Source organism: Elephas maximus, chromosome 23 (genome assembly GCF_024166365.1).
Source record: "Elephas maximus indicus isolate mEleMax1 chromosome 23, mEleMax1 primary haplotype, whole genome shotgun sequence".
NCBI classification, from domain to species: Eukaryota; Metazoa; Chordata; class Mammalia; order Proboscidea; family Elephantidae; genus Elephas; species Elephas maximus.
Window position 1 is genome coordinate 36,382,269 of NC_064841.1, and position 144,179 is coordinate 36,526,447.

At 36.5% G+C, this 144,179-nt stretch overlaps 1 protein-coding gene across 4 annotated transcripts; it reads left to right on the forward strand.

Moving 5' to 3' along the window:
* Positions 1–3,714: 3,714 nt before the first annotated feature.
* On the forward strand, positions 3,715–113,184 carry BCHE (butyrylcholinesterase). 4 transcript variants are annotated; one of them, XM_049867312.1, is made up of 5 exons: positions 3,715–3,828; positions 22,256–23,780; positions 88,296–88,462; positions 106,204–106,320; positions 112,697–113,184. In XM_049867312.1, exons 1-5 carry the CDS (start codon positions 3,780–3,782, stop codon positions 112,729–112,731), a joined length of 1,893 nt encoding a protein of 630 aa, XP_049723269.1. In that variant the 5' UTR covers positions 3,715–3,779; the 3' UTR covers positions 112,732–113,184. The 4 variants fall into 4 exon arrangements, 3 of the variants coding, with proteins under 3 accessions (XP_049723269.1, XP_049723270.1, XP_049723272.1); XR_007515060.1 differs by lacking the exons at positions 106,204–106,320; positions 112,697–113,184 and adding an exon at positions 51,552–51,702 and having other exon boundaries at positions 88,296–88,349; XM_049867313.1 differs by lacking the exon at positions 112,697–113,184 and having other exon boundaries at positions 106,204–106,516.
* The last annotated feature ends 30,995 nt before the right edge of the window (positions 113,185–144,179 follow it).

A 144,179-nucleotide genomic window follows, 5' to 3' on the forward strand; every position in this document is an offset into this window, starting at 1 on the left:
AAAATAAAAAAAGGAAAGGAGAGGAAAGGAGAGGAAAGAAAAAGAAGAAACAGGAAAGAAAAGGAAGGATAAGCTAGGAAGTTTCATTACCTATGGGGATGCATGGGTAATGAGTTACATTATTACAGCTTATAGTTACACTACTCCCTATAGTTTTAACTTTTTGAAACGTATTAGTGTTTATATATTAATATAAACTAAAACCAAACCAAACTCACCGCCATTGTGTAGAGGCTGGCTCATAGCAACCCTATAGGACACAGTAGAACTGCCTCATAGGATTTCCAAGGAGATTCAAACTGATGGCTTTTTCATTAGCAGCCAAGCTCTTAACTGCTGTGCCACCAGGGCTCCACATATTAATATATTACATATTAAATACTGAATAAAAACCAATAAATAATGGGAAAAACTGAAGATGGACTAAAACCCAAACAAAAATTAACTATATTCACATAAATAATATAAACATACTGAAGGGGTTTTAGGTTTGTTAATATATTCAAAGTGCTTGCCACATTCCTATTATTATTATCAAAGAATTATAAAATGTTGCAATAAACTATAGCATGCCCAAATGATGAAATGTCACTGTCACTGAAATATTTTAACAGAAAGTTAATATTATGAAATAAACAAAAAAGCAGGAAACAAAATTATGAAAACAACCCATTTTACTACTGTTACATATAAGTAGCTATATCTAGCCTGGTGGCGTAGTGGTTACGTGCTACGGTTGCTACCCAAAGGGTTGGCAGTTCGAATCCACCAGGCACTCCTTGGAAACTCTATGGGTCAACTCTACTCTGTCCTATAGAGTCGCTATGAGTTGGAATCGACTCAACGGCACTGGTTATATCTAGCCACATGCACTTAGTTTAAAAGACAAAAATATAAAACCTCAAATGATCTTTTCCTCTCACTGTAGCATGTAAAATATAGAAATATACTTTCTTTAAATTCCATATTTTATTCATAAGAATACATTGGCCTTGTAATAAAACCAAAAACATTAATAAAGATCAGGGCACTTTTGTGGCATCAGTGTGTCTAAGAAAAACTGATGTCTAATATGAGTTAATGTTTTCCACATTGTCTCAAATTTCCTTGAGTGTTGCTATGTAGAAGAAAATCAGCCTGCTGGTAACTGACAAAATAAAGCCACCATGAGAGCTAAGTATGAAAGAGCAGAGTCAAGACCAGAAGGGTTGTCCTGCTCAAGCTTCAGCATATATAGTCACAAAAACTGAGCAGACTCTTAATACCATATCAAGTGTCCTGTGGTATTTCATTAGTGACACTTATAAGGCACACTCAACATTTAATGACATGATTATTAAACATCGCAACTATGAAGTAATGGAATATTACTTACCCATGAACACGAAACAAGCCTTCTTTGTGTGACCTGCATCTCCCACTGTATACATGTAAAAAACTGCTGACAAAACAGAAAATAAGCAGCTGCTGTATGTTGAATGGAAACCCTGGTGGCATAGTGGTTAAGTGCTACGGCTGCTAACCAAGAGGTAGGCAGTTCAAATCTGCCAGGTGCTCCTTGGAAACTCTATGGTACAATTCTACTCTGTCCTATAGGGTCGCTATGAGTCGGAATCGATTCGACAGCAGTGGGTTTTGGTGGGTATGTTGAATAGCAAAGGAAGGAGCTCAAATAAAACAGAAAGAAATGCTTTAATAATGTATCAAAATAATGTATCAAATGATGTGGTATAGCTTGGAAATCATGAGAGAAAATGAACTAAAGGGGCAGAAATAAAGGTGGTCCACTGAAGCAAAAACACTGAGTGAGGAAAAAATTGTCAGGTTTTTTAAACAGTTGATATTGCTAGAAAACCATTTAAACAACACATGTTTAGAAGAAAAATCTGCTTGTTACAGATTATTCTATTATTTAGTATCATATACAAACATAAAAAGAAAATATGTGTATATATACACACATATGTATGATATATTTTACATGTGTATGTATGATGTGTGTATGATACATTATATATGTATATATATGTAGATGTATGTACATATATATACATCTATGTATGTATATGCATGATACAACTGATAAGGTAAATTGATATCAGGAGCCTGAAAAACTCTCTCTGTCAAATTCAATAACATAAATAAACGTAGAATTTGAGAATAAGATCAATACGATGCTAGCACAAAGAAAAAATAATGAAGTGGATTTTTTATTGCAGAGAAGTTTCACATTTGGAAAGAAATCACGCATATTAAACCAACGGGATTCTTTCACATGGGCCACCAGAACGATTAAATTTTAAAAAGAAACCTCTTCACTTTATGAACTATTGCATCATTGTCAGTGCACTTTTTAAAAAAAGCCTCCCTAGACCCTCTTACATAGACGGACCGTGTATTCTGTAAATCTTTTGTAACTAGGTTGTCATTATGAAAACTATATTCTAATTACTTTACGATACAGTGCTATATTTGTGATTGTCAGGTTTACTATCTAATCAATATCTCTTATATACCAACTTTCGCATAAAATACAAATTTAAAAGACCAAAATGGCTATCTTGGATACAGTTTACATGAGTAGATCAAAATTCTGACTTGAACAACTCCTTATTGTAGAATACATACTAAGCTTTGATCTTTATAAGCCTTAGTTTCCTCAACTGCAAATTGTGGGTAGTACTTCTGTATCTGTTGTAATAAAATTTTAAAAAATTATGTAAATTGCTCAGTATAAGAACTAGCACAAGGAGGACTCAAAACAAATGACAGTTTTTATATCTGTGTGTTTGAAGTTTTAAGGAACTAATTTAAAAAAAAAAAAGGCTCACCTACAGCTCATGCTTACTGTTTAGTCTGCTAGTGAGCCCAAACTGAGAGATTTAAAAGTAAAACTATAATCAGCAAGAGATTAAGAATCTAACTTCATTGAGAATTACACATTAAACAAATACCTATTTCAGGAATATATACCCAAAAGACATAAATACTTCCTGGAATGCTCTCACAGTGCTGGCTTGCTAATCTATACTGAGTTTGGGGAAGACCGTTCAGTTTATTTTCCCTGTTCTGACCACAAACGCGTGGTTTCTCATTACACTTTACTGCTTTCAGGGCCCCTTGAATAGTAAATTACCAATGCTGGCATTTGTGTCACTTAAATTAACTGTTGAGAGTGGGTTGGGAAGGAAGACATATCAGAGACATTCATTCATTAGTTAATATAACTAATCTTTCGATTTGCATCGCTTTATCTAGAGTATTTCCTTTGCTATGTTCTCTTTTACTAACCTTTATAACCGCACGATTGGCACAGGTCGAAGCAGCAAAGAATTTCAATAATAGCATTTCTTCAGAACTATATGTACATCTTTAACTCTTAAAAGAAGCGTAAGATAAGCATAAAAAAAAATTCTATAAAAGAAATAAAACACTGATAAGATAAAAAAGTTCTGATAGTGTTTTTTAAAACTTGCAGTTTCTGTTAAATTTTAGCTTCTTTTAGTCAAAGAAGCTTCTGTATCTTTTCCCTTCCCTCTTAGACAAGCGCCTGCAATCCTAAAGCATGAATCCAGCAATACTTTTGTAAATGAATCTCTATTGCATTCATACCGTTAGCCTCTGAACAGATGTCAGAAAGTAAAGGTTGGCTGCCTCCAGATCAAGTTGCTGCTGCCAACTCTCGCGAGCTTTGTCAGTAACAGTTGATTATAATGTCAGTGCAGTCCAATTTACAGACTAGGGCAGCGGCTGCATCTTGAGTTTCCCTGAAATATTAGATGATCTCAACTCCTTGCAAACTTTATTATCTTTGTTACACCGAGTCGGGTAAGTTGCTCTGAATTTACATCTTCGCGTGGGCAAGTTACTATGAAGCTCGTTCTGTAGGATTGTGATCCTTCACGGGTTTGCTGTGCCGTTTTGGAGCTCTGTGGGGGACAGTCACTGAAGCTTGCAAAGGGGACAAATCTTCCTGTTATTCAGAGTACACAGACTAAGTCCATTTAACTGCTGAAGAAATGATACAAAACCGTAACACTGTAGAATCCCTGTGATGTACGTTCTTATGGAGCTACCTAAGTAGAAAATATTTTATGCTGAGTTTTAACCATAAATGTATTGTTTAGTGACTCTCTCCCTAGAAGAATAACAAAAGCACTGTTTGACTAGTCTTGCGTTCTTTTTTCTTTTTCTTTTTTTTTTTTTTTTAATGGAGTGAAAAGAACAGTTCTATTGTCTGGCTTAACTACTTTTCTTAGTCTTCACTTTGTCATTTGAAACTTTAACAGAAAAAAAGGGAGTAGCAAATGAAAGGTCTGAGTTTCTTTTATTTAAAAGAAAAAAATCTGTTTACTACAAACTTTGCCCTTTTGTCTTCTTTGTATTTGTGTTTAAATGGTAGCAACATATTTTACATTTGTTATTATATTTATACTATTTGTAGACATACTAAGCAAATACAGACTTTTTACTTACCTGTCATCTCTTTCACCTACTTTAATGATATTAATTTCTGTTTAATTAGGGGAGTAAATATTAAGAGTGTGTAATGTACAAATAATTAAAACTAAATTGCAGTATGAAAAATGCTATTTGATTATGCTTCTATTTGTAATATTGGTTTTTTAATTTTGAGTACACTTTCCAAATTCTTATGAATTTGCTTTATGTTAATAAACTTAATTAGGAATCATTATCACAGTCTGTGTAAAGCTTTTCTTAATATAAACTGTCTTCTGTTGTTTGATAAATATTATTATAATTCACTTAAGTTGTTACTTGTTTTAAAGGCACATAGGAGATTTTAAAACCTGGCTTTATGACTTAGAATGAAAATCTCTAGAATTATCTGTCTAGAGGTGAAATGGCATGGCCTTTTGGAGGCAAATTGAATTTTCTAATTGGGTTTGCAAATTTCTGTTCCGTTCCCCTAGTGGTTTGTGTTTTTTAATGTCCTGCTTCTTTAATTGTAAGAAAAAATCCAGGGAATTCACGATTCCATTTTTCAGTTTCATAAAAGGTAAGCTAATGCTATCTTAGCCTTCTACATCTGATTTGTAAATTTACTTCCTGCTTTTGATTGGCTTTTTGATAACAGGGTGGTAATATTTAAATTAAATATTCTCTTCATTTTAATGCTTTCATGACAATATCTGCTTGTTCTTAGCGAAACTGGACTGTCCAGATAGATATTTGAGAAGTATAACTGAACACGTTAACTTAAAACCTGCTTCATCTTTTAAAAAGATGCAAAAAAATCTAATTATTAGATGTTCATATTGCTCAGTTGTTCACATACTGAAGAGTTTGTACATCTCACCTAATATATTGTCTCCTATCTGTACCCACCCTTTAACTGCCTGATGAGTGTCTGACGGATGCCAGAAAGACAGTGGTGTAGTCTATTTATAAACATGCTTCCTCAGTTTCATCCTGCACTTAGCCTGCAACAAAACAAGCTTTTAGGTTTGGCATAAAGGCTTAGTTGTTTTAATTTGACCAAACATATTTTAATGGTGATTGCTCTAGATCATATTAGATTTACTTAGATGACTCTTTTCCCGTCATTTTAAGAGATTTCATTTTCATATAGGAATATATAATTTATTATATTTTTCAACAGGTAGAAAAATCACCAACAGAAGGTGTTCTAAACTCAGAGAAAAATGTTATAAACATTTGGTGGACCATACTTTAAGAAATCTCAGACCAAATATTTTGAAAGTTTGTTAGCTGTCCAATTATGGCAATTAAATGCACATAAATAGCTCTTCATATGAATCATTTTATTATATCTATGTCTTACAGCATAACATTTTATATTTCTTCTTAAAATTGGCCAGAGAATTTTGATGCTGCTTTCAGAATTGAATTAGAAATACAATAAAAAAGGATACATTACTTTTTGCCTTCTCTTTTTTAAGTAATATTTTTAAAGTTTTAGAGTGCTTTCTGAAAATTGCCAGTAGATTTTTATTTTCTAGAATATTGAATAAACTTGGAACACTCTGTTATTTGTCTTCAGTTTTATTCCCCCTCAATTCCCATAATTCACTTTCTTTTGCAATTCCAAGCAGAAGCTCTCTCCTTCCATTAAAGCAATAAACATTATGCCAATATGTTCATTTATCTAAAATCTGATGCATAGCTGTACTTGTGAAAATCTGATTCATTCTTTTTGACAAAAATATTACGTATTATCAGAGTTTATTAATGATGACAGTACAAAACTCACACTAGAACTTATAGGAGGGAAACCATTGAAGTTTTTTGAACATTTTAATTATCAATATGGATTCAAAGATATATAAATAACATTTTCTTAATCTCCATTTATTTAGTTATTATGCTTTTGATTGTCTGATTTTTTAATAATATGATAACATATACTAAAAATTCAAAATCTCTTAATAGAAAAACTACAGAGTAACATATTGGACTAGAGAGTACCAGATTCTAAAAATGATAGTGATGCTTATTTAATATATTTAAATAAAGTTTTTGGCTACATATAAAAATATTAACCTATATTAATGATCAGTATGTGAACATATGCATATTTTAATATTAAAGTATAGATTTAATTATATAGTATAGAATACTCCCCGGCACATAGCATGAATCCGAATTGTCATTATATTGCTATTCTTGCAATGAGCTCAAAATTACAAAGGTTGTTTTGAACATTATTTAACTACATTATTTACAAGGTGATAACTCACAGATATCCTTGTTGAAAAAACATTCACATAGGTAACACTATGTAACATTAAGATCTTAGAAGCAATGATGGAGAGACAGTCTCTTACATACTTTGGAAATGTTGTCAGGAGGGATCAGTCCCTGGGGAAGGACATCATGCTTGGCAGCGTACAGGGTCAGCAGAAAAGAGGAAGACCCTCAACGAGGTAGATTGACACAGTGGCTGCAACAATGAGCTCAAGCGTAACAACGGTTACAAGGATGGCCCAGGAGCAGGCAGTGTTTTGTTGTGTTGTGCATAGGGTTGCTTTGAGTCAGAACGCACTAGACGGCACCTGACAACAACAACAACATTAAGATCTACTCAATGCAAAATATAAATAAATAAAAGCTCAAACATTTGTGTAAACAAAAACTAAGTGACATCAGAATTATATAAACTTTTCAGATGTTATATCAACTGTTTTTAAACATATAAAATAAAAATTATCACATTTATTAATTACATATAAACTTAAATATATTTTGGCAGTAATTATGCTTATTTTGGAATAAAATTAAACTATTCATAGAACCAAAGTTTGAAAATTATCAGAGATTAAAAAGTGTTTGAAATTTTTGGTTTATAAAGACAAAATAATATTAAATAGAACCAAGGAGGGGAGGAACAAAAACAAAAACAGACTCAGAGAACACTAAGCTCAGCAAATGGGGGAGGGGGAGGGAGAACGAGCACAACAGGGGGCACCGCAGTTACTCCAATGAAACCACAACTTAGTGGTAGTCATTTTTGAATCTTAGTTTCTACTTCTTTTTAAAAATGGAACCCTGATGGCACAGCGGTTAAGAGCTTGGATGCTAACCAAAAGGTTGGTGGTTCAAATTCACCAGTTATTTCCTGAAAGCCCTATGGGACAGTTCTACTCTGTCCTGTAGGGTCAGTGTGAGTTGAAATCGACTTCACCTTAATAGTTTGGTTTTGTTGTTTTCCAAAATAGATTTTTTAAAAAGCAAAAACAATTCCTCACAGCACTTCATTCTTCTCCAAATATCCACCCTGATTACTTAAGGGAAAAGGGCTTATTTATTGTCAGGAAGAAAGAACTATAGTAGCAGTGTCTTTAAAACTCCTAAACTGTCAGAAATATAAAGTTTTATTAGCAAGTATCAAGTCTACAGCCGTCTTTACATTACTAATACATTTTATTGACTTATTTACAATATAATAAATTATATTTATAACATCTAAATATAATAGTATAGAAATAGTGTAAATATTATGTATTTCAATATCTTATTGATCTTATCCCAAAGCAAATTCTATCAAACTGAGAAAATTAAAAATAATATTCTCATGATTTGAGAAAAATGCCCTTATTATTATAGTAATCACTATACATCTTTACCTATATCTATTTCTCTGCATATGTATCTATAAGTATCAACACTGAAGAAAATACTGTAAATCATGCACTAATTTACTCAGAGATTTCTTGGTGCCAAAAGTTACTTGCTGACCACTAGCTATATAATGAACAACAGTAAATTCATCTTATTTAAAATGTGATGTGAGTATCTAGTTCTGGGCTGTAGTTATAGAGATATTGCCTTATTCTGACTTCTAAAACCATCTAAATTAAAAACAAAAAACACTAATACAAATGTTCAATACTCACAGAATTATGTCCTTGGTCACATAGATAGGATTTACAATCACAGTGTCAAAAAAAAAAAAAAAAACCCTGAAAGAAAGACTTTATACGCATGTATCTTTGTTAAATAAATGAGAATCAGTGTTTTTAATTGATTATTTAATTTTTTTTTCAGTTATATACAGTTGTTGTTGTTGTTGTTAGGTGCCATTGAGTCTCTTCCAACTCATAGCGACCCTGTGTACAACAGAAGGAAACACTGCCAAGTCCTGAGCCATTTTCATGTTGTTATTCTTGAGACCATTGTTGCAGCCACTGTGTCAATGGGTCTCTTTGAGGGTCTTCCTCTTTTTTGCTGACCCTCTACTTTACCAAGCATGATGTCCTTCTCCAGGGACTGATCTGTCCTGATAACATGTCCAAAGTAAGCAAGATGAAGTCTCACTATACTTGTTTCTAAGGAGTATTCTGGCTGTACTTCTTCCAAGGCAGATTTGTTCATTTTTTGGCAGTCCATGTTGAATTCAATATTCTTCGCCAACACCATAATTCCAAGGCATCAGTTATTCTTGGGTCTTCCTTATTCATTGCCCAGATGTCCCAAGCATATGAGGAGATTGAAAACACCATGGCTTGGGTCAGGCCCATCTTAGTATTTGAAGTGACATTTTTACTTTTTAATACTTTAAAGAAGTCTTTTGCAGCAGATTTGCCCAAAGCAATGCATCCTTTGATTTCCTTTTTCTTCTTCTTCTTCTTTTTTTTGTGCTTTAGGTGAAACTTTACAGCTCAAGTTAATTTCTCACATAAAAATTTATACAGATATTGTTATGTGACATTAGTTGCAATGCCTACAATGTGACAGCACACCCCAAATTTCTTGTGTTCATTCAACTGCTTCTTATCCCTTCCTGCCTTCCGATCCTGCCTCTGGATAGGAGCCACCCATTTGGTCTCATGTATCTGATTGAACTAAGAAGCACACTACCACAAGTATTATTTTTTTGTATTTCAGTCCAGTCTAATCTCTGTCTGAAGAGCAGGCTTCGGGGATGGCTTTAGTTCTGAGTTAACAGAGTGTCCAGAGGCCATAGCTTCAGGGGTTCTTCCAGTCTCTGTCTGACCTTTGAGTCTGGTTTTTTTACTAAAACTTGAGTTTAGGTCCACACTTTTCTCCTGCTTCTTCTGAGACTTTCTGATGCATTCCCTGTCAGGGCAGCCATTGGTGGTAGCCAGGCACCATCTAGTTTTTCTGGTCTCAGGCTGATGGATATTCTGGTTTATGTGGACCTTCTGTCTCTTGAGCTAATATTTTCCCTGTGTTTTTGCTGTTCTTCATTCTTCTTTGCTCCAAGTGAGTTGGGACCAATGCATGCATCTTAGATAGCCACTCCCAAGCTATTAAGACCCTAGACGCCATTCACCAAAGTGAGAGGCAGAACATTTTCTTAATAAACTTTGTTATGCCAGTTGACCTAGATTTCCCCAAAACTATGGTTCCCAGGCCCCAGCCCCAGCAACTCTGTCCCTCAAAGTGTTTGGATGTATTCAGAAAGCTTCTTAGCTTTTCGTTTGGTCCAGTTATTCTGACTTCCCCTGTATTGTGTGCTGTCCTTTGTTTCACTGAAGATACTCCTCCCTCTCCACATTCTTAAGCATCAAATAATGCTTTCTTCTGTTTAAACCTTTTCTGGAGTTCTTAAAATGGTGGCTTCATACAATATTTGTCCTTACGTGATTAATTTAATTCAGCATAACGCCTTCCAGACTCATCCATGTTGTGAGGTGTTTCTCAGATTAATCATCATTCCTTATCGTTGTATAGTATCCCATTTTGTGTATATACCATAGTTTTTTTGAACCATTCGTCTGTTGATGGGCACCTATGTTGATTCCATTTTTTGCTATTGTGAACAGTACTGCAGTGAACATGGGTGTGCATATATCTATTTGTGTGACAACTCTTATTTCTCCAGGATATTTTCTTAGGAGTGGGATTGCTGTATCGTATGATACTTCTATCTCTAGCTTTTTAAGGAAGCACCAAATAATTTTCCAAAGAGGTTATACCATTTTACAGTCCCACCAGAAGTGCATAAGTGTTCCAGTCTCTCCATAACCTCTCTAACATTTATTATTTTGTGTTTTTTGAATTAATGCCAGCCTTGTTGGGGTGAAATGGTATCTCATTGTAGTTTTGATTTGCATTTCCCTAATGGCTAATGATCTTGAGCATTTCCTCATGTATCTGTAGCTGCCTGAATGTCTTCTTTGGTGAAGTGTCTGTTCATATCCTTTTCCCATTTTTTAATTGGGTTGTCTTTTTGTTGCTGAGGTGTTGCAGTGCCTTGTAGCTTTTAGAGATTAGACCCTTATGGGATATGTCATAGCCAAATTTTTTTTCCCAGTCTGTAGGTTCTCTTTTTACTCCTTTGGTGAAGTCTGTTGATGAGCATAAATCTTTGATTTTTTGGAGCTCCCATTTATCTAGTTTTCTCTTCTGGTGCTTCTGTATTGTTGGTTATGGTTTGTATTCTTTTTATGCCATGTATTAGGGTTCCTAGTGTTGTCCCTGTTTTTCATTCCATGACCTTTATCTTTTTAGATTTTCTATTTAGGTCTTTAATCCATGTTGCATAATGTGAGGTATGGGTCCTGTTTCATTTTTTTTTTTTGCAGATGGATATACAGTTATGCCAGCACCATTTCTTAAAGAGGTTGTTTTTCCCCGTTTAACAGACTTAGGACCTTTGTCAAATACCAGCTGCACATAGGTGTATGGGTTTGCATATGTTACTCAGTTCTGTTCCACTGGTCTATGTACTGTGGTTGTATATATAACAGGTTCTAAAATCAGACAGTGTGAGGACTCCCACTTTGTTCTTCTTCAGTAATGCTTCACTTATCCGGAGTCTCATTTCTTTTCATATGAAGTTGGTGATTTTTTTCTCCATCTCATTGAAAAACTGTCGTTGGAATTTGGATCAGAATTGCATTTTAACTGTAGATTGCTTCTGGTCGAATTGACATTTTCACAATGTTGAGTCTTCCTATCCATGAGCATGGTGTGTTTTTCCACTTATGTAAGTTTATTTCGGTTTCTTGCAGTAGCATCTTGTAGTTTTCTTTGTATAGGTCTTTTAAGTTTTTGGTTAGGTTTATTCCTAAGTACTTCATCTTCTTGGGGGTTATTGTAATTGGTATTGATTTGGTGATTTCCTTATCAAAGTTCTCTTTGTTGGTGTAGAGGAAACAACTAATTTTTATATGTTTATCTTGTATCCTGATACTTTGCTGAAATTTTCCATTAGTTCCAGTAATTTTCTTGTAGATCCTTTAGGGTTTTTTGTTTATAAGATCATATCATCTGCAAATAGTGATACTTGTACTTCTTCCTTACCAATTCGAATGTCCTCTATTCCTTTTCCTTACCTTATTGCTCTGGCTTGGAACTCCAGCAGAATGTTGAATAAGATTGGCTATAAAGAGCATCCTTGTCTGATTCCCATTCTCAAGGGCAATGCTTTCAGACTCTTTTGTTTAGAATGATGTTGGCTGTTGGCTTTGTGTAAATGCTGTTTATTATGTCAAGAAATTTCCCTTTTATTCCTATTTTGCTGAGTGTTTTTTATCAGGAATGGTTGTTGGACTTTGTCAAATGCTTTGTCAGCATCAATTGATAAGATCATGTGGTTCTTTTATTTATGTGATAGATTACATTGATTATTTTTCTAATGTTGAAGCATCCCTGCATACCTGGTAGGCATCCCAGTTGGTCATGATCATTTTTTTTTTTTTTTGATATGCTGTTGAATTCTATTGGCTAGGAATTTGTTGAGAATTCTTGCTTTTTATGTTCATGAGGGGTATTGGTTTGTAATTTGGTTTGTAATTTTCTTTTTTTGTGGTGACATTACTTGGCTTTGGTATTGGGCTTATGCTGGCTTCATGGAATGAATTTGGGAGTATTCTTTCCTTTTCTTTGCTCTGATATACCTTTAGTAGTACTGGTGTTAACTCCTCTGAAAGTTTGGTAGAATTCTCCAGTGAAAACATCAGGGTGAGGGCTTTTTTTTCTTGGAATTTTTTTTTTTTAACCTTTTCAATCTCTTCTATTTTTTAGTTTTTCTACCTCTCTTTGTGTTAGTTAGGTATGTAGTATGTTTTTGGAAATTTGTCCAGTTCCTCTAGGTTTTAAAATTTGCTGGAGTACAGTTTTTCATAGTGTTCTGTTATAATTCTTTTTATTTCAGTTGAGTCTGTTGTGATATTGCCTATCTCATTTCTTATTCTGGTTATTTGCTTCCTGTCCTGTTTTTCTTTTGTCAGTTTGGCCAATGATTTATTGATTTTGTTGATCTTTTCAATGAACCAGGTTTTGGTCTTGTTAACTGTTTTAAGTGTTTTTTTTCTATTCTCCATTTTACTTTTTTCTACTCCAATCTTTGTTATATCCTTTCTTCTTGTACATGAAGGCTTCTTTTGCTGCTCTCTTTCTATTTGTTTGAATCGTAGGGTTAATGTTTTTATTTTGGCCTTTTTTTCTTTTTGGATGTGTGCTTTTTGCTACAAATTGACCTCTGAGAACTGCTTTTGATGCATCCCAAATGTCCTGGTAAGATGTGTTTTCATTCTCATTTGATTCTGTGAATTTCTTTATTCCATCCTTGATTTCTTCTATAACCCAGTAGTTTTTGAGCAAGGTGTTGTTCAGTTTCCAAGTATTTGATTTTTTTCCTTGCTGTTTCTGTTATTAATTTATACTTTTACGGCTTTATGGTCAGAAAAGATGCTCTGTAGTATTTAAATGTTTTGGATGCTGTTAAGGCTTGCTTTGTGGCCTGGTCCATTCTGGAGAATGTTCCATGTTCACTGGGAAGGAATGTATACTTGACTGCTGTTGGGTGGATTGTTCTGTGTATGTCTATGTGGTCAAGTTGATTGTGGCATTTAGATCTTCCATGTCTTTATTGAGTTTCTTTCTAAATGTTCTATCCTTCATCAAAAGTGTTCTGTTGAAGTCTCCTACTATTATTGTGTTGCTGCCTACTTCTTGTTTCGATGCTGTTAGAATTTGTTTTATGTATTTTGGAGCCCTGTCATTGGGTGTGTATATATTTATATGGTGTATTGACCCTTTAATCATTATATAGTGTCTTTTCTTATCCTTTGTTTTGGATTTTACTTTAAAATCTATTTTGTCAGGGATTAATATTGCCACTTGTGCTGTTCTATGGTTTTTGTTTGCATGATATGTTTTTTTCCATCCTTTCTGTTTTAGTTTGTCTGTATCTTTGAGTCTAAAGTGTGTCTCTTATAGGCAGCATATATATGGATTTTTTTTTTAATCCATTCCGCCACTCTCTGTCTTTTTATTGGTACATTTAGTCCATTTGCATTCAGTGTAATTATTGATAGGTATGAGTTTATTGCTGTCATTTTCAAGTTTTTTGTTTTTTGTTTTTTTTTTGGTGGTGTTAACAGTTTCTTTGTTATACTTAATTTTCTTTGATAAGTCATCTTTTTTTAATGTATTTTCTTTCATCTTTTTCATTATTGTAGATTTTGTGTTTGCTGAGTATGTTTTTCTTCTTTTTTACTTTGATGGGTAGATTTGTTATTTTTCTGTGCGTTTACCTTAAAATTTACCTCTGTTTTTCCACGTTTAAACCAGTCTTTTATTTCTTGATATTGCCTTAACTTCTTCTCCATGTGGAAGTTCTATGACTATGCTATTTAGTCCCTCATTTTTGTTTTAATTTTGTCATCGCTTACATATTGATGTCTCTGTGTCCCTATTTTCAGTCTTTTAGCTTTGACTTATTTTTGTGACTTCACTATCTGGGTTGATATCTGGTTGTTCTGTCCCGTGTTCTAGTCTTGGCTTGTTGTCTGATATTGTTCATTCTCTAGCCAGAGGACTTGTTTTAATATTTCTTGTAATTTTGGTTTTGGTTTTTACAAATCCCCTTAACTTCTGTTTATCTGGAAATGCTCTAATTCGCCATCATATTTGAGAGACTGTTTTGCTGGATATATAATTCTTGGCTGGCAGTTTTGTTTTGTTTTCCTTCAAGTCTTTATATATGTCATTCTATTGTCTTCTTGCCTGCCTAGGTTTTCCTGAGTGGTTGGAGCTTAGTCTTATTCACTGTCCTTTTTAGGTGACTTTTTTTTTTTTAATCCCTAGATGCTCTTAACATTTTTTTTTTCTTGGTTTTGGCAAGTTTGGTTATTATATATCTTGGTGACTTTCTTTTGCAATCTACCCTGTGTGGGGTTTGATGAGCTTCTTGGATAGACATCTCGTTTTTCATGATATCAGAAAAATTTTCTGCCAGCAAATGTTCAACAATTCTCTCTGTATTTTCTGTTATCCCCCCTGTTCTGTTACTCAGTCACTTGTAGGCTTTTCTTCTTGATAGTGTCACACATAATTCTTAGGGTTTCTTCATATTTTTTTTTTAATTATTTTATTTGATTTTCCTCAAATAAATTAATGGAAAGGGTTTATTTTCAATTTCTCAGTAATTCTGACTTCCATTGCATCAATTCTCCTCCTATGACCATCTGTTGAATTGTCTAATTCTGAAATTTTATTGTTAATTTTTTAGATTTCTAGCTGTTGTCTGTGGTTCCTAGCAGCCTGTTAAAGTTGTCATTCCGTTCCTGTAATATTTCCCTGAATTCCTCTATTGCTTTGTTTGTGTGTTCCTTGGCTTGATTACCTTCCTAATTTCTTGAAGAGCTCTGTATGTTAATCTTTTGAATTCTAACTCCAGTAACTCCAAGACTTTATCTTCCTCTGAAAGGTTTTCTGCTTCCTTATTTTGGTTGCTTGCTGGAGCCATCTTGACCTGCTTCTTTATGTGATTTGATATTGACTGTTGTCACAAAAAAAATTTTTTTCGTTGTCACCAAGCCATTGATAAGTTATTATATTTATTTAACGTATGTTTAGTTATTGTGCCCTAGCTTTTTGCTTTCTTTTGTTTTAATATGCTCAAGTAGGCTGGGCATGCGACCTACTTTTGTTATTGGCATCTTTGAAGCTCTCACGTCTTGTCACCAGGTGGTTAGAATAGCTACTAGCTGTGTGAAGAGCCTGTTCACTTGTCTTGTGCGGATTCAGCTCAGGTGTCCAGGTCGTTAGTCACTGAGTGTGTGTTTTAGGCTCTCATCTACAGTCCTAGATGGGCAGAGCTCTGTAGGGGTGTTTGAAGCAGGCACAAATATCTGGCTACAGTAGGGGGCTATTTGCTGAGCAAGGGTGGGTGCTGACAGCTGCCTCTGAGTGCCTGGATGGAAGGTGTGTCTCTGTCCCCTAAAGCATGTACGTGGGTGGGTTTTGCAGCCAGACTTTGGGCACCCAAAGCTGTTGGCCATAAGGACTGGGAGGCACCAATTGTTCTCAGATCCCTTCCTGGGTGGATAGATGAAAAGGGTGATATCACCAGCCATGAAGCTGCTAATATGGGTGTGTAAGGACCTTTCTTAATGGGCAGAGTGGTGGCAAAGGTCTGCAACTCCACCTTTGGCTTCTGAAGATGAAGCGTCTTTAGGCATATGCCCTGTTTTTCTATGCTAATGAGGGCCTATGCTTTGAATCAACTACACAGGTCTAGGCAGGGATAAAAGTCATTAGAAGTCTGTAGACCCCTTATGTCAGCTTTGGTTTGGACATGAATCATCTTCAGTTACTGGCTTGGGGGCTTGGTGTTTCTTTTTTTCTGTTTTCCTCAAGCTGTAAGACTGGTTTGGGTGTGGGTAGTCCTTAGGGGTGTGGCATTTGTTGAATACTGCCAGACTGCTGTTGGAGGAAGCAGGGAGAGGGCTGGGTGAGGGAGAAATGGTACTTCTTTGCTGCAAAAGTCCCAGTGGGGGAGAGGTCATTTTGACCCTACATGGTAGGTTTAGACACTTGCCTAAACTTTCGCAGATCTAGCCCCTCTTTCCCCTGGCTCTGGAGGCTTGTGTAGACTCTCTGCCTCTCTGTCTATCCTGATGAGGCGAAATGCATCACGTGTTGCTGCTCACCTCAGCCGATGGGCACCAGCCGACCCACCCTGCAGGGTGCCAGCTACCTCACAACTGGCACTTCTTTTCTGTTTCTGAACTGTCTCTCCCTCCCCCTGCTACTCAGTCCGATTCCTCAACTTTTTCTTTGATGATCTGGGCTCTTAGATTGTCATATATAATCGATTCACTTGTTTTCTCGGGTCTTTGTCGTAAGAGGGATAACAAGAAGCATCTGACAATTTTGCCACCTTGGCCCCGCCTCCCCATCTTTTGATTTCTCAACTGCTGCTTCCATGGGTGTTGATTATGGATACAAGTAAAATAAAATCGTTGGCAAATTCAATCTTTTCTACATTTATCATGAAGTTACTTATTAGTCCAGTTGTGAGAGTTTTTGTTTTCTTTATGGTAGGTATAATCCATACTGAAGGCTGTGGTCTTTGATCTTCAGCAATAAGTGCTTCAAGTCCTCTTCACTTTCATCAAGATTGTGTCATCTGAATATCACAGGGTGTTAATGAGCCTTCCTCCAATCTTGATTCCTGTTCTTCTTCACACAGTCCAGTTTCTCAGATTATTTACTCAGCATACAGATTGAGTAAATGTGGTAAAAGGATACAACGCTGATACACACCTTTCCTGACTTACAACCATGCTCTATCTCCTTGGTCTGTTTAATTGACTGCCTCTTGATCTATGTACAGGTTCCTCATGATCACAATTAAGTGTTTTGGAATTCCCGTTCTTCACAGTTATCCATAATTTGTTATCAATGCAGTTGAACGACTTCACATAGTCAATAAAACACAGGTAAACATCTTTGTGTATTCTCTGCTTTCATCCATGATCCATCTGACATCAGCAATTATATCCCTCATTTCACATCCTCTTCTGAATCTGGCTTGAATTTTTGGCAGTTCGCTGTCAGTGTACTCCTGTAAATGCTTTTGAATGATCTTCAGCAAAATTTTACTTGCTTGTGATATTAATAATGTTATTCAATAATTTCCCCATTCTGTTGGATCACTTTTCTTTGGAATAGTCATAAATATAGATCTCTTCCAGTTGATTGACAAGGTAGCTATCTTCCAAATTTCTTGGCATAGATGAGTTAGTACTTCTGGGACTGCATCAATTAGTTGAAACATCTCAATTGGTATTCTGTCAATTTCTGCAGACTTGTTTTTCCCCAGTGCCTTTAGTGCTTTTTGAAATTATTCCTTCAATCATTGGTTCTTGAACATATGCTACCTCCTGAAATGATTGAATGTTTCCCAATTCTTTTTGATATAGTGACTCTGTGTATTCCTTCTATCTTCTTTTGATGCTTCCTGTATCATTTGGCATTTTGTCCATAGAATCCTTCAGTATTGAAACTCGAGGCTTGAATTTTTTCTTCAGTTCTTTCAACTTGAGAAATGCCAGCATGTTCATCCCTTTTGGTTTTCTAACTCCAGGTCTTTGTACATGTCATTATAATACTTTACTTTTTCTTCTCAAGCTGCCCATTGGAATCTTCTGTTCAGCTCTTTTACTTCATCATTTCTTTCATTCACTTTAGTTACTTGACATTCAAAAGCAAGTTCAGAGTCTCTTCTGACATCCTTTTTGGACTTTTCTTTTTTTCCTGTCTTTTTAATGACCTCTTTCTTTCTTCATATATGATGCCTTTCTCTGATGTCATTCCACAACTCATCTGGTCTTCAGTCATTAGTGTTTAATGTGTCATATCTATTCCTGAGATGTTCTCTAAATTCAATTCATACTCAAGGTCATACTTTGGCTCTTGTGGACTTGTTCTACTTTTCTTCAGCTTCTAATTAAACTTGCAAAGGAGTAATTGATGGTCTGTTCTGCAGTCAACCCTTGGCCTTGTCCTGACTGATGATATTGACCTTTTCCATCATCTTTTGCCGCAGATGTAGTTGATATGATTCCTGTATACCCCACCTGGTGAGGTCCGTATGTATAGTAGCCATTTATGTTGTTGAAAGAAGATATTTCTTGCTATTAAGAAGTCATCAGTCTTGTAGAATGCTGTCATGTGATCTACGGCATCATTTCTGTCACCAAGGCCAAATTTTCTGAGCACTAATCCTTTGTTTTTTCCAACTTGTGCATTCCAATCACCAGTAATTGTCAATACAACTAGATTGCATATTTGATCAATTTCAGGCTGCAGAAGTTGTTAAAAGTCTTCATTTTTTTTTCATCTTTGACCTTAGTGGTTGGTGCATAAATCTGAAGAATAGTCCTGTTAATTGGTCTTCCTTGTAGGTATATAGATATTATCCTATCACTGATAGCATTGTACTTCTGAATATATGAAATGTCCTTTTTGGTAATGAATGTGATGCTATTCCTCTTCAGTTCTTCATTCCCAGCATATTAGAGCATATGATTGTCCAATTCAGAATGGTTAATAGTAGTCCATTTAAGCTCACTGATGCCTAGGATATCAATGTTTATGCATTCTATTTCATTTTTGACAACTTCCAATTTTCCTGGATACATACTTCATACATCCCATGTTCTGATTATTAATGGGCATTTGCAGCTCTGTCTTCTCATTTTGAGTCATGCCACATCAGCAAAAGAAGATCCCAAAAGCTTGTCTTCATCCACATCATTGAAATTGACTCTACTTTGAGGAGGCAGCTCTTCCGTTGTAGTATTTTGAGTGTCTTCCATCCTGAGGGGCTTCTCTTCCCGCACTATATCAGACAGTGTTCCACTGTTATTCATAAGGTTTTCACTGGCTAATTTTTTTTCTTCAAAAGTAGATTTCCAGGTCCGTCTACTACTCTGTCTTAGTCTGGAATCTCAGCTGAAACCTGTTCATGGGTGACCCTGCCGGTGTTCGAATACCGATGGCATAGCTTCCAGCATCACAGCAATATGCAAGTGACAAAATGACCCATGCATGGAGGATAAAGTTCTTGGTTCCTTAAATTATATTTGCATTAATTTTTGTCTGTTTATCACATGTAGTTTTCAGAGTCTGATTTTTAAAATTTGTTTATTTAACAGAAACTCAAGTACACATAACTTTTTGATAAAACTTTGAACTCCCCTTACTATCTCACCCCGGTATTACTGACACGAATCAAGAAAATAGAAAGTAACAAATATTAGAGAGGTTGCAGAGAGATTGGAACTTTTACGCATCGCTGGTGGGAATGCAAAATGATACAACTGTTTTGGAAAATGGTATGGCACTGCCTTAGAAAGCTAAAAAGGAAATAGAAATATCATATGACCCAGCAATCCCACTCTTGGGAATACATCCTAGAGAAATAAGAGTTGTCACACAAATAGACACATGCACATCCATATTCATTGCAGCATTGTTCACAATAGCAAAAAGATTGAAACCTAGATGCCCATCAACAGATGAATGGATACATAAACTATGGTACATACACACAATGGAGTATTATGCAATGATAAAGGACAATGACAAATCTTCGAAACATCTCAGCATGGATGAATCTGGAGGGCATCATGCTGAGTGATATAAGTCAATCACAAAAGGACAAATATTGTATGAGACCATTACTGTAAAAACTCATGAAAAGGTTTACAACCAAAAATAAACAATCTTTGATGGTTATGAGGGAAGGTAGGGGTGGGAATGGAAAAAAACTAAATAGACAATAGAAAAGTGGTAATTTTAGTGAAGGTAAGACAGTACACAATACTGGAGAAGCCAGCACAACTTGTAGAAGGCAGGGTCATGAAACTCCATAGACACATTCAAACTCCCTGAGGGACTGAATTTCTGGGCTGAGGGCTGTGGGGACCATGGTCTCAGGGAACATCTAGCTCAATTGGCATAGCATAGTTTATAAAGAGAATGTTCGACATTCTACTTTGGTAAGTAGCGTCTGGGGTATTAAAAACCTATGAGCGGCCATCGAAGGCACTCCACTGGTCTCATCCCTTCAGAAGCAAGAGAGAATGAAGAAAATTAAAGATACAAGGAAAGATTAGTCCAAAGAACTAATGGACCATGCCTACCACAGCCTCCACTAGCCTGAGTCCTGTACGAGTAGATGTTGCCTGGCTACCACCATTGACTGCTTTGAAAGGGATCACGATAGAGAGTCCTGGATGAAGCTGGAGAAAAATGTAGAACAAAATTCTAACTCATATGAAAACACCAAATGTATATGCCTGACAGAGACTGGAGAAGCTCCAAGAGTATGGCCCCAGATACCCTTTTAGCTGGGTAATGAAGTCACTCCTGAGTTTCACCCTTCATCCAAAGATTAGACAGGCCCATAAGACAAAATGAGGCTAAAGGGGCACAACAGCCTGGGGACTAAAGGACTAGAAGGCAGGAGGAGACAGGAAAGTTTGTAAATAGAAAACCCAAGGTCGAGAAGGTAGAGTGTTGACATGTTATGGGGTTGTTAACCAATGTCATAAAACAATGTATGTACTGTTTATTGAGAAGCTAGTTGTGTAAAACTTCATCTAAAGTACAAAAAAAAAAAAAAAACTTCGATCTCCCCAAATAGTCTCTTCATATGATCAAATAGAGTTATATCTATTTGATAAATATCAAGTAGTTATTATTTTGACAATCTCAGCTATTACTTTTGCTTCCCCCACTCTTCCTGGTATTTTTCAGCTTCAGTTCTCTGATGTCAGGCATTTCGTTCACTATCGAAATGTGACTATCCTAACAGATATATACATGTATATAGCATATATACATATAAACTTATAAGTTGCATACACTTAATCATCAATCAACAAATTAACATGTTCTTGAGAAATCCCTGAGTGTAAAATTCCTTCTAAGGTAGTATCTTTTGTCATGCATACATTCCCAACCACTGGTTCTCACCATTGAGATTTTAAGTGCAGAAGCCGTTCATGATTATTAAAAGTCAGAAGAATAGTATGATTAAAAAGAATTTTGTGTTTATTCCCAACACTTTTCTATTTTTTCCTCCATAAGCTTTTACAAATAGTGGTAGCATATTCATTGATTTTCATAACTTGTAAACAACTAGTATATTTTTATTACTTAATATTCTATGAATAGAATACCCATATTCTTCTCTCCTGACCATAGATTGGGATCATAGGGAGGAAGAAACCATTAGGCAAAAAGGGTCACAGAAAGTATCATGGAAATATAAAAAGAAAATGATAGAAGCCTACGAATCCTTTAAGGCCCTTCACTTACTTTACAGTTCTTCTAAGAGCTGGCCAGCCATGATTAGAACCATACACATTTCGGAGAAAGCACCTGCTAGTACTTCCTCCTCTAGTCAAGCTTTTAAGTAGAGTACCTCTTAATGTCACCTTTGGTGGGCCTATGTATAGCACAGAATTAATATTATGTATCCCTGGGACAGACTTCCTGTTTTGAATTGGACTATTACTCTGATTATTAACAACCATAAATGGTGTCTCTACCTGGATTTCAATTTTGGATTTTGGTTTTAAGTTTTCTTTCTGACATTCTATCATGTCTTATGTCACATTGAGGCATCTCAACACTCTCCTTCATCTCCAGATTGATATAACATGTTCCTGTTAAGTGTTTGTTTCTCTGTGACTCAATCCTTAAAATACGTAAATCTTATATTACTAAAATACTAAATCTTCCTTTGAGAAATTTGATAAGAATTTTTCCAAAGTAAGATAATTTCTAATTTTCCATTCCACTTGTTTTCTAATTTGAAAACTAAAATATATGCAACTCTTTTCTATTCTTTTTCCTACATAGACCTTTATTGTGGTAGAAGATTTATTAGTTTTCATAATTTGAAGGACTAATAAGAAATGCAATATTTACTTAACATCAGTAAATAATAACATTACATGCATGAAGCTGCTAAACTTCCCACTTACCTCTCTTCCAGAAATCAATATGCAGAGCAAGGACACAATCATATGCATCAGATTTCTCTTGTGGTTTCTTTTCCTCTGTGTGCTTATCAAGAAGTCACACACTGAAGAAGACGTCATAATTACAACCAGGAATGGAAGAGTCAGAGGAATGGACTTGCCAGTTCTTGGTGGAACAGTAACAGCATTTCTTGGAATTCCCTATGCACAACCACCTCTTGGTAGACTTCGATTCAAAAAGCCACAGTCTCTGACAAAGTGGTCTGATATTTGGAATGCCACAAAATATGCAAACACTTGCTATCAGAACACAGATCAGAGTTTCCCAGGCTTCATTGGATCAGAAATGTGGAACCCAAACACAGACCTTAGTGAAGACTGCCTATATCTAAATGTATGGACTCCAGTGCCTAAACCCAAAAATGCCACTGTAATGGTATGGATCTATGGTGGTGGTTTTCAAACTGGAACATCATCTTTACAAGTTTATGATGGCAAGTTTTTGGCTCGGGTGGAAAGAGTTATTGTAGTGTCGATGAACTATAGGGTGGGTGCCCTAGGATTCTTAGCTTTACCAGGAAATCATGAGGCACCAGGGAACATGGGCTTATTTGATCAACAATTGGCACTTCAGTGGGTCCAAAAAAATATAGCAGCCTTTGGTGGAAATCCTAAAAGTATAACTCTCTTTGGTGAAAGTGCAGGAGCAGCTTCTGTTAGCTTTCATTTACTTTCTCCTAGAAGCCACCCATTTTTCACCAGGGCCATTCTGCAGAGTGGATCTTCTAATGCTCCTTGGGCAGTAATGTCTGTCTATGAAGCTAGAAACAGAACATTAACCTTAGCTAAGTTTCTTGGTTGCTCAAGAGAAAATGAGACTGAGATAATTAAATGCCTTCAAAATAAAGATCCCCAGGAAATTCTTCTGAATGAAGTATTTGTTGTGCCCTATGAGTCTCTCTTGTCAGTAAATTTTGGCCCAACAGTGGATGGTGATTTTCTCACTGACATGCCAGACACGCTACTCCAGCTTGGACAATTCAAAAAAACCCAGATCATGGTGGGTGTTAATAAAGATGAAGGAACAGCTTTTTTGGTATATGGTGCGCCTGGGTTCAGCAAAGATAACAACAGCATCATAACTAGAAAACAATTTCAAGAAGGTTTAAAAATATTTTTTCCAGGAGTGAGTGACTTTGGAAAAGAATCAATCCTTTTCCATTATACAGATTGGCTAGATGACCAGAGACCTGAACATTACCGGGAGGCCTTAGATGATGTTGTTGGGGATTACAATATCATATGCCCTGCGTTGGAGTTCACCAGAAAATTCTCAGAAATGGGAAATAATGCCTTTTTCTACTACTTTGAACATCGATCCTCCAAACTTCCTTGGCCAGAATGGATGGGAGTGATGCATGGTTATGAAATTGAGTTTGTCTTTGGTTTACCCCTGGAAAGAAGAATCAACTACACAAAAGCTGAAGAAATTTTGAGTAGATCCATAATGAAACGCTGGGCAAATTTTGCAAAATATGGGTAAGTGCTGGTTTTGTAATTGTTCTTTAGGGTTTCTTTTGTTTGGTCTTGAGTGTAGACTTCATTAAAAGCACAGATGAGATATAATTTCTTATTTTCTTTTCACCTATGCTGGTTTTACTTTTTATACATAGTGAATTTCAATATCTTGTGTTAGAAGTGCTTAAAAACCCTCACATAACCTTTAGGGAAAAAATTTTCTGATTTCATCTCCAAAATCTGCAAAGTATTTAACCATATTAGCCTAATATCCTACATAAATCTGTGTTTGTTTATCTTGGGAACTCTACTGTGATCGTGGTTTTTAACCTCCAAGTTTACTATGTTCACAAGCTTAGGAAAGAGTGGGAATATATCTTCTCTTCTTGCTGTTATGCAGTGGTATAGTGGTCCTTGATACATCAGGAAACACATATCTGCTCCTGAAAAGGAAAGGGCAAAATGGTGATGGATGGAGTTGGATTTTAGATTGCCCAAAATGCAGAGTTTGCCATTTTATGATTTATTTTTCTAAAAGTTTGTTCAGTGTTCTCTAGTTACTCGGGCTACCCAGGAGTTATGAGGGCCCTCTTGTTCAGCTAAGCAGTTCTCTAAGCAGTCATATGAATGACATTAGATAATTGGAGAAATTATAAAAATACACACATTCCCTTATTTGTTATATATGTTATATATATATGTATGTATGTATATTATTTATGTATGCATGTATGTATATGGATAAACAAAAAAAACCAAACCATTGCCGTTGAGTCAATTCTGACTCATAGCGACCCTATAGGACAGAGTAGAACTGCCCCACAGAGTTTCCAAGGAGTGCCTGGTGGATTTGAACTGCCAGACTTTAGGTTAGCAGCCATAGCACTTAACCACTACGTCACCAGGGTTTCCATATATATGGATATATTTTCTAAATGTGTGTATGTAGAAAGTTTTTGTTTGTTCGTTTCTTTTTAATTCCCACTATACTTGTCAACCAAAAATGAATTTTATATAATTGGAGTAATTTCTGGGGTTGTGAATAATGAAAAAAAAAAGAAAAGAAATTTGAGCATCTATTTTTTAAAAGGAGTGCTTACAGAAGCTCACAATTTGATTGATGAATTAATCCAATCTGTCATACACTCTTCAATAATTGAAAAATATGTTGACAGTAATGTTATTGTTTTGGGATTTTCTTTCTGCCCTCCATTCCTACTTCATTGTATTCCATGTTATTACATGTGTCTGTCTACAATACAACTTCCATGATTCTTCTCAAAATCTTTCAATACGTGTCTACTGTATATAAAGTTAAAATTCTTCCACTTGGCATTAAAGTTTCTCTACAAGAAACTTTCCCTGCAAGAAAAGAAATAGACCATTCCTGGAGCAACTCAGAGATCAGCAGAACTGTTGGAAGGTGAATGAGAAGTGAGGCCTTCTTGGTTTCTGAGGGTGGGGCCACTATCTTCTGGATTTCAAAGGTTGGAACCACAGCCTCCTACGTCTCAAAGATTCAGATATTCACCAACTCAGTTTGGAAGTGTGGAGCTGCTGTTAAGATGTGTGAGGGGGCTGGGGCCACCACCCAAAACAGGGTGCAGGGGCGCCATGCCCAAAGGGAAGAAGAATGGGGCCTGCTGGGGCTGAGGAAGTGAGGTCACCACTCAGATGGACTAGGAGAATGGGGTCACCTAAAGCTGAGGGACCAGAGTTGCTGTCCCAGAGGGCCTGGAAGGTGGAGCTGAAGCCCAGGGCTGAGTGGCCTCCACCCAGAATCCAGAGAGCATGGCCAGCACTCAAAGTCTGTAGGGCAAGGCCATTGCCCAGATGGTCTCAGTATAGGCAGGATTATTTTCAAGTCTTGAGTGCTAATGTAATTTGTTCTGCTGGATTTTAGACTTGCTTAGTGCCTGTTATCCCTTCTTTCCCTCCAGTTTCTCCCATTTGTAATGGAAATGCCTACCTTGTACCTGTTCTACCCTTGTACTTTGGAAAAGATAACTTACATTCTAGATTTTACAGGGTCACAGATAAAGAGGAATTTTGCTCCAGGATGGAATACTTCTAAACTTTCACTCATATTTCTTTAGGTAATTCAGAAGATGAGATTTTGGACTTGGAGTTGTTTTAAGACTTACGTGATGAGGTGAATGGGTTTTGCATGTGGAAAGGAGATGAATTTGGGGGGGCCAAAGGGTGGAATGTTATGGGTTGAATTGTGTCCCTAAAAAATATATGTGTTGTAAATCCTAACCTTTATGCCTATGGTTATAATCCCATTTGGGAACGGGTTGTCTTTCTCATGTTAATGAGTCAAGATTAGTGTAGGGTGTATCTTGAGTCAATCTCTTTTGAGATATAAAAGAGATTAAACAAGTGAGCAGAGGAGAGATGGAGTACGATAGATGCCAAGGCACTTGGAGCTCTCCAGGGAACCAGGAAGCAGAAGCTGAAGAAACAAGGACCTTCCTCCAGAGCTGAAGAGAGAGAAGGCCTTCCCCTAGATCTGGTGCTCTGAATTTGGACTTCTAGCCTCCTAAACTGTGAGAAAAGAAAGCCATCATTTGTGGTATTTCTGTTACAGCAGCACTAGGTAACTAAACAGTAAGTGATTTTTTCTGCTTTTTACAGCCCAGATTTGCACGATTTAACAGAGATAATATGTATTGAGAATTGACTTGATGGCAAATGTAGTGATAATCTACTGGTGTGCATTATCCTTTTTCACAGTATACCTATGAATACCAGAACTCCATCTAACTACATACATGATGTGCTAACCCTGTTGTTCTCAAAGGAGTGATTTTGGCCCCCTCTCCAGGCGATAGTCAGCAATATACAGCAGATGCCAGAAATACTGCTAAGCATCCCAAGATGCACAAGACAGTCCCCCACAACAAATGATTAATCAGTCCAAAATGTCAATAATGCCAAAGTTGAGAAACCCTGGTAGGTTTTCTACTTCCGCCAACCCAAAAGCAATAAATTAAGAAAGTAAAAAAGTAGAACATGGAGCTGTAATTAACATCCGGGAAAATGAGTGTTCAAGTGCGTGATTCATAAAATGTTTTAATAATTTTTGATCTTAAACAGTAAGCCCATGTGTATTATTTATGAATTTTGTTGGAATACAATTTATATATAGTAAAATGCAAACACTTTAAGCATACAGATCAGCAAGTTTTGATGAGCATGTACAACCCAAACATACTACCACCCTATTCAAGATATAAGAATTCCATTGCCTCAGAAAATTTTCTCCGGCCTCTGCATTCAGTACCCCTTTACTCCCCATTCCCAGTCAGCCAAGGATTATATTTCTATCATTATAGATTAGTTTTGTTTTTTCTAGACCTCCATATTACTGGAATGATATAGAATATACTCTTGTATCTGACTTCTTTTGCTTGTTGTTGCTGTTGTTAGGTGCCCTTGAATTGGTTCTGATTCATAGCAGCCCCATGTGCAACAGAATGAAACACTGCCCTGTCCTGTACCCATTCTCACAATCGCTGCTACACTTGAGCCCATTGTTGCAACCACTGTGTCAATGCATCTCGTTGAAGGTCTTCCTTTTTTTTTGCTGAATGTCTATTTTACCAAGCATGATGTCCTCCCCCTGGAACTGGTCCATCCTGATAATATGTCCAAAGTACGTGAGACGAAATTTTGACATCCTTGCTTTCTAAGAAGCATTCTGGCAGTACTTCTTCCAAGACAGGTTTGTTTGCTCTTCTAAGGAGCATTCTGGCTGTACTTCTTCTAAGACAGGTTTGTTATGTTCTTCGCCAACAAAATAATTCCTGATTTGCTTAGCATAACATATTTGTGTTTCATCTGTGTCATTGCATGTATCAGTTTATAACGAAAGCAATGAACCTGTTGCGATAGAGTCAATTCTGACTCAGGGAGTCTCCATTTGCTACAGAGTAGAACTTCCATAAGGTTTTCTTGTCTGTGATTTTTACAGAAGCAGATCCTTAAGCCTTTCTTCTGTGGTGCTATTGGGTAAGTTCAAGCTGCCAACCTTTAGATTAGTAGTTGAGCGCAAACCATTTGCACTACCCAGGGAACATATCAGTATTTTAATTGCTATTAATTGCTGAGTACTATTTCCATCGAAGTTGTAAAGGATTTCATTTTACTTGGATCCACAATCAACAGCCATGGAAGCAGCAGTCAAGAAATCAAAAGACATATTGCATTAGGCAAATCTGCTGCAAAAGACATCTTTAAAGTGTTCAAAAGCAAAGATGTCACTTTGAGGACTAAGGTGGGCCTGACTCAAGCCATGATATTTTCAATCACCTCATATGCATGCAAAAGCTGTGCCATGAATAAGGAAGACTAAAGAAGAATTGATGACCTTGAATTATGGCGTTGATGAAGAATATTGAATATACAGTGGACTGCCAGAAGAATGAACAAGTCTGTCTTGGAAGAAATACTGCGAGGGTGCTTCCTGGAAGCTAGGATGGTGAGACTTCATCTCATGTACTTAGGACATGTTATCAGGAGGGACTATTCCCTGGAGAAGGACATCATTGGTAAGGTGGAGGGTCAGCAAAAGAGGAAGACCCTCAATGAGATGGACTGACACAGTGGCTGTAGCAATGGGATCAAACATAGCAACAATTGTGAGAACGGCACAGGACGGGGTAGGGCTTCATTCTGTTGTGCATAGGGTCACTATGAGTCCGAACACCTCCATTGGCCGGATTTGCCAGAGTTTGTTTATATATTCACTTATTGATAGGCCTTTAGGTTGCTTTCTGCTTGGGGATACTTTGAATAAAGTTTTTCTTAATAGCCTTGTACCAATCTTTTGTTGATACATGTTTTTACTTCTTTTGGGTAAATAACTAGGAAAGGAAGTACTGGGACTTATGGTAAGTGTATGCTTAATTTTGTAAGAAACTGTCAAACTATGTTCTGTATTAGCTGAGAATTTTACACTCCCAGTAGCAACATTTGAAAGCCTCAGTTGATTCACAGCCTCAGTGACACTTGGAATTGTCAGACTTTTTAAATTTTAGCAATTTTACTTAGTGTGTAGTGTATCATAATATGGTTTTACTCTGCCTTTCTCTGATGACTAATGATGTTGGACATCTATTCATATGCTTATTGATCATTTATCTTCTAATGTGAAGTGCCTGTTTAAGTCTTTTATATTTTTTTAAATAGGGTTTTTACTTCCCATTAAAATTTAAAGGTTCTTTATATATTCAGGATGTAAGTTCCATATATTGTGAAATTTGTCTCCTGATATGAAGCCTAGCTTTTGTATTTTCACATTGATTTTTTAATGTTCTAATATATTGAAGAGCAGATTTTAAAAATTTTGATGAAATCTAATCCATTAATTTTTTATGATTGTTGCTTTCTGTGTTCTATGTAAGAAATCTGTCTATCCCAAAATTTGTGAAGATTTTTTTTTTTTTCTGTATTTTCTTCCAGAAGCTTTAGAGTTTTAGTTTTTGTGTTTTGGTGCATAATCCATTTGAATTATTGCTCATGTACGTTGTAAAGTAGGGGTCAAGGTCCATTTTTTTTTTCCATCTAAGTATCCATATATTCCAAAATTATTTGTTGAAACACTGTCATTTCCTCATTGAATTACCCTGACAACTTTATTGAAAATCAATTGATCATATGTATGTAGATCTATTTGAGGACTCTGTTCTGTTCCACTGATTGATCTAATATCTATTCTTAAGCCAATCTCAGAGTGTCTTCAGTAGTGTACTTTAGAGTATGTTTTGGCCTCAGCTTAAAGGAATTCATTTTGTTTCCCTTTTCAAAGCTATGATGTCTATTTTAGGTTTACATTTCCAAACAAATTTCGAATTGGCTTCTCAGATTCTTTAAAAATCCTGTAGTGTATTAAAATTATTGATAAATTTGGGAAGAATGGTCATCTTAATATTTCTGGTTTTCAAATTCATGATCATGATATGTTGTTCCTTTTATTTTGCTGTTTTTTAGTTTCTTAAACTGTCTAGAATTTTATGTGCAGAAGTCTTGCATATGTTTACTTAAGTTTAATCCTAAGAGTTTTATGTATTTTAAAATTTCATTTTCTGACTGTTTTTACTAGTGTGAGAAGTGCAGTTGAGTTTTACATTGACCTTGTACCAGGTAACCTTGCTAAATTCACTTATTGATTTTGGTCACATCTGGAGATTTACTCAGGTTCATTACACTGAAAACAAAACAAAAAGTTAATTGTGGCAACAGATTTGCTTCTTCCTTTTCAATCTTTATGTTTGTTACCATTGTTGTTTTTATTATTTTGCTGTTGGTTCTGCTATTATAAAAAAATATATACTATCTAGGAATTCAAGCCCATCCTTTTATTTTCAACTTAATGATATTTTAAAAACTCCTGCCTTATAATCGGAGTGATCAGTCCATTTGACATATAACGTAGTTGTTGATTTGGTTGTGTTTAAGTGTCCAACATTGACTTTTTTTTTAATTTATCTTTTCTATTTCTTCTTTATAGCTTTTTTTTTTTTGCATCCACTGACTTTTTTTTTTTTAGTATTCCATTTTTTATGTAGACTTTTTAGGTTTTCCATTAATTTTTTTTTCAATGCTTGCTCTAGGGCTAACTATATGCTTCCTTAAATTATAAGAGTATACTCCTGAGTTAATATTAAAAAATGAGTTGATATTGAACTTCATATTTCACACTTGAAACTTTCTATTTTCTTCTTCAGAGTTCAAGCTTCCCATTTTTTACTTCACTCATACCATTTCAGATATGTAAGGAACTTAAGACAATATAAATCCCATGCATTCACCACCATGATTTTTTATATGTTTACATTGACAAATAATATAAATTCGACCTTAAAATATCATATGTTTACATTGACAAATAATATAAATTCGACCTTAAAATATTATTGGCTTTAAATAGTTTGTTGTATTTTGTAATTTAGGGAGAAAAAAAAAAACAGTACTTTATTTTTATCCGTGTTTACCATTTCCGTTTTGTTTTTTTTTTTAATTTTATTAATTCCTGAGATAGTAATTTCTTTCTGCATTATTTCCCTTCATGCTAAAGAATATTCTTTAGGAATTCTCATTGTGCAGATCAGCTAGTTAGAAATTTTCTCAGCTTTCTTTTATTTAAAATGGCTTCAATTTTAAAGGATATTATATTAAGAATAAAGAATTCTGAGATAGCTCCCTCCCTTAATCAGTTTAAAGATGTTCTCTATTATCTTTTTGTCTCTACTATTTATATATATATATATATTTCCCCTTCTGGTTAATTTCAAGATTATCTATTTTTGGTTTTCAACACACTATCATTGTAAAGGTGTGATTTATTTGTATTTTTCTTATCCTTATCTAGGTTTCACTGAGGTTGTTGCCTCTGTAAATTGATATTTTATGTAAAATATTGGAAATTTCTGGCGAGTATTTCTCCATTTTTTTTTTTTTTTTCTGCCCCACTCTCACGATTATTTCCTACTTGCATGCTCTTGTTTTCGTTGTGTGCCCTCAAGTCAATTCCAACTCCTAGCGACCTTATTGGACAGAATAGAACTGCCCCATAGGGTTTCCTAGACTGTAATCCTTAAAGGTATCACCAGGTCTTTTCTCCCATGCAGCAGATGGTGAGTATGAAACACTGACATTTTGGTTAGCACCTAACCATTCATTGTACAACCATGCTAGACTGTTTAATATTATTTCACAGATCACTGAGATTCTGTTCGTTTTTCTTCAATTGTGTTCCTGTTTTTCAGATTATTGATTTGTCTTAATGCTCACTGACTCTTTTTTGTACTTTCTCCAATCTGTGATTAAGCTTATCCAGGGATTTTTTTCTTTTTTTATTTCACTTAGCTTAGATTTCAGATCTAAAATTTCCTTTTTTTTTTTTTTTTTATTAAATAGTTTATATTTTTCTGCTAAGAGGCCCTCCTAGCCCTGCAGCATTTTCTCTGTGGTCAGCTTCTCATATTCCATTTTGTATTTATGCAGCCCAGACCTCAGCCAAAATTCTACGGGGAACCCCTGCAGTGAATTCTAGTTCACACTATTTGCCTAGCTCCGTCTTCTCTGGGATTGTGCCCTGCAGATTTCAGTTTCTTTAGTGGTCCGGAGTTCTGATTTCTGTCTCAGAAGCTCAGTGGTGCTATCGTTCTCTTCTTAGGCTTAAACTTTTTGTACTTTAAACAAGAAATTATCTCCAAGTAAAGAGCCACAGTAAGCATGGGACTTACTTAGGAGTTTCTGTTCTCTCAAAGATTATTGGCTTGTGCTGTTAGCTAGTGCATGGAATTCATTCTCTTGTTTGTTTTGTCCAGTTCTATAATTGTTTATGGTGGGAGGGGTAATCTAGTGTCAGTCACTCCATCATGGATAGAAAGTTGAAGGCTTACATCCTCATTTGTATTTTAAGGAAATTTAAACTCTTAGATTTCTCATTCCATTGTAAAGAACTCATTTATTTTTAGTTACTTTTAAAGTTTATCAATCTCCAACATGTATGAAAAACTTTTAAAGCTGGCTTATTATTAAAAAAAAAAATCTATGAGAACACTAAAGGATGTTAAAATATGAAATCTTCAGCTGTAGTGTTTATGATTCCTAACAAAATAGATGCCACAATATAATTTAGGACTTTGCTGATTGGAATTACTATCTCTCTATATATTTTTTGTTCCTGTTATGCTCCCAATTCATTTATAAACATGAAGTTGAAACTTTACCCAGATTACACACAGACCTCTAAGTGAACTGTATCTAATATCCTATAATAATATACGTTGAATTATCAGTACAACGTATACATGCACCAGTTACTTATTGAAGCAAGAATCTGAGGGCTAACAAATTAAATTAAGCAGCATTTCTGATATATGGCCAGCAATATACCAGTGATATAGGAAATAGGTGTAAACAATTTAGTTGGTTTATCAGAGTGACCAGAACAGCAAAGGATGGAAAATAGGCCAAATACAATTATTAACATAACATAAAATAGAAGCAATCAAAAAACCAAACCCACTGCCGTTGAGTCGATTCTGACTCATAGCGACCCTATAGAACAGAGTAAAACTACCCCATAGAGCTTCCAAGGAGCACCTGGTAGATTTGAACTTCTGATCTCTTGGTTAGCAGCTGTAGCACTTAACCACTACACCACCAGGGTTTCCGTAAAATAGAGGAGGATCATTAATGTAGGACTTCTCAAGTCGCTCCCTGCTGTTGCAGAGCATCTTTGTTTTACTTTATCCTCCTTGGATCCTGTCTTCAGAGTTTTCAGTGTACAACATCAAGAGGAATCATTCACATTGCAGTTACATAGTCTTCCACATGGTATGTACAGCCCAGAATGTGTCCAGTGTTACTCTTTCCACAGATCCTTCATATACATAATCTTAAGCAAGTTGCTTAAACTTCCACTACATCTTTTTTTTTTTTTTCCTGATCTGTAAAATGGGGAATACGAAGATACCTACTTCATAAGACTGCTGTGAAGATTAAAAAGTACTATCTGTGAAAATTGCCAGCCAAGCATCTGGTGCTATAAACTACTATTAATATTAGCTATGCTTTTTATTCTTTTAATCAGTTCATTCTCATGTGCTTATCATTGACAGGTCATTATATTCTTCCTCTCTATTAAAAAAATCAATATTTCCCATACCAGGCATAAAGCTACTTCAATTTGACCTCACCCAAGATTAAACTTGGTTCCCCCCAAAAACATACAGTTGTTCAATGTTCTTACTCAAAACCGATTAATTAATCAATTAAATTTTCAAACAAAGTAAGCTTCAAAACTGAGGCAATTAACTTCCTTCTATCTGTTTGCTGCCATTTTTTTATTCATGGTCTCTCCAAAGTGGGGAATGTTTCCTATTACTTTTTAATGGATATGACACAAGTCACTTTTATTCTGACCCTGTTTTGATACCATAAAACCAAAAAGTTAGTAAACAAAGTTTTTTAAGTGTAAATAACCTCACAGCATGTGTGCTGCTATTCTCATGTATTTTATTTATTTATTTATTATCTCCTTACACTTTAAGAAGCTTTAACACATTAGAATAATTTATTAATTTGGCACAAAAAAATATATTACTAAACTTTTCACTTCCATGGTTCAATGATCTGTAAAAAGTAAATAAGAAAAGCTCTTGACTTTTATACTGAGGAGTGAGTTTAAATTAAATGTTAAGTCATATTTTCTTAGTGCACAAGATTTTTTGAAATAATTAGGACACTTTTAAAATACGCATGTTTTTGTGTACTAATTTGCAATTGTAATAATTAGAAATTACAGATCTGACAGATTTCAAAAGCAATGGACTTTGTTTCTGATTTGGAATATAAAAATACATGTAATTACATGTATTTTTATATTCCAAATCAGGGTGGTTACTTCATATAGCCATAACTTTATTTTTCATATTATAAGGAATGCACTCAATAATAATGCATTCCAACATTATCAGTGTGAAAACTGATTTAATAATGCTTTGTATTTAGTGAATATGACTATCTGGTTTTCTTATATGTCATAAAAAATAATTCAAATAACAATATTTCATCTCTAGTTATTTTCCAAATGGGTATATTTTCTTTGTGTGCTCTTTCTTTTCCTCTGAAATATTTTGTTTTTAAACAGCAGTAGAAAAACTAGGCAAAAAGTCAGAGAGATTGTGAGTGGAGAACTAGTGCTACTTCATTCTATATCTCTGTATAGAACTTTTGCATGTATCTGCAGCAGTGGTTAAGAGCTATAGCTGCTAAACAAAAGATTGGCAGTTCATATCAACGGACCATTCCTTGGAAACCCTAGGGAACAGTTCTACTCTGTCCTATAGGGTTGCTATGAGTGAGAATCAACTCTACAGCAAGGAGTTGTACTCTACTCATTACATTTATGCAAATCTCTTGATTAAGAAATTCGTTATCAAATTATACTTGAATTTATTCTGTATTATATTTATAAATTTAATAAAATAAATTTTCCAGAACTTCACTATAACACACTGCATAAGAAATGTCTTTAATACACCAAAGAGAAATCAGTTAATGATGATTTTAACATGAACAGTACCATTCCAATGACAAGGAATGAAGTATATAGGTTCTAAAATTAGAGTGAAAAAATACTGAAAGGATGAGGTTATATAACATTTTCCAGATGAGAAATTGTGGTCCAGAGAAAAGAAGTGACAGTAGCTAAAAAGTAATAGAGCAAAGATTAACTATGACTTAAGACTATTAACTTTCATTTCATTGTATTACCCATTCATCAGGCTGCCTTCACCGTGAATTATTGAAAGCAATAATTAAATATGATTAGGAAATGCATTTGGATGCAAACTTGTAATTTCAACATGTTAGCATGCTCATACCTGCGTGGTTAATGTTACAGAGTTAAGGGCAGAGAACAGACTAAAATTAGACATCATGACATACAGAGACAAGTTTAAGCTTGTAAAAGACTGTCATCTGGCCATCCAGTCCAATTATGATCAGGCTTATGATTAGATTCTCTGACAGATAATAGTTCATGTGGTTTGTAAAGTGGAGAAAAAACTTCTTACCCTCTGATTTCATAATTATTTATGGTACATTGTCATAATTAACCCAACTGGAACATTTTGATGACTTTGCAGAAGGGTCAGGACTCAAATCCCCATGGATTTATTTTATTGCTATCATGACAGCAACAGTGTTCTATCACTTCAGGTATTTTTCTACCTTAGGAAGTGAGGAGTTACACAACAATGAATAAAACAAAAAATGCCTACCTGCAGCGATCCTATAATTTACCTCAAGTTTAAACATAAATTAAGTATAAATGAAGGTTTAAAAAAACTGATATGTATTAGCATAACATATTTGAAAAGGAAGAACTACCATATGGGACAATTTAGAGTGTACATAAGATCACTTGTAAAACCATTTCAGAGTGCAGCAATATTTTACCATCAATGACAGTTGAATAAAATAGAGAAATCAGATCTTCCAAAGGGCGACATCTATGAAGATAGCTTCTAAGATTCGCTTGATCAGATATTTCAGAATGCTCTATTACAGTGCAGTAAAGGAAAACAAATGCTTTCTTAGTAAAAATAAAGTCTCATTAAAATATGAAAATTCATATTCATAGGAAGCATTTACCTGGAGATGGCTTAGTTGATTTGTTCTCTATTTTTCCAAAAGTTTTCTGTATTTGTAAAAATTATAGTATTGAGTTCCACGCTTATATTTTAACTCCAGTCTGAAAATGAACTAATCAATCAGTTTTAAATTATTTTTTAAATGATAATTTCAGGCATACACATATAAATGTGTTGCTTAAAAAAACCTGTTAGATACAAAATAATAACTTTAAATATCACAAAATAACAAAACCCACCACCATGTGTCTGTCAGTTTGTCCTACTCTGGGGGCTTGCATGTTGCCGTGATGCTGGAAGTTATGCCACTGGTATTCAGATAACAGCAGGATCACCCACGGAGGACAGGTTTCAGCTGAGCTTCCAGACTAAGACAGACGAGGAAGAAGGACCAGGCAGTATACTTCTGAAAAGCATTAGCCAGTGAAAACCTTATGAATAGCAGCAGAACATTGTCTGATATAGTGCTGGAAGATGAGCCCCCCAGGTTGGAAGGCACTCAAAAGATGACTGGGGAAGAGCTGCCTCCTCAAAGTAGAGCCGACCTTAATGACATGGATGGAGTAAAGCCTTCGAGACCTTCATTTGTTGATATGGCATGGCTCAAAATAAGAAGAAACAGCTGCAAACATCCATTAATAATCGGAACCTGGAATGTACGAAGTATGAACCTAGGAAAATTGGAAATCGTCAAAAATGAAATGGAATACATAAACATTGATATCCTAGGCATTAGTGAGCTGAAATGGACTGGTATTGGCCATTTTGAATAGGACAATCTTATAGTCTACTATGCTGGGAATGAGAACTCAAAGAAGAATGGCATTGCATTCATCGTCAAAAAGAATGTTTCAAGATCTATCCTGAAGTTACAACGCTGTCAGTGATAGGATAATATCCATACGCCTACAAGGAAGACCAGTTAATATGACTATTATTCAAATTTACAGACTAACCACTAGGGCCAAAGATGAAGAAAAAGAAGATTTTTATCAGCTGCTGCAGTCTGAAATTGGTCAAACATGCAATCAAGATGCATTGATAATTACTGGTGATTGGAATGCAAAAGTTAAAAACAAAGAAGGATCAGTAGTTAGAAAATATGGTCTTGGTGGTAGAAACAATGCTGGAGATTGAAGGATAGAATTTTGCAATACCAACGACTTCTTCATTGCAAATACCCTCTTTCACCAACATAAACAGTGACTATACACATAAACCTCACTGGATGGAACACACAGAAATCAAAATGACTACATCTGTGGAAAGAGACGATGGAAAAGCTCAATATCATCAGTCAGGACAAGGCCAGGGGACAAGAGTGGAACAGACCATCAATTGCTCATATGGAAGTTCAAGCTGAAACTGAAGAAAATCAGAGCAAGTCCATGAGAGCCAAAATATGACCTTGAGTATATCCCACCTGAATTCAGAGACCATCTGAAGAATAGATTTGATGCATTGAACACTAGTGACTGCAGACCAGAGGAGTTGTGGAATGACATCAAGGACACCATACATGAAGAAAGCAAGAGGTAATTGAAAAGACGGGAAAGAAAGAAAAGACCAAGATGAATGCCAGAGGAGACTCTGAAACGTGCTCTTGAATGTCTAGCAGCTAAAGCAAAAGGAAGAATTAACGAAGTAAAAGAACTGAACAGGAGATTTCGAAGGGTGGATCAAGAAGGCAAAGTTAAGTATTATAATAGCATGTGCAAAGAGCTGGAGATGGAAAACCAAAAGGGAAGAACAGGTTCGGTGTTTCTCAAGCTGAAAGAACTGAAGAAAAAATTCAAGCCTCGAGTTGCAATAGGGAAGGATTCCATGGGGAAAATATTAAACGATGCAGGAAGCATCAAAAGTAGATGGAAGGAATACACAGAGTCATTATACCAAAAAGAATTAGTTGATATTCAAGAATTTCGAGAGGTGTCATATGATCAGGAGCTGATGGTACTGAAGGAAGAAGCCTAAGCTGCTCTGAAGGCATTGGCAAAAAACAAAGCTCCAGGAATTGGTGGAATATCAGTTGAGATGTTTCAACAAACAGATGCAGCACTGGAGGTGCTCGCTCATCTATGCCAAGAAATATGGAAGACAGCTTCCTGGCCAATTGACTGAAAGAGATCCATATTTATGCCTATTCCCAAGAAAGGTGATTAATATCACATGCAAGCAAAATTTTGCTGAAGATCATTCAAAAATGCCTGCAGCAGTATATCGACAGGGAACTGCCAGAAATTCAGGCCAGTTTCAGAAGAGTACGTGGAACCAGGGATATCATTGCTGATGTCAGCTGGGTTCTGGCTGAAAGCAGAGAATACCAGAAGGAGGTTTACCTGTGTTTTATTGACTGTGCAAAGGCATTCAACTGTGTGGCTCATAACAAACTATGGATAACACTGCAAAGAATGGGAATTCCAGAACAGTTAATTGTGCTCATGAGGAACCTTTACATAGATCAAGAGGCATTTGTTCGGACAGAACAAGGGGATACTGATTGGCTGAAAGTCAGGAAAGGTGTGCATCAGGGTTGTATTCTTTCACCATACCTATTCAATCTGTATGCTGAGCAAATAATCCAAGAAGCTGGACTATATGAGGAAGAACGGGGTATCAGGATTGGAGGAAGATTCATTAACACCCCGCGTTATGCAGATAACACAACCTCTCTTGCTGAAAGTGAAGAGGACTTGAAGCACTTACTAATGAAGATCAAAGACCACAGCCTTCAGTATGGATTAAACCTCAACATAAAGAAAACAAAAATCCTCACAACTGGACCAATGAGCAACATCATGATAAATGGAGAAAAGATTGAAGTTGTCAAGGATTTCATTTTCCTTGGAACCACAATCAACAGCCATGGAAGCAGCAGTCAAAAAATCAAAAGACGCGTTGCATTGGGTAAATTTGCTGCAAAGGACCTCTTCAAAGTGTTGAAGACCAAATATGTCACCCTGAAGACTAACGTGCACCTGACCCAAGCCATGGTATTTTCAATCGCCTCATATGCATGTGAAAGCTGAACAATGAATAAGGAAGACCGAAAGAATTGACGCCTTTGAATTGTGGTGTTGACGAAGAATATTGAATATACCATGGACTACCAATAGAATGAACAAATCTGTCTTAGAAGAAGTACAGCTAGAATGCTCCTTAGAGCAAGGATGATGAAACTGCATCTTACATACTTTGGACACGTTGTCAGGAGGGATCAGTCCCTGGAGAAGGACATCATGCTTGGCAGAGTACAGGGTCAGCGGAAAAGAGGAAGATCCTCAACAAGGTGGATTGACGCAGTGGCTACGACAATGAGCTCAAGCATAACAATTGTAAGGATGGCGCAGGATGGGGCAGTGTTTCGTTCTGTTGTGCATAGGGTCGCTATGAGTTGGAACCGACTCAACAGCACCTAACAACAACAACAAAACTGAGTAACCAAATGTAACTTTGAGTGATTCACTGTAAAAATAAATACAATAAAATACTATGTTTTTTTCTGACTGTGCTATGTTCAGATATAATTAAAGTGTGTTTAGTCAGATTGATGCGTTCCAGAGAGCTATTCTGCCTATAATTTTTTCTTTCCTGTCAATAATACTCATGATCAAAGAACTAAAAGGCACAAGTCCACCCCTTTTCATTCCTGAATGTTATAATTTTGCCAGGATTCATTTATATTAATAAAATAGGTACTATTAACCTGATGAGATGGCCTATAGATTTATTATAAGTGAAATGTTAATATAACTTATTGATCGACCTTTATTTTGTAAAAGCAAGGGAGTTTTTGTCTTAAATTGAATTATATTTAGTGTTTTAAATTTTAACTTGGACACTCTAAGGACTGATTATAAATAACATTTGTTTTATGACTAGAATTAAAAATTGTACTCAAAAATATATTTTGTTTAATAAACCATTATAAAGCAAAATAATAAATCAATGATGTCTGGTATGATAGAATTTCAGGTTTTGAATAAATGCACTAATACCAGTCATGCTTTTTCTGGTTTGACAAAGTTTCTGGAACCATGGAAATTGCACCTTTTATCAAACTCCTTGAAATAAAAATTCACAATATTTACAGAGACTTTGCTATACACAAACAGAAAAATTTGTATGGTTGTGTTGGCTGTTATGGTGATATGCTAATTGATTCATCCATGCATTTATTCAACAAATATTTTTGTAAGTCTGTATCACCAAGCATTACCTAGGTGATGAAGATACAACAGTGAACAACACAGAAAAAGAGAAGGGGGCAACAAACAACAACAACAAAACAATGAAAAAAATTAACCTCAGAGAATATCTCTTCCTTCAAGGATCTTACTATCTAATAGAAATAAGACAATAAACAAATAGATATATAATATTTCTGGTAGTGATGAGACTTCTGAAGAAAAATATTAAGTAGAATTAGAAACACAGATCATGTAACGTGGTGGAATATAATAACACTTTTAGGATAGTCATGAAAAATCTCTGACAAGCTTATATTAGGGTAGTCCAAAACCAAAAAAACCCACTGCCGTTGAGTCGAATCCGACTCATAGCAACCCTATAGGACAGAGTAGAACTGCCCCATAGAGTTTCCAAGGAGGTGGACGTAGCAGAGTAAATTATGTGGATATCTGGGGAAAAGTTTTCTCAGAAGAGAGAAAAGCAAGGACAAAAGCCCTAAGACTAAAGTGCTTAGCATGTTGAAGAAACAGAAAGAAAGCCAGCTGGCTGGAAGAGTGTATGTGAGGGGAAAGTGGTCGGAGGCAAGATGTGAGAAGTACGGGGGCCACATTATATAGAATTTTGTTTCGTTAAGTCTTTGAATCTATTATGAGTAAAACGATCAGCTGTGAGATACCTGGAGCAGTTGAGTTGCATGAATGTGACTTAAACTGTATAATGATTTCTCTGACTCATGTGTGGAAAACAGACTGCTGAAACATAAGGGTGGAAGCAGAAGGAACAGCTAGAAGGTTATAGCAGCAATCCAGGTGAGGAATGATAATGATGTCTTAGGTTAGATGTGAAAGGAATGAAATGCCCACTTCCCAGATATATTTTGAATGAAGATGTGACAGGATTTGCCGATAAACTGGACATGGGATCTGAGAGAATAAATGGAGAGAAGGATGTTCTGAGTTTGCTGACCTGATCCCCCAGAATAATAGAGGTGCCATTTTCTCAGATAGGGATGACTCTGGGAGGACATGACAGGGATAGTGTAATCAAAAGTGCCATTTAAACATCTTAAGTTTAAGGTGCCTATTTTGCATCTATGTGGAGAAGTATAACAGTTATTCAGAGACAGAAGCTTGGAATTCAAGGGAGAAGTAGGGATTGAAGATATAAATTTGGTATTAACCAGCATGAAGATGGTATTTCTAACAATGCAGCAGGATTATATCATTTATGGAGATCATACGTAGAAAAGATGTTTGAGTGCATCAAGGTTCAAAGTTAGCAGAAGAAAGAGGAAGCATCAAAAAAGGATACATAGCCAGTGAGATGGAAAAACAGCTAGGAAATGGAGGCATATCCCAAGGCCAAATGAAGGAAGTGTTTCTAGGAGAGAATGAAGATCTGTATCGAGTATGGAATGAGTACAATGAAAACTATATGAAATTGTGTGTAATTGTCTCTGGCTTTAGAAATATGAGGATTATTAAAGACACTGATGTGTGATTTTTTAAAATTTTTATTGTGCTTTCAGTGAAAGTTTATAAATCAAGGCAGTTCTCCCATACAAAGATTTATATACACCCTGCTGTATATTCCTAGTTGCTTTCCCCCTAATGAGACAGCACACTGCTTCCCTCCACTCTCTCTTTTCATGTCTATTCGGTATGCTTCTGACCCCCTCTGCCCTCTCATCACCCCTCCAGAGAGAAGATGCCAACATAGTCTCATCTGTCTACTTGATCCAAGAAGCTCATTCTTCACCAGTATCATTTTCTATCCTATTGTCCAGTCCAATCCCTGTCCGGAGAGTTGGCTTTGAGAATGGTTTCTGTCTTGGGCTAACAAAAGGTCTGGGGACCATGACCACAGGGGTCCTTCTATTCTGAGTCAGATCATTAAGTCTGGTCTTTTCATGAGAATTTGGGGTCTGCATCCCACTGCTCTCCTGCTCCCTTAGGTGTTCTCTGTTGTGTTCCCTATCAGGGCAGTCATCAGTTGTAGCTGGGCACCATCTAGTTCTTCTGGTCTCAGGATGATGTAGTCTCTGGTTTAGATGGGCCTTTCTGTCTCTCGGGCTCATAATTACCTAGTGTGTTGGTGTTCTTCATTCTCCTCTGCTCCAGGTGGGTTGAGACCAATTGATGCATCTTAGATAGCCGCTTGCTAGCATTTGAGACCCAGATGCCACTCTCCAAAGTGGGATGCAGAATGTTTTCTTAATAGATTTTATTATGCCAGTTCACGTAGATGTCCGCCAAAACCATGGTCTACAAACCCCTGCCCCTGATATGCTGGCCTTTGAGCGTTCAGTTTATTCAGGAAACTTCTTTGATTTTGGTTTAATCCAGTTATGCTGACCTCTCCTGTATTGTGTGCTGTCTTTCCCTTCACCTAAAATAGTTCCTATCTACTATCTAATTAGTGAAAACCCCTCTCCCTCCCTCCCTCTTCCCTCCCTCTCATAACCATAAAAGAATATTTTCTTCTATGTTTAAACTATTTCTTCAGTTCTTAAAATAGTGGTCTTATACAATATTTGTCCTTTTGCAACTGACTAATTTCACTCAGCATAATGCCTTCCAGATTCCTCCATGTTATGAAATGTTTCACAATTTCATCATTGTTCTTTATCGATGTGTAGTATTCCATTGTGTGAATATACCATAATTTATTTATCCATTCATCTGTTGATGGGCACCTTGGTTGCTTCCATCATTTTGCTATTGTAAACAGTGCTGCAATGAACATGGGTGAGCATATATCTGGTCATGGAAAGGCTCTTATTTCTCTAGGATATATTCCAAGGAGGGGGATTGCTGGATCATATGGTACTTCTAGTTCTAGCTTTTCAAGCAAGTGCCAAATCTATTTCCAAAGTGGTTGTACCGTTTTACAATGGAATCTCATTGTGGTTTTGATTTGCATTTCTCCAATGGCTAATGATCGTAAGCATTTCCTCATGTATCCATTAGCTACCTTGATGTCTTCTTTAGTGAAGTGCTTGTTCATATTTTTTGCCCAGTTTTTAACTGGGTTATTTGTCTTTTTGTAGTTGAGTTTTTGCAGTATCTTGTAGATTTTAGAGATCAGGTGCTGATCAGAAATGTCATAGCTAAAAACTTTTTCCCAGTCTGTAGGTAATCTTTTTACTCTTTTGGTGAGGTTTTTGGATGAGCATAGGTGTTTGATTTTTAGGAGCTCCCAGTTATCTAGTTTCTCTTCTGCATTGTTGGTAATGTTTTGCATACCGTTTCTGCCATGTATTAGAGCTCCTAATGTTATCCTTATTTTTTCTTCCATGATCTTTATGGAAGATAACATGGTTTTAGATTTTATATTTAGGTCTCTGATCATTTTGAGTTTGTTTTTGTGCATGGTGTGAGATATGGGTTTTGTTTCATTTTTTTGCAGATGGATATCCAGTTATGCCAGCACCATTTGTTAAAAAGACTGCCTTTTCTCCATTTAACTGACGTTGGGCCTTTGTCAAATATCAACTGCTCATATGTGGATGGATTTGTCTGGATTCTCAATTCTGTTCCATTTGTCTATGTATCTGTTGTTGTACCAGTACCAGGCTGTTTTGACTACTGTGGTGGTATAATAGGTTCTAAAATCAGGTAGAGTAAGACCTTCCACTTTGTTCTTTTTTTTCAGTAATGCTTTGTTTGTCCGGGGCCTCTTTCCCTTCCATTTGAAGTTGGTGATTTGTTTCTCCATCTCATTAAAAAATGTCATCAGAATATGGACCAGAATTGCATTGTGTCTGCTTTTTGTAGAATAGACATGTTTTCAATGTTAATTCTTCCTACTCATGACCAAGGTATATTTTTCCCCTTATGTAGGTCTCTCTTGGTTTCTTGCAGTAGTGTCTTGTTGTTTCCTATGTATAGGTCTTTTACATCTTTGGTAAGACTTATTCCTAACCATTTTATCTTCTTGGGGGCTACTGTAAATGGTCTTGATTTGGTGATTTCCTCTTCGATGTCCTTTTTGTTGGTGTAGAGGAATCCAACTGATTTTTGTATGTTTATCTTGTAACCTGAGACTCTGCCGAACTCTTCTATTAGTTTCAGCAGTTTTTTTGAGGATTCCTTAGGGTTTTTTGTGTATAAGATCATGTCATCTACAAATAGAGATACTTTGACTTCTTCCTTGCCAATCTGGATGCCCTTTGTTTCTTTATCTAGCCTGATTGCTCTAGCTAGGACCTCCAGCACAATGTTGAATAAGAGTGGAGATTAAAGGCATCCTTGTCTGGTTCCCGATTTCAAGGGGAATGCTTTCAGGCTCTCTCCATTTAGGACGATGTTACCTATTGGCTTTGTATAAATGCCCTTTATTATATTGAGGAATTTTCCTTCTCTTCCTATTTTCCTGAGTTTTTATCATGAATGAGTGTTGAACTTTGTCAAATGCCTTTTCTGCATCAATTGATAAAATCATGGGGTTCTTGTCTTTTTTTTTTTTTTTTTATAATAACTTTTATTAAGCTTCAAGTGAACGTTTACAAATCCAATCAGTCTGTCACATATAAGTTTACATACATCTCACTCCCTACTCCCACTTACTCTCCCCGTCTTGAGTCAGCCCTTTCAGTCTCTCCTTTCTTGACAATTTTGCCGGCTTCCCTCTCTCTCTATCCTCCCATCCCCCCTCCAGACAAGAGTTGCCAACACAATCTCAAGTGTACACCTGATATAATTAGCTCACTCTTCATCAGCGTCTCTCTCCCACCCGCTGACCAGTCCCTTTCATGTCTGATGAGTTGTCTTCAGGGATGGTTCCTGTCCTGTGTCAACAGAAGGTCTGGAGAGCATGACCGCCGGGATTCCTCCAGTCTCAGTCAGACCATTAAGTTTGGTCTTCTTATGAGAATTTGGGGTCTGCATCCCACTGCTCTCCTGCTCCCTCAGGGGTCCTCTGCTGAGCTCCCTGTCAGGGCAGTCATCGATTGTGGCCGGGCACCAGCTAGTTCTTCTGGTCTCAGGATGATGTAGGTCTCTGGTTCATGTGGCCCTTTCTGTCTCTTGGGCTCTTAGTTGTCATGTGGGCTTGGTGTTCTTCATTTTCCTTTGCTCCAGGTGGGTTGAGACCAATTGCTGCATCTTAGATGGCTGCTTGTTAGCATTTAAGACCCCAGACGCCACATTTCAAAGTGGGATGCAGAATGATTTCATAATAGAATTATTTTGCCAATTGACTTAGAAGTCCCCGCAAACCATGTTCCCCAGACCCCCGCGCTTGCTCCGCTGAGCTTTGAAGCATTCATTTTATCCCGGAAACTTCTTTGCTTTTGGTCCAGTCCAATTGAGCTGACCTTCCATGTATTGAGTGTTGTCTTTCCCTTCACCTAAAGCAGTTCTTATCTACTGATTAATCAATAAAAAACCCCTCCCACCCTCCCTCCCTCCCCCCCTCGTAACCACAAAAGTATGTGTTCTTCTCAGGTTTACTATTTCTCAAGATCTTATAATAGTGGTCTTATACAGTATTTGTCCTTTTGCCTCTGACTCATTTCGCTCAGCATAATGCCTTCCAGGTTCCTCCATGTTATGAAATGTTTCAGAGATTCGTCACTGTTCTTTATCGATGCGTAGTATTCCATTGTGTGAATATACCACAATTTATTTACCCATTCATCCGTTGATGGACACCTTGGTTGCTTCCAACTTTTTGCTATTGTAAACAGAGCTGCAATAAACATGGGTGTGCATATATCTGTTTGTATGAAGGCTCTTGTATCTCTAGGGTATATTCCGAGGAGTGGGATTTCTGGGTTGTATGGTAGTTCTATTTCTAACTGTTTAAGATAACGCCAGATAGATTTCCAAAGTGGTTGTACCATTTTACATTCCCACCAGCAGTGTATGAGAGTTCCAATCTCTCCACAGCCTCTCCAACATTTATTCTTTTGTGTTTTTTGGATTAATGCCAGCCTTGCTGGTGTGAGATGGAATCTCATCGTAGTTTTAATTTGCATTTCTCTAATGGCTAATGATCGAGAGCATTTTCTCATGTATCTGTTGGCTGCCTGAATATCTTCTTTAGAGAAATGTGTGTTCATATCCTTTGCCCACTTCTTGATTGGGTTGTTTGTCTTTTTGTGGTTGAGTTTTGACAGAATCATGTTGATTTTAGAGATCAGGCGCTGGTCGGAGATGTCATAGCTGAAAATTCTTTCCCAATCTGTAGGTGGTCTTTTTACTCTTTTGGTGAAGTCTTTAGATGAGCATAGGTGTTTGATTTTTAGGAGCTCCCAGTTATCGGGTTTCTCTTCATCATTTTTGGTAATGTTTTGTATTCTGTTTATACCTTGTATTAGGGCTCCTAGGGTTGTCCCAATTTTTTCTTCCATGATCTTTATCGTTTTAGTCTTTATGTTTAGGTCTTTGATCCACTTGGAGTTAGTTTTTGTGCATGGTGTGAGGTATGGGTCCTGTTTCATTTTTTTGCAAATGGATATCCAGTTATGCCAGCACCATTTGTTAAAAAGGCTGTCTTTTCCCCAGTTAATTGACACTGGTCCTTTGTCAAATATCAGCTGCTCATACGTGGATGGATCTATGTCTGGGTTCTCAATTCTGTTCCATTGGTCTATGTGTCTGTTGTTGTACCAATACCAGGCTGTTTTGACTACTGTGGCTGTATAATAGGTTCTGAAGTCAGGTAAGGTGAGGCCTCCCACTTTCTTCTTCTTTTTCAATAGTGCTTTGCTTATCCGGGGCTTCTTTCCCTTCCATATGAAATTGGTGATTTGTTTCTCTATCCCCTTAAAATATGACATTGGAATTTGGATGGGTTCTTGTCTTTTGTTTTATCTATATGATGGATTACATTAACTGTTTTTCTAAAGTTGAACCATTCCTACATGCAAAAACAAAAATCAAACCCAGTGCCTTCGAGTCGATTCCGACCATAGTGACCCTATAGGGCAGAGTAGAACTGCCCTACAGAGTTTCCAAGGAGCACCTGGCAGATTCGAACTGCCAAGCCTTTGGTTAGCAGCAGTAGCACTTAACCACTACGCCACCAGTGTTTCCCATCCCTGCGTACCTGGTATGAATCCCACTTGGTCATGGTGAATTATTTTTTTGATATGTTGTTGAATTCCATTGGCTAGAATTTTGTTGAGAATTTTTGCATCTAAGTTCATGAGGGGTATACATCTGTAATTTTCTTTTTTTGTGGCGTCTTTACCTGGTTTTGGTATCAGGAATATGTGGGCTTCGTAGAATGAGTTTGGGAGTATTCTGTCCTTTTCTGTGCTCTGAAATACCTTCAGTAGTGGTGGTGTTAATTCTGCTCTGAGAGTTTGGTAGAACTCTGCAGTGAAGCCATAGGGGCCAGGGCTTTTGTTTTGTTGGGAATTTTTTTTTTTTTTTTTTAAATCTCTTCTTTTGTTATGGGTCTATTTAGTTGTTCTACCTCTGTGTTAGGAAACCCTAGTGTAAGGAAACCTCTGTGTTAGTTTAGGTAGGCAGTGTTTTTCTAAAAATTCATCCATTTCTTCTAGGTTTTCAAATTTGTGCAATTTTTTGTAGGCATCTAATATTCTTTTCATTTCAGTTGGGTCTGTTGTAATATTGCCCATCTCATTTCTTATTTGAGTTATTTGCTTCGTCTCCTGTTTTTCTTTTGTCAGTATGGCCAATTGTTTATCAATTTTGTTGATTTTTTTCAAAGAACCAGCTTTTGGTCTTGTTAATCTTTCATTTGTTTTTGTTTTCTATTTCATTTAGTTGTGCTCTAATTTTTATTATTTCTTTTCTTCTGGTGCCTGAGGGTTTCTTTTGTTGCTCTCTTTCTATTTGTTCAAGTTGTAGGGATAATTCTTTGATTTTGGCCCTTCTTTTTTTATGTGTCCATTTATTGATGTAAATTGAGCTCTGAGCACTGCTTTTGCTGTGTCCCAATGGTTCTGATAGGGAGTGTTTTCATTCTCATTGGATTCTATGAATTTCTTTATTCCATCCTTGATGTTTTCCATAATCCAGTCTTTTTTTGAGCAGGGTATTGTTCAGGTTCGAGTGTTTGATTTCTTTTCCCTGCTTTTTCTGTTATTGATTTCCACTTTTATGGCCTTATGGTCAGAGAAGATGCTTTGTAATATTTCAGTGTTTTGGATTCTGCTAAGGCTTGCTTTTTGACCAAATATTTGGTCTACTCTAGAGAATGTTCCATGTGGTCTAGAAAAGAAAGTATAATTGGTTGCTGTTCTGTATATGTCTATAAGGTCAAGTTGGTTGATCGTGGCATTTAGATCTTCTGTGTCTTTATTGAGCTTCTTTCTGGATTTTTTGTCCTTCACCGAAAGTGGTGTGTTGAAGTCTTCTACTGTAATTGTGGTGCTATCTCACTTTCATTGCTGATAGAGTTTGTTTTATGTATTTTGCAGCCCTGTCATTGGGCACATAAATATTTAATATGGTTATATCCTCCTGGTAAATTGTCCCTTTATTCATTATATTTGTGTCCTTATCATTTGTGGTTGATTTAACTTTAAAGTCTATTTTGTCAGAAATTAATATTGCCACTCTTGTTCTTTTTGATTGTTGTTTGCTTGATATATTTTTTCCCGTTCTTTGTGTTTAGTTTGTTTGTGTCTCTAAGTCTAAGATGTGTCTCTTGTAGGCAACATATAGACAGATCGTATTTTTTAATCTATTCTGCCACTCTTTGTCTCTTTATTGGCGCATTTAGTGCATTTACATTTGGCGTAATTATGGATAAGTATGAATTTACTGCTGTCATTTTGATGTCTTTTTTTATATGTTGTTGACAGTTTCTTTTTCCCACTTAATTTTTTGTGCTGAGTAATTTTATATATATATATATATATATATAGTCTTTTCCTCTTATTCGTTGTTGTTGATTCTGTTTCTGCTGAGTCTCTATTTTTTTCTTGTATTTTATTTTGATGTGTAGGATAGTTAGCCTCCTTTGTGGTTACCCTAATATTTACCCCTATTTTTCTAAGCTTAAACCTAAATTTTATTTCTTTATATTGCTTTGTCTTCCTCTCCATATGAAAGATCTGTGACTACATTTCTTAGTCCCTCTTTATTGTTTTAATGTTGTCTTCTTTTACATAATAACATCACTGTTTCCTTGTTTTAAGTGTTTTTTTATCTTGATTTATTTTTGTGATTTCCCTGTCTGGGTTGACATTTGATTGCTTTGTCCATTGTTCTAGTCTTGGGTTAATACCTGATATTATTGATTTTCTAACCAAAAACTCCCTATAGTATTTCTTGTAGTTTTGGTTTGGTTTTTATGAATTCCCTTCACTTCTGTTTAACTGGAAATTTCCTAATTTCACCTTCATATTTGAGAAACAGTTTTGCTGGATATATGATTCTTGGCTGGCATTATTTTTTTTTTCCCCTTCAATGCTTTGTACGAGTCATCCCATTGGCTTCTTGCCTTTATGGTTTCTGTCGAGTAGTCTGATCTTATTTTTATTGACTCTCCTTTTTAGGTGACTTTTCATTTATCCCTAACTGCTCTTAAAATTCTCTCTTCATCTTTGGTTTTGGAAAGTTTCATTATACTATATCTTGGTGACTTTCTTTTAAAATCTACTTTATGTGGAGTTCGATGAGCATCTTGTATAGATATTTTCTCATCTTTCATGATATCAGGGAAGTTTTCTGCCAGCAATTCTCTCTGTGTTTTCTGTTATCCTTCCCTGTTCTGGTACTCTGATCACTTGTAGATTATTTCTCTTGATAGAGTTCCACATGATTCTTAAGTTTTCTTCATTTTTTTTTAATTCTTTTATCTGATTTTTCTTCAAATATATTGGTGCCAAGTTCTTTCTCTTCAAGCTCACCAATTCTGCCTTCCACTTCCTCCATTCTGCTCCTTTGACTTTCTATTGAGTTGTCTGGTTCTGTAATTTTTTTGTTAATCTTCTGAATTTCCGATTGCTGTCTCTCTATGGATTCTTGTAACTTATTAAATTTTTCATTATGTTTTTGAATAACCTTTTGAATTTCTTCAGCTCTTTTTTCTGTATGTTCCTTGGCTTGATCTGCATATTGCCTGATCTCCTTCCTGATGTCTTGAAGCATTCTATATATTAATCTTTTGTATTCTGCATCTGGTAATTCCAGGAAAGCACCTTAATCTAGGTGATCCCTTGATTCTTTGTTTTGAAAGCTTGTTGAATCAGTCATGGTCTGTTTCTTTATGTGATTTGATATTGACTGTTGTCTCCAAGCCATCTATAAGTTATTAGTTTATTTTATGTTTGCTTACTGTATCCTAGCTTCTTGCTGTGTTTTGTTTTGATATGCCCAAGTGGATTGCTTGAGTGAGGTACCTCAATTATTTTTGCCTTTGAAGATCTGGCATCCTGTCACTAGATGGCTAGAGTTGCCATCAGGTATATCAGTCTAGGAGTCCATTCACTTTCTGGTATGAATTCAGTTCAGGTTCCCTGTAGCTGATTATCAAGTGTGTGGTACAGGCTCTGTCCTACAGTCTTAGAGGGGCAGGGGTGATCGGTATAGGTACCAGTATCTGGTTGCATTAGGGGGTCACGCTCTGAACAAGGCAGGGGGCTGAGAATTGTCCTCCAAGTGTCTGAGGAAAGCACATCTCTCTTCCCTAGAGTGTACAGGTGGGTGAGTTCTGCAGATGGACCATGGGCACCCAATGCTTTTGGTTGTAAGGACTGGGATGTACCGGTTATCCTTGGACCCCTGTCGTGGGTAGCTTGGTGACCTGAATGGAGCCACTAGTCCTTAGGCCCCTGATGTGGGTAGATGAGGACCCTGTTTGATTGGCAAAGCAATGTCAGACATCAAGCACCCACCTCTCCACTGCACAACTTAACAGCTGCAGTCTGCCAACAAGGGCCTATTCTTCCAAAATAGGCCCACACAGGTCCATGCAGGAGGAAAAGGTAATCAAAGTCCACAGACCGTTTATGCCTGGACAGGAGCCACTTCTGTCTGGAACTCCCTCGTTTAGTGGAGCTGGCAAATTATCTGTTTTGCCAGTTGTGAATTTATTCATGCTCCAAGGCTGGGTGAATGGTTCCTGGTGCTCAACAGGGCCTATCTGTGGCCCAGGGAAATCAACAGCCTCTGAAGCTGGCTTGGGGGCAGGGGTGTGATAAAATATACTCAAGTTCTTAGCTTTTGCAGAGAGTGCCATTCTCCTCTAGTTCCAGATGCGTGAGTAGGCTTTGTGGCTGGCTGCTTCTCCCTGAGGAAACTTCAACCAAGTGCTACTACCAGCCCACTGTAGCTGCTCCTGGGAATGGAGCCTGAGGAATCTGGGTGATTCAGGTCCGGCAACTCCTCTCTGCTTCTGAACTGTCTCTCCCTCCCCCTGTTGCTCAGTCTGTTTTCTAACTTTGCCTATGATGTTCAGGGCTCCTAGCTTGTCATAAATATAATTGTTTCACTTGTTTTTTCAGGTCTTTGTTGTAAGAGGGATCGCCAGAAGCTTCTGGCTATCCTGCCATCTTGGCCCTGCCTCCTGATGTGTGATTTTTTGATGAATGGTAGAAACTGAAAACTTAATGGAGATTCAAAACAGGATGGAGGTGAAGAGTTAGAACTTTTGATGTAAGTCAACTCTTTCAAAGAGCTTTCCTAAAGTACCCAACCCCAAAAAACCTAAAGTAGAGAAGAAAACTCAAGTTAGGGGATGTGGGGACTACAGAAGAAGGAAGTTTTTTGTCTGTTTTTTTTTTTTTTAAATAATGGATATTCCACATGTTTGTATGCTAGTGAAAATGGTACAATGATTAATCATGATTAATTTGTGTTGGCATCATAATTATGTAATTTTATATTTTTATTTACAAAACAATACTTATAAATACAATGCAACACACTTGGTTAGAAGTCAGGCAGTTATTGACGTGGATTATGCAGAGCACAAACAAGGAGAACTGAGATCATAGAAATAAAGAAGAAATAAGCAAAATAACAATCCAAATATTCTGAACATCAGAAAAAAGCTATGATTGAAATATTTCTTTGGTATTTACTCCACAGAAAGAGTAGTATTTCAGCATTTGGACCTGATTGGCTTGTTATGTGCCTTAAATTAGGAAAGAATTACTCCTTTATATTTTAAGATGAGAAATCAGAAGCAATAGTTTTCTGAGAAGGCTAAAGCAGGAGGCACGCAACTTTACAATAGAAGTGAGAGACCACAGACTAACAGCAAGACAAGAAGCTGGGGAAGAAAATAACCTCTAGTATGCAAGCTAGTACAAGTAGTGAAAAAATATTGACCCTGAGACCACATAACATGTTTGTCATGCCCTCTATATGTCCTTGAACAATCAGAAAATTATTATGTAATGCCTGTTTGAAAAACTAATGTTAAAATAAAGTGAATATGGCTACAAAAAAATAGCCTGAGCCCTTAAGGAATTCACTTCTTGTGCAATATATAAACAATAGTAATTTGGCTTATTGTGTGGTAAAAATATTCTTAAGAAAGTACTGACATCATTACAGACACATAATCCAATTAGCATTGCCAGTTAAAATACAAGATGCCCAGTGAAATTTGAATTCCACTAAACAATAAATATGAGTAGGGTTTTTTGTTGTTGTCATTGTTTATTTTATTTTTAGTACAAGTATATCCCATAAATCTCATGGAGCATGGTTATACTAAAACAAACAAAAAAAAGGTATTCATTGGTTAGCTGAAATTCAAATTTACTTGGGTGTTCTGCTTTGTTTTTGGTTTGTTTTTAACTAACTCTGGCAACCCTAAGTGCATAGCAGATGGACACCAAAGAGCAGAAATGAGCTCTTGGAGCAGGGGTTTGGCAAAAGCTGAGAAAATATCAGAGTAAGGTTCAGTGAAAGGCCCCCAAATCGATAGGATGAACAGAAGTAAAAATCAGGAAAGTTAAAAGAAAGTTGGTTCTTACAATCCATCAGGGATTGGAGAGTGAAAGTGCTCAAGGGTGCTCTACATTTCTAATGCACTCATTGCTCTGCTCAAGATTGGCTCTGGGGCTAGGCAGGGCTCCATTTCAAATCTCCACTAAGGGTTAATGAGCTGAATAAAGTAAGGGGTACCATTATAAGGGCAAAGCTTGATATAAACTATTAACATTTTATTGGAAATAAATTTTATTTTCCCTTAGCTTGTTCTCTAAATCTATCACTATATATTTCAATTTATTTATTTGTATTTTTGAAATTTTTGTTTCCTGTTTAAGAGAAAGAAACCTCTGGGAGATGTATGTTTTATCAAATGTATTCCTAGAAACTTATGAATCATATTAATCAACCCTGAAATAAAAAATGAGGGAAATATTACATAAACAGAAAACATATTATTTGTAGAAAGTTCAAGTTAATTCTGTTCATAACACTAGATTTTACAATCTCAGATTTCTTTTTTAAAATATCTATTGCTAAAAATAAATATTTACAATGTTTTACCTACTTATAAGGGGACCCTTGGTGGCATAGTGGTTAAGCACTTGGCTGCTAATCAAGAGGTCAGTGGTTAGAACCCACCAGCTGCTCCACGGAAAAAGACATGGCAGTCTGCTTGCCTAAAGATTGCAGCCTTAGAAGCCCTATGGAACAGTTTTACTCTGTCCTATCAATATTAAGTCGGTATCTACTTACCAACTTTGATTTCTTAGAAAATATATTAATCAAGCTTGTAACATAAGGTGAGTTACTATATTTATTACAAAGTAACAATGTTGTCTGCAGATGCCATCAAGTCGACTCTGATTCATAGTGACCCCATATGACAGAGTAGAGTTGCCCATAAGGATTTCTAGGCTGTAATCTTTACTAGAGCAGGTCACCAGGTATTTCCCCTGTGGAACCCCTGGGTATGTTCAAACTGCCAACTTTTCATATAACAGTACAGCCACTGAACCATCAGGGCTCCTTAGAATAACCATGGTGGAAGTCAAGGAAATCTAACAATTATTAAAATGATTAAAATTCAAGAATGTGGAGTGGGGCCAAGATGGCTGACTAGGTAGAAGCTACCTCGGATCCCTCTTGCAACAAAGACTCGGGAAAACCAGTGAGTAGATCAAATACACGACAATCTACGAACACTGACCATTAAACACAGATCTAAAGAGTTAACCTGAGTGACAGAGACTGAGAACGAGCAACCATGGGGAAGCAATGACTGATTTCGGAGCCTGGAGCCAGCATCCCAGTCAGAAAACCTTAGCGCTGGGCTTTGGACTGGGTGCAGGGGGTGCTGAGCATGGCATCCTGAGACGGCACAAACACGGGATGCAGCCCTAGCCCCCCGAAGTGACCTCGGGGGAAGCCCAGCCAGTGCACACAGGTAGCGCAGAGATGTGGCTGACAGGAGGAGAAGCCACCGGGAGGCAGTGACTGGTTTTGGAGCCTGGAGTGTGGCATCCCAGCCGGGGAACCTTGGCCCTGGGCTTTGGACTGGGAGCAGAGGAACTGACCACGGCTTCTGAGACAGCACAAGCAAAGTACGCGGGTCTGACCCTTGGGGACAATCTGCACCCAGCCAACACACACAGGTTACAAACCCCTCGGGAATCTCAGATAAAACACTCATCACCAAACAAGATAAGTAACTTTGTCTATATTCCGGGCTGCTACTCTCTCCTATCTATCTGATCCCACCCCTCCCCTTCCCAGGTGGCTTCATTAACATTGGAATTTCCTGAGCCAGAGAGTGAAGTGCTCTGCGGTTTTTTTTGTTGTTTTTTTTTTTTGGTCTTTTCCTAACCCGTTCTCCTGGCCTGAGAGAAGCAGCTACAAAAAACCCAGGGACCAAAGATTTTAGTCCTGAAATTGGACTAAAAACACAGAACCAGCGCTAGCCAAGCATATAAGAGCCACAGTGTTGGGCTTTCATCCCTACAGGGAACAAGGTGGCTATTGTAATACAAAGGCAATTCTCATAGGGATCTGCCTGTAAATGTTTTAGCAGATTACTGGAAAGACAAGTTTGCCAGGTCTGATACCTCTGCTTATTAAACAGAGCCCTCACTGACCCACAATGGGGAACTGAGGGCTGAACCTCCCCCCGGACCACCTAGCCTCCTGCCTTAGTGGTCTGAGGATGGTGATACCTACCAACCTGTAGAGGTACATGCATTGGGTGTCTAAGGTACAGCTGCAGAGCCCACCCACGAAAGTGCTTTAGGAATAGAGACACACCTACCTCACTGGCACTTGGGGGAAGCCTGTCAGCATCTTGCCCCCTTGGAGTGTGACCCCCTGCTTCTACTAGAATCTGGTGCACACAACTATCACCACTACTCCTCTAGGTGGATAGGTGACAGTCTGCACCACACACTTGGTGACCCAAAATCAGATTCTACTCAAGAATAGTGAATGGGCTCTTAAGCTTATATATCTGGTAACAGCCCAAACCAGCTGGTAATAGGACACAAGTGATTCAAGGGCTACAACAATCAAGACAGCACAATCTAGTAGCCCGTCTACATATACTGAAAGAAAACAAAACAAGATAAGTCTCAGTGAGCAAATATAAAATAAATCACTACAATATCTTAGTGATGGCTCAGAGACAGGAGTCGATATCAAACCACATAAAGAAGCAGACCATGATTGCTTCTACAACTCCCCAAATTAAAGAATCAAAATCTTTCCCAAATGAAGATACAATCCTAGAATTGCCAGATGCAGAATATACAAAAATTAATTTACAGAATGCTTCAAAACATCAGGGATGACCTCATAAATGAAATAAGGCGATCTACAGAAAAAGCCAAGGAACACACTGATAAAGCAGTGGAAGAAATCAAAAAGATTATTCAAGAAAATAGTGGAAAAATTAATAAGTTGCAAGAATCCATAGAGAAACAGCATTCAGATATCCAAAAGATTAACAGTAAAATTACAGAATTAGACACCTCAATAGGAAGTAAGAGGAGCAGAATAGAGCAATTAGAATGCAGAGTGGGGGACCTGGAGGATAAGGGAATTGACACCAATATAGCTGAAAAAAAATCACATAAAAGAATTCAAAAAAATGAAGAAACCCTAGGAATCATGTGGGGCTCTATCAAGAAGAATACCTTGCGTGTGATTGGTGTTCCAGAACAGGGAGGGATAACAGAAAACACAGAGAGAATAGTCGAAGATCTCTTGGCAGAAAACTTCCCTGACATCATGAAAGACAAAAGGATATCTATCCCAGATGCTCATCAAATCCCATTTAAGATTGATCCAAAAAGAAAATCACCAAGACATATTATCATCAAACTTGCCAAAACCAAAGATAAAGAGAAAATTTTAAAAGCAGCCAGGGATAAAAGAAAGCTCTCCTACAAAGGAGAATCATTAAGGATAAGTTCAGACTACTCAGCAGAAACCATGCAGTCAAGAAGGCAATGGGATGACATATATAGAGCACTGAAGGAGAAAAACTGCCAGCCAAGGATCTCTCTCAAATATGAAGATGAAATTAAAACATTTACAGATAAACACAAGATTAGAGAATTTGCAAACACCAAACCAAAGCTACAAGAAATACTACAGGAAATTGGTCAGAAAATCAATAATATCAGATACCAGCACAACACAAGGTCACAGAACAGAACATCCTGTTATCAAGTCAAATAGGGAAATCACAAAACAAATTAAGATTAATTTTTAAAAAGAAAAAAAATGCTCAAAACAGGGAATCAATGAAGTCAATATGTAAAAGATCCCAATAATCAAAAACAGGGACTAAATACAGGAGGCATAGAACTTCCATATGGAGAAGAAAACAAGGCGATATAGGACAATACAAGTTAGGTTTTTACATGGAAAAATAGGGGTAAATATTAAGGTAAACAAAAAGAGTTATAACAATTCCATAACTCAAAATAAAAACCAAGAAAAACATAATGACTCAGCAAAAATAAATTAATGACTATGAAAATGAGGAACACACAATTTACAAAGAAAAATACTCAGCACAAAAAAGCAAGTGGAAAAATGAAATTTTCAACAACACACACAAAAGGCATCAAAATGACGGCACTAAACACACACTTATCTATAATTACGCTGAATGTAAATAGACTAAACGCACCAGTAAAGAGACCGAGAGTCTCAGACTGGATAAAGAAACACAATCCGTCTATATGCTGCCTACAAGAGACACACCTTAGACTTAGAGACACAAACAAACTAAAACTCAAAGGATGGAAAAAAATATATCAAGCAAACAATAAGCAAAAAAGAGCAGGAGTAGTAATATTAATTTCTGACAAAATAGACTTTAAACTTAAATCCACCACAAAGGATAAAGACGGACACTACATACTGATTAAAGGGACAATTGACCAGGAAGAGATAACCATATTAAATATTTATGCACCCAATGACAGGGCTGCAAGATACATAAAACAAACTTTAACAGAACTGAAAAGTGACATAGACACCTCCACAATTATAGTAGGAGACTTCAACACACCACTTTCGGAGAAGGATGGGACTTCCGTTAAGAAGCTCAATAGAGACACGGAAGACCTAATTGCTACAATCAACCAACTTGTCCTCATAGACCCATACAGAACACTCCACTCAACAGCTGCAAAGTATACTTTTTTTTCTAGTGCACATGGAGCATTCTCTAGAATACATCACATATTAGGTCATAAAACAAACCTTTGCAGAATCCAAAACATCGAAATATTACAAAGCATCTTCTCAGACCACAAGGCCATAAAAGTGAAATCAATAACAGAAAAATCAGGGAAAAGAAATCAAATACTTGGAAACTGAACAATACCCTGCTGAAGAAAGACTGGGTTATAGAAGACATTAAGGAGGGAATAAAGAAATTCATAGAATGCAAAGAGAATGAAAATACTTCCTATCAAAACCTCTGGGACACAGCAAAAGCAGTGCTCAGAGGTCAATTTATATCGATAAATGCACACATAAATAAAGAAGAAAGAGCCAACATCAGAGAACTGTCCCTACAACTTGAACAAATAGAAAGTGAGCAACAAAAGAATCCATTAGGCACCAGAAGAAAACAAATAATAAAAATTAGAGCTGAACTGAATGAATTAGAGAACAGAAAAACAATTGAAAGAATTAACAAAGCCAAAAACTGGTTCTTTGAAAAAATTAACAAAATTGATAAACCATTGTCCAGACTAACTAAAGAAATACAGGAAAGGAAACAAATAACACACATAAGAAACAAGATAGGCCATATCACAACAGACCCAACTGAAATTAAAAGAATCATATCAGATTATTATGAAAAATCGTACTCTAACAAATTCGCAAACCTAGAAGAAATGGACGAATTCCTGGAAAAACACTACCTACCTAAACTAACACAATCGGAAGTAGAACAACTAAATAGACCCAAAACAAAAAAAGAGATTGAAAAGGTAATCAAAAAACTCCCAACAAAAAAAAGCCATGGTCCGGATGGCTTCATTGCAGAGTTCTACCAAACTTTCAGAGAAGAGATAACACCACTACTACTAAAGGTATTTCAAAGCATAGAAAATGATGGAATACTACCTAACCCATTCTATGGAGCCACCATATTCCTGATACCAAAACCAGGTAAAAACACCACAAAAAAAGAAAATTACAGACCTATATCCCTCATGAACATAGACGCAAAAATCCTCAACAAAATTCTAGCCAATAGAATTCAAAAAAATATCAAAAAAATAATCCACCAGGACCAAGTGCGATTTATACCAGGTATGCAGGGCTGGTTTAATATTAGAAAAACCATTAATGTAATCCACCATATAAATAAAAGAAAAGACAAAAACCACGTGATCTTATCAATTGATGCAGAAAAGGCATTTGACAAAGTTCAACAACCATTCATGATAAAAACTCTCAGCAAAATAGGAATTGAAGGAAAATTCCTCAACATAATAAAGGGCATTTATAAAAAAAAAAAAAATTATTTATTTATTTTTTTAAATACAAAGCCAACAGCCAACATCATTCTAAACGGAGAGAGCCTGAAAGTATTTCCCTTGAGAACAGGAAAAAGACAAGGATGCCCTTTATCACCGCTCTTATTCAACATTGTGCTAGAGGTCCTAGCCAGAGCAATTAGGCTAGACAAAAAAATAAAGGGCATCCGGATTGGCAAGGAGGAAGTAAAATTATCTCTATTTGCAGATGACATGATCTTATACACAGAAAACCCTAAGGAATCCTCCAGAAAACTACTGAAACTAATAGAAGAGTTCGGCAAAGTCTCAGGTTGTAAGATAAACATACAAAAATCACTTGGATTCCTTTACATCAACAAAAAGAACATCGAAGAGGAAATCACCAAATCAATACCATTCTCAGTAGCCCCCAAGAAGATAAAATACTTAGGAATAAGTCTTACCAAAGATGTAAAAGACCTATGAAAAGAAAACTATAAAGTACTAGTGCAAGAAACTAAAATGGACCTACATAAGTGGAAAAACATACCTTGCTCATGGATAGGAAGACTTAACATAGTAAAAATGTTTATTCTACCAAAAGCCATCTATACATACAATGTACTTCCGATCCAAGTTCCAATGACATTTTTTCATGTGATGGAGAAACAAATCACCAACTTCATATGGAAGGGAAAGAAGCCCCAGATAAGCAAAGCATTACTGAAAGAGAAGAAGAAAGTGGGAGGCCTCACTCCCCCTGATTTTAGAACCTATTATACAGCCACAGTAGTCAAAACAGCCTGGTACTGGTACAACAACAGGCACATAGACCAATGGAACAGAACTGAGAACCCAGATATAAATCCATCCATATATGAGTAGCTGATTTTTGACAAAGGCCCAGTGTCAGTTAATTGGGGAAAAGATGGTCTTTTTAACAAATGGTGCTGGCATAACTGGATATCGATTTGCAAAAAAATGAAACAGGACGCATACCTCACACCATGCACAAAAACTAATTCCAAGTGGATCAAAGACCTAAACATAAAGACTAAAACGTTAAAGATCATGGAAGAAAAAATAGGGACAACCTTAGGAGCCCTAATACAAGGCATAAACAGAATACAAAACATTACCAAAAATGACGAAGAGAAACCAGATAACTGGGAGCTCCTAAAAATCAAACACCTATGCTCATCTAAAGACTTCACCAAAAGAGTAAAAAGACCACCTACATATTGGGAAAAAATTTTCAGCTATGACATCTCCGACCAGCGCCTGATCTCTAAAATCTATATGATTCTGTTAAAACTCAACCACAAAAAGACAAACAACCCAATCAAGAAGTGGGCAAAGGATATGAACATGCACTTCACTAAAGAAGATATTCAGGCAGCTAACAGATACATGAGAAAATGCTCTCAATCATTAGCCATTAGAGAAATGCAAATTAAAACTACAATGAGATTCCATCTCACTCCAACAAGGCTGGCATGCTGGCATTAATCCAAAAAACACAAAATAATAAATGTTGGAGAGGCTGTGGAGAGATTGGAACTCTTATACACTGCTGGTGGGAATTTAAAATGGTACAACCACTTTGGAAATCTATCTGGCATTTTCTTAAAAAGTTAGACATAGAACTACCATACAACCCAGAAATCCCACTCCTCGGAATATACCCTAGAGAAATAAGAGCCTTTACAGGAACAGACATATGCACACCCATGTTTATTGCAACTCTGTTTACAATAGGAAAAAGCTGGAAGCAACCAAGGTGTCCATCAATGGATGAAGGTTAAATTATGGTATATTCACACAATGGAATACTACACATCGATAAAGAACAGTGACAAATCTGTAAAACATTTCATAACTTGGAGGAACCTGGAAGGCATTTATGCTCAGTGAAATTAGTCAGATGCAAAAGGACAAATATTGTATAAGACCACTATTATAAGATCTTGAGAAATAGTATAAACTGAGAAGAACACATACTTTTGTGGTTACGAGGAGGGGAGGGAGGGAGGGTGGGAGAGGGTTATTTACTGATTAGTTAGTAGGTAAGAACTACTTTAGGTGAAGGGAAGAAGAATACTCAATACACGGAAGGTCATCTCAACTGGACTGGACCAAAAGCAAAGAAGTTTTCAGGATAAATTGAATGCTTCGAAGGTCAGTGGAGCAAGGGCGGGGGTTTGGGGACTATGGCTTAAGAGGACTGCTAAGTCAGTTGGCAACATAATTCTGCACCCCACTTTGAAGTGTGGTATCTGGGGTCTTAAATGCTAACAAGTGACCATCTAAGGTGCATCAGTTGGTCTCAACCCACCTGGATCAAAGGAGAATGAAGATCACCAAGGTCACACGATAACTATGAGCCCAAGAGACAGAAAGGGCCACATGAATCATAGACTTACATCATCCTGAGTCCGGAAGAACTAGATGGTGCCCGGCCACAACCGATGACTGCCCTGACAGGGAGCACAACAGAGAACCCCTGAGGGAGCAGGAGGACAGTGGGATGCAGACCCCAAATTCTCATAAAAAGACCAGACTTAGTGGTCTGACTGAGCCTAGAGGAATCCCAGTGGTCATGGTCCCCAAACCTTCTGTTGGCCCAGGACAGGAGCCATTCCAGAAGAGAACTCATCAGACATGGAAGGGATTAGACAATGGTTTGGAGAGAGATGCTGATGAAGAGTGAGCTACTTGTAGCAGGTGGACATTTGAGGCTGTGTTGGCATCTCCTGTCTGGAGGGGAGATGGAAGTGTAGAGAGGGTTAGAAACTGGCAAAAGGGTCACAAAAGGAGAGACTGGAAGGAGGGAGCAGGCTGACTCATTAGGGGGAGAGTAAGTGGGAGTATGGAGTAAGGTGTATATAAGCTTATATGTGACAGACTGACTTGATTTGTAAACTTTACTTAAAGCACACTAAAAATTATTTAAAAAAGAATAATTCAGGAATGTGCCCAGACCTAATCTTGCCGTCCCAATGAACCTTTGGATTCAGCTTTTCTATTACTCAGGTCTATAATAGATTATGTGTAAATTAAATTATTTTTATCTTTACATTAAATGTATAATATACAGGTACAACAGTTTTTCTGTCTTTAGTTATCTGCTTTTTTTTCTACCTTCAGTACAATGGAGTTAATTCATATGTAATGAATGTGTAATGTAAAAGTAAGAACAATTATTAACTTCTCATTATGATTATGAAACATCTTTACAATTATCCCTTCTACTTGAAACTTTTACAGAAAATTTACTACAAACTCTTAAATTTATTTTTATTGTGTTTTAACTTTTTTTTTCTTCATTTTTTCTAACTAGCGGAAGATTTGGGTATAAATAAGTGGATCTAAATGGTAGGATCAACCACAGTTTAACAAAGTATATTCTCAACCAACTTTTTAATATGATTAAAGTATCTATAGGCTTTATTTTTTAGAGCACTTTACACTTTATAAAATATCATTATATATATGTAAATTTCTCCACCCTAAACCTACTCCAGATATAAACATATAATGAGAAATCTGCAAATGGAAAAATTATGAGAAGATAAATACCCAAAATTTATATTCCATGTTTAGTGATTTGTTCTTAGTGAAAGTATTTTAGTAAAAATTATTCTTTTAATAAGAATAAAAAACAGTAAAAGGAAAAAATATATGATTGTATTAAAATGATGGATATAAATGACCATTTAAATCTTAAAAAAGATAAAAATCAGAAATATTCCATCTAGGTACTCAAGGATTTAAAAATCTATTGATTTGTAGTTGAAGGTCGCTTAATTTTCATTCAACAGAACACACAGTTGTAACCCTGCTACTTGCACTGTAGTGTAATTGGTGTGAAAATAGAGAATATATTTCAATCACTTTATACAATGCCTGTCACATAGAGAGTAAGCACAATAATGAAAGGTAATTTTTAATGATAGCTTATATTCCTAACAATCATAAAAATAAGCCCTTCTAGGAATGTGTAAAACTTTCTCCCACCCCTTTGAAATACCAAAGAAACAGAAGCATTTTTCATTTAGTCATGATAACAAAATAATTTGATAAGACATTCTTTAAAAATTTGACAGCTAAGGAGATTTAACTAAGCGGAATGTCTGTTAGACAAACTTAAAATCAACTTCCCTTACTATTACAAGTTCAGTAATCATAAAATCCATGCCTTTTCTCCTAGTGAACTCATATGCATTATTGTATTACATACTTTAACTTAAAAGGGTATATTATCAAAGTAGGCTACTCTTAGAGTATGAAAATGCACTTCATTGTGGATGATATTACTACAGGGAAATATAAAAGAATTAATAGTTGCTTTAGTATACCTCTTGAAGAAATTCATGGTTAATATGAGCAATGGATATAAACAGTTATGCATGTAGAGCCACATAGACATGTACATAATGGAAAATAGCATTTTAAGGCATCTTGAGTGTCAAAAAAAACTTTAAAAATCTAATTCATCCTGATTTCTTATTACCATATTTTTACACAAAAAATGCATGCCTTTGTTTGCCAACTGCTCTCTCCTCACATGAAGTATTTTCATCAAAGCAGTATGCTAATTTTTTTCAGCAACATGTGAAAAAAAATTGGCACAGCTGCACTTGTGAAAGCACCCACTGGAGAAGGGACTAGTAGGCTAACAAACATAGAAGGCGTGTGTTATTTGCATAAAAATATGGTATATGATAAAAATAAAATCAGAAGTGTCCTGTAAGTTTTTAAGTTAGACTTAACGTGACACAAGAAAGCTGTGAATGCTCAAATTTGGCAATAGTGTGATATATTGGTGTAAAAGCTGAAAAATTTTTTTTATTGAAACCACATGGAAATTTGATTTAGATATTTTTTTTGTACCTGGGCTTTTGCCATTTTGCTAATATTGGCTTAATGTTGCCCACAAATCCAAACCCTTAAGAAGCCAACATAAAATTAAAGCTATATATTCTTTGCACATATAGAAAATATAAGTCCCTATGGTTTTTTTTTATGGTTCAGAATTGGAAATAAATTCATGCAAAATCTGGAGAATGAGAAAAAAAGACAGAAGAATTGGTGCATTCAGATTGTGTTGTTGGCAAATATACCATGGACTACCAGAAGAACTAACAAATCAATTTTAGAAGAAATACAGCCAAAATGTACATAACGAGTGAGGAAAGTGAACTTTGGTTTTCTCACTTTAGACATGTCATTAGGAAACAACAATTTGATTGAAAAAGACATCATGGTTGGTGGAGGATCACTGAAAATAAGGGAAACTTTCAAGAATTGACAATATAGCCAAAACAATGGACTCAAACTTATCCTTGATTTGTGAAGATGGCATAGGACCAGGCAACATTTCATTCTTTTATATATAAGGTCACTATGTTAGTGACTTTATATTGCTAGGTGCCTACTTGAAAGCACCTAACAAGAACAACAATATACGAAATGACTATAGATACCCATTTATCATAAAATGAAAGAATTTTATAATATTTTAAGACTAAATAATGATTGTTTACTTTTTAAATATAGAAGGTAAAAATAGTCCATTGCTTTCTTAATGTTGAATCATAATGTCCAAAAACCAAACCCACTGCAGTCAAATCAATTCCAACTCATAATGACATTATAGGACAGAGCAGAACTGCCCCTTGGGATTTCCAAGGCTGTAAATTTTTGCAGATGCGGACTGCCACATCTTTCTCCCACAGAGCAGCTGAAGTGTTTGAACATCTGACCTTTCAGTTATCAGTCAATTGCTTAACCACTGCGCCACAAGGGCTCCCCTTTTTAATCATAATATTACATATAAAATCAAAAGAGATAAGTAACTAAGTATAGCACTCTGTCATTCATGACAGTTTCATTTTGCCTATGTTTTGCCTTCTTCACTTACTTACTCATAGATAGGAATATATTCAACATTTTCTGGTAGTGGATACCTCTGGTTTTGTAAATATCAATGGTATACTGGAAGGGTGTATGTAGTAATGTAAATACTATTCAAAATCAACCTTCTTGGGATGTAGCAGAAATAAAGTAACCACAATTTAGTCATGGCCTGTAAAATTATTTATTATGTTTGTGCAAAAGAGCAAATTGATATCCAATTATAAAATATTCCCTAAGAGACAATCTTATGGCAGAATAGGTTAGATAGCATTTTTTCATAAAATATCACTGGAGTACTACACATTCCACATGTCAAAAGTTATTAAAGGAATACACAAAGTTTTTTTCCATATAATTAAATGCAACTGGTCTACAAAGATTAACTATGTATTTGAAAAGTTAAAAATATTTTTGAGATATATTTTTACCAGCATATATGAATTCATAACAGCATCTGTCAAATCTATAACTCTTTTTTTCAATAGCCAGACTACATAACATTACTCAAAATAGGCAAGGCTTTTTTTTATACCAGATAGTTTGGATTAATGAGATTCAGTTCAACAAAATGTTAAGCATAATAATTTCACTGTTAGTAAGGTGTTCTTTTACTTTTAAAATTGCAATAATATAATTTCTTCATTTTGCTCTCATTTTTAAATCAGTATCTTTGTATTCTGTGAAACAGATGATCACTGGATTTTTTAAAACAACTACAACTGTTCTAAGTGTATTAAAATATTACTGTGTTCCAGATAGAGAGAACTTTATATTTCTGAAGGAATCTTATTGGACAAATTAGCTTCTAAAAAATATTACCTGACTTTCTAAATGACCTTTATCATGAGAAATTGAAGCAGTAATAATAATAATTAATAATCTTATGTAACATAAGACAGTTTATGAAAGTAAATAATGTTATGATTCAACTATAATTTACTTTAACTTGCAGGTTTTTTCCTGAAATTTATTTTTTTAAAAATTCCAAACGCTAGAGTATTTTAATAAATTCCTGTTAGGATTTTAATGAATTTCTAATTTTTTCTTCCGTAGTCGTTTAGCTCAAAAAATAAGAAATAAATAAAAACTATGTACTACTTGAGTTTTCTTCTCCACTCCCCCACATCTCCCCCTGACCCCAAGAAAAGTAATGACTGTTAAGGAAAATTTGATTGGTCATAGCTGCTGATCAAAAAAAAAAAAAAAGGTATTATTTATTTAAGATCTCCTCCCAAGGACATGGCATCATTATTTATAGTTGTTTCTATAGATTGCAGAATTCTAGCCAAGCTATTTTTTCTCTCTCTAATTTAACAACTGGAGTTTGCATAATCAATCAGCTCAGCCATGAATAGGGCCCAATTTGGTCATTAAAATAATCAGAATGATATTTCATCTTTTTTTTTTTTTACTATTATTCAGACAGATTAAAATAAACTACCTAATTATTATCATAAAGATGTGATTATACCATTATTTGGGCATCTGGTTCTAGTCCCTCTTTGTTTTACCCCAGATTTATGAACATAAATGATGATTATAAAAGATTTCAAATGCTTTATATTAAATTTTGCCTAACAACTCTATAATATTTTAAAACTGCATTTATTAAACAAATGTTTATTGAGCATCAATATGTGTTAGGCTTTGTGCTAGATGCTGTGGAGTCAATAGGAATATAGTGCAGAATCATATGCAAACCTACTACCAAAGAGTTTAACACTCACAAATAAGCAATTTGTTATACAACAAGATAAAGACTAAAACATGGTTAAATACAGACATCTGTGGAATAAAATATAGGAGAACTTCTAATCCAGTCCTAGGCATTTACAAAATCCTTTCTCAAAGAGATAAAGAGTGCTCTGGGAAAATGAAATTGTATATAAAAAGACCCAGAGGTAAGCAAGACTGCAAGAGCAAGCGTGAAAGAATGAGAAAGCAGGTGTGGGGAGACAGGATTCTGGAGAGACTGCAGAACTAAAGAAATGAGCTCATGAATTTGTAAACCATTCTAGTTTTGGATTACATCCCAAGGGTGCCATGTGGAAACACTATTTGTTTGAGTCAGGGAAGAATGATACCAAATTTGGATTTTAGAAAGATGTCCTGTCTGCAGAGTACAGGGTGGCTGAGAAGGGAACAAGAAAGGTAACAGGAAGAAGAATTTGGAGACGGGCTGCAATGATCCAGAGCATTGACAATAATGGGCTAGACTGGGAAGTATGAAAGAATCTGCCTCAAATTATTTCAAGGGAGGAGGGATAAATAATGTTTTGGAGATTCTAATGAGCACTTGGGTAGATGTATATACAAAGGCTGCCACTTGAAAAGACTGAAGTTGATCAACGAGATCAATCAGGATCAACGAGACATCAGTTAAAGCCAAAAAACAAAGTAAATGAAAAGACAAGGCTGAATATGGATTTGATGTTCAGTATAGTATATATATAGTCTTTTAAGATTTTGTGATTACTTATATAGATATGAATAATGTGTAAGACGAAATGGGATATCAACTAATGTTGCTAAGTTTTCTGACTTGACTAGCTAGAGACATTTACAGAATTAGGGACACGTTAAAGCAACAAGCTTATGAGTTTAAGTTGATGAGTTCAGTTCTGGGTAAATGTATTGAGTTAGTGTCTGTGTAACATTCAAGGGGAGAGGTTGAGTAGGAATTTGGGTATAGTTGGCAATTTAATCCATTAAATTGGTTGTGATCATTAAGAGATTTCATATAGAGTGAGAAGTGTAAAGGTCTAGGATGTCTAACAATCCTCAGTGTTAATGTAAAAGAAGAGCAAAAGATTCTAAATATCAGACTAAGAAGGAGTGGATAGAAAATTAGAAAACATGAAATTTGTACTATTTCTGTAGGCAATAAAAATAAGTTTGTCAAAAAGAAATGTAGAAAAGTTGCAGAGAAGGACAGAAAAACTGCCTTTGTTTCTAGCCATTTAGGTTATTGATGTCATTCATCTGTCCTGTTTATTATATCTTCCAGAATCATGTGAAGAGAAAAATATCCATCTACATATATATGTACATATTTATATATATATATATATATTTATATATATATATGTGCAAGCATCAAGTTAGATATTATAACAAAACATTTTATGCCACTAAGATACATAGTCTTGTGTTTCCAAGTTCCTTTGAGAATGCATTTCTGGTATGAATTTAACCACTTGTGCCCCTTCCACTGCTACCAGTTGGTTTTAAACAACCATCATCTCTCACCTGTGTTTTCATGCTAGTCTTCTGTTTGGTCTCTGTTTTCTGTGTTTCTCAATTTTGGTCGTTTTCATCACACCAGCCAACAGGTATATGAAAATATGTCAGGTCATATTACTTCTTTGTTCAAAATCCTTCAGTTGTTTTCTTCTCACTCAGAGTAAAATAAAACTTTTATAATGAATTACAGGCCTCCTAAGTAATCTGTATCATCTCTCTGAGTTCATCTCCTCTGCCCTTTCCATCTCCACTTCATTCACTGCAGCCATACTCATTTCTTTGCTGTACCTTGAACATACTAAACACCTTCCCATACCAGGCCTATGACACTTTTCACTTGCTGCTCTCTTTGCCCCTTTCTCCAGATATTTACATGAGTATTTTTTTTTCTTCAGGTTATTCAAGAGTCACCCTCTCAATGAAATTTTCCATGGCCACCTTAACAACTTTATCAACTTCTTACACACATAAACTACCACTCATCTGCCAGTCTGTCATATTGTGGCAGCTTGCCTGTTGCTGTGCTGCTGGAAGCTATAACACCAGTATTTTGGATACTAGCAGGGTCACCTATGGTGGACAGGTTTCAATGGCATTTCCAGATTAACACAGACTAGAAATCAGGGCCTGGCAGTCTATTACTGAAAACACTGGCCAGTGAAAACCTTATGAATAGCAGTGGAACATTATCTAAAATTGGGCTGGAAGATGAGCCCCTTAAGTTGAAAAGCACTCAAAATATGACTGGGGAAGAGCTGCCTCCTCAAAGTAGAGCCGACCTTAATGATATAAATGGAATCAGGCTTTTGAGACAATTTGCTGATGTGGCATGACTCAAAATGAGAAGAAACAGCTGCAAATATCCATTAATAATTGGAATGTGGAAGGTACAAAGAAGTATGAAACTAGGAAAATTGGAAGTAATCAAAAATGAAATGGAATGCATAAAGATCACTATCCTAGGCATTAGTGACCTGAAATGGACTGGTATTGGCCATTTTGAACCAGACAATCATATGGTCCACTATGCCAGGAATGACAAATTGAAGAGGAATGGCATCTCGTTCATTGTCAAAAAGAATATTTTAAGATCTATCCTGAAGGACAACACTGTCAGTAATAAAATAATATACATACACCTGCAAGGAAGGTCAGTTAATAGGACTGCTATTCAAATTTATGCACCAACTACTAAGGTCAAAGATGAAGGAATTGAAGATTTTTACCAACTTCTGCAGTTTGAAATTGATCAAACATAGAATAAAGATGCATTGATAATTACTGACAATTGGAATGTGAAAGTTGGAAACACAGAAGAAGGCTCAGTAGTGGGAAAATATGGCCTCAGTACTAGAAATGACAGACCACGTGATAGAATTTTGTAAGACCAATGACTTATTCGTTGCAAGTACCATTTTCAACAACATAAATGGCAACTATACATGTGGACCTCACCAAATGGAATACAAAGTAATCAAATTGACTGCATCTGTGGAAAGATACAATGGAGAAACTCAATATCATCAGTCAGAACGAGGCCAGGGACTGACTGCAGAACAGACCATCAATTGCTCATGTGGAAGTTCAAGTTGAAGCTGAAGAAAATTAGAACAAGTTCATAGGTGCCAAAATATGACCCTGAGTACATCCCACATGAATTTAGAGACCATCTCAAGAATAGATTTAACTCATTGAACACTGATGACCTAAGACCAGACTGGTTGTAAAATGGGATCAAGAACATCATACATGTAGAAGTCAAGAGATCATTAAAAAGACAAGAAAGAAAGAAAAGATCAAAATAGAAATTGGGAGAGACTTGTTTCTGAATGTCTAGTAGCTAAAGCAAAAGGAAGAATTGATGAAGTAAAATAACTGAACAGAAGATTCCAAAGGGTGGCTCGAGAAGACAATGTAAAGTATGATACTGATTTATGCAAAGACCTGGAGTTAGAAAACCAAAAGGGAAGCACTTACTCAGAATTTCTCAAGCTAAAATAAATGAAAAAAATTCCAGCCTAGAGTGACAATATTGAATGATGCTAAAAGGAAAATATTAAATGACCCAGGAAACATCAAAAGAAGACAGAAGGAATACAGAAGGGTACAGAGAGTCACTGTACCAAAATGAAATGATCGATGTTCAATCATTTCAGGAGATAGCATATGATCAATAATTGATGGTACCAAAGGAAGAAGTCCAAGTTGCATTGAAGGCATTGGTGAAAAACAAGGCTCCAGGAATTGATGAAATACCAATTGAGATATTTCAACAAACAAATGCAGTGCTGGAAGCGTTCACACATCTATGCCAAGAAATTTGGAAGACAGCTACCTGGCCAACCGACTGGAAGAGATCTGTATTTGTATTCATTCCAAAGAGAAGAGATCCAACAGAATGCAGAAATTATCAGACAATACCATTAATATCACACACAAGTAAAATATTGCTGAAGATCATTCAAAAGTGGCCGCAGCAGTACATCTACAGGGAAATGCCAAACATTCAAGCTGGGTTCAGAGGAGGATGTATTAGGAGAGATATCATTGCTGATATCAGATTGATCCTGGCTGAAAGCAGAGAATACCAGACAAATAACCTGTGTTTTGTTGACTATGCAAAGGCATTGAACTATGTGGATCATTACAAACTATGGATAACATTGTGAAGAATGGGAATTCCAGAACACTTCATTGTGCTCATGAGGAAACTGTACATTAACTAAAAGACAGTCGTTGGAACAGAACAAGAGGATGCTGCATGGTTTAAAGTCAGGAAAGGTGCACCAGGGTTGTCTCCTTTCATCATACTTACTGAATCTGTATGCTGAGCAAATAATCCAAGAAACTGGATTATATGAAGAAGAATGTGGCATTAGGATTGGAGGAAGACTCAATAACAACCTTTGTTATGCTGATGACACAAACTTGCTTATTAAAAAGGAAGAGGATGTGAAGCACATACTGATGAAGATCAAAGACTACAGCCTTCAGTGGATTTCTCCTCAACATAAAGAAGATAAAAATCCCCATAACTGGACCAATAAGCAGAATCATGAGAAATGGAGAAAAAAATAGAAGTTGTCAAGGATTTCATTTTACTTAGATCCACAATCAATGCCCATGGAAGAAGCAGTCAAGAAATCAAATGATGTATTGCAGTGGGTGAATCTGCTGCAAAGGACCTCTTTAAAGTTTTAAAAAGCAAATATGTCACTTTAAAGACTAAAGTAGGCCTGACCCACACCATGGTATTTTCAATCACCTCATATGCATGTGAAAGTTGGACAATGAATAAGGAAGAATGAAGAAGAATTAATGCCTTTGAATTATGACATTGGTGAAGAATATTGAATATATCATGGACTGCCAGAAGAACAAACAAAAACTGTCTTGGAAGAATTAAACAGCTAGAATGCTCCACAGGAGCAAGGATGGGGAGACTTTGTCTCACATACTTTGGACATGTTATCAGAAGGGACCAGTCCCTGGAGAAGGACATCATGCTTGGTAAAGTAGAAGGTCTTCAAAAAAGAGGAAGACCACCAATGAAAGGGATTGACACAGTGGGTGCAACAATAGACTCAAGCATAAAAGCGATTGTGAGGATGGAGCAGGACCAGGAAGTGTTTTGGTCTGTTATACATAGTGTCGCCATGAGTCAGAACGTATGCGATAGCACCTAACAACAATTAACAATAACACACGTTTTTAAATTTCCTTTTTCCACTTTTTTGCTGCCTTTAGCATGTATCCTTTAGCCAATTTATTTTATTCATCATCTCTTTCTCATAGAATGTAAAATCTAGGAGGACGGAAATTGTTATTTTGTCCTCAGCTATATCCCTATTATGTCCCTATTATGTCACGTAGCAGATAGTCAAAGAAGAGTTCTTGACTAGCTAAGTGGATGACTTATTTAATTGATTTTTCTCATCTTCCTCACTTCTAAAGCTCCCCAGAGCTCAGTTCTTAGATTTCTTTCCCTTTCCTTTTCATATATTCTTCCCTAGGTGATCTCATCTAGTCCCATGGTGTTAAACACCATACATATATGCTCATAAATTCCATTTATATCTCTATCAATGTCTACTTAATTTACATATTGCTCAAAACCCAAACCTTAGATATCTTTGAGTAGTAACTTTCTCCATTCTACATTAGCAAATCCTATCAGCTAGATCTTTAGAATAACCTGGATCTCATTGTCTCTATAGTTACTGGTCTCGTCTAAGCCACCAACATATCTTTTACAATATACAATGGCCATTCTTTTTTTTTTTTTTTTTGCCTATCTACAGTTTATTCTCCACACTGTAGCTGGAGTGATCTTTTCAAAATGTAAGTCATCTTTTATCCCTGGCTCAATAGTAACTCTCCAGTGATTTCTCATTTTACTTAGAATAAAACTCAAATTCCTTTTCATTATCTCTAATGATCTACATGACATGTTCTTTGCATACCTCTGCTAGACTTTTTTCCCTGCTCACTCTATCCCAGCCAAATATGTCTTCTTGATATCACTTATAAAAAATGTGTGTATACACAGACTGTGAGAAATTTAATAACTTCATGGAATTTCAATTGGCGTCTAGTACCAGTGGCTGGTTGCAAAGCCTGTGATTCCAAATCATGTATCACACAGCTCCCCAGGAGTAATGTGATACTGAAAGTAAGTTGGTGGATATTAATTGAAATGGCGAACACAGAAGGCTTACGCTTTTGTGCAGGAGGGACAATGTTCTTGTTGTTAGCTGCCATTGTGTCAGCCCAGATTCAAGGCAACCCTGTTTACCACGGGATCTAAATGTTGAGATCCATAGAGTTTTCACCGGCTGATTTTTTGCAAATAGATTGCCAGGCCTTGCTTCCTAGTATGTCTTAGTCTGGAAGCTCCACTCTAGCCTGTACAGCATTATAGCAACATGGAAGCTTCCACTGACACACAGGTGGTAGCCTCACTTGAGGTGAATTTTTCAGGAATCGAACCTGGACCTTCTGTGTGGAAGAAGAGAATTCTATTACTGAGTGTTAAATATAATGCACATCCATAGAGTTGAAGTAAAAAGCAGAATACTATATATAGGAGTGTAAGCAGTGGCTAGCATTTCAAGACTAGAGCCCAGTAAGGTGTTATGGATAAAAGGATATAGGGGGACATATGGGCGTTCACTGTATGTGAGAAAAAATTGTAAGAATGGATACGTTAGCTAAGTTAGCAAATAAAAGCAGAAATGAATTGGGGCCAAGGCTATACCTTGGTAACTCAGACTCTGAATGGTAGTTCTGTTTTTTATTTATTACAAACATTTGAATAGCAAAGTTTTACTTGCTTCTGGAATATTGGATCACAATGACAGTGATTTGAAATATAGAGATCATCTCAATTTTACAAATCATATTTCTTCATCAAAATCTCTAGTAGGTCTTGTGTAGTATTAAAAAGTTCTGCAAATAATTCTGGTACAACTCCCTAAATAGATGTGTCTCCTTATATAACACCATAACTTTTCCCTCAGTTTTATTTCCCTTTCCTTTGAGAATCACTAATTAATAGCATAGGAAGCAAAAACATATCTAAAACGTATACAACATATACATACACAAACACACACACAAAAAGGTTAACAATATTAAGAGAAAATGACAATAAGTAAGTAGCCAGTGAAATAAAGCATAAAAAGATATTATTTTTAATTAAAAGCTATTTCTCGGGCAGCTTTCTTATCAGTGTACATATGATATTAATTACTGGTAAACACATGTCTGAATGTGCTTTCTACAAAAGCATTGGGATGATGATTTTTTAAATTAAAATATTTTTAAAAGATGTAATCTTAGAATTTGAAAATCTAGACACATAAGGAACACATAAAAAATATTAATTTCTCCCTGGAAAATTTTTTTGCTTTCTAATTGAACTTCCAACATACTAGAATGCAGCAGAAAGACAATGGCCTTTAGAGGAAAACAGCCTGGATTTTGAATCCTATCTTTGTCACATATTAGTCAAGTTAATTAATCCCTTGGTGTCTTTATTTCTTTAATAAAACCAACACCATATGTTTATTGGGAAAACTTGTCTGGTGAGTAATATGTATTCTATTGTGGAAAGGGTACAAGCAGCAGCTAGAATGGCTTCAGTGATTCAGTAATGTCTTCAGTCTTTACTCTTGTCACCATCATCGTTGTCCTTATCTTTCTCTTCATCTTCTTCATCATTATCATAACTTTTTATTATGACCCAGGCATGATTGCAAACATTCTACATAGGTAAAGGCATGTATGCTTTCTAGGCACCCTATGTAAAATGCATTAATAGCTCTATTTTACAAATAAAGGAACTGATGATTGTAAAGTTTAGGCAAATTGTGTAAAGTCACACACCTATCAAGATTTTAATGAATACTTTTCCTATGTCCGTTTGTTGATTTTAAAATTGTTTTTAAATCATGCTACTTAATATAGCACTTTAGAGCTCATAGGTATCAGAAAAATACTTTAAAAATAAGGTGAATATATTGTCAGGAATACTCCTCATCTTCTTATAAAGCTGCCATTCACTATGCAGTAAATACACTTTCATCCCACTCCTCAGATACATGACATTTTAAGAGTCCTAATTTCTAAGAAAAAATAAAATAGGTTTTTATATATCATAATTATGTTTTTATATAAAATATTGAAAATATATCTGATTCTAAAAATATAAATATTTCTGCAATTCTAATCAAAATACTAAGTATAAAATTTAAAAGAAATGCTACTTTTGATTCTTAAGCATTGCCTCAGATAGGTATTTCCCTAAAAATTTTAGAGAGATTTTCCAAGGAATGCTACTTTAAATTCACTAGTTATTAAATAATATTCTTCAGTGTAAAATAATTATTTTTGTTGTTTTTATTATGGCTCATCTGCCTTGGACATAAATAAAATCCTGTGACTTAGCTACAATTAGCAAGTCATTTGGGAGTCACATTCATCACTGTCACGAGAGAAGAGTCTGGAAGGAATTGCCTGAGCTGTATTTAGCATCAGTGAGAGCTGTAAAGTCCACTCTGTTCATACTTCTCATGTTTCTTTTTCTAGGTAAAGGCCAGGAAGCTTTGGCTAAAAAGCAGGCAGGAAGGAAGGTTTGCTTTCAATAACTCTTCACTATGACTCAGCAGCCAGTTCCAAATTACCACACGCTCTTTGAAGATACTCGGTTTTCCTTTTTTTTTTTCCCCTCCACGGGCAATAAAAAAAAAAAAAAAAATTAAATTTATATATTTACTAATTAATTTATTTATTGTCTATCTCTACCCATTAAATTGATGAATTTCTGAGATTGGGAGACTTATCAGTCCTGTTCGCTGCCATATCCATTGTCCATAGATAAATTTCTGGCACAGGGTAGGCAATAACTTTTTTAAAAAACAAATACAAAATACCTTCCTGAAAAAATCAGTTCAGTTTTTGCCATCATGTATTATATCTCGAGATACAAAAAACCGCATTGTCTTACAAGATAATAATTTTATTCTTGAGGACAAAAGTGAGATGGTCAAATATACTTGATAGTTTCAAGTACAAACCATTGAAGAAAGTTTAAATACATCCTATGTTGCGACAAAGCAGGCAACCTCTGGGTAAAATTTATAGACAGACAATTTTTAATCTTAGTGTAAAAGAGACTTTTTTTTTGGAAAAAAAATAATAATAGCCCTAGTTCCCAGATTCTACATGGCCTGAATACAGGTCTGTTTTATCAGCTAGCATTAAGTAATGAATAAAGTTATCAGGGGTCGGAATGGCCTTGTCTGGAAAGTAATATACAATCCGTGATGGAAAGTGAGCAAATAGAAGCTATAAGAGCTTTATGAAGATACTCTGGAAAGAATAAAATACTGAATCAAGAATTGGACAATATTACTTCAATGAAACCTTAACTTTAGTTAAGGGTATAGTATTTAGCTTTTATTAAGTAAAATAATAATAATAAAGCATTTAAGTAACAGAAAATCCAGGGAAAATGTCCAGGAAAGAGTTAACAGAAACAATTTAGGCATATAAAGTCTATGATTATAAAATATTTTAATTATATGATAATAAAATAGGATGTTTCAATGAGGAATAATTGAAAACTTGAATTGGACATAATAAAAGTTTTCAAATAACACACAATAAAGATAGAATAATTTTTAATTCAGAAATGATTAACCAAGGCCAAAATAGAATAAATATTGAAAAACAACATGGCATTCTATTTGATAGGTAACAAATGCAGTGGGGTTTGGTATCAAACATTACCTATCTCCAATGTTGATGTAGACATAATATTATGGGTCAAAGTTTTTCCCTAATTAGTAGTTAAATTATCAAAAGTTGATCACTAAAATACAGTAAAATTAGTTTGTATACATCACCATTATAACGGTTAGAAATACAGTTTGTTTGGATACTTTTTTTTTATGTACACATATTTATTGCAATACCCCATACTTAAAATGTTTGTTGTGCTAACAGTTTTCTCTAAAAATAGTGTAATTATTTTCAGTGTACTTTTTTAGCATAGGGTATTTGTTTCTTTCACCTTACATTCCCTAGAAACAATCTCTAACGTATATATTTTATTATATATATAATACACATATAATAAAATATTCATAGGTATTTAAAAATATTAGTTTGCAATATATTCATCATATTATTTTTTTTTTTTGCACATTGGATATTGTGTATATTTATACATAACAGTAACCTGGGCTCAATACTTTCAAACATTTGCTTTAAATTTAATGAATGATTCATCAATACTAGGCAGGTGTAATAGCTTAAGAAAGGAAGTTCAACCGAAATAGGCAAATAGCTTCTCTAGAAGCATGAAGAATATGTAAGGCAATGCTAAGCTCTCATGATTCTAGAATGGGGTCTGTGCCATTTGGAAATTTCCACAAAACTACATAGAGAGAACAAACTTTAATAACTGGGTTTGGATTTTTGTAAAGACTTCAAATAAAACGGGGGGAGGGGAGATACAACATTTCAACTTAAAATGGGAAAAATATTCTGTTTATCTAAGTTTACTAAGTATACTGTAAGATAATAGGATATGCTTCTTAAATAAGGAATGGATAAATAAGGAGAGAAATTAATCAGTTACAGGCATAAATGTTATGCTAAAAAGTGTATTATTCCAGATTCTATTATTGAAAATAATATATTGTATTACTCATTACATAGTCACATTTGTATGCGACTATGTAATCCAGTTTTCAAGAAACTGTGTAGCAAGAGTGTTTTTTGTTATGAAACAATAACATACACCTTTGAATATTCATATTGATGTGCCTAGTTGAGACCGTGAACATAGAATAGTTATGCCTTTGGAATTTTGGGCTTTGAGGGCACTAAATTCACCCTTTATGAGTTGAAAGTCTAAATCATTCACTATTGTTGGATGATCTTGGGCAAGCTACTAGATCTCTCTATACTTCAATTTATCATCTATAAAATTAGGGTAATTGCATTACTTCCTTCAGAGAATTGTTGTCAAGAGGAAATGTGTCACTATACTTGGGAAAAAATGCTTAGACTGTTGTCTGATACATATTAAGTTTCCAATAAATATTTTGTTCTTACATATTCATGTATCCCTGAAACAGTCCCCAAATAACCTCAAAATATCATTAACTGTGATCTCCTCCAATTGTTTAGAAGAGATAAAAATTAAAAAAAAAAAAAACTTAGAGCTTTCATTTAGAGAGGGGGCTGCAATTTATAATCACAAACTATTTAAAGATTTTCTCTAATCAAGCATTTAATAGCTAACCTATTTAAGAAAGTCCTCAGAAACGTAAAACTTCTACCAAGCAGATTTTATTGAGCCCTTACACTTGCTAGGCTACAAGGGTGAGGAAAACATATGCTCTCTGCCCTTCAGGAGGTTGCAGTCTAATGGATGTGATTAGTTGGATATAGGGAACTCCAGTGAATAGTGATATACAGATAATAGATTTGGATTTGAGAAGAATCATTTGTTATGCTCAAGCTACTCTAAAATTTTTAAATCTCAGTAATTAAGGTTTTGTATGATTTTCTTAGAGCAACTGATTCCCATGTCCTTTCTAATGTTCAAGTCGTTCCTTAAAATCAAGCTGTTACAAGACTTCTATATGCTGCTATAAAACTAAGTTTCTCGGTCTTTTTCTTGGCATTTACTAGGCTTTTTCCTGAAACTATGGGCTTGCTGTCATTAACTTTATGACGCAGACTAGATCAAACTGACATGAAGAAGAGAATTTGGAAGACTCAAAAGAGGAGCCAATTTGGCTCAAGTCTGGGATTTTTCTTCCTTATTCATAACTAATGCTAAATCTGCCCCTTATTAAACAAATGCTCTAGTGCAGTTACGCGAATGTGTATTTGAACTTTTTGCAGACCACTGGGCTATAGCCTTTTTAGGATTCACATTATTGCATCCAAATGATATCAGTTGCTCTGCTGTCAATGGAAAACAAAAATAGGTACAAATATTATACACCTTCACACTTAGACATTAGGCAAGGCAACTGGATGCACTTGCTAGACTAAGGAAGGAAAAGAGGAAAGGTAAGGAGGAAGGAAAGGTGGGAGGGAGGGAGGGAAGGAGGAAATAAAGACAAGGTTTTGCCTCTCTATAAATTGATTCAACCCAGTTCATTTTCTGAAGAGCTAGAGGAGGCTAAATATTGCCTGGTATTCTTTAACTCTCCAGCTAATTAAGCAAACCCTTGTGTCCAAGCAGTGCAGAGGCAAGAAGAAAGAATAATCTTCCAGACCATGAAAGCTTTGTTTATTCATCACACCAATGGTATAGTAAAGATCTTAGAGAGCTTTTGTCTGGCAACCCTTTGCCCTTTCAGCTGATGAATAACTGAAGATGTGCAGTGCAGTTTAACTGCTAAAGGAAAACGGTGCACTGGAAATCAGTTTGTTTTCATGACTCTGTCCAACTACATTACTGAAGTATTTAGGAAAGTAGGTTAAATACATAAACCTCTTTTAGGTACTAATTAAGATTTAAATGTTCTCACAAAAGGTAGAAAATGTGTTTTAAAATGGGTACTTGCTTTCCAGTTATAAATCTAGGGGGGAAAAAAAAAAAACTACATCTGAGCAAAGGTGACAATAATGTGTTGGAAGATTTTCAGTTGAATTAAAAACAGCAGCGCATGTATGAGTGTATTTTGGCATTTTTTACTCCTTTTTTTGTCCCTTAAGTATAATTGAGTTCAACAACATAAATTGACACACTATGTCAAGCTCTTTGTTAGATGCTGGTAATTAAAAAAAACAAAAACAAAAAAACATGATTAGAGGAAGACAAGGTTCTTGATATCAGGGAACACTCAATGATTTATATCATATATGAAGTATTCAGCTTCAATTGTTTTTATCATTATTTAAACCTGGTATTTCTTTCTAGCTTACCAGGCATCCACTTTCATAGCATGTATCTAGTAATATTATATCATAATTGGTCTTTGCTTATTGCTAGGCTAGAATCTCATCCCACATTCTGCATGCATCCAGTTACTACAGTTACTAATTATTCTTAAGGTTAGAAGATGTGCGACTAAATATAACTCATCTTCATACTGGTATTTGTTGAACTGAAATCTAATTTGCTCCTCTTTTTTAGTACTGAGTGAAAAGAAATCTTTCTACCCCCTCCCTTTTTTTTTTTTCCTTCCCTAGAATTTTTGTCCATTCATGTATTTTGTTTTTGCTCAAACTAGATAACAAGATAGTGTAGGTTATATATTTTCTTGGGGAACCTCTCTCTCTATCTGTCTGTCTGTCTCTCTTTCCCATCACACCCTCATCTCTGTCTTTCTCATGTCTCATGAAAGCCCGTGTTCCTTATGAAATCTATTTCTCTGTAAAGCTGAGAATGTAGCTCTATTAGTTATGAATGATGAAATAATTAAAAAATTAGTAACCAATTTGATCATGGACTCTGCACAGTATATTCAAATCCAAGAAGTCATCACCAGTAAATTTCTAAAGGACTGAAAGTGTCTAAGGTATACTATTACATTATAATTAAATAAGTATAAACTAAATTTCAAATAATCCACCTATAAAAATTTTTTTCTATGCAGAACCTGTTTATTTTATACCACATTTTGCTTCAGTAGCTAATTTTATTGCCCTCCTTACGTCCAGAGGGAATACAGTCATTAAAACCATTCTAACAAACTATAGTGAGTCAAGATGGAGGACATACGTAAGCCTTGGATAAGAGTTAAGTTTGAGTTTGTGAGTAAGTTTGAAAGAAACGTATGCGTATTGTTCCTCCTAAATCAGCTGATGTAGAACATTGAGGTCAAATGCATTACTGCTTAGGCGCACATGAGTTCATCTTCAAAGTCAATGTAATTTTTCAAGTCTTTAATCTTAGAAGAGTAGTATTTATAAGACTTTTTTTTTTTTTTTAATCTTAAAACAGGAGAATAAAGTGAATTTTTATCTTGGTGTACAGTGAAAATTTATATATTATAAATGATACTGAATTGACCCAAAGTAACTGTTTTTTTTATATCCACAGTTGAAGGCTATTTAGTCAGTTCTCATTTCAATAAGCATTTATGCAGCATATATTTTCTGCCCAGGATTATGACAGGTGTTGAGCATGCAAAAATAAATAAGATGTAATTTTTCTAAAATTTACAAAATAATTATTATTTATATAATTTGACATTTTACAGTGAATTGCAAAATGTGCTTTTATGATATAAATTAGATTTTCTATATAAATAATATTTGTTCAATTATTTCTTAGTGTCCTAAATATTTTATATACATGAGTCAGATAAACAGTAATGTGTGGGTGTGCTTGTGTATATGTGCAAAGAAAAAAATATTTGAATTATTGCATTTTTCTTTAAAAATTCATCTTTGAAGTTCCGTATAAAAAGTTTCTTAAAGACAAATCAATCAACCTAGGACATTGTGCTGTAAATTAAATTAGAAACAGAATGACTGGATTATTGGTAATGTGTTAATGAATGAATACTAAGTTTCCTTAATGGAATTCAGTAAGTATTAAACTCACTTTAGTTGGTTATATAATTAAGAATAAACGTTGCAATTAATTTATTAAATTTAATAAAGCTATCATTGGGTCAGTGTTAAAGCTTGCACAGATTTTAGAACACTTAAATAAAATCAGTAATGGAAATTGGTCAAATTTATAAATACAGTATATTACAGTCTTAGAAAGTTTGTCTAGAAGGAACAAAACACTACAATAAAATATATTTAATGCCCATATGTAGGCTAAGGAACTATCTGTGTGCAAAACAGAGCAGAGAATATGATCTTGGAAGAAACAGGATTCTACTTAGTCTGTTCTCTCTATTTAGCGTCACTTTTTCCCTTGTCTCCACATTCTCCTAAAACAGATTATGCTATGAAATTATGTTCATCATCATATGCTTAGATAGGAAGAATAATTTTGCTTACTAAGTAAACACTGCTTGCCTGTCCTTTATATAACATGTCAGAAAAAACAGAAACAAACTTGTGAAAATTTTCATTTGCCAACAACACTACTAATCAGGATATTAACTGAATGTTAAGGATTTAATTGTATCCTCAAAAAATATGTGTTGTAAATCCTAACCCTTGTAAATGTGGGTATAATCCCATCTGGGAATAGAGTTTTCTTTGTTATGTTAATAAGGCTAGATCAGTGTAGGTGTGTCTTAAACCAATCACTTTTGAGATATAATAGGAGCAGTTGAAGCGCAGAAGAAAGGAGGAACAAATGGGGAAAGGTTGACTCCACCTGGAAATCTCCAAGGACCCAAGGAAGAGAAGCCTTTCTAGACAAGGATTTTCTACCAGAGTGGACAGAGAGAGCCTTCCCCTAAAGCTGGTGCCCTGGATTCAGACTTGAGCCTTCTAAACTGTGAGGCAAGAAATATCTGTTCATTAAAGACACCCACTTGCGTGTGGTATTCCTCTTACAGCAGCAGTAAGAAACTAAAACAGTGAAGGTTTCCATTTTGTGTTCTTTCCGTTAAAATATTATATGAATTAGTTTCTAATATTTTCCTTATGGTCATATATCTGCACATATCAATTTTTAAATGTAAGTCATTTAGGTACAAGTTATACGCTATTTTATTGATGATTCCTTATAGAAAAAAAATTCCTTATACTGACCGTTAATAATATTATAATCTTATTTTCATTTAAACATTAAATAAAAATAATTTACATGTGAGGCACATGTTAACATTTTTCCATAGCAAGTCATAAAGGCCTAAGAAAAATTTGAGGTCAACTTTTGTATTATTTAGCTCAAAGTACTGATTTTCCTTGAAAATAGAGAAATTATCATCTGTGAAATACAATCTTATATTCAGGTATAGTTTTTAAATGTGAACATTTAAAGGGAAAAGGGATAACTTAAAATATGAGTTGTGGTGTTTTTTATTTATTTGATTCATATTTCTTTTGTACATACTATAAGCCAGGCATAGTTCCGGGGAGTAAACAAGTTAAACAAATGATCTCTTGCATGGAGCTTATGCTCTAGTGAGAGAGGAGGAAAATTGACAATTAGAGTAAATAAAATACTGAGGAGACAGACGCTAGCTGCTTCAATTAGGTTATCAAGGAGGGCCTTTCTGAAAAGATGGAAGGGCAAGAGAAAGACAAGAAGAAGCTAAGGTCTGGAAGGGAAAGGATACTGTATAGCCTATGAATTAATTTATTGCAATGTGTATGTTTTTGAAATATCATATCTGTATTGAAATGTGTAAAATGAGTCACATTTTCAGTGCTGTAGGAGAAGACTATATGAAGGAGCTCATTAATCCATTTGGAATGGAGGGATTTCATTAGTAAAATAAAGATTACTAACGAAATTCCAACTGCTTGCTTACCATCTCCACTTGGATTTAAAATTTAACCTGTGCAGAGATGATATCTTGGTATTGTTCTCCAAACATGTTGCTTTTCCAGCCTTTGCCATCTCAGCAATGGCAACTCCATTCATCTTTCCAGAGTCTCAGATCAGAATCCTTGGTGTCATCCTTGACTCTACTTTTTCTCACCATATCTAATCCATAGGCCAAACACAAGGACTCTACCTTCAAAACATATTCAGGATCTGACCACTTCTCTTTATCTCTACTACTACCTCCATGATCCAAGCAACAATCATGTCTTACCTAAATTATCCCTGTAACTAACTGGTCTCCCTCATTCAGGCTGCCCCTCTGTCTCCTTCTCCTACCCATGGTCTCTTCTAGGGTCGCAATCAGAATGATCTTTTAAAATATGTAAGTAAGATCTTGTGTTAGGAATGGGTAGGCAAGGTTTGGATTCTGTAACCCAAAGAAAACTTTATGTATAGAGACTATTGAAAAGTAGTTTTTCATATTAGGGCATCCTGAGTCAATTAATGCATTTTAAGTGGTTAAGAGCTCAGATGCTAACCAAAAGTTTGGCAGTTCAAATCCACCAGCTGCTCCATGGAAACCCTATAGGGAAGTGCTGCTCTGTCCTATAGGAGTTGGAATCGACTCTACGGCAAGAGGTTTCTTTTTTTTTTTTTTTTAATATGTTCATAAAATGAGTTATGAAATCTGTGTTTGAATATGATGACAAGCAGATAATTTTCTGTAACACAGATGTTAAGACAACAATCTCTGCCTTGTCTGGTTAAATAAGCTGTGTCTTAGAACATTTCATACCTAAATTCAAGGAAAAGTGTAATGGATCATCTTTAGACCACTTTTGAATACAACAAAGTAGAAAAAATATGTGATAGTAAAATTAGAGGATAGATGTCTCTATTTCATGGAAAATTTTAGGTATTACCACTTTGAAGTCTTTATTTTGTGACAAGAACAGAAAATGTTTTTGAGACATAGCAAAGACAAGATGTTTAACTTTACATTGTAATTTTGAGATTATAATTTTACAGTGTTTCTGATTATCTGGGAAATGTGTTGTATTTCACAGTTTTTTAACTGATACAGATAGAAAGGGAATTCTATTTCTTGTTAAGTTTTCAAGTCTTGGGAAATTTCCTCAAATTATGGAGTAAAATGCACCATCATTTCAATAGTTATTTCAAGAACTTTCTGAAAACTATATTTACATCAATAGGCAAAGGAATTTTGTTATCTCTGAATTACAATTTGGAATGCCATGAGTTATTTCATAGGACAAAGTTTGCTAAATGAACACTTTCAGTGCCACTAGTGTTTTACTCTTGAACTCAAGTACAAGTCAGCTCTGTTTAAGTCATGATTTTCAAAAGCCAGAAATGAACGTGCAGTTAAAATGGTTCCATAAGTTGATTAGAATGGAATTAGAAGGAGAGTGAGCAATTTAGGAGCATAAGAATCGCTGTACCAAATCAGACCCATGGTTCACCTAGTTTACCATCCAGCCTCCAGCAGCTATACTTGTTAGCTTCTAAAGCTTCAAAAAAAAAAAAAAAGGAAAAAGACTATATAATTCACCTAGACAAGTATGCCATCTGTAATCTGGAGAAATTTTCTTCATAGCTTCTCTCAAATAATATCCCAAATCAGGAGGTTGCAATCCTGTTATGATATTGGTTTAGCTTGAATAGCTCTGGACATTAACAATCCTTATTAAATCATCCAATTCCTACACAAAATCAACTAATCCATCAGGAAGCTACTTATTTCTAAAGCTCCTGAATTCATGGTTGAATATGTCTGCTTCTTGACAAAGCATTAATTTATGATGTTTATTAGATACAAATACTTCAAGGCAAAATCTGTCTCTAGATAACTATGCTGAATGAATGCCTGCTTCTCTTCCAAAACTCTTCTGAGTGCACAGGATTTTGGCACACACACACACAAATGTATTATATCTATTAACACTAGTGCCAAATGTTTACCCAGTAGTAATCTATAAAAGTTATTCAGATAGTAAATATTTTTGTGTTCTGAACTCTAGAAAGGATAAAATGGAGTTTTTCTTATTTGATTTCATTCAGGGTAGAATGAATCTAAGAGAAGGGAATGAATTACTTATCTTCAACACTTTAGTGTTTCATTTATTGTAGAAGTACCTGTTGCCACATTATAGATTTCTTGATTATTCTAAACACTACCTCCAGGTCAATATTTTTATGACATTATGTTCACAATAAGTCCTTTAGTCAAAAAAATCCCTCAAGAATAGTTAATGCCTACAAGTTACAAGTTAAAGTCTCAACTATTTTCCTAGCCTGTCAGGTCCTAATGTAATAACAGTAATATCCTAAAGGTATAACTTCAATAGCATCTTCTTCTGTCCTAGAAGCCAAGAAAATTAGCTTTCCCAGAGTTATTTGAACTAAGAACTACACTCATTATTTATGCCTCTGGTAATTTAGTTCTCTTTTCCGAGCTTTCCTGACTTTAATTTCTGGTTCACTTCCCTATTCCCTCTTCTTACTTCAACTGGAATCCCACACTTTCAGGTAATTTTCTTTCAAGCTTGTAATGATTTAGTGATTTCTCCTTCCTCTGACAATTTGTGTCATGTCCTTTAGATTTGGTTTAGGCTACTTTATATTGTCATGGTACCTTGCTGGCACAACAGTTCAGCACTCAGTCACTAACCAAAAGGTTAGCAGTAAGAACCCACACAGCAGCTCCATGGGAGTAAGATCTAGTGATCAGCTTCTGTAAAGATTACAGCCAAGAAAAGCCTATGTGGAAGTTCTGTTGTATCACGTGGGGTCACTAAATAATCACGTGGGGTCACTATGAGTTGAAAATTGATTCAATGGCATCTGAAAATAACCAACCACTTATTATTAGTTCATGAATGTTTCCATGAATGTTCTTGATTACAAATTCCCTGTGGGAAGATATGGTTGTCTATGTTTATTTTTATTTCTGTAGTCTAACCTCTGATTCATAATAACCAACAACAATTGATTCATAATAATAACATAAAAATGTACTAAAGAGAAAACTATAGAATTTCCAGTGACCTGATTACTTACAGCCACTTTTCAAAACAATTGTCGAGTTTCTGTTTGTCTGACCTAGGTAATAATATATTATTGAGTACTATAGTGTATTATTATTATTATCACCTAGGTCAGACGAATAATATATTATTGAGTACTATAGACGGAAACTGTGGTGGCACAGTGGTTAAGAGTTCAGCATCCAACCATAAGATCAGTAGTTTGAATCCACCAGGTGCTCCTTGGCAACCCTATGAGGCAGTTCTACTCTGTCCTATAGGGTCACTATGAGTAGGAATTGACTGGACAGCAGTGAGGTTTTATAGTATAGAAAATGAACTCAAAACTAAAAAAAATTCTAAAAAACAGAAGGAAAGGGGTATTGACTAATTAGTTAGTAGACAAGAATTATTTTAGGTGAAGGGAAGGACAACACACAATATAGAAGAAATCAGCACAACTGGACTAATTCAAAAGCTAAGAAGTTTCCTGAATACAACCAAACACTTTGAAGGACAGAGTAGGGGTGGGGGTCTGAGGACTGTAGTTTCAGGGGACATCTAGGTCAATTGGCATGGCGAAGTGTATTAAGAAAACATTCTGCATCCCACTTTGGTGAGTGACATCTGAGGTCTTAAAAGCTAGCAAGTGGCCATCTAGGATGTATCCACCTGGAGCAAAGGAGAATGAAGAACACCAAAGACACAAGGAAAATATGAGCCCAAGAGAAAGGAGCACATAAGCCAGAGATCACATCAGCTTAAGACTAGAAGAACTGGATGGTTAGATGGTACCCGGCAACCACTAATGACTGCCCTGACAGGGAACACAACAGAGAATCCCTGATGGAGCAGGAGAAAAGTGGGATGCAGACCTCCAATTCTAGTAAAAAGACCAGACTTAATGTTCTGACTGAGACTGGAGGGACCCCAGAGGTCATAGCCCCTGGACTTTCTGTTAACCCAAAAGATTAGACTGGACTATAAGGTGTGAAATGATGCTGGTGAAGAGTATGCTTCATAGCTCACGTAGACACATGGGCAGCTCCTGTGTGGAGGCAAGATGAGAAGGCAGAGGCGGACAGGAGCTGATTGAAGGTAAATGAGAAAAACAGGTGGAGAGAGGGAGTATGCTGTCACATTGTAGGGAGAGCACCTAGGGTCACATAACAATATTTATATAAGTTTTTGTATGAGAAACTGACATGAATTGTAAACTTTCACTTTAAGCACAATAAAAAACAAAAACTCTAAAAAATATAGTCAATGCTTGTAGATTTTAAAATCACAATTAAAGATATGGGAAATATCGCCACCCCCCTCCCAAAAAAAAAAAAAAGAATATGAAGGTTTTGAATGAGGTTGGTCCCATGAAGCTGAAGAATAAACGAATTGAAAGCAGAAGTAATAGTTGGATCAAAGGTAAGGAAGTGAGAAAAAGGAGAGAATTACTAGGGAACTGTCACTAATTTCTGTTAGCTAGACTGGAAGAGAATATCTGAAAATAAGCTCGGAAATATGGTGGTACCATTTTGCTCATTAGCCTTAATCTGAACCCAGTGGGGCTTATTGAAGGATTTTTAAGCAGTGAACAGATATGAAAAAAATGTAAGATGAACTTAAACATGAGATTTAAGGCAGTTTCTAGGGTAATGAGGTTATTAAATAATAAGGAGATATGTAATAAGTCCCATAAGCAGGCAGCAATGATAAGAACAAATAGAAGGAAACAGATGCAAGAGATAGTGAGTAGAGTGAGTAGTTGCTATTAATGTTCACTGTGAAAAGATTGGGTCTAGAATAAGGGAAGAGGATGAAACAGAGCAACATTGCAACACTGCCATTTTAAGCATACTTAAGTTTGAAGAAAACATTAGCATTATTGAAATAGACAATATTTTCTCTCCCTGTATGTTAAACATAAATGCATGTGATAATAATTCTTTGAATTTTAATTCCTACATTTTAACTAACATAATGTTTCAAGCTACCAACCCAGTTCTCTTATGTTTGGCATCATCGAAACAAATGAACATTTTTTTTCTGACTTTTTAAAGCCCTTGATAACAGTTTAAGAGAATAATACTCTTTTTATCCAACAAGATTTTTAATAGAATTATAATGTTTCTTTTTACTTAGAAACCCAAATGGGACCCAGAGCAATGGCACAAGATGGCCAGTCTTCAAAAGCACTGAACAAAAATATTTAACCTTGAATACTGAGTCATCAAGAATATACACTAAACTACGAGCTCAACAATGCCGATTCTGGACACTATTTTTTCCAAAGGTCTTGGAAATGACAGGTGTGTGTTTTCTTATTGTTTGATTAATTAATTGATGATGGGCCATGTAAAATAGGGGAAAGGTAAACAATCTAAGGCATGGTGATGGTGTTAATTAGTATATGTATCTGTAAGTTTACAGTTACTTGTTTCCAATGAGGACATTATTTTTAGCAACTTTTTAAAATGACTTTAGATATATTTTGAGGACCTACAATATGGACAGCACTTAGCAGTTAAATGAAAACTAAAATATAAATTTTCTTCTGGAGGTGAGTAAAATCTAATAGAGAAACTCATACACAGCCACCGTCGGTCTGTTAATGCAGATTTGTGTGTTGCTATGATGGTGAAGCATTTTTATGATGGTGAAGGGGTTTCAAGGGAGCTTCCAGACTAAGATGGATTAGAAAGAATGGCTTGGTGATCTATTTTCGAAAATCTGCCAGTGAAAACCCTATGGATCACAATGTTCTGGTCCCCAGCAGATAATGGGGTTGGGGCAGGACTAGGTACCAATTAGTTCCATTATACATGGATCGCCCCGAGTTGGGGCCAACTCAACAGCAGCTAACAACAACAACCTGCTACTCAGCCAAACTTTGTGGAATTAATTAATGGATAAATGAAAAATATAAATAAACATAATTTATGGAACATAAAGCCAAGTACTCAAAAAGTTTGATAAAAGTAGAAACCTTGATTTTTAGGAGGAAAATACTTCTACATTTACATGTATTAAAAAATCCAGATATTTCTAAATATTCTGAACTTTGAAATACTTATCTAAAAACACTTATTTACATTACATAATATATTAAGCAGACAGTAATTTAGTCAACTAATCCCTCAGGAAGTGATTGCTTAGAAATGTGTATGGAAGTACTGGAAATTTGGTTTAGATTATCAGATTATTTCAAAATCCGTAAGACAATATTTTCATCTACCTGAGTTAATGAAACATATATAATCTTACTTTGATCTTTTCTGAGAAAATTGGCATAAGTATCCAAATCATTGCCTGATTCTAAAATGCTCAGCAATTTATAACCCATCTGGCTCCTCAAGCCTATTTTCTAATTTTATTTTTCCCCAAATAAAAGTAATCAATTTTCAAGCATCAGACACATGGCTGACCAATTCCTTTAGACATTTGTTCATTATAACACTCTGTAATTTTCAGGCTATTTATTAGATATTACAAATAATGGATGCTTTTAGTTTTTTATTGAGAGAGGTTGTGGGTTAGTTTCAGGCAAATGTGGGCATTCAGAGCGGTATTTAATTGTTTAATATGCCTTTTAATTATCAGACATTACTCACCAAAATTATAATTATGTACTCCATCTAGTTGAGAAAGATTTCTGGTATACCAGTGCTCTGTATTAGCAAATGTTCTGTGACATAAGATGGGCTTCTGCCTCCTTGGCATAGCAACAGTGCTGCCCTTGTGTCCTCCGAGTGTGAATAACAATGAAGTAACACACTGAATCTGCCAAGAGCCCTGAAGAGATATCATTTAACATACCACAGATCACACATCCTTAATCTTTATTTAAAATATTTTAAAATAATAGGGTCGTAATCTGAGGAAAAATAAGCAAGAAGGGAGACAATTTTAAATGACCAATTTATAAGCCAAACTAAGTCATTTTGGTTCATGCACGTGTGATCTATTGCAATTTATTTATCATAAAAATGAAGTTTGAATAATGGAAATATTTGAAGAATTATTTCAAAAAGCTCTTATCTCTGGATACTCAACTGCCATAAAACAGGTTAATTAAACAAGCCCCTAGGTTTTTGGCCAGTTGTTCCTTTTTTTATGGTGCTGAGCAGCTTCCTAATTTGAATAATACTTCTTGTTGTTAGGTGCTGTCAATTTCTGACTCATAGATAGAGACCCCATGAGACAGAGTAGAACTGTCCCGTAGGGTTTTCTAAGCTGTAATCTTTATGGGAGCAAACAGCTAGGTCTTTTTTCTGCAGAGTGATTAGGTGGGTTTGAACTGCCAACCCTTCTATTAGCAGCTGATTTAGCTCTGTGGAAATACCACACCATAAACCCATTGCCATCGAGTCGATTTTGACTCACAGTGACCCTATAGTTCAGGGTAGAACTGCCCCATAGAGTTTCCAAGCCACACCATACTATGGTTTAATATCATGCTCTGGAGTAGATCCAATGTGTCTTAAAAACATAATCTTTATATGTTAGCACTAGTTTTTCCAAGTAGTTCCACCTCGAATTTTATTATATTAAATATATTTCATAAATTATAAAGGAGATGCATGATATGATTGTTGTAACATTAATAATGTTGTAAAATTAGTAATCCACTAATAATTTTTTAAGGAAGCTTTCAAAGAAAGGGAAATTTCAAAGAATACCTTCTACCTGGCTTTCTAAAAAGGTGAAATGTTTACCTCACTCCATATAGAATTCCAATAAACTTTGCAAGTACCACTTCAGCAGTGTTTTACATTTGAGCAATGAATATTCTCAAAATGACACTTAAAGCTTGTGTAAACACACAGATTCTAGCACTTAACTTTCAGGCTATACTTTGGCACATGACTATGCCGTTATTGCATTCACCTGCAAAAAATAAGTCTACAAATATTTGTTTCAAATATTATCAAATACAGATTTTTACTAGGAGTGTAACTACTGTTGTAGGGGGAAAAAATCACATAGTAAAGCAAAAAGAAAGTTTTATTTGGAATATATTCAAAAAGGCAAAAATGGGAAGTGGAGAAGCATGCTGCCACAGCCATGTTTGCCCAAGTCCAAGGAAATATTACTTATAGACAGTAATGGGAAAATAGACAAGCATACTGCCACAGCCGTGTCTGCCCGAGTCCATGGAAATATTAAAGAATGACCTATATATATTAACTTACCAAATAGGCAAAACCATTGAAAGCTTCACCTTTTCACAGATTGGTAGAAACTGGTCCTACATTTTGAACTGTCTTTCTTAACAATCATTGGTACAGGTTTCAGTAAGGATAGCAACACAGTTTTCATTGGTCCAATAAATTTTCTATTCACTAAATGCTAATAGAAAAAAATAAGAGTGGAAAGTCTTTTGTGTTCTATTTGAACAGTTTATGTGAAATGTTCCCTAAAAGATGTTTTCCAAGATAATCCTAACTGTTGTCTTTATATCTCAGGGCCCAGTTGATGTGTCTTTGTGAGTCCAGCTTCTGCTGGGTCACATTCTCAACTCTCAAGTTCAGGGAATAATGATACTAACACTATTTTCTAAATCACTTCACAATACCTCATAATCATTTGAAAAAAAGCAAGAAAAGGAAGGGTAGAAATGAACCATTCAATATTAGCAAGATATCAATATTTATTTTTTCCACAAAAAATAGGAGCATAAGTTTTTTAGACAAGCAAACAAAAAATTCTTAACTTTCAAGTCATTCCAATAAGAAAAAAAAAAAAAAAAGATCCAGCAATTCCTTCTCTGGCTTTGGAATAAATCATGGAGTTTGTTGGTTGCCAAAACCAAAAAAGACAAAATACACATTTAATAGCTGAGCTACCCCTTGGATCGGTCATTTTAGAGAATCACCTGCTGTATTTGTTAATCAGTTAGCAAGACTGGTAACCAAAGTTGAGAAAGTGGAAAGGCAGTTGGGAGAAAAAAAAATATCCAACTGGTTTTGCTGTCTTACTATGTCTGAATTCTCCATTCTTAGTTAAAAAAACCAGCAAACACAAGGCTTTGGTTAACTTCATAAATCATATTGAATATTGTTCATTTTAAAAGAGTCTAGTACTTGAAGTCTTCACAGATCATAGCCTAAGTTTATAGTAGTTCACTCTACCATGCCTCCCCACCCTCAAATTATAGCAGGGCAATACAGAAAGAATTATGTATTCCCTGATAATTATAGTAACTGGTCAGCAAACAGGGAAATAAGTAAAAGAGACTGAAGAGATTTTTAATGAATAAGAAATATGGCGTTATGTATTAGAAAGCTCAATACAGTTCAATGTCAGCTTAATCTCTCCTTCTAACTTCGTATTCATTAAGAATTTTGGGTTAATTCACTTCTCTTGCTTTTTCTCCTACTCCTCAGTCTTGAAAAATTAGACTAAGATCTGGTGAAAAATTTCTCCCTCCTTTTTAAGTAGCAAAACAGAACAAAAAAAAATATTTTATTTTTATTACTCTTATTCAAAGAATGAAAACCTGCCTTTTTTTCAAAATAAGACAATAATGTAGGAAAAGCAAAGGTAACAAATGTCCCCAAGAAAGTTGTGTTAATACGTGTGCTATGAACTATTTATATTGATCCAGCTGTTCGTGGGTCTAATAAAGAACAAAGCTAGAAGTAAATACATGTAATTACAAAAAAATAAAAACATTGCCATCTAGTTGATTCCGATTCATAGCTACCTTATAAACAGGTAGAACTTTCCCATAGGGTTTCCAAGGCTGTGATCTTTACTGGAATGTGACTGCCATATCTTTCTCCTGCAGAGTGACTAGTAAGTTTGAACTGCCTTTCAGTTAGCAGCCAACCACTTAACCACTATGCCACCAGGACTTCTCAAAAAAATATTTGTAACAGGGGTAGTGAATGCATTTTTGGAGCACCTGATAATTGCATAGTGTTTGAGTTCATAATGGACACAAGGTCTCATATATTCTTCACAGTAAACCCTATTCACAGTTGACACACCTAAGTACTTAAGAAGTTAGGATTTTCTCTATGTCACTTACATAGTAAGTGATCAGGCTGGATTTTCAACCCTACACACCCCAAAGACTGCACCTATACTCTTTTTATGATTGCACACTGCAGTATTTTGTTAACTACGAAACAAATAGTTCTACATCTCCTCAGTGGTAAATCTATAACTGCTTAAGTTGTTATCAATTTTGGAGAGTGATGAAAGTGTCCTAAGTTTTTTTTGTTTGTTGATTTCTGGATTCTAGCTAGCTCCACGCCTTGTTGAGTGTTTCTAATGCAGATTACACCAAACAAGATGTGGAGCTAGCTAGAATTGGAAAACAAAAATAAATAAATAACTTATGACACTTTCATCACTCTCCAAATAACTTATGACAGTGGTTATAGACTTACCATCTAAGAGTTGTAGATCAATTTGCTTTGTAGTTTTCTGAATACTGCCGTGTGTAAGAAAGAAAAGAGCATTGCCATAGTATTTAGTGTGGTTTTAGTGTTTTCTAACGCAAATAACCACCACTTCTCTGTCAGTTTGTCCTGCTCTGGTGGCTTGCGTGTTGCTGTGATGCTGTAAGCTATACCATCAGTATTTCAAATACCAGCAGGGTCACCAATGGTGGACAGTTTTCATCCAAGCTTCAAGACTAAGAAAAATTAGAAAGAAGGATCCTGCAATCTACTTCTAAAAAACATTGGCCAGTGAAAACCTTATGAATAGTAGCAGAACATTGTCTGATACACTGTCAGAAGATGAGCCCCTCACGTTGGAAGGCACTCTAAATATGACTGGGCAAGAGCTGTCTCCTCAAAGTAGAGTCAACCTTAATAACACAGATGGAATAAAGCTCTTGGGACCTTCGTTTGCTGATGTAGCACAGCTGAAAAATGAGAAGAAACAGGTGCAAACATCCACTAATAATTGGAAAGTGAGATGTACAAAGTATGAGTCTATGGAAATTGGAAATTGTCAAAAATGAAATGGAACACACAAAGATCGATATCCTAGGCATTAGTGAGATGGACTGCTATTGGCCATTTTGAATCAGAAAAATGTATGGTCTAGTACACTGAGAAAGACAAACCGAAAAGGAATGGTGTAGCATTCATTGTTCAAAAAAATTTCACTGTCTGTCCTGAAGTACAATGCTATCAGTGATAGTATAATATCCATAAACCTACAAGGAAGATCAGTTAATATCACTATTAATCAAATTTATATACCAACCACTAAGGCCAAAGATGAATGAGTTGAAGATTTTTACCAACTTCTGCAGTCTGAAATTGATCAAACACACAATCAAGATGTTTTGATAATGACTGATAATTGAGCTTTGAAAGTTGGAAGCAAAGAAGGATAAAACCAAAAAAACAAAAAACAAAAAAATCCTTGATAGGGTTTCCAAGGAGTGGCTGGTGGATTCAAACTGCTGACCTGTTGGTTAGCAGCTGAGCTCTTAACCACTGAACCACCAGGGCTCTAGAATAAGGAGTATTTGGAAAATATGGCCTTGGTGATAGACATGATGCCAGAAATCCATGATAGAATTTTGCAAGAACAAAGACCTATTCATTGTAAAATACCTTTTTACAACATCATAAATGCTAACTGCACACAAGGACCTTGCTAGATAGAGTACACAGGAATCAAATCAACTACATCTGTGGAAAGAGATGATGGAGAAACTCAATTTAATCAGTCAGAACAAGGCCAGGGACTGACTATGGAACAACCATCAACTGCTCATATGCAAGGTCAAGTTGAAGAAAAATAAAACAAGTCCATGAGATTCAAAGTACAACCTTGAGTATGTTTTTGTTGTTAGGTGCCTTCAAGTTGTTTCCAAATCATAGAGACCCTACGTACAACAGAACGAAACACATGCCTGTTCCTGTGCCATCCTCACAATCATGTTACGCTTGAACCGGTTGTTGCAGCTACTATGTCAATCCATCTCATTAAGGGTCTTCCTCTTTTTCACTGACCCTCTACTTTATCAAGCACAATGTCCTTCTCCAGGGACTGGTCCCTCCTGACAACATGTCCAAATAATGTGAGACAAAGTCTTGCCATCCTTGTTTCTAAGGAACATCCTGGCCATACTACTTCCAAGGCAGATCTATTTGTTTGTCCTTCTGGCAGTCCATAATATATTCAACATTCTTCACCAACACTATAATTCACAGGCATCAGTTTTTCTTGGTATTCCATATTCGTTGTCCAACTTTCACATGCATATGAGGCGATGAAAAACACCATGTTTTGAGGCATGCCCAGCTTAGTCCTTAAAGTGCTTTTTAACACTTTAGAGAGGTCTTTTGTAGCAGATTTTCCCAGTGCAGTAGACTGATTTCTTGACTGCTACTTCCACAGGTGTTGATTGTGTGGATTCAAGTAAAATGAAATACTTCACAAATTCGATCTTTTCTCCATTTATCATGGTGTTGCTTATTGGTCCAATTGTGAGGATTTTTGTTTTCTTTATGTTGAGGTGCAATCCATACTGAAGGCTATAGCCTCTGATCTTCATCAGTAAGTGCTTCACGTCCTCTTCATTTTTCATAAGCAAATTTGTGTCATCAGCATAATGAAGGTTGTTATTGAGTCTTCCTCCAATCCTTCATATAGTCCAGCTTCTCAGATTATTTGCTCAGCATACAGACTAAGTATGGTGAAAGGATACAACCCTGATTCACACCTTTCTTGACTTTAAACTACACAGTGTCCCCTTGTTTTGTCCCAACAAATGCCTCTTGGTCTATGTACAGGTTCCTCATGAGCACAATTAAGTGTTATGGAATTCCCATTCTTCACAATGTTATCCATAATTTGTTATGATCCACACAGTTGAATGCCTTTGGATAGTCAATAAAACACAGGTAAACATCCTTCTGGAATTCTCTGCTTTCAGCCATGATCCATCTGACATCAGCAATAATATCCCTCGTTCCATGTTCTCTTCTGAATCAGGCTTGAATTTCTGGCAGTCCCTGTTGATGTGCTGCTGAAACAGCTTTTGAATGATCCTCAGCAAAATATTACTTGTGTGTTGATATTAATAATAGTTTGGTAATTTCCACATCCTGTTGGATTACATTTCTTTGGAATGGGTACAAATATGTATCTGTTCCAATCAGTTGGCCCTATAGCTATTTAGCTATCTTCTAAATTTCTAGGCATAGACCAGTGAGCAGTTCTAGCGCTGCATGTATTTGTTGAAACATCTCAATTGGTATTCCATCAATTCCTGGAGGCTTGTTTTTCACCAATGCTTTTAGTGCAGCTTGGACCTCTTCCTTCTGTACCATCGGTTTTTGACCGTATGCTAGTTGATGTAATGGTTGAACGTCAGCCAATCGTTTTTGGTAGGGATTCTGCATATTCCTTCCATCTTCTTTTGACACTTTGCCTTTTAATATTTTCCCTGTAGAATCCTTCAATATTGCAACTCGAGGCTTGAATTTGTCTTCAGTTCTTTCAGCTTGAGAAACACCAAGCATGTTCTCACTTTTGGGTTTTCAATCTCCAGGTCTTTGCACATTACAATACTTTACTTGGTCTTCTCGAGTCGACTTTTGAAATCTTCTGTTCAGCTCTGTTACTTCATCATTTCTTCCTTTCACTTTAGCTACTCTACATTCAAGAGCAAGTTTCAGAGTCTCTTCTGACATCCATTTTGGTCTTGTCTTTCTGTTCTGTCTTTTTAATGACCTCTTGCTTTCTTCATGTGTGAAGTCCTTGATGTCATTCCACAACTCATCTGGTCTTCAGTAATTAGTGTTCAAAGCATCAAATCTATGTTTGAGATGGTCTCTAAATTACAGTGGTACATACTCAAGGTCGTTCTTTGTCTCTTAATCACAGAGCCACTAGGGCTCCTAATTGCGTACAAAATCCTAAATATCTTCTTACCACTGCCCCTGCCACCCATCCCCCCTTGATCTCTTTTTTTTACTATTCTTCCTCTTGCTTACGTGTTTCCACCCACTCTAACCTCTGCTGTTCTTAGAATTCACCATGCATACTGCTGCCTGGGGAAGTTTGCCCCTCTTGTTCCTTCCTGTATCCTACCGTAATCCCAATACCTGTTTAGAATTTCTCAGTCACCACTCACCAGGGTCATTTATGCCTGCTAAACTCACTATATCATCCCTGCCTCTTACAGCTTTATACTTCTTTTTCACAGTGAATCATCAAATATAGAAAATTTTAGTTTCTTCTTTTTTATCTCCCCAACATCTGTACACACAATCTACGTTGCCCTCTGTTTTACAGCAAGGAAAAGACTTTGTGCCCTTTGAAATAATTTTAAAGTAGTTAAAACCACACATATTACCAAGTTAGTTAAAAATAAAATTTTATTTTATTGTTCTTATACATAGCATAATAAAAAGAATAATAAAAACAAATCAAAAAGTCTTAAGTCAGTATAAGTTTTAATTGATTTATATTTATAACCTATATAACCTCTTATTAGGTTTATGTGCCATTAGTATGACTTACAGATTTATACTGAAAATTGTTAGCCTGAATATATAGAACTAGCCTTTTCCCTCATGAGCCCTGGTTGCACGGTTGTTAAGTGCGCAACTGCTAACAGAAATGTTGGTGGATTGAATCCACCAGCTGCTCTGCCAGAAAAAGTTGTGGCCAGACTGCTTCCATAAAGATTACAGCCTCGGAAACCCTACAGGGCAGTTCTAGTTTCTCTAACAGGGTTGCTATGAATTGGGATGGGCTAGACAGCACACAACAATGACCTATTCCCAATAAATACTCAGATGACAATACATGTGAAGTTAAATTTATTTATCAGTTTCTATCATACATTTTTTTTTTTATCATACATATTTATGTTTTCTGTGTACGGCATGTGACTTATATGGTATTTGACAGTGTCCCATTAGGCAATTTTTTTTAAGAAAACTGAAAATATATTACTTACTTATTACACATAATAAAAATTTTTAATGCAAGCATTTCAGTCATGCATACCTAGCCATTAATTATTTATAGAATTTTTTAAAATAGCTTCTTCTCTTTTAGAGTTTAAAATTTACTTGTAATCGAGCATGAGATTAATATATAGCTTAAACTACCCATGAGTATAAGTAATGCTGGTATAGCCTGCCTTCCAAATTATAACAAAAATATTGGTTCAATCCAATGTAAGTATTGTTGTGGTATTGTTTTGTTTTTTGGGGGAAAGCTGCTTTTGAAAATGGCATTTTTTGTTTTTTAATTCTTATCGTGCTGTAAGTGAAAGTTTACAAATCAAGTCAGTCTCTCACACAAAAAGTTATATATATCCTGCTACATAGTCCCAATTGCTCTCCCCCTAATGAGGCAGCCCGCTGCCTCCCTCCACGCTTTCCTACTATTATTGTGGAGCTGTCTATCTCACTTTTCAATGCTGATAGAGTTTGTTTTATGTATCTTGCAGCCCTGTCATTGGGTGCATAAGTATTTAATATGGCATATTGTCCCTTTAATCATTATATAGTGTCCTTCCTTATCCTTTGTGATGGATTTAACTTTAAAGTCTATTTCGTCAGAAATTAATATTGTCACTCCTACTCTTTTTTGATTGTTGTTTGATTGATATATTTTTCCATCCTTCGAGTTTTAATTTGTTTGTGTCTCTAGGTCTAAGGTGTGTCTCTTGTAGGCAGCGTATACACGGATCGTGTTTTTTAATCCATTCTGCCACTTTCTGTCTCTTTTTTGGTGCATTTAATCCATTCAGATTCAGCGTAATCATGGATCGGTATGAATTTAGTACTGTCATTTTGATATCTTTTTTCGTGTTGTTAACAGTTTCTTTTTCCCCACTTAACTTTATGTGCTGAGTAGATTATATATTGTTCTTTCTTCATATTTGTTGTTGATTTTGTTTCTGCTGAGTCTCTATGTTTTTCTTGTATTTTATTTTGATGAGTAGGATATTTGTCTCCTTTGTGGTTCTCTTATTATTTACCCCTATTTTTCTAAATGTAAGCCTGACTTTTATTTCTTTGTATCACCTTGTCTTCCTCTCCACATGGAAGATCTATGACTACATTTCTTAGTCCCTCTTTACCATCTTAATGTTTCTTTCTTTTGCATTATAACATCATTGTTTCCCTGTTTTGAGAGTTTTTTTTATCTTGATTTATTTTTGTGATTTCCCTGTCTGGATTGACTTCTGGTTGCTCTGCCCAGTGTTCTAATCTTGGGCTGATACCTGATATTATTGATTTTCTAAGCAAAGAACTCCCTTTAGTATTTCTTGGTTTGGTTTTTACGAATTCCCTAAACTTCTGTTTATCTGGAAATATCCAAATTTCACCTTCATACTTGAGAGACAGTTTTGCTGAATATAACATTCTTGGTTGGCAATTTTTTTCCTTTAATTTTTTATATAAGTCATCCCATTGCCTTCTCTGCATGGTTTCTGCCAAGTAGTCTGAGCTTATTCTTATCAACTTTCCTTTGTAGGTCACTTTTCATTTATCCCTAGCTGCTCTTAAAATTCTCTCTATCTTTGATTTTAGGAAGTGTGATTATAATGTGTCTTGGTGACTTTCTTTTAAAATCTACCTTATGTGGAGTTCAATGAGTATCTCGGATAGATATCTTCCCATCTTTCACAATATCAGGGAAGTTTTCTGCCAACAAATCTTCAACAATTTTCTCTGTATTTTCTGTTATCGCTCCCTGTTCTGGTACTCCAGTCACTCATAGGTTATTTCTCTTGATAGAGTCCCACATGATTCTTAGGTTTCTTCATTTTTTTTTTAATTCTTTTATCTGATTTTTCTTCATACATATTAGTGCGAAGTGCTTTATCTTCAAGTTCAGAAATTCTGCCTTCCATTTGCTCAATTCTGCTTGTCTGACTTTCTATTCAGTTGTCTTCTTCTGTAATTTTATTGTTAGTCTTCTGAATATCTGATTGCTGTCTGTTTATGGATTTTTCAAGTGTATTAAATTTTTCATTATGTTCCTGAATAATCTTTTTTATTTCTCCAATTGCTTTATCTGTGTGTTCCTTGGCTTGTTCTGTGTATTGCGTTATTTCCTTCCTGACGTCTTGAAGGGTTCTGTATATTAATCTTTTATATTCTCCCTCTGTTAATTCTAGGAATGCACTTTCATCTAGAAGGTCGCTTGATTCTTTGTTTTGAGAGCTTGTTTACGCGATCATGGTCTGTTACTTTATGTGACTTGATATTGACTGTTCTCTCTGAGCCATCTTTAAGTTATTGTATTAGTTTATTTTATGTTTGCTTACTGTGTCCTAGCTTCTTGCTTTGTTTTGTTTTGATATGCCCAAATGGGTTGTTTGAGTGAGCTAGCTTGATTATTTTCACCTTTGGAGCTCTGACTTCCTGTCCCCAGATGGCTAGAGCTGTTATCAGGTATATCAGTCTAGGAGTCCATTCGCTTTTCTTGTATGAATTCAGCTCAAGTGTCCAGGTAGCTGATCATCAAGTGTGTGGTACAGGCTCTGTCCTACAGTCTTAGAGGGAAAGGGGTGATTGGTGTAGGTACCAGTTTCTGGTTGCAGCAGGGGGTCACTCTCTGAACAAGGCAGGGGGCTGAGAATTGTCCCCCACATGTCTCTGAGGAAAGCGTGTCCTTGTTCCCTAGAGCATACAGGTGGGTGTGTTCTAAAGACAGACCATGGCCACCCAATGTTTTTGGTTGTAAGGACTAGGAGGTACCAGTTATCCGTGGGCCACTGTCATGGGTGGCTGGGTGACCTGAATGGAGCCAGCAGTCCTTAGGCCCCTGATGTGGGTAGATGAGGACTCTGTTTGATAGGCAAAGCAATGTCAAACATCAAACACCCACCTCTCCACCACACAGTTTAAATGTTTGGAGTCTGCCAACAAGGGCCTATTCTCCTGAAATAGGCCCACACAGGTCCATGCAGAAGGGAAAGGTACTCAAAGTCCATGGACCTTTTATGCCTGGACAGGAGCTGCTTCTGGCCTGAGCTCCCCTGGTTAGTGGAGCTGGCAAATTAACTTTTCCCCCAGTTGCAAATTTATTCCTTCTCCAAAGCCAGGAGGATGGCTCTAGGTGCTCAACAGGGCCTATCTCAGGCCCAGGGATACCACCCACTGAAGCCAGCTTGGGAACAGGGGGTGAGGGGAGCACAGTAAAATATATGCAAGTACTTAGCTTTTGCCGAGAGCACCATTCTTCTCTGGTTCCAGAGGTATGAGTAGGCTGTGTGGCTGGCTGCTTCTCCCTGTGGAAACTGTGCCCAAACACTAGTACTAACTCACTGCATCTGCTTCCGGGAATGGTGCCTGAGGGCTCCCCACAATTCAGGTCTGGTAACTCCTCTCTTCTTCTAAACTGTCTCTTCCTCCTCCTGCCCCTCAATTCATTTTCTAAGTTTGCCTTTGATGTTCAGGGCTCCTAGCTTGTCATAAATATACTCTCTTCACTTGTTTTTTCTGGTCTTTGTTGTAAGAGGGCTCTCTGGAAGTGTCTGTCTATTCCACCATCTTGGCTCAGCCTCTCAAAATGGCATTTTTAAAGATATTAACCAAAACAAAAATTGCATAATATTTATGAATATATTACGATACACAAAATTACTTGGAAATTTTAAAAAATTACTTAGAAATAATTTTTTTTTTTTATCTTCAGTTGCCTATCAAAATGTAAAAAAAATGGAAAGAAGAATACAATACCTAAACAACTAGATGTTTTTGTTTTATTTTGAGGGAATTATTTAACAGTTAATTAGTTTCTTTACACCATGTTTCATCTAGTAGGAAGCCCTGGTGGCACCGTTGTTAAGAGCTCAGCTGCTAACCAAGCAGTTCAATAGGAATAAGAATATCATATGGCATCAACATAATATTTCTTAGTTTTGAGGTAATGCCATTCATCCGAACAGCTACTTTTGTGTGCTGGTTTATTTGTACTAGGAATATGTTTTCTTTACATCTATTTAATTATTCTTTTGAATATTGGTCTAAAGAGTACTTTTCTTTTTCAACATGAAAGTATTTAGCATTCACTTTTGCCTTTGAATGCAAATTTGGCAGCATTCCATATGTCTGTATATCTATTATTCAGATTTTATCTTCATATGCACATTTGCCTTTTTCTTGCATACAAAGATTTGCTTTGGAGAGATCTGTTTGTATGTCTATTTATACATAACCAAAAAAAAAAAAAAAAAACCAAACCCAGTGCCATCGAGTCGATTCCGACTCCTAGGGACCCTATAGGACAGAGTAGAACTGCCCCATAGAGTTTCCAAGACATAGATGTTATAAATATACACACACTTCCCTAGTTATTAGAGGACTTTTTAGGTTATGTGTTTATTTGATCATTTACTATTTTGACATAAATTTTCGTTTTACAGAAATAGATTATATAGTTTCTCATTTTACAGATCAAATTTAATGTTTTGTTTGTTTTTTAGAGAAAGGTGTTTAATATGATAGTACTTTTTGAAACATATTTTTCTTTTGAATAAAGAATAAATTACCTGTTTTTCTCTAAGGTTAAGTATATATTTTTAAATCAATCAGATCCTTACTTGTTATATTATTAAGGTACTTAAGAAATAACAGAAATGGATTAAATTCTCCAGCAATTAGCATATTTATTTTAATATATCTTTATATTTTGAATACATTTTTGTTACTTTTTTACCTCCTATGTTGCAATGTTCTTAAGAACAAGATTCATGAGAATTTTAAGTTTTATCAACATTGAAGGTGATTTATCTTATTTACATGATTATTTACTTTTTTGACCATGTGTTTTGCCATGCCTGCTTTTCGTAATTCAACCCTTATTTTTCTTCTGTATTTATGTGTGCTATGTATTTGCCCTTGTCCTTTTACTTTTAACTTTATTGTGTTACTTTTTTAAAAGATATTATTTAAAATGCTTTATAATAGTACATTGAACTTAAAGAAAATTAATAAATACTGTGTGTTCCGTTGTTAATAATATGAATGAAAACAACACACTTTTTCCTTACATATTGTCATGAATTGAATTTTGTCCCACCAAATATGTGCCAACTTGGTTAGGCCAGGATTCCCAGTACTAAGTGATTGTCCACTATTTTGTCATCTGATGATATTTTCCTGTGTGTTCTAAATCCTATCACTGTGATGTTAATGAGGTGGATTATTAGCAAGATTAGATTGTGCCTTAAGCCAATCGCCTTTGAGATATAAAAGAGAGAAGCCAGTAGAGAGATGGGAGGACCTCATAGCACCAAGAAAGCAGTGCTAGGAACAGAGTGCATCCTTTGGACTTGAGGTTCCTATGTGGAAAAGCTCCCAGACCAAGGGAAGATTGATGACAAGACCTTCCTCCAGAGCTGTCAGAGAGAGAAAGACATCCCTGGAGCTGATACTCTAAATTTGGACGGGTAGCTTACTAGACTGTGAGAGAATAAATTTTTCTTTGTTAAAGCCATCTACTTGTGATATTTCTGTTATAGCAGCACTAGATAGCTGAGACACATATTATTATACAATATGGACATCATATAGAATGAATAAAGAGGACTTTAATACTGTTTACATAAGAACTTTGGAAGATCAATGAACTGATTCAAGTTTTTTTCTCATAAAATTAATTAAATCATAATGTATTGTGTTAAATGTTCCATTATGTTTACAGCTCAGAACACAAAATATTGGAACTGGAAGAAGAAACATAAAGAATAGAAAATAAATGGAAAAAAATATTCTGCAAGTTATACTTTTTTCTAAAATAAATTTAAAGAGGGCATTAGAAGTCAAACTATTTGAGGAAAACAAGAGTCCAATATTTGATGGGCCTGTTCAACATTTGAACATTTTAATTTAATACCAACCCTCTACATTCTTTCTCTCTTTGTTTACATGTTTCCTCTTGTTCGGATTTTTGTTCTCCTTTTCTAGTACATTCAGTTAAAATACTGCCTTTTGGTTAAGATTACAAGTTAGGAACTTACCATATTGATTAGGCAGTATGAAACTGGTCTAAGACACAATTATGTTTTAATTAATCAACTATAGAGTGAAGACATTGCTTATTTTAATGGTGTTTCTTCCCTCAAGTTTTAAATAAATTAAAATTTACTTATCAAGTTTATTCCTCTAAATATGTAGTTTGTGACATGCCAGCTCACTTAAGTCACATGGTTTCATCATTAATATGATATGTTAATAATGGAAAACATTGAAATGTGACCACAGATTTGTCCTCTCACCAATAAACAAGCCAATATGAGAGAAGAAGTAAAGAAGAAACAGAGGAGGAAAAGAAAGGGAAGAGAAAAACTTCTACTCCTGGTTTTGATTTATTTCATGACAATCAAAAAATTTTATGCATTCACTTCCTCTGGATTCTGTTAGATAATAATTGTTTTGTATTTTATTGTCTCTGTCAATGACCAGCACTTTTGAAGGAACAAGTACTCAGGTTAAAGTATTTGAATGTACTAAATTTTATAGACTTTTGATTAGGATACCTGAAGAAACAAAGTTATATCTATTTCAATCAATGGACTTGGTATCATTCCACAGACAAGGAAAGGAAATCAGATCTGGGAACTTTTCTCTAAATATCAAGTTATGGTCCAAATGCTAAATTATTAGTCATTTATTTGTTATAACAGAAACTTTGTTCTTTCTGAGCTTTACAGCCCTTACTTTGTATAATATTTAAAACAGAAATCAAATATCATACAAGTAAGCTTAAAGTGGATCATTTGGTATATTTAACGTCTTTCTTCCACATCTATACTTTCTCACCATTTAGAATTGTTCTATTATTCACACACAAAAAAATATGGTCATTGGCCTTCTAAAAATCATTTTTGCATAAAAGTGGAACATTTTTCAATAAATTCACAAATATTTATCTAATGTCCACACAGTATGAACATTTTATATCTAAGTATATCCTAAGTGCAGGTAAGATTTTAATGGCTGTACAAGTGTTGTAAATGTTTTTTTTTTTTGCATATAAACTTTAAATTAATCAGAATTATCTTCTCCAAATTAATATCTTACAAAGTTACTATTAATTTCAAAGCTACCTAACTGAAAAGTGTATGTTAAAAAAAAAAAAGTCACTGCCTACTTTCAGGACAGTTGAAATCACTTGAAATTTTATTTCTCATTTAACAACTACAATTTAACATCCTGAAAGTTCAAAAAGAAAAAGAAGCTCAAATGTAAAAATTCTTGTAGTCTTAAATAATGTCAACTGTCCTATATCCTTATCATATCTATTTATATTGGGCACATAAATATATGCTTTAAAAAGTTTGCAATTTAAGAGCTTCTATTGTTCAAAAACTTTATACCTTAATATACTTAATAAATCAGGATTGCAAACTTCTTATAGTACATAGACCTTTTTTTTGGTTCATTACCTCAAATTATTCCTGAATAAACATTCCTATCACCTGACACACCTGGGTACTTTGCCAATTCTTTGAAAGCAGAGACAGCCTTATCTTTTGTCTTGCAAAGTAATAACAATGACTAGATATTGTTGCATATTAAAATATATTGGAATGAGTGAAAAATCTATAGAGAATGTAATTTGCAAAGTTATCCTTAAGCATTAATATTCATATATAAGCATTTTGATCAAAATAAACAATCCATATAAATATCTATACAAATGAGATGCATTGAATGAGTTTTTTATGCATAAGGCAGTCAAGAGAAGAAAGTAATGTCTGTATATCACCTTGGAAATTAAAACTAATATAATAAAATGTGCTATAATGTAATTTAACATAATGTAACATATAAACCCATTTTTGAATTTTATACTTTTACGCATTTTATTATATACTTTTATATATATTTTTGTATATATTAGATACATTTTTATAAGGTATATAGCTTTTTTATTAAAGTTTTTCAGATAAATAAAGAAGCTGATAATAATGAAGAATAAAAAACTGTTGTGCAGTATATTTGGAAAAAATGGCATCTGTAATCAAAATTACTTTTCAATTAATGTTAATAGAGATTAAAACTTAGATTAATACAACTTATTCCATGTTTTACAGGAAATATTGATGAAGCAGAACGAGAGTGGAAAGCTGGATTTCATCGCTGGAATGATTACATGATGGACTGGAAAAATCAATTTAACGATTACACTAGCAAGAAAGAAAGCTGTGCAGGTCTTTAATTAATAGACTTACCGTTTATAGAATGTTCATTTTCCTATAGATCAAAGCAAAAATATCAGTAGCTCTCTTACATACCTAGTAAGAAAGCTATTATATAGCTGAAACAAAAATGCCAGGAGGGTGATATTGATTCCTCATATCTTTCACTTAGTATTTTACCTAGCATTTCAAAACCCAAATGGCTAGAACATGTTTAATTAAATTTCACATGTAAAGTTTGACAATTATATGCATTTTAAAATGATTTGCTCCTTCAAACTCTCTTTCCAGAACGATTTTGAGCTATTCTTTTTCCTAGTATCTTATCTCTGTTCTAAGTCACACCTGTATTTTATTACCACTCATAGTATGTAACTTTTTTTTTAATGGATTAGACCTTGAAACACTGGATACCCTGATTTACAATGCCATTTCCTCTAATTTATTTATGAATAATGTCAATATGAGATATTAAAGAAGAAACACAGAAAGCAATTGACATCCCTTGCTTTTTATAAGGGGAGAAGTAAATCTTAAAATAAGAGGCTCAGTCAATTGGAAAAACCTTATGATAGAAACAAAATGTTGTTACCAAGAGACAAATTATAAAAGAATATAATTATTTCTATTGTGAATTTTTAAAAATCTGTATGCTTGGAGTCCTCACACTACAGTCCTCTTTCTTTCAACTCTTACTCTTGTCCAATCTCACCACACCCCTACTCTCCCAAAACATGTATGCATGTGAATTGCCCTTCCTGTGACTCAGAACCAAAAAAAAAGTGCATGAGCAGACATCTGAAACAGGGTTCCGTTTTGGTTTGAATCTCTGCTAAAAATTTGCATTTCTAACAATTTCCCAAGCTGTGCTAATACTGCTGGTTCAGGACCACATCTGAGAACCACTAGTACAGCAGTGGTTCTCAAAATTTATTATACATAAGAATCACCTGGGGATCTTGTTAAACTGTAGATTCTGATTCAGTACATCTGGGATGGAAATGCAAATTCTCCGCAGGGGTTTGAATGGAAATGAACCAGTTTTGAAGCCCTGATCTGAAGTCAGAAATTGTATACCAGGTGAGATGAGAGAACTCTTGTTTGGGCCCAAAATATTAGGATTTTAATAGAAAAAGAAGGAGATAAATAGTTATACTTTCTGCAGACAAAAGATTATTTGGTTGTGTGGTTAAAATTACATAACTGCATTTTTAACTTGCCTGGCAAGAAAGCACATAAGCCAAACCTAACCTATTGCCATCAACTCAATTCAAACTCATAATGACCCTATAGGACAGAGTGGAACTGCCCCAAAGGGTTTTCAAGGCTATAATCTTTACAGAAGCAGACTGCCACATCTTTCTCCTGTGGAGCCACTGTTGGGTTTGAAGTGCCAACCTTCTGGTTAGCAGCCGTGTGTTTAACCACTGCTCCACCACCACAGCTGAGAATAAATTCACTGATGAGTTCACTAAAAAGAAATGGTCGGGGGAGTTTAAATGTTAAAAAAGAGGATTACATGGGAGTTATGCTAATTAAGCATTGAAAACTCAGGCTAGGACAAAATGACTCCTTTGGTCTGTACACTGATGGTTACAACAGGTTCCATTGTCCATGAGACTGAATTGTCTACAGTTAAATGCAGTATGGGTCTGCAAACCCAGGATCACTAAACATTTGTGGTATTTTATCAGCTTCAGCTAGTTACAGACAGTTGTGATAAAAGCCAAGCCAGTTTTTGTATCACTTGAGTGCTGCTGTAAATGGACATTTTTGCTTTATAGTCTCTCCCTCATCTTGAGATGAAGAATCTACCACACAAATGATATTCTACACCACCATCTTTGATTTAGGTGCCATTCTTCCAGGAACCCATTATGTTTCTGAATAACTTGAGTCACATTTTGATATAGAATCATCTAATGTGTGAGCCAACAGGAATGTGCCTGCACAACATTGAAGACCCTTGAAAAATACACTTGTTGAGAACACCTGTGCACTGACTCATATGACAAGCCCCAGCTGTAGGGTAATGCTATTCAGCTATATGCATCCCCTTCTAATGGAATCAGCTTTTCTCTTCCCCCGAGGAATGCTGGGGATGAATTTGGGATGGATTCAGGCTGAGGTACCATGCTAGGAGCGGCATGACTAAGCCAGCAGCCACTGCCAAGGAATGCCTTAGCAACAGGAAGGAAAACATCTGGGCCTAGACCTGAAGTCCCTGGGAACATTGATTGCCCAAGATGGTGGGAGAAAAACAATGAGACTTGAGTAAGTAAGCTTCCCAAACAAAATACATGTCATGATCGCTGGTTCCGGAGTCTTTCTTCAGTCTCTTGGATATGCAGCTGACCTTGGGCTCAGGTGCTGCTGGGCTGTTAATCAACAATTGGCGAGTTAGCCTGGAGCCTGAGGAAACCTCCGTGAGTGCCAGGCATATGGCGGGGAGAGGGACCTTGACGGGAGGAACCTCGGGATGGCCCCTGTCCTCCATGTGGGTGGGGGCGATCGTGGCTATCTTGGATAGCTGGAGCCCACCGCGTGAGTACGGTGATGCCCTGAAAACGCCTAAGGGCATTGAAGATACGCTGTATCAGCTGGAGGCCCCAAAGAGAAAGCCAGATTGCCATGCTAAGGCGGCTAGTGTGAGTGGCTTCTACTGGCAGCATTGAGAGGGGCATCCGATGGGAGTCAGCCACTAGGGCCCTAATTCGGCAGCTGGAGGCAGAGCTGGAACTGGAGGAGCGTGCAGCATATTCCTCCTCCACTGAAACATTAGTGTCCCCTTTGCGGAAGCGAGAGGCATCTTCAAGGGAAATCCCGGGGTGGCCAGCGACCTCAATGGGGGGAGGTCTGGCCTGTGTGCTTTTCTGTGGAAGAAATACCAGGTTTGTCAGTGAAGGCCGGCTAGCTGAATCGGTACAGCAAGGGACGGGAGCTAGTCGGAGGGGCTAAACAGTTCCCTGGTGCTGAGAACACCTGGTAACACCCACTGCAAAGAAAGAGTTAAAAACAGCACGGAAAAAAGAAAATAAAAAGGAGGAAAAAGTCCTTCAGGATAGCTTGTGTTGAGCAATCTTGAAGAGACCTCAGAATTCTGTCATAGCTGCCCCGGCCAAGATAAGTGAATAACAACATAGCTGCAGCTGCAATGGTAAGGGGAAAACCAAGAGGGCCCACCTCCAGGTTACCAGGCAACTGGGTTGGACCCATGCTTGCGCTTGGTGTGGTGGAGGCCTGGTCCCACAAATGAGTGAGGGCTCTGCCAACTTTTCCCAGATCTTCTTTCAGAAATAATTAAGAATGATTATTTCTTCATTGAGGATTAAACCTAATTTTTCTCTCACCAGCAAGGAGCAAAGGCCTCTTGTTACAATCAAAGTCCAATGAGGTATACTTTGGGTCTGAGGTCATTATCATTGAGACACTTGCCCCAGACTATGGATAGGTCCCTTGGGGCCCCTATAAATCCTTATTGTGTGTACTGATGATGTTGTTGCATTAATGCACACCTTTGTAAACTTTTGCCTCCAAGTCCTGATGGGAATTGCTGCAGTTAGGGCTGTTTTTAGAGGGGCACAAGGAAACTGTGACATGGGCTATAGCTAATAGCCTGGCCATTCACTCTAGCCACTGACAACCCTCGGACTGACATATAATGCAAGCCCCTACAGAAATGAGACATCTGGGAAAAAAAAATAACAAAATCATTTCTGCTCCTGAAAATCTTTTGTTACTTGTGTGGATAGTCATCAGAAATGCCCCCATGCTGACAGTGGAAAACAGCCAACTAGCCGACCGGTCTAACCAGTTGACTGCAGAGGCTGAAGCAGTGTCTGCTCCAGAGTAAAGAGATGTGCAATCCACCACCTCCGGGATGTAAGAGAGGACCGTCCATGGAGATCCCATCATCCTTAAGTGGGCCTACACGCATGGACTGCCACTGTCCAGAAAATGCTGGATAGCACAGGACAGCTGACACACCTACGAGACCCTGGCCAAGGCTAAATCCTGTGCAGGGACAGATTCCCGAGCCAACAGGCCAGGGTGTTGTCAGCAGGTAAATCATATCGGGACTGGATCTTGAATGAACTCTTCACACTCTTTATCACCCCAAGACATAGGGGCAATTGAGCACTTCAGTGGACAGGTTTAAATGGATGATGGGAGGGGACAAGACAATCCCAGCCTGGACCATGCATCTCAGACAAGTAGTTTGGGGTCTCAATGCAGCAGTTCCTTGCAAGGGCATTTCTTATTTGTGCCATATGTTTGGTCAAACTGCCTATTCTATAAAATGTGTTTCTTTTGTGTAGAATTGTTCCTCACAAAAGATCTGGGTTCCACAAAGACACTGACCAGAGCCCATGAGAGGAGGACAAGCCTACGGCTCCCCCTGACATGGGGTGGGAGTCTCCCTCACCCCTTGATTAGGGGTGTGGCCAAGGTGTACCGCAGGTACAAGAAGCCCTCCGCTGGATGACAGGGGACTGGAGGCCACACACTGAAATGATCATACGCTGGACCCCCACTAACAAGCAACGTGGTTTGGCTTTGGTGGACGCCAGAGCAGAATGCACCCTGCTGTATGATAACCCAGATAGGTTTAAAGGGCCACTAACAGCTATTAATGGGTATGGGGTTGGAGCCATCAGGGCATGCCAAATCAAACTAGTCTGCAGATTGGATGAGTACCCTCAAAGGCCTACCAAGTATACATAGCACCGATACTGGAATACATTCTGGGCAGAGATATCTTGGAGCTGGAGCTGTAGACTTCCGGTGAGTTCCACCTGCAAGTGAGAGCCATAAAAACTGTAGTACAAGATAATGTTAAATGGTTCCCTGTGCAGTTGCACTTGCCAGCTCAGGTCATGGCCCATAAGAAGTACCACCTCCCTGGCAGCACCAAGAAATCACTGAGGCCGTACAGGAGCTACACCCAGTGGGGATTCTGAGACCGGCCAAGAGCCCCTTCAATAGTCCTGTCTGGCCAATGCACAAGCTGGATGGCTCTTGGAGAATGATGGCAGACTACTGGGAATTGAATAAGGTGAACCTCCCCCCCTTGTTTGCAGCTGTCCCCAACATCGCACAGATGATGAGGCAAATAGGGGAGACATTGGGCACTTACAACTTTGTGCTCAACTTGGCTAATGCTTTCTTCAGCATCCCTCTACACTCAGACAGCCAGAACCAATTTGTCTTCAGTTGGGAGTTGAGGCAGTGGACTTTCACCATGCTCCCACAAGGGCGCCTGCATAGCCCCACCATATGCCACGGCATGGTTGCCACTGACCTCAAGCGGTGGATTCCTCCTGCTGAGGTGGCCGTATTCCACTATATTGATGATGTCATGCTGACCTCTGACTAGCTTGCTTCTTTGCAGACTGCAGCTGGTGAGGTAGTCACATACCTTCAGTAGAAGGGATGGGCAGTGAAAGGCAGAAAAATGCAGGGACCTGGTTTGTGGTCAAGTACTTGGGTGTTATCTGGTTGGATAAGATGCAAGTGATGCCTGAAGTGGTGATGGATAAGATTCAAGCCTACCTCCACCCAGAAACTGCAAAGAAAATACAGGCTTTAGGAGTGTTAATTCAAGGTCAGCTGTGCAAATTGGACATAGCCTGTATAAGTGGGGCCTGTGGCAATGGCAAAGTAACAAGAGAGTGACACTGGGATTTTGGTCCCAGTTGTGGCAAGGAGCAAAAGAGAGGTACAGCATGTTGGAGAAACAGTCATGCACAGTGTATAATGCCCTACTGCAAATGGAAGCAAAAGCCAAGTTCCCCTTCACTGGGGGTGTCAGAATGGGACTAATACCACTCGTCCCCTCAGGGTGATGAGTTGGACCCCTGACAACAGTGTGCTAGAACCATGCAAGTTGTTGCCAATTGTTGGTTAGGGAAGCAAAAGCAAAGCCTAGGGGCAGGGGCATACCCAACACGCAAGGGGTGGCTTTAGACATGTGGCTTGCATGGGTGGCTATAACTGCCCTACCACTGGGTGGAGCGCTGCACCTGAGGGCGGCTGTACATAGCTGCTAATATTATACTGCCCTCCCCAGTGTTCCCAGCAATTGGCAAACTGTAACATCCCGGCACAGATACCAGCGCACATCATGGTGGTTTTGCCCCTTGTTCCTGTTCTCACCCCAGGCCACCACTATAGATGTAGAGTGGCTGGTAGAGGTGATGGCCAGACACACCACAGCTGCACTTAACTACACCACAGGGAGACTCAACAAATACGGAAGGTTGTCCTCCAGAGTAGGATGGCTTTTGACGTGCTGACCACCACCCAGGGTGGCACCCGTGCCATGATAAAAACTGAATGTTGCATGTATAGCCCTGATGCCTCTAAAAATGTGTCTTTGGCTCTGCAGGACTTGCAGCAACATATCACTTCTATCAAACATGACACCGCTGACCTGTCTCCAACTGGCCGCAATCCCTCTGGTCTGCCTGGTGGACCGGCTTCTGGGTGATATTGGGACTCTTATTACTATGTCTTTTTCTGTGATACTGGCTATACTGAGTATGTGGTCTGGTTTTGCAATACTCCTCTGCATACCAAGTCTAAGGGCTATCATGGAAGAGGAAGCGGTAAGATTGTAAGGACATTAGGAGGGTATGCAGGGGTGGAGTTCAGGGTAATGCTATTCAGCTATATGCATCCCCTCCTAATGGAATCAGCTATGCTCTTCCCCGAAGCATGCTGGGAATGAATTCAGGATGGACTCAGGCTAAGGTAAAACTCTGGGAGTGGTATGACTGGGCCAGCATCCAACACTGAGGAACGCCTTAGCAACAGGAAGGAAAACATCCGGGCCTCTACGTGAAGTCTCTGGGTACACTGACTGCCCAAGGACATGGGAGAAAAACAATGAGCCTTCGTCCCCAGCTGGAATGGTATATAAGCTTGTGTCCCTTGCTAGGTGGTTGTGGAGTGCTAAACTGGTCCAGCTGCTGCCCTGGGCCATGGTCCTGTAAGTAAGCTTCCTAAATAAACTATGTCATGATCGCTGGTTCCGGAGTCTTTCTTCAGTCTCTTGGATACACGGGGCTGGCCTTGGTTTCGGGTGCCATTGGGTTGTTACCCAACACCAGCCATATGAAAAGATTCTAGGAATGACTTTTACCCACCTTGAATGACCAATTAGTTTATTCTTGAATTTTACCTAGAGATTGTTTGGCTTACCCTGAAACACTTGCCCAAATGCAACAAGATGTGTTAGCCAGCACATAAACCTTCCGTATATGATCTGTATATAAACTAAATTGATTCTACTGTGTCCAGCATCATTGCAGCAAGTTGGGTTAAATGTTTTTTGTTTTAACACCTTATAACAGAATCTATACAGTTTAATTTACTGTGATTATAATTTAAAGGGCAACTTAAATGTAGGACTCTAATTCAGGAACCCCAAGCCAAGGGAGAAACCGGTGAATGAAGTGATAGAGAATAGTAGCTCTGACTTCTTAGAGAGTTGCACTTCATTAGGCTCATAGATAAAAAAGAAGGCTATGTCATTTGAGATATTAGCAGGATAGAAGTATTAAAACCCAGGAATGACGTAAAACCCTTCATAAAGCACATAACATGAGCAATATTACCTCAACATAAATACACAAAGCCATGGGAGCATCACCTAATTTTGGTAAAATTTTTCAGTACGTTTCTCAACTATGTGAGTCAATTGTGTCTTGATCAGTGAAAGGATGCTTTCCTGATTAATTATTTAAGTCAATATGTGTTATTATTTCTTCGATGTTATACCATCAGTAAGACTTTATATAAGTAAGACTTTACGTAGCTTTACGGAAAAGTTATCATTTATGGTTAGGTATCCAGGGAGTATATAAGGATTAAGGTAAGAGAACTCATATATTAAAAATAATAATAACTTGTTTTTCATAAAAATTGGTTGCTGAATACTATTAGCATGAAGAGAATATTTTTTTAAAAGTAATGTTACTAATTTCTGGCCATTTGGAAACAGAAATTTAATTTCATGGATAAATTTCAACATAATTATAGCTGTGACATTTTTAGTAGAATACTCTAGTAAATTGCATCTTCCCAACAATCCAGAGGAAGTGTGAGAAACTCAACAGTAAAATTTCCAACAAATGAGTCCTTTTTATAAAGAGTTTGTTTTAAAATTGGGATGGTCAGAAAAAATAAGAATGTAAGTTTTTTGACTAAATGTACTTAGCTATGTAATAGAATCCAGTAGTGCTGTTTTTCAAAACAATCTCAGAGGAGCTTCCAGACTATTCAAGAATAGAGCAAAGACCACCAGAGATAAAATTACATATATACATGCAGGAGTCTGTTAATGTCGAACAAAAAAACACAGCAAAAATGTTCATTGAGTTGTTCCATGAGAGAAAACTATCAGGGGGTTTTGAGTACTACAAAATGGGAGTGCAGGATGCTCAGCTAATTAGGCATTACAAAGTAGCCATTTTAATAGGATGGAATGAATTCATACGTCTGTAAATAATAGGTTAAAACAAGATCCATTTTCCATTTGTTAGGAAAGGGTCATCATTTATGTCTCATAAATGTCTGGCATCCCAAGGCAAATCAAAGTATCTAGTTATTTATCAGCTTCAGTTGGTTAAGGCCAGTTGTTATAAAACACAATAGTCATTTTTGATAAGTGATTGGCAACTCTTCCTGTAGGTAGAAAACATTTTCTTTACAAATTAACCAAAGAGAAATACAGATCAATTGTATAGACAGTAACAATGAAAAATATCATCAACCAAAATATGAGTAAAGCATTACATGTTTACAGTGGGCGAAAAAAGTAAAACATCTATATATTCAGACCACAATTCTAATACTATAACCCATGAGGACATGTAAAATTCACAATTTTCTTGGACAGAAAGAAATAAGCAAGGAAGGAAAAAAAAAAAATCAGTTTGCAATTAGCCTTCACCATCCTTAAGGTTAGCTTGCCTTGTTATCTCGTCCCTGGTCCAAGGTCTCATCAGGAGAATTGCCGATAGGTAAAATGATAAGGCAACAAAGTGGCACAATGATTTTAGGGGTGAATGAATGCTAAAACAACCATGTACACACAACACAAAGACTCATTTACCTTGCAAAAGAAGACTGATGTCTCCTCTAGACATTGCTCATTTTCTTAGCATTATCATTTATGGTTACTTAAACCAAGCCCAAATCCATTGCTGTGGAGTTGATTTTGACTCATAGTGACCCTATAGGTCAGAGTAGAACTTCCCCGTAGGGTCTCCAAGGAGTAGCTGGTGGATTCAAACTGCCAACATTTTGGTTAGCAGCCATAGCTCTTAACCACTGCACCACCAGGGCTCCATGGCTCCTTAGGACTGTGAGAAAAACTGGATTTCAAAGGCAGTAAACAGTCAATGCCTTCACGGTGGGAAATCAGTCTCATTCATCTCTGGATTCCCGGTTAGCAACTGCTTGCACAGTTCTTGCACACTGTGTTTGTTGTTTGTTGATTAAGTGGATGAATGGAAAGGTAAGATATAGCAGGGTTTGCTTCCACTACTGGGGAGGAAAATTGCATTGCAAATATTTGAGGAGCCACAAGGAAATGGAAAAAAAAAAAAAAAGAAGGAAAAAAAACAGGAAGATGAGGGAAGGGCAGGGAGGAGGAGAAGGAAAAGTAGCAAAGTAGAAGCAAAAGCCACTGCCTGGAACTGAATTTATCCAAATTGGTTGTTTCCATACTTGAGGATTCCAGTGTAGAAGAGGTGGTGAGATGGAGAATTGCCCATATATAAAGTGGGTAACTTCATATAGGTATATGGCATATTTAACTCAGTGATTCCCAACCTTCAACCCTGAATGCACATTAGAATTCCTGGGGAAAGCTGTGCTCTACTACATTCCAGGTCAATTAAATCAGATCTCTGAGAGTGGTGCCTAGGCATCAGTATTTTTGTAAGTTCCTTAAGTGAGTCTGTTTTTGTCAGTTGAGATGGGCTCACTGATTTTCTACTTTTTTTTTTTTTATTTATATGATAGCACTGTTTGTCTTGACTAAACTTCAAGGGCAATACCTTATAAAAAGAAGAAATTTTTTTTTTCCCTAGGTCAGTAGTTCCCCAACATTTTTACATGTGAGAATCACCTGGGAAACTATTAAAAGTCAAATTAAATTGCAATGTGAAAATGGAGGCCAGGTATCTGTATTTTTTAATGATCCCCAGTTGTTTCTAATGTACAGCAAAGTTTGGGGATGGATGGTCCATCCTAGATAGATAATTTAAAGAACTAGGGAAATATTCCTTTTGTTTTAATAATCATAAGTGGTTAACTATAAAACTTGAAATTTTATGTCAGAAAGAAATAATCATTACTGACATCTCAGAAACTAAGTGTTTTGGTTTGAACAAGAAACTAACAGAAATTACTGAATAATGTTTAGAATAAATGTGGCATAATACATTCTTCTAAGACCTATACACAAGTAAAATATCTTTTGAGGATATCATTTTTACCAATAAATATATGAGTTTGGGGGATAGGGTTGCTATGAGTCGGAATCAGTTCAATAGCAATGGGTTTGGTTTTGTTTTAGGTTTGAAAAATAAGTAAGAGGAGTGCCGTCGAGTCGATTCCGACTCATAGTGACCCTATAGGACAGAGTAGAACTGCCCCGTAGAATTTCCAAGGAGCGCCTGGCGGATTTGAACTGCCAGCCCTTTGGTTAGCAGCCATAGCACTTAACCACTACGCCACCAGGGATTCCAAAAATTATATATATATATATATTTTTTTTTTTATGTTGACTTACATTTATCTTATCAACTGTGTGGATCGTAACAAATTATGGATAACATTGCAAAGAATGGGAACTCCAGGACACTTATTTGTGCTCATGAGGAAACTGTGCATAGACCAAGAGGCAGTCATTTGAATAGTAGAACGAGGAGATACTCTGTGTGTGTCAGGATTGTATCCTTTTACCATACTTATTCAATCAGTATGCTGAGCAAATAATCTGAGAAGTTGCACTGTGTGAGGGATTGCACCTCAACATAAAGAAAACAAAACAACTGGACCAATGAGCCACATCATGATAAATGGTGAAAATATTGAAATTGTCAAAGATTTCGTTTTACTTGGATCCACAATCAACACCCATGGAAACAGCAGTCAAAAAATCAAACGATGTATTTGCATTGGGCAAATTTGCAACAGAAGACTTCATTAAAGTGTTAAAAGCAAAGATGTCGCCTTGAGGACTAAGGTGTGCCTGACCCAAGCCATAGTATTTTTAATCACCTCATATGCATCTGAAAGCTAGACAATGAATAAGAATGACCAAGGAAGAATTGATGCCTTTGAATTATGGTGTTGAGGAAGAATATTGAATATATCATGGACTGCCAGAAGAAAGAAAAAATTTGTCTTGGATGAAGTACAGAATACCCCTTAGAAGCAAGGATGATGAGACTTCGTCTTATGTACTTTGGACATGTTATCAGGAGAGACCAGTCCCTGAGAAGGACATCATGCTTGGTAGAGAGGGTCAACTAAAGAAAGAAAGAGATGGATTGACACAGTGGCTGCAAAGATTAGCAAAGCAACTGTTGTGAGGATGGCGTGGGACCAGGCAATGTTTAGTTCTGTTGTACATAGGGTCGTTACGAGTCAGAACCTACTGGACAGTACCTAACAACAACATATCATAGCAGTTATTACGGAGGATTATTTGCTTTGAGCTGACCCAGCATTTGCTCACTTGATTATAATAGAAATAATTCAGATTCAAGATAAGAAATCAGGATTTTAATTCCAATTTTCCACTGCACTTGTCATGTAAAAAGTATCGACTGTCTGGTGAACTTTCAAAAATATAAGTGATCATTCTTGCCAGGCTCACAAAGAGATGTTGTTAGGATTGATTACTTACTGATTATGGAACTAGCTAGATGAGTACCGAGAATTGCTATTCATCTCAGAAGAATTAAAAAAATTTTTTGAGGCACTTACTGTATTACCTTGTTCCTGAATGATGCCTTCAAGTCTCCTTTGTTTTTGCTTTTATTTCCTTTAACGGTTCAGGGGAAGAAAAAAAAAAAATTACCAAAGAAGTCTCTAGTCTTTGGAGAGTAAACTGTGAAATATTTTTAATAATAATAAACATTCAAAAATCCTTTAAAAATGTATGTGCCAAGAAGAAAAAATCATTCATTCATTCATTTAGAATTGTTGTTGTTAGCTGCCTTGGAGTTAATTCTGACTCAGAGTGACCCCATGTGTGCACAGTAGAACTGTTCCATAGGGTTTCGAGGCAGTGACCTTTCAGAAGCACCTTGCCAGGCCTTACTTCCAAGGAGCCTCTAGGTGGGTTTGAACTGCTAACCTCTTGGTTAGTAGTCCAATGAATGCTTAACTATTTGTGCCACCAAAGGACTCATCCATTTATGATATAATATGTAGTATATAATAGTTAATCTCAATTTTAGCCAAAGAAAGAAATTAAAAGGAATATTACTAATATGCCTAAACTAATCTGAAATACAAATCCAGGTAATTGGTCTGAGAAACAGTTTTAATTCTCCTGGAAGCCAGATTTTTTGGGTCCATGATGTTGGGGTAACCCACCCATGCCCTTGCCTTGAGGTGATCTTTAAGCCTTGAGCCTTGAAAAAACTGGTTTCTAAAAGTCACATTTGAGTCATCCGATGATGTAGATAAATGAGTGAAAACAGCTTTGCCTTAGGCATTGGGCTCTTTTGAAGAATTGTCTATGTGCAGCCAGTTTCCAGAAATAGGAACTCCAAGGTTGGGCTGACAACTGTGTTTTAGGGAAATTATTATTATGTAAACATTGTTCCCTGGCCTTTTTCCATAGCAATGCTAATAGGGGGTATAATAATCTTTGGAGGATCTCTCATCTCTGGAGCATTTTTGACTCCCTAGTGAAAGTGTTACCCCGATTTGCGAGTCATATATTAAATGAGTGTGAATCAATTTCTATTGTCGACTTAATATGATTTTTGTTTTAACAGGTCTAAACCAAAATCCTCCGCTTATTAAACTGCCTAGGGCACACTCAAATTTCCCTCTCCTCTTCACCATCTTCTTTTACCATATCAGAAAAGCACAAATATTTACCTACAGCAATTTTTTTTCAGAAACAGATTCTATTGACAACCTAATGAAGAAGGTTGCAGAACTTGGGTTTATAGGAGGTGTTGAATACCTAAATTCTTTGTAAGCTTTTCATAATATCTTTTAGACTCTAGGCAAATAATAATTTAAATATTTGCCTTAATCTGAAATTGTTGGCGTTTTTTATTTTCAGAATTTCTTAATGTTTTTTTTAATTAATTTTTATTAAGCTTCAAGAGAACATTTACCATTCCAATCAGTCTGTCACATGTAGGTTTACATACATCTTACTCCCTTCTCCCACTTGCTCTCCCTCTATTGAGTCAGCCCTTTCAGTCTCTCGTTTCATACCAATTTTGCCATCTTCCCTCTCTCTCTATCTTCCCATCCCCCCTCCAGTCAAGAGTTGCCAACACACTCTCCAGTGTCCACCTGATTTAATTAGCTCACTCTTCATCAGCATCTCTCTCCCCTCCACTGACCAGTCCTTTTCATGCCTGATGATTTGTCTTCGGGGATGGTTCCTGTCCTGTGCCATCAGAAGTTCTGGGGAGCATTGTCTCTGGGATTCCTCTAGTCGCAGTCATACCATTAGGTATGGTCTTTTCATGAGAATTTGGGGTCTGTATCCCATTGGTCTCCTGCTCCCTCAGGAGTTGTCTGTTGTGTTCCCTGACAGGGCAGACATCGATTGTGGCCGGGCACCAGCTAGTTCTTCTGGTCTCAGGATAATGTAGGTCTCTGGTTCATGTGGCCCTTTCTGTCTCTTGGGTTCTTAGTTGTCGTGTGACCTTGGTGTTCTTCCTTTGCCTTTGCTCCAGGTGGGTTGAGACCAATTGATGTATCTTAGATGGCCACTTGTTGGCATTTAGGACCCCAGGCGCCACAATTCAAAGTGGGATGCAGAATGTTTCAATAATAGAATTATTTTGCCCATTGACTTAGAAGTCTCCTCAAACCAAGTTCCCCAGACCCCAGCCCCTGCTCCGCTGACCTTTGAAGCTTTCATTTTATCCCGGAAACTCTTTGCTTTTAGTCCAGTCCAATTAGGCTGACCTTCCTTGTATTGAGTGTTGTCTTTCACTTCACCCAAAGCAGTTCTTATCTACAGATTGATCAATAAAAAGCCCTCTCCCTCCCTGCCTCCTTCCCCCCTTTGTAACCACAAAAGTATGTGTTCTTCTCCGTTTTTTCTATTTCTCAAGATCTTATAATAGTGGTCTTATACAATATTTGTCCTTTTGCCTCTGACTCATTTCACTCAGCATAATGCCTTCCAGTTTCCTCCACGTTATGAAATGTTTCAGAGATTCGTCACTGTTCTTTATCGATGCATAGTATTCCATTGTGTGAATATACCACAATTTATTTACCCATTCATCCGTTGACGGACATCTTGGTTGCTTCCAGCTTTTTGCTATTGTAAACAGAGCTGCAATAAACATGGGTGTGCATATATCTGTTTGTGTGAAGGCTCTTGTATCTCTAGGGTATATTCCGAGGAGTGGGATTTCTGGGTTGTATGGTAGTTCTATTTCTAACTGTTTAAGATAACGCCAGATGGATTTCCAAAGTGGTTGTACCATTTTACATTCCCACCAGCAGTGTATGAGAGTTCCAATCTCTCTGCAGCCTCTCCAACATTGATTATTTTGTGTTTTTTGGATTAATGCCAGTCTAGTTGGTGTGAGATGGAATCTCATCGTAGTTTTAATTTGCATTTCTCTAATGGCTAATGATCAGGAGCATTTTCTCATGTATCTGTTGGCTGCCTGAATATCTTCTTTAGTGAAATGTGTGTTCATATCCTTTGCCCACTTCTTGATTGGGTTGTTTGTCTTTTTGTGGTTGAGTTTGGACAGAATCATGTAGATTTTAGAGATCAGGCGCTGGTCTGAGATGTCATAGCTGAATATTCTTTCCCAGTCTGTAGGTGGTCTTTTTACTCTTTTGGTGAAGTCTTTAGATGAGCATAGGTGTTTGATTTTTAGGAGCTCCCAGTTATCGGGTTTCTCTTCATCATTTTTGGTAATGTTTTGTATTCTGTTTATGCCCTGTATTAGGGCTCCTAGGGTTGATCCTATTTTTTCTTCCATGATCTTTATCGTTTTAGTCTTTATGTTTAGGTCTTTGATCCACTTGGAGTTAGTTTTTGTGCATGGTGTGAGGTATGGGTCCTGTTTCATTCTTTTGCAAATGGATATCCAGTTATGCCAGCACCATTTGTTAAGAAGACTGTCATTTCCCCAATTGACTGACAGTGGGCCTTTGTCAAATATCAGCTGCTCATATATGGATGGATTTATATCTGGGTTCTCAATTCTGTTCCATTGGTCTATGTGCCTGTTGTTGTACCAGTACCAGGCTGTTTTGACTACTGTAGCTGTATAATAGGTTCTGAAATCAGGTAGAGTGAGGCCTCCCACTTTCTTCTTCTTTTTCAGTAATGCTTTGCTTATCCAGGGGTTCTTTCCCTTCCATATGAAATTAGTGATTTGTTTCTCTATCCCCTTAAAGTATGACATTGGTATTTGGATTGGAAGTGCGTTATATGTATAGATGGCTTTTGGTAGAATAGACATTTTTACTATGTTAAGTCTTCCTATCCATTAGCAGGGTATGTTTTTCCACTTAAGTATGTCCTTTTGAATTTCTTGTAGCAGAGTTTTATAGTTTTCTTTGTATAGTTCTTTTACATCCTTGGTAAGATTTATTCCTAAGTATTTTATCTTCTTGGGGGCTACTGTGAATGGTATTGATTTGGTTATTTCCTCTTCGGTGTTCTTTTTGTTGATGTAGAGGAATCCACGTGATTTTTGTATGTTTATTTTATAACCTGAGACTCTTCCAAACTCTTCTATTAGTTTCAGTAGTTTTCTGGAGGATTCCTTAGGGTTTTCCATGTATACGATCATGTCATCTGCAAATAGTGATAGCTTTACTTCCTCCTTACCAATCTGGATACCCTTTATTTCTTTGTCTAGCCTAATTGCCCTGGCTAGGACTTCAAGTACGATGTTGAATAAGAGCGGTGATAAAGGGCATCCTTGTCTGGTTCCCGTTCTCAAGGGAAAAGCTTTCAGGTTCTCTCCATTTAGAGTGATATTGACTGTTGGCTTTGCATAGATGCCCTTTATTATGTTGAGGAATTTTCCTTCAATTCCTATTTTGGTAAGAGTTTTTATCATAAATGGGTGCTGAACTTTGTCAAATGCCTTTTCTGCATCAATTGATAAGATCATGTGGTTTTTATCTTTTGTTTTATTTATGTGATGGATTACATTAATGGTTTTTCTGATATTAAACCAGCCTTGCATACCTGGTATAAATCCCACTTGATCAGGGTGAATTATTTTTTTGATGTGTTGTTGGATTCTATTGGCTAGAATTTTGTTGAGGATTTTTGCATCTATGTTCATGAGAGATATAGGTCTAAAATTTTCTTTTTTTGGAAAGTCTTTACCTGGTTTTGGTATCAGGGAGATGGTAGCTTCATAGAATGAGTTGGGTAGTATTCCGTCTTTTTCTATGCTTTGAAAAGCTTCAACAGTAATGGTGTTAAGTCTTCTCTGAAGGTTTGGTAGAACTCTGCAGTGAAGCCGTCCAGGCCAGGGCTTTTTTTTGTTGGAAGTTTTTTGATTACCGTTTCAATCTCTTTTTTTGTTATGGGTCTATTTAGTTGTTCTACTTCTGAATGTGTTAGTTTAGGTAGGTAGTATTGTTCCAGGAATTTATCCATTTCTTCTAGGTTTTCAAATTTGTTAGAGTACAATTTTATGTAGTAATCTGAAATGATTCTTTTAATTTCATTTGGCTCTGTTGTGATGTGGTCCTTCTCGTTTCTTATTCGGGTTATTTCTTTCCTTTCCTGTTTTTCTTTAGTCAGTCTAGCCAATGGTTTATCAATTTGGTTATTTTTTTCAAAGAACCAGCTTTTGGCTTTGTTAATTCTTTCAATTGTTTTTCTGTTCTCTAATTCATTTAGTTCAGCTCTAATTTTTATTATTTGTTTTCTTCTGGTGGCTGATGGGTTCTTTTGTTGCTCACTTTCTATTTGTTCAAGTTGTCGGGACAGTTCTCTGATTTTGGCTCTTTCTTCTTTTTGTATGTGTGCGTTTATCGATATAAATTGGCCTCTGAGCACTGCTTTTGCTGTGTCCCAGAGGTTTTGATAGAAAGTATTTTCATTCTCGTTGCTTTCTAAGAATTTCCTTATTCCCTCCTTGATGTCTTCTATAACCCAGTCTTTTTTCAGGAGGGTATTGTTCATTTTCCAAGTATTTGATTTCTTTTCCCTAGTTTTTCTGTTATTGATTTCTAGCTTCATTGCCTTGGGGTCTGAGAAGATGCTTTGTAATATTTCGATGTTTTGGATTCTGCAAAGATTTGTTTTATGACCGAATATGTGGTCTATTCTAGAGAATGTTCCATGTGCACTAGAAAAGAAAGTATATTTTGCAGCAGTTGGGTGGAGAGTTCTGTATAAGTCTATGAGGTCAAGTTGGTTGATTGTTGTAATTAGGTCTTCCGTGTCTCTATTGAGCTTCTTACTGGATGTCCTGTCCTTCTCCGAAAGTGGTGTGTTGAAGTCTCCTACTATAAATGTGGAGGTGTCTATCTCACTTTTCAATTCTGTTAAAATTTGATTTATGTATCTTGCAGCCCTGTCATTGGGTGTGTAAATATTTAATATGGTTATGTCTTCCTGATCAATTGTCCCTTTTATCATTATATAGCGTCCTTCTTTATCCTTTGTGGTGGATTTAAGTCTAAAGTCTATTTTATCAGAAATTAATATTGCTACTCCTCTTCTTTTTTGCTTATTGTTTGCTTGATATATTTTTTTCCATCCTTTGAGTTTTAGTTTGTTTGTGGCTCTAAGTCTAAGGTGTGTCTCTTGTAGGCAGCATATAGATGGATCGTGTTTCTTTATCCAGTCCGAGACTCTCTGTCTCTTTATTGGTGCATTTAGTCCATTTACATTCAGCATAATTATAGATAAATAAGTTTTTAGTGCTGTCATTTTGATGCCTTTTCATGTGTGTTGTTGGCCTTTTCATTTTTCCACATACTTTTTTGTGCTGAGATGTTTTTCTTAGTTGCTTGTGAGATCCTTATTTTCGTAATGTTTAACTTTATGTTTGTTGAGTCTTTACATTTTTCTTGAGTTATGGAATTGATATTCCTTTTTGTGGTTACCTTATTATTTACCCCTGTTTTTCTAAGTAAAAACCTAACTTGTATCGTTCTATATCGTCTTGTATCTCTCTCCATCTGGCAGTTCAATGCCTCCTATATTTAGTCCCTCTTTTTGATTATTGTGATCGTTTATCTATTGATTTCCATGATTTCCTGTTATGTGTATTATTTTGTTTATTTATTTATTTTTTAGAATTAATCTTACTTTGTTTGTTTTTGTGCTTTCCCTATTTGAGTTGCATTGATATCAGGACGTTCTGTTTTGTGACCTTGTATTGTGCTGGTACCTGATATTATTGGTCATCAGGCCAAACAATCTCCTTTAGCATTTCTTGAAGTCTTGTTTTAGTTTTTGCAAATTCTCTAAACTTGTGTTTATCTGTAAATATCTTAATTTCTCCTTCATATTTCAGAGAGAGTTTTGCTGGATATATTATCCTTGGTTGGCAGTTTTTCTCGTTCAGTGTTCTGTATACGTCATCCCATTCCCTTCTTGCCTGCATGGTTTCTGCTGAGTAGTCTGAACTTATTCTTATTGATTCTCCCTTGAAGGAAACCTTTCTTTTCTCCCTGGCTGCTTTTAAAATTTTCTGTTTATCTTTGGTTTTGACAAGTTTGATGATAATATGTCTTGGTGTTTTTCTTTTTGGATCAATCTTAAATGGGGTTCGATGAGCATCTTGGATAGATATCCTTTCGTCTTTCATGATGTCAGGGAAGTTTTGTGTCAGGAGTTCTTCAACGATTTTCTCTGTGTTTTCTGTCCCCCCTCCCTGTTCTGGGGCTCCAATCACACGCAAGTTATCCTTCTTGATAGAGTCCCACATGATTCTTAGGGTTTCTTCATTTTTTTTAATTCTTTTATCTAATTTTTTTTCAGCTATGTTGGTGTTGTTTCCCTGGTCCTCCAGAAGTCCCAGTCTACATTCTAATTGCTCGAGTCTGCTCCTCTGACTTTCTATTGCGTTGTCAAGTTCTGTAATTTTATTGTTAATCTTTTAGATTTCTACATGCTGTCTCTCTATGGATTCTTGCAACTTATTAATTTTTCCACTATGTTCTTGAATAATCTTTTTGAGTTCTTCAACAGTTTTATCAGTGTGTTCCTTGGTTTTTTCTGCATTTATCCTAATTTCATTTGTGATATCTTTAAGCATTCTGTAAATTAGTTTTTTATATTCTGTATCTGATAATTTCAGGATTGTATCTTCATTTGGGAAAGATTTTGATTCTTTTGTTTGGGGGGTTGGAGAAGCTGTCATGGTCTGTTTCTTTATGTGGTTTGATATGGACTGCTGTCTCCGAGCCATCACTGGGAAACTAGATTTTCCAGGTAATCAGATAAAAAAAATGCAGTCAGATCCCTATCTGAATTCTCCCTCTGGCTCCGGGTATTCGCATGTTAATGGAGCTGCCTGGGGAGGGTGGGAGAGGGATCAGAGAGCTAGGAGTGTAGCACCACAGAATATAGAGCTGATCACCACGTTCACACTCCGCCCCCATCTGCCAAAATCCGGGCGGGACGGCTCCCCAGGTGGGACGCTACTCTCCCGCTTGCGCTAACTGGGTTGGCGTCTCCCGCACGAACGGGTGGGCCCGCCCCCAGGGTCTATTCAGGAGAATATAATTGGACCCCGCGCTCACGACCCGCCCGCTTTCGCCAAAATCCCAGCGGGATAGTTCCCTGGCTGGGACGCTGCTCTCCCCGCTCCAAGACCTGTCACTTCCTCCCAGGGACTTCTCCCTCCGGTGCGCTACACCACAGGCGCGAACTGGGTGGGCGTCGCCCCGCACGAACGTGTGGGCCCCGCCCCGGGGTCTCTTTAGGGAAATATAGCTGACTCCCCCCCCCGCTCGCGCCCCGCCCACTTCCTGCCAAACTCCCTGCGGGACGACTTCCCGGTTGGGATGCTGCTGTCCCCGCTCCAAGATCAGTCACTGCCTCCCGGGTGCTTGTCCCTCTGGCTGCGCTGTTACGCCGCCCGTGCCAACGAGCTAGACTCTCTCCCGGGATGGGTTCGGGGGGGTAGGGCTGTGCCCCTTGTCTGTGCCGTCTGCCCCCCTGAGCTCTGCCCCAGATCGGGCTCCGAAGGTCACCTGCCTGGTATGCTGGCTCCTAGTTCTGAAAACGGTCACTGTCTGCCCGTATTTGTTCGTTTTCCATCTCTAAGTCTGTGCTTGTTGTTCAGAGTTCGTAGATTGTTATGTATGTGATCTATTCACTTGTTTTTCCGAGTCTTTGTTGCAAGAGGGATCCGCAGTAGCGTCCACCTAGTCCGCCATCTTGACCCCGCCTCCTTAATGTTTTCAAAATAGTTTTTTTCTTTCCTCTTGCATCAAATTTAAATTTTCAAAGTTTTTTTTTTTTCCTGACACAATGACTCTGAACAAATGTATTCTTATTTTGCATGCAAGGTTTTCTTTCTTTCTTTTCTTTTCCCTTAATACTAAAAGGATAGCTAGAAATCCTTACATGTTAGCCAAAGAATCACTGGTGATATAAAGAATTATATTTACATCTATAAGTTTTCATTATATTGTTGGGTTAATGGGATCAGGCTCTAGAAAATTACTTTCTTCCTGAAAAAGATTAATCATGAAGCTACTTTAACTTAAGTTTCAGGGTTCTACCTGTATGGACAAATAACCCTGTTGCTGTTGAGTTGACTCTGACTCATAGTAACCCTATAGGACAGAGTAGAACTGCCTTCATAGGGTTTCTAAGGCTGTAAGTCTTTATGGAAGTAGACTGTCACATCTGTCTCCTTTGGAATGGCTAGTGGGTTGACCCCCAGACCTGGTTAGAAGCTGAAGCACTGCATAACAGGTCTTGTAAGGACAAATTCAAATTGAAAATAATAGATTTTAATTCTTCCTGCTAAAGAAGGAAAGAAACTCCCCCTCCTCTCTTGTTCTTTCAGAATTCATTTTAGATAACTTGCAATTGTGAATTGCTTCTCTGTTTCTTTGAAAAGTATGTAAATAAAGGATGTTTGCTCAAGGACCTGGGTGCTATCTTTTTGTCAAATGTAATCATCAGGGAAGACCACATCCCCGGTTTCCCGAATGAAGAGTAGCATAATGTCAAGTGTCCTGCCATAAAAATATTAGAAAATAAGCAATTTCATCTTGAAAACCTGAATATAATGGGTTTATCACTTACCTATGTACAGAGTCAGATTTGTTTCTGTCTTTGCAGTCTCTTTAGCAGATTGCATATTCTGGTTTAACGCTTATTCAATTACAAAAATTTTCTTTCACTCTATTTTTGTGGAGAGGTTCTCTGGGTTGGGAGTAGATTTTGTTTTTAGTCAATTTTCTGTAACATGCACTGACAAGGACCTCTTCCAATGCCCTGCATGTAACTTTATACTTATGATTTCTCTTTTATTATTTTTAAAGAAGGCTTCCCAAAGGACATGAGTTTCGGGACCCCAAAACCTGGTTTAGCTCCTGTTTTTCATCATAGCAAAGTGAATGTGCTTTTGGCCTAAAGCCCTAGGCGCAAAACAACATTTTTAGTCCTAGAGGACTCTTCCTTTCCCATTGTACTTCAACATATCTCCCTGGTTTTCTTTGCTTAAAATGTGCTATTTATTGAACAATATTGAAATATGCTAATTTTGAAGTTACTATCTTTGTGCAAAGTAATAAGTGAATGAAAACTTGAATGCTAACATCTGCTATGGCATTTCAATTTTAAACCAAATGTGTGTGTAATATTCTCTTTGGTAAGTGAATTAACATTTTCACATAGCCATAAAAAATAAAATTTTAATAATCTCCTTTGGAGTTGTCTCTCTGAAGTCATGTGCAAAATATTAAGTGAGAATTCTAATAGAACACTACTCCTTCTATCTTTTAAAGTTTCTGAAGCTTTCAAAAGACACAGCATATGTAGTCTCCTTTATTCATCTGGCATTATATCCAGTTAGAGTTGGCACTGCTATATGGAATTCCACCATTTCACAAGCATTTTCCAGTGCCTGATAAACCTGACTTTGTTTAGAACCTGCTTTAATGGTCTTTTAAACCTCTTAAACTGTCACTACTCCTTGCTTTTGTTGTTGCTGGCTGCTGTCCAGTTGGCCCCCTGACTCATGGTGACCCCAAGTGTTACAGAGTGGAACTGCTCTGTAGGGTTTTCTTGGCTGTAATCTTTACAGAAGCAGATCTCCATGCCTGTCTTTCGAGGAAGCACTGGGTAAGTTTGAGCCACCAACCTTTTGGTTAGCAACTGGTTGCAAATTGCTTGTACCACCCAGGCTCCTTCACTGTTCCTTAGAAGAACAAAAATTTGAACAATTATATACTAATTTCCTCAAGAAAAAATTTTTATCACACCACCAGATACAAAAAAAACAAGCCCGTTACCTTTGATTCTGACTCAGAGCGACTTCGTAGGACAAAGTAGAACTGCCCCATAGGGTTTCCAAGGAGCGGCTGGTGGATTCGAATAGATGACCTTATGGTTAGCAGTTGTAACACTTAACTGTTGGGCTACGAGGGCTCCAAATCCACCATATAGGGTGTCAGCTTTAGTCAAATGAGTCTGCCTTGGATCCTATCTAAAGAAATTTGATGGGGGTATTTTTGGTACATTTTCCCATTGAAGACATTCCTATTAAACAGAACTTAAGGGCAGTCTTACAGGAGGACTTCTTTCTACCATGTAAGAGGACAGGTACCTGAGGCCCTACATCTGGAAAACAATTTGATGAATGCACACCATACCCCAAATAATTCTTCTCTCTTTTTCTATTTTATTTAAAAATAAATAAAATAGATTAGCTGTCAAAAAAAATTAAATGTAAAAGTCATCATTTAAAAATAATGCTTATTGTAAAAATATTTGAAAATATGAAATTAAAAAAGAGCTTTGTAATCCCATTGACCAAAGATAGTCTGTATTATTTTTTGATATATTTAAATATGCATATATTAACAAATATTTTGATCTTATAAATAACATATATGTACATATATACATACATATTTCAAAATATGTCTCACATACTTTCTGAGATTTTTACTTACTATTTTTTTATTCATTTATTCATTTAATGTGCTTATTTAAAGATATTAATTTAACAGCTACTATTATTATTTAATGAGTACAGGTTTAAGAATTGGGGTTATAGCAATGATCCAAAAAGAAAAGCCTCTGCTTTCATGGAGTTCATGTTATAGTAGGGTCCGGAAACACAAAACAATATACAAACAACTATATAATTATGTAATGTCAAGGCCGTGAAGAAAATATGGCTGGGTAAGGGAACAGAAATTTACTGCAGATCAAGGCATGTCTGATAAGGTCAAAGATGCTATGTGAGCTGAGCCAGAAGGAAGTGAGGCACAGAGCCGCACAAGTATCTGGGTAAGAGCAGTACCTGCAGAGGGAACAGATGAGAAGACTTGAAGAGCCCTTTGCCCTGCTTATTGTGTTTAGGGACAGCAAAGAGGTCTGTTCCGTGGGGGAAACAAGGGACGGTGGTAGGAGATGAGGTCAGGAGGTGAGAAGAGGGTCAGATTGGAAGCCTTTGCAGATGAGTGACATGATCATCCTTAAATTTAGAAGACTCAGTCAGGCTTGTTGGAGACTAGACTAAAGGAGGGTGAGAATAGGTGTAGAAAAACCAGAAAGAAACTGATTTAATTATTCCAGGCAAGAAAGAAAGGTGGCTTAAGCTGGGTAGAAGCTGTGTAGGGATGAGATGTATATGGGGTTCTGGATATACTTCTAAGAAACAGACAACAGGACTTGCCAAATGACAGAGAGGTGTTGACAAAGAATTCAAAAATTTCTATCGCAATGCCTTTTAGATCTCTAAGAAAGAGATAAAGCTGTTTGTTAAATGATGTGGGGCTGAGGGAGAAAGTTCGGACTACAGATATAAATCAGGGAGTCTCCAGCATGAAGATGGTATATAACACACAGAACTGAGAGAGATTATCTAGAGATTGAGTCTAAATCTGATTGAGTACAACCAATACTCCAACACTGAAACTTACTCTGATGTTTAAGTCTCTGTTAAGCTTTCAGTGCTTATTATCAGACCTTTATAAAACTGCCCTTGTCTTAATTTTCTAACCTTGACTCACCTCCCATATGTATGCCTGTAATTCAACATTTTTTTTTTTTCATTCAGGAAAAGCACACTAAGCTTTTCCATAGCTCAGAAAATCTTCTGTTTGCTTTCACATGTAAGTGAATACTTAGATGAATTTACAGTATTTCCATTAAAATATATTTCCCTCGAGCTTCATAGGATTTTCTACAGAACAAAAGTCTAAAAGCAACTTGATTTTTGTTCCCATAAATATAATCTATACCTTCCATTTAAATCCTTGCAGGATCATACAAACACACACACACATATATACACATACATACGTGCATAAATTTATTGCAGTAGGCTGAATAATATCCCCCACACCCCAAAGAGATGCAAGTTCTAATTCCTGGGCCTGTGACTGTTACCTATATGGAACAAAGCATTTAGCAAATGTGATTAAATTGAGGATGTTGACAGGGAGAAATTATGGTAAATTATCTGGTTGGGCACTAATTGCAATCATATACGTCCTTTTAGGAGGGAGGCAGAGTAAGATTTGACACACAGAAAATGAGAAGGCGATGTGACCATGGAGGCAGAGATTTAAATGATGTGGTCACAATCCAATTAATGCCAACAGCCACCAGAGTTTGAAAGAGGCAAGGAACAAATTCTTCCCTAGAGCCTCCAGAGGGAGTACAGCCCTGCCTATACCTTGATTTTGTCTCAGTGAAACTGATTTCAGACTTCTGGCCTCTAGAGCTGTGAGAAAATGAGTGTCTGTGGTTTAAGCCACCGTGCTTGTGTTAGTACATTACAGCAGCCCTAGGAAACTAACATATACCAGTTTTTCCTGAGTCACTTCTTCATGGCGATTCCATGTGTGTCAGAATAGAACTGTGCTCCATAGAGTTTTCAGTGGCTAATTTTTTCAGAGGCAGGCCATCAGGCGTTTCTTCTGAGGTATTTCTGGGTAGACTCAAACTGTCAAGCCTTCAGTTAGCTGCCGAGCAGGTTAATTGTTTGCACCACTAGGAGCTCCAAGGAAGTAATATACGTATGTAAAATTTCACCAAGATATATATAAATATTATTTATCTAGCATAATCTTGCCTAGTTTTGGGCAGTATTTTCAAACTTCAGATTCATTTGGTGAAAGTTTTCAGATATATTTCTTTGTTGTTTTTGCTTTGTATGAAAACTTAAATAGTAGGAAAAAAAGTAACTCTGGAAAAATTATGAAAAATAATACTTTTGTTCTATAAGTTGAAAAGCAATACCATTTTTCAGGGGAAAAAAAGACAAACATATTGAGTAGTGCACATATCCTAGAAATGCTTGTTCTTGTTGTTAGTTACTATTGATTCTGACTCATGGTGACCTCATGCGTAGAGTAGAAATGCTCTATAGGGATTTTAAGGTTGTGACCTTTCTGAAGCACATCACCAGGCCTGTCTCCTGAGGTGCCTCTGGGTGGGTTCAAACCACCAATCTTTTAGCAGTTAGATGAGGTAAATCTTTGTGTACTGATATGAAAAGCTCTCTAAGATTTTTTTTTTTAATTTGAAAAAATCACTGTGCATAGTATTATAGAGGATATATTATAGTTGCTATTTTTTTGTTGTTTGAAAGTGTGTTGTATGTATACTTGTATGTGCATAGACTGTCTCTGGAGGAACACATTTTAAACACATAACATGAGTGCCTATGGAGGCACTGGATGGCCATGGTACAGATGTGGGACTGAGAATTATTTTTCATTTTCTGTTTTTGAGTGCCTTTTATACTTGGTAGTATATGCATATATTACCTATACAAAAGCAAATAATAAAATGTAATTTTAAAAATGCTGGCAAACCTGTTGTTTAATTACTGTCACCAAAAAAAAGTGCAGAATCAGCAATTGAATAGCCACATTGTTATTTTTGGCAGGCATTGTTCAGCATTATAACAGATAATGCTAAATAACCCCATCCAACAGGTTAAAGTATTCAGCTACTTGGCCAGTTTTTTTTACTGCTAAATAATTCTGGAGGACACATGAAGGCAAAGCTCCTCAAAATTATTCATTTGGCAAGAGTTCTATTAAAGTTCTCCAATGTCTATGGATAACTAGTAACACCTGCCCTTAACATTTCCAGGCCAAAATAGCTCTTCCATGCTCTGTAGTGCAAAACTCCGGAATCTCAATCTAGGTCTTATTTCTTTTATAGAAAATAAAACAAAACAAAAAAACAGCCAATCAAATCCTATTCTATTCATGAGGTTAAAAGCTTTTTCCTCATTTCTTTCTAAACCCTCATCAGAATAATGTTCCTAATTCTACCAACTGTCTTTTAAGGAAACATAGGCTCTTACTATCAAGTGTATCAAAATTCCTCCAACCTTTACCCCTTACCCAATTCCAAAGCCTTTCCACAAATACCTAAAATGTGAGGAAAGCACTTCCCTGTTCCCTAGAGCACACAGGTAGGGGGGTTCTGCGGCCGGACCATGGGCACCCAGTGTTTTTGGTTGTAAGGACTGGGAGGCACCACTTATCCTTGGACCCCTGTTGCAGGTGGCTAGATGATGTAGGTGAAGCCACCATTCCTCAGGCCCCTGATGTGGATAGGTGAGGCCCTTGTTTAATAGGCAAAGTAGTGTCAAACATCAAAAACCCACCTCTCCACCACAGAGCTAAAACAGTTGAAGTCAGATCTGAAACATACATATTGTTGCTGTAACAAGGGCCTAATCTCTTGAAATGGACCCACGCAGGTCCATGCAGGGGTAAAAGGTATTCAAAGTCTGCCGACCGTTTGTGCCTGGACAGGAGGAACTTTGGTCCTGAGCTCTCCAGTTTAGTGGAGCTGACAGATTATCTTTTCCTCCAACTGTTAATTTATCCTTCTCCAAGGCCTGGAGAATGGCTCAGAGCATGCAGCAGGCCGTATCTCAGGCCCAGAGAAATTGACAGCCGCTGAAGCCAGCTTGGGGGCTGGGGTGCAGTAAAATAAATGCCAAGTACTTAGCTTCTGGTGAGAGTACTGTTCTTCTCTGGTTCTGGATGTGTGAGTAGACTGTGTGGCTCGCTGTCGTTCTCTGAGGAAACTGTTTCCTAAATGCTATGACCAGCCCTGTCATGGTCACTCCAGGAGATCATGCCTAGGGGGCACCAGTTCCCACTGAGTCAGGTCCAGCAACTCCTTGCCACTTCTGAAACATCTCTCCCTAAGCCTTCTGCTCAGTCTGATTTCCTAACTTTGCCTTTGATGTTCAGGGCTCCTAGCTTGTCATATATATAATCATTTCACTTGTTTTTTTTGATCTTTGTTGTAAGAGGGATCACCAGAAGCATCTGACTACTCTGCCATCTTTCCCCGCCTCTCTATAAAACATTTTGGAGTGATTAAGTGTATGAGTCGCCATACTCCAGTATGATATCATTAACATAACATAAGAAAATCCCTATTTCCAAAGGTCATTTTTATGGGTAAGCAGTTTGGACTTCCATTTCTTTTTCTAGGACATAATTCAATCCACAATAACATGTGAAGGAAAAAAAATTTGACAAAGGCTCTCAGATTTTTGGTTTGACCTAAGTTGATGTATTGTAGTGCACTGAGATGAGGGAGCACAGGAGGTGGAATAAATCTGTTAATTGAGAGTGTGATTCAAGTGGTGTGTTCTGCCCTAGACATGCTTGCAATTTACACGGCCTATAATTTTTTTTTTTTTTTTTTTTTTTTATTGAAATAGGAACCCTGGGGACACAGTGGTTAAGAGTTATGGCTGCTAACCAATAGATCTGCAGTTCAAATCCACCAGCCACTCCTTAGGACAAATGATTAGGTCTTCAATTCTGATCCAAGACTATGACCTCTCCAACCACACGTCTAGTGCATCCCAAGAAACATATGTAAATCCTGTTGTCTTAGGCTGGGTTCTCTAGAGAAGTAAAACAAGTAAAGTGTATAAATAGAGAGAGAGAGATTTATACCAAGGAAACTGCTCACCCAAATGTAGAGGCTGGAATGTCCCAAGTCTGTGAATCAGGATAGAGGCTTCTATCAATTCACATAGCCATAGGGGCTGGCAAACCTGAGATCAACAGGTCAGAGAGCAGGGCTCCTGCTCTCAGGCTGTGAAGATAGATGAACCCCAAGGCACATAAGCTGATAGTTCAAGTCTCAAGAGCTGAAAGTCAGGTGAACAGGAGGCAGCTGCAGAATCCAGAGTGAGCAAAAAGCCCGGATGCCTGTTTATATTCGGATGCAGGCCACTCCCCCAAGGAAACTCCCTTTCAACTGATTGGCTACTCACAGCAGACTCCATCATGGTAAAACCCAAAAACCAAATCCACTGCTGTCGAGTTGATTCCAGCTCATAGTGATACTATAGGACAGAGTAGAACTGCACCATAGAGTTTCCAAGGAGCGCCTGGTGGATTCGAACTGCCGACCTCTTGGTTAGCAGCCATAGCAGTTAATCACTACGCCACCAGGGTTTCCATCATAGTAGTGATCACATATAAACACCGAGAATCATGGCCCAGCCAAGTTGACACACAATATTAATCATCACACCTGTCTTTTAAAACAAACCTACTATTGTATTTTCTTTGGTCTGAATTTCCTTATCTGTATACTTTCCTAATGAATTCCTGTACATTCTATAAAACCTATGTACACATCAGTTTCTTTCTCTATCTGTCTCTGATCTTATCAAGCACAATAACTTCTCCCCCTGATCCATTAAAAAACAAACCCGCTGCCATCGAGTCAATTCCAACTCGTAGTGACCCTACAGAACAAAGTAGAACTGCCCTATAGAGTTTCCAAGGAGTGCCTGGTGGATTCAAACTGCCAAGCTTTTGGTTAGCAGCTGTAGCACCTAACCACTATGCCACCAGGTTTTCACTTCTCCACCAGCAGTGTTACTTTCATGTTATTCATACTCTTTAATAGAAGGTATCACACTATCATTCTCACCAGCTATATCTTGAATTCCTCAAAGGTAAGTTTATGTCTAATTCATATTAGGATTCCTGGAACCTAGCCCAGTGCATAAATTCTCACTGAAAACAAACTTACTATGCACTCATGCTGAAAAACAGCTTACATGCAGTGTGCTCAGAGCAACCACGTGTATAAATAGTAATCACTCTCTCTAGATATATTGCCAAGTAGGAAGGACAAAGGTATAGTTGGAATACCAGAAGTATGGTTGGAAAACCAATAGCAAAACCATGAGTTTTTATCAAAAGAAACCTCTAGTTAAATATATTTTCATCATTATTATAGAAACATTTCATTTTGATTAAGAAGAAAAAAATACTGCCTTCAACTCTTTTCAGCTCCCACTCCTTTGTTGGTAGTAGTAGATCTTGAATGAAGGAACAGTTTACTTCCATATTAAATTTGCAAATTTGTAATTAAACCAAAATAATTTCCTCCAACATTGCATATATGAGTCAAGAATATGACAATGATTCAGAAACTAAGCGATAGTGGTAGCAGTGGGTCTGGTTCAACTGTAGTGCCAATTGCAGAGAAGTGCCATTTGAATGGGTATATGCTCTTTCTTTCTCTGATTCTGTTTACAGCCATGGGGGTCTGCCAAAAATCTGTATATTGCTGGCAGGCAAACAAAGCCAATCCAAGCACCTGTGTTGCAAAACTCAGCAATTCTGCAATTGTCATTACTGATCCATCTGTGAGGCTGCTCCTTGCCACATGTCAGTTGACTCACATAAGGTGGGCTGGAAGGGAAATTCCATTAGAAAAGGACAATAGCAAAATTGATGTTATCAGTTGTTCCTCTTTGCCTCTGAAAGAAAAAGCAAGCACTGATGGAAAGCAACAATTTTTACAAACGCACTGAACAGATTAGTAATGGCTGTTACGTGACAAATGGGAGATCTTAATTTAAAAATAAAAAAAAATTTGTATAACTTGAAGAACAAAGCCATTACTTTAATGATTCATTATGCTTAAATGGAGTACCAGAGTTACTAGTCCAGTATAGAGATGAAAGAATGATGTCTTACCAAAGAATTCAAAATATTAGGTGAGATTCATTGTCTTAGATTCTTAAAAAAAAAAAAAAAAAAAAAAACTCATTAATTGAGTCTAAAAAATTCAGACATTATGTCAGACCTTGTCTAACTAAGCTGAATATATGGCTGCATTTTACAATGAAGAGGGGCTTAATAAAAATATCAGTAATGTGAAAAATATTTATGGAAAATGTTGAAAGTTCTTTGGAGGACAAACATTCTCACATATTTTCATCCTGCCGATATGTTAACAATGTGAAAATCAAGAGTAATATAATAATAGCAATTATCACTTATGTTTACTGAGCATGTGCCATGTACTGGATAAGGTACTTCATTATTTTAATCCTCTTAAAGCTTTCAGGTTTATGAAACTGAGGCTTCATTTAAGATGATCTAAAAGATAGCTACACCTCCTACCTCATTGTTTTTTGTTTTGTTTTGTTTTCTGTGCATTCCTGACCATTCTCTAAGATCAACTTGCCCTCAGATAAGTTATATTCCACAATGTAGATGATAAGACACTAGAAGCTTTGCTCATTTAGTTAGTGTCATCTTTACCTTTCTCTTTCCTACACTGGATATCATGGATTGAATTGTGCCCTCCAAAATGTGTGTCAAATTCGATAGACTATGATTCCCAGTACTGTGTGGTTGTCCTTCATTTTGTGATCTGATCTAATTATCCTACAGGTTATAAATCCTAACCTCTATGATGTTAATGAGACAGAATTAGAGGCAGCTATGTTAATGAGGTAGGACACAATCTAGAGGATTATGTTATGTCTTCAGTCAATCTCTTTTGAGATACAAAAAAGAGAATCAAGCAGAGAGGAGAAAAACCTCTCACTGCCAAAAATGAAGAACCAGAGGGGGAGCGTGTCCTTTGGACTCAGAGTCCCTGAGCTGAGAACACATCATTTGGACACGGTATCCTTGCACTGAGAAGCTCCTGGAACCCAGAGACCAAGAGAATAAGAGAGCTGTAACACTGAAGACAGTGAGAAGCAAAGACAGAAGAGCCTGGCAGAAGAGACTATGCAGGAGGCCTCCCAGCCCACAGAGCAAGAAAGCTGAGTGACTTTGGGCAGAGGTAGAGGGCCAGGGAGAGGTGTGCCTGTGAGTACAGCTGGGAAGAGGCTGTCCTGATTGAAGAACTGTACCCTGAGCATTCCTGAAACTGAATCGTAACCTGTTATTTCCCTGATAAACCCCATCATCATGAGTATTGTCTGAGTTCTGTGTGGCCATTGCAATGAATTATCAAACCCGGCAGAGAAGTAGAGAGTGCCATGGAAGAGATGGTTGGTGTCAGAACTGGTAAAGATGGCAGAAAAAGGAGGCATGTCTGACCTCCACCTCATAGGAATCAGCCTTCCCCCTTGTGAAGTTAAAGAAGGTCGGATGTTGCCCCCATACCATTTTTACAATAATTAAGATAATGGATATTTTTCCTCATTGTAAAATATAATTTTTAGTGTGTCAACTATTCAACAAAACGACTTCAATATTTCTTAAAATATGTTGTACTTACATTGTATCACTTTTATGGCAACATTCATAGTGGTGCCTATTAGGCGGTACTTGATAAACATCTCAGTCCCTAAGCTATTGAGAGAGAACAATCCAATAACATTGTATTATGAAGTACATGTACAATACTAGCTGAGAAAATCAATAGAACATAAAATACTCATGGACTAGGTCAATGAGAAATATGAAAGGTAAAAACAAATATTTGTCATGATAAGGTTCAGGTGGGAAATGATAAATTTGGATTTTAAGAACAGGGTTTCTGGCCGGATTGACTAAATGACAAAAGATAATACATGCTTCCCATGTATTTGTCTTAGTCTCCAACTTTTAAAAGGGAATTTATTAAAACAAATTCTATTTTTTTATGACCATATATATACAAAAATATCTCTGAGAAGTGAGTGTAAAGATAAAGTTATATCTTCATAGTTTTGTTATTCTGTATTTCTAAAATGCTTATCTATTCATTGTGGAATTAAAACTTGAAAAGAAACATTTAAGATGACTTATTGTAAACAGTGAGCATGGTACACAATGAGCTCGAAGCTCCAAAGTGAAATGAGTTTAAAGCAACATAAAATATCATGAAAGCAGTAGGATACAGATTCTTCTAGATTATTCATGGCAAATAAATATTAATTGAGAACATTTTCTTCATGTTAATAGTGTTGATGATTCTGTCTATATTTTATAACATTTCGTCATGAACATTTTATACATACAGAAAAGTTTAAAGAATCTTACATTAAACATTTGTATACCTACCATGTAGATTCTACAATTAACATTTTAATATATTTGCTTTACCACATAACTAGTCATCTAGCCATCCCTCTATCCAAGGAACCATCTCTCTTATTTTTTGATGCATTTGAAATAAAGTTATTGACATAATATATATCCTACAAATATTTCAACGTGCATATCTTTAGCTGGAAACCCTGGTGGCGTAGTAGTTAAGAGCTACAGCTGCTAACTGTGGAATTAGCTAGAATTCAATATGTTTCTGATACCCTTTTTGTTGTGTTGATGTAAAATTTACATATAGTTATATGCATGAATCTTTAACCTGCCTTTCAATTAATTCTGACAAATACATCTAATTTTAAAGGGATGATGAATTCATATTAAGCTCTTATTCTGTTATTTCCTCAATGTCCTTCTAGGTTTATGGATTGAAGACTATAAATGAAAATCAAATACTCAACATTAATGAATTATACATTATTAGTGCTTTCACAATTTATATTTGTCACAATTCTAAGTTGCAAGCAACAGAAACCAGCTCAGGTGGATCTAAATCTTTCTTGCCTGAGCAGAAAATAAATTTAGCATAAATATATTGAGTTCCAAAGTTTCAGTTGAAGAGCATAGAACAAAGTACCAGGAAGCTTGAAGAGCAAGACTTTAAAATGAGTAAAACAAGGAAGAAGGTTGTAACTAGGATGATTAAACAAGGTAGGGAAACAGTGTACCAGGCACTGCACACTACCACAGGCTCCAATGCCACTGCTGAGATTGGGTTGAGATGCTGCCAATACAACTACCTGAGCCTCCACAGCCTACCACCAATTGGGCTTACACTACCCTTATCATGATCCAAAGTTCCTGGTGGTTGCCTTGATTGACCAACTGTATAGTTTCCTAGGGCTGCCATGACAAAGTACCACAAACTATATGATTTAAAACAAAAGAAACTCACTGTCTTAGAGCCCTGGAGATTAGAAGTCCTAAATTACATTGTCAGCAGGCCATGCTCTCTCTGAAGACTTTAGAGGAAGATCTTTCCTTGCCTCATCCTAGCTTCTGGTGGTTCCTGGCAATCCTTGGCTTCCCTTGGCTTATAGATGTAGCACTCTAATCTCTTCACAAGGCTGTCTTCCCTCTGTTTCTCGGTGTCTCTTCTCTTTTTATAAGGACACCTATTATATTGGATTAGGGCTCACCACACTCCAGTATGACTTCATGTTAACAAATAACGTCTTCAAAGGCCCTATTGGTGCACAGGTTAGGACTTTAATATATCTTTTGGGAGACACAATTCAATCCATAATACTCACTTAGGTTACATGTTCTTAGCTAAGGCATTAAGGAGGCTGAGAATGTGACAATCTAGCACATTTAGCTTTTGTAGTGGAAGGAGAGTTTAGCTTCCCAATAAGAACCATGAAGAGGATTCTCCAGATATAGAAAGGGAGTTGGTATGACTGGCACCAAAAGAAAGAAAGAAAAGGTATATATTCACTAAACATACACAAATTCATTTTAATCTGCTCAACAATTCTGTAGGTAGTAAGCAGAGGGGCAAAAATAATCTTGTTTTATGCATGAGGAAATATTTTAGACAGCTAATATTTTGTCAGTTTGGCTCTATCAATGCATTTTCTGGGGGGATGCCCTGCATTCTATTTGCACGGTTTGTCTGGAGAGTTCTTGAAGATTAGAACAGTGAAGTCTCCCTCTCTGGGCATAGTAGCAAAGCTGAAGCCTCCACTGTGGTTAGACGAGGGACTACCTGGCTCACATAAACTAGGCCAGATAGTTCTTTTTGCTAAGAAATCTAGACATTGAAACTGTGCTCTGGCAGCCCTCTTCAGGAGAAGAGTCTAAACTCAAAAGCTAACGGCAGCTATTTTCAGCTATGAGAGGAAGTTGGTCAGCAGCAAGACTGAACAAGAAAACAGCCCCATAGTGATAATTGAAGAGAGAGTCCTGAGGGCAGTCATTTTGGTGGTTCCAGTTATTTTCCTGGGACCTGGCCACATGAGGCCCTTGAGAACTGTGAATTACCCTTACATTCTAGTAATAAGTTTTCATTTTTGAGTAAGCAATTCTCAGTGGATTTGTTATTTGCCACCAAGAGTTATAATAATTATGTTAATTATGGGTAGATGATCCTGATATGAAACCTTCTTTCTAAATCAGGCTTCGCCCTACATGGCAGAGGTACATCAAAACTTAATAACTGTGGAACTCAACATTTTCTAACTATAATCTTTCATGTAATTAATACTGAATTCATTTCTTCCTTAATAAATAATATCATAGAATAATGACTCTCTCTTAAAACAAGGAATGCCTGCTTGTACTCTTAGAAACAGATGTGAGACCAAAAAAGTACTGAAGAACCATTTCATTTCCATTTAAATTATTATCCATTTCATCTCCTCCACCTTATTTCTATGTAACATTAATAAAGCTGTAAGTCTAAGCTCTTATGTCATTGTAACTGTACGAAGCTTTTGGACTGACTCTACAAGAGATTGGCTCCAAATATGGTATTTTCTTGCTACAAGTAATGTGCATATGAGAGGCAATAACTCATCCCTCAAGCTCTAATTCCATAATAATTTATTCCAAGGCCTTGGCAGCTAATGCTTCACTCACTATTAATAGAAAACTGTACAAGTGGTGTAGGTGGTACTTTCAGTTTAGTGATGCTGTAGTTAATTTCTTTAATTTATAAAGTATTTATAAATCTCTATGCAATGCTGCTGAAACTGTGTAGGCAGAAACCAGTTATCTCCTCATCTCGCAGCCTTCCAAACTATATTCACTCCTGTAGCCTACATAATCACTTACAGTCCTCTTACTAATTCTGTTGCATGACCCCCATCTGTTACTTTGTATCATGTGACAATAGTTGATTATTCTTAGGGTTTACATTTAGGAATTTTTTTGTTATTCTCATTACTCTACGGCAGGTTTCGTTACAGAGCCTTTGTGAGGATGTGTTATAATTCAGGTTCAGGGGCACAGACAGCAGAACCTCCAAGTTTTGTCTTTATGAATCCTCCTTATTTATAGCTGGTAATAAGGAGCCCTGGTGGCGCAGTGGTTAAGCACTTGGTAACTAACAGAAAGGTCGGTACTTTTAACCACCAGCCACTCTGTGGGAGAAAGATGTTGCAGCCTGCTTCCTTCAAGATTACGGGGTTGTTCTACTCTGTGGTATAGGGTCACTATGAGTCGAAATCAACTCCAAGACAATGTTTTTTTTAATACCTAGTAATACCCAGTGTCCTGAAACCTACTTTACCTGATACTAGTACAGGTATAGCTATACCAGCTTTATGATGCTCAGTGTTTGTATATCTTTTCCCATCCTTTAAGTTATAACTGTCTTGTATTCCAATAAGACTGTATTTATGGACATGGAATTATGAATTAACACAATTTTTTTTTAATGATACACAATATTTTCTTTTCTTGATTTTTTTCAAAACGTTGGAATGTAAAAACTGTTCTTAGACCTTGGGTCACAGAAAATCAAGCAGTGAGCCTAGTTTTGGCCTATAATTTATGATTTGTCTACCCCTGTTCTATAACATAAAATACATTTAATCAGATATAAAGTGTTTGATTAAATATTTAAAGCTTACTTTTATTGGCTCTATAGGGTCACTATGAGTTGGAATCGACTTGACAGCAGGGGGTTTGGTTTGGTCTGATTGGCATTATTATCCCCTAGGTTACTGAGGCTCTGTTAATTTCTTTCCCTTTTTTTTTTTTTTTTGTTTGCTGTCTGTGCTTCAGATTAAATAATTTTCTATTAACTCATCTGCAAGTAAACTGATTGTTTCTATGCAATATGCAATATTTTATCTGCTATTAATTCCATCCAATAATATTTTATAAAATATTATGCTTTTTCAGTTATAAGATTTTATTTTAGTACTTTTTTTCTTTAAGGATTTCATCCTGCTCCTGAAATTCCCATCTCTTCACCATTATTATATCCTTTTTTTTTGTGAAATTTTTAACATATACTATTCATTTTGAAATTCTTGCCTGCAAATTCCAGCAAATGTGCCATTTGCTATCATTTTCTACTCTATCTCTATTTCAATTATGAAACACATTTTCCTACTTCTTCACAAGTCTAGTAAGTTTTAATTACTGTATTTTTACTCAAATTACACATACCTCCTACCTTTTTTTGCCAATTTCTCCCTCTGCCTCCCCACAAGGCATTTTCATAAGTATGCTATGCTAATTTTTTACAATAACATTTAAAAAAAAAAATTGGCATAGCACTGCTTTTGAAAATACCTGGTAGGGGAAGGGAGTGGTTGGCAAACAAACATAGAAAATGTGCATTATTTGCATAAAAATATGGTATACACTGAGCATTATATGTGGTATGCTGTGAGGTAAGTTGGTTTTATTATTTTTGTCTAAAGAATATTGACGTTTTCTACCTGGCAATTAAATTACTGGTGGAAAAAAAAAATTTTTTTTTTCTCCTTTACCCCAAATGGGGTAAAAAATTTAGCTTTACCCAATGGTAGACGGCCTTTGTTCTTGGTTCCTGAGAAATAACTCTTGGAGTAATTGGGGTATGTTGGTCTGGGACTTCCAGACCATACCTGAAAATTTATGCTAGAAAGTGGGTCTGGCCAGACCAGAAAAGACTCACCTGGGAAGTCATATCAACTAACCTCAGGAGGCATAATTTAGCCTATCATACAGGGCTAGCCAATAAAAGGTTAGACACAAAGCCTCAAAAAACTTCCTGGTCAGTGAGCGTGGCGATGCACCCTCTTTGAGACATAGTAAGTTTCACGTTGGGCACCCTACCAGACCTTGCCCCGTCTCTTCTTCATGATGATCCTGATTTGTATTCTTTTGCTATAATAAATCTATAATCATGAGTATAATACTCTCCATGATTTCTGTGAATTATCGAACCCAAAGGAGAAGGGGGAACAAGCAAGTGAGAATTAGAGTGTTGTGTTGTGTGGACTGCCAAACTTGTGGCTGCTGTCTATCCATTTGGCAGTCTAAAGGACAGTGTCCTTTTTTTTTTTTTCCAGTAATCAATTTTTTTTTTATTTGGTGAAAATATGCACACCAAAACATTCACCTGCACAATTTCCACATTTACAATTCAATGACATTGATTATGT

Excerpts from the sequence above, each read along its gene's own strand:
- BCHE (XM_049867312.1), top strand. The coding sequence starts at position 3,780 with ATGATCTCAACTCCTTGCAAACTTTATTATCTTTGTTACACCGAGTCG. Across the intron at positions 88,463-106,203 it reads AAAGGTCTTGGAAATGACAG|GAAATATTGATGAAGCAGAA; the intron begins GTGTGTGTTTTC and ends CATGTTTTACAG. Across the intron at positions 106,321-112,696 it reads CAAGAAAGAAAGCTGTGCAG|GACTTGCAGCAACATATCAC; the intron begins GTCTTTAATTAA and ends TTGGCTCTGCAG.